The 144179-nt window shown below is 35.9% G+C and overlaps 3 protein-coding genes, 3 long non-coding RNA genes and 3 pseudogenes across 20 annotated transcripts; 3 read left to right on the top strand and 6 right to left on the bottom strand.

The window, feature by feature from the left end:
• Window positions 1–17332: 17332 nt before the first annotated feature.
• Window positions 17333–18496, bottom strand: LOC115983297 (disease resistance protein RPP13-like). Its single transcript, XM_031105946.1, has 2 exons — window positions 17954–18496; window positions 17333–17857 (listed from the first exon to the last, which is right to left on the bottom strand). Exons 1-2 carry the CDS (start codon window positions 18494–18496, stop codon window positions 17333–17335), a joined length of 1068 nt encoding a protein of 355 aa, XP_030961806.1.
• Window positions 18497–20258: 1762 nt separating this feature from the next.
• Window positions 20259–25011, top strand: LOC115983403 (annotated as a pseudogene).
• An 870-nt stretch (window positions 25012–25881) lies between these two features.
• On the bottom strand, window positions 25882–40756 carry LOC115983961 (putative disease resistance protein RGA4). 14 transcript variants are annotated; one of them, XM_031106830.1, is made up of 18 exons: window positions 37079–40754; window positions 36854–36962; window positions 36666–36728; window positions 36120–36203; window positions 35851–35983; window positions 35432–35519; window positions 35121–35265; window positions 34974–35011; window positions 34758–34861; window positions 34037–34170; window positions 30434–31208; window positions 29791–29888; window positions 29567–29707; window positions 28868–29046; window positions 28269–28454; window positions 27740–27833; window positions 27458–27535; window positions 25882–26348 (listed from the first exon to the last, which is right to left on the bottom strand). In XM_031106830.1, coding segments are annotated over exons 1-3 (3588 nt in total). In that variant the 5' UTR covers window positions 40557–40754; the 3' UTR covers window positions 25882–26348; window positions 27458–27535; window positions 27740–27833; window positions 28269–28454; window positions 28868–29046; window positions 29567–29707; window positions 29791–29888; window positions 30434–31208; window positions 34037–34170; window positions 34758–34861; window positions 34974–35011; window positions 35121–35265; window positions 35432–35519; window positions 35851–35983; window positions 36120–36203; window positions 36666–36727. The 14 variants fall into 14 exon arrangements, with proteins under 14 accessions (XP_030962690.1, XP_030962686.1, XP_030962688.1 ...); XM_031106826.1 differs by having other exon boundaries at window positions 25882–26142; window positions 26246–26348; window positions 28269–29046; XM_031106828.1 differs by adding an exon at window positions 30219–30259 and having other exon boundaries at window positions 28269–29046.
• A 9226-nt stretch (window positions 40757–49982) lies between these two features.
• LOC115983300 lies at window positions 49983–56632 on the bottom strand (annotated as a pseudogene).
• Window positions 56633–65003: 8371 nt separating this feature from the next.
• On the bottom strand, window positions 65004–74199 carry LOC115983969. The gene is made up of 5 exons (XR_004090322.1): window positions 74139–74199; window positions 72506–73359; window positions 71794–71848; window positions 69986–70164; window positions 65004–65188 (listed from the first exon to the last, which is right to left on the bottom strand). It is a non-coding gene; the product is annotated as an uncharacterized LOC115983969 (long non-coding RNA).
• A 10551-nt stretch (window positions 74200–84750) lies between these two features.
• On the top strand, window positions 84751–87823 carry LOC115983965 (annotated as a pseudogene).
• A 36719-nt stretch (window positions 87824–124542) lies between these two features.
• LOC115983967 lies at window positions 124543–127152 on the bottom strand. Of its 2 annotated transcripts, none has more exons than XR_004090320.1 (8): window positions 127042–127152; window positions 126854–126916; window positions 126537–126611; window positions 126268–126403; window positions 125539–125681; window positions 125403–125448; window positions 125199–125302; window positions 124543–124640 (listed from the first exon to the last, which is right to left on the bottom strand). It is a non-coding gene; the product is annotated as an uncharacterized LOC115983967 (long non-coding RNA). The 2 variants fall into 2 exon arrangements; XR_004090319.1 differs by having other exon boundaries at window positions 124543–124643.
• Window positions 127153–129047: 1895 nt separating this feature from the next.
• Window positions 129048–131156, bottom strand: LOC115983315 (putative disease resistance protein RGA3). The gene has a single exon (XM_031105963.1). It carries the CDS (start codon window positions 131058–131060, stop codon window positions 129048–129050), a length of 2013 nt encoding a protein of 670 aa, XP_030961823.1. The 5' UTR covers window positions 131061–131156.
• A 2795-nt stretch (window positions 131157–133951) lies between these two features.
• LOC115983968 lies at window positions 133952–137368 on the top strand. The gene is made up of 3 exons (XR_004090321.1): window positions 133952–134182; window positions 136626–136816; window positions 137285–137368. It is a non-coding gene; the product is annotated as an uncharacterized LOC115983968 (long non-coding RNA).
• The last annotated feature ends 6811 nt before the right edge of the window (window positions 137369–144179 follow it).

Consider the following 144179-nt stretch of genomic DNA (forward strand, 5'->3'; position numbering starts at 1 on the left):
AAAATAAAAAATAAAAAATAAAAAATAAAAAAATAAAAAAAAAAACCACGGCAAGGGATAAGAAGTCAGGATCCTCAGCAACCATCAAAAGGCGCGGATCCTTTCAGGCACAAAGACAAAAAGGAAGACTAGGATAGCTCGAAAGAAAAAGACAGAAGAAGAAAATAAGAAACAAAAGCAAAAGAACACAAGCGCCAGTAGAACCCAGCGACCTCTCTTGGCACAGACAAAAAAAAACCTCGGGGAACCAGAACAGGGAAGCACAAAAAAAAAGAATGATAACAAGCGGCTTTCAAGTTGGCAGAACAGGATTCCGCCTAGATGGGAAAGAAAAGGGAAAAGTGGAAACTACCAAAAAACGGTGATGCCGAGAAGGGCATACCTCAGCACATCCCAAAAAAGGTGGCCAACCAGGAACTTTCAAAAGAATCAGAGCTGAAAGAAGGAAAGAATGAGAAAAACGGGAAATGGGACTTACTGAGTGATAGGCACGGAACAGGCTCTGTTCGCAAGAAGGCAAAACAAGGGAACCAACGGTTCCCCGGGAAGACCAGAACTCCATTATAAAAGGAAGGGATGGGTTGCGAAGAAAAGGGCAGCGAAAAAGAGAGAAAAAAAAAAGAAGAGATTTTCTAGAGAAAAAACTATCAGTAAATCTGTGGTGAAGAGAAAGAAAACACTAAGGGAAAACGAATATTGCTTCTCGGTATCCTGTAAAAGCCACTATTGCACATACTCGGATTCAAAGATAATCAAACTTTGCAAGTTTTGAAGGCTGAAATAGCCACTCAAGACTGTAATTCTTGAGCTTGATTGAACCTTGTATCACGTCCTAGTGAGCTTTCTGTAACTTAACAGACAACGTATTAATGGAATATGCCTCATTAATCCCAGGATCCCCTTAGCATTAATTTTGTACCACTTTGCTAATCCTGCTTCTTTCCTTTTGAATTTACCTTGTTGTTTTTGGCATTCTTCAATACGAATATCCTTGCTTGTCATTTTTTTTTATTGTCAGGAGCATCCCTTGTATATCACTTGATTCATAAATAGCTTGTTAGCTACGGTGAGTCAAGGCCCGGTTCACCAAACCTTTTATTTAGGCCCGGGATCCTTGGGCCTGAGTATCACAGAAAAAGGCACTCTCACACATATAAAATAAATTAATAAAAAATGACTAAAGTTTAGGGAATAAAAAGATGAACATGAAGGAAAAAAAAAAAAAAAAACCTAAATATTTATGAGTTCTCTTCTTGAATTCAAAATGATAGTAGCTGTAAGTGTTGTAAAAAGTATAGATAAATTTGTTATTTATTTGACATTTATGACTCTATTTCGAAGAGAAGTTATAATTCGAGATGTTAACACTCCCAAAATTTGGGTTGATGCCTACCAACCCCGAAATTTGGGCTAATAGCAACCAAACTTTGGTGTGTTTACTGCATTTTACCATTTTTATAAAATCAAAATAGAACTACAAATCTACAACCACACTATAAAAAGGGCTAAAGTTTAGGGAATAAAAAGATGAACATGAAGGGAAAAAACGAAAACCTAAATTTTATGAGTTCTCTTCTTGAATTCAAAATGATAGTAGCTGTAAGTGTTCTAGAAAGTATAGATAAATTTGATATTTATTTGACATTTATGACCCTATTTTTAAGAGAAGTTATCCTTCGGGTCGTTGACACTTTCAAAAACCCTAAAATTTGGGCTAATATCAACCAAACTTTGTTGTGCTAACTGCATTTTGCCAATTTTATAAAAGAAAACTAGAACTACAAATCTACAGCCACACTATAAATAAATGACATATTAATAACTCTATTTTGCACCCACTAGTTATACATTTTTAGACAAACAAAATGAGTCCTTTGAATAAAAACATATCAACATTGTTGCTGCTTGCATTGTTTATAATTGTTACTACTTTCACTATGAATGTAGAAGTTGACGAAGTTGAAATCTATAATTACGCAACTAACACCACGACAATTAGAGCCTATTGTTCAAACTCAATTCGTAATTTTGCTCCCTATCCCAAAGAAATGGCCTATGCTGTAGACAAATTCCTTCTCACTCTTGATGATACTCTAACTGTCACATGCGTTTTCAAATGGGTAGGTGAACAGACATTCTTCACATTCGAGATCTACAACACTCAGAGGGACATATGCGTTACTTGTATTTGGTTTATTAGAGCTAATGGTCCATGTTTTCAAGACAAATTGTTAGGTGGTGAAAAGTGTTATACTTGGCCTTAAATGTATGCTTTTCCATGGTTTTTTGTAAAAAAGAAGATTCATCGGATGAAAAATAATAATAATATTTGGGATATTATGAATGTATGGTCTTTTCAAACAACAATTTCAAGAAGACCTTTATAAATATGTATGTTTGAGTTTGGATGAATGATATGAATAAGTATGAGGCCTTAAATAATCGGTTGGGATTATGCCTCGTGAAATAGTTGTCACTAATTTGAGTTTGAGATGACTAATGCATTTGCATCTAATTCTTGTTATTGCCATGCTACATTAGTGGTCTCAGATAATGCACCCTCTAGAGCAATTATTGTTGGGCTTACTGACCTTGTACAAGACTTGCATTGAAAAAACAAATGATGTTAGGACATAAGTGATTCACTTGTTAGGAATATATGTCACTATTTTATGTAATTGGTTTATCCTTTGACAAAATGCACTTTACTTATATTTGAGTAGATCTAGAATGTGTTTAATACTTCAAGAAACTGTATTTCAAGTTCAAATGTTGAAGATATGCAAGTTTGTCCAATATTCAAGCTGAAGAAGTGCTGTTCATTAAAACTTGACAACTAGCTCGACAGCTAGCTATCCATCGAGCTTAAGAAGCTGTTCCAGCCCCGAGGCTCGACAGTTGCTCGACAACACCTCGACAGACAGCTATCTATCGAGCTTTATGAAAAATAGAATTCCAGTTCTGTTTTGACTCTAATCCGTGATTATGTGTTTGGGCCTTCTTTTCTTCTAACCCTAGACATATAAAAGGATTATTTTAAGGGCCGTCAAAGTGTACACAAGTTGCACAAGTGTTGAGCAAAGTTTGTTCAAGCAATTTGTAACTGGAGACAAAGTTTTGCCCTAGTTCATCATTCTTGTGAAGAAGTTGCTGTGTATGTATACCGTAGGGTTTTGTGACCAAGCATCTTCTTGATCTTCATTGTTGGGGTGAACTGAAGAACTTTGCAGCCAACAACCTTCTTTAGTTGGTGATTGAAGTCGCGTACTGGGATCTGCGCATTGGTTAGTCACGTACTTGGGAGCTGTGCATCGAAAAGGGAAATTGTCACTACAAGTCCAATTGGGTATTAGGGTAGGTACTAGGATTCCTTTACTTGTAACCACTTGTTGTGATAATAGTGGAATTTTGGGAGTGGTGACCTGAAAATCACTCGGTGGGGTTTTTGTTGTTAGGTTTTCCCCATTCGTAAACAAATCACCGTGTCATTTATTTTCCGCTACATATTTAGTTATTTGGTGATTTGTTTGTGCTACCACACGTTTGCATGTTAATTAACTTAATTAATTCACTTGACTAAATTAATTGGTTAATTTATCACAAGGGGTCAATTCGTTTTTGGCCTATCAAGTGGTATCAGAGTAGGCAAACTCTGATTAGGGTTTAATCTTTGCTGTGTTGATCCATTGACCCCTGTTTGTCATGGATAGAGGACAGTCGTTAATCAGACCTCCTTTATTTGATGGCACTAACTATGCATACTGGAAAGTACGCATGAGAGCTTTCTTGCAGTCTTTAGATGAGAAAGTGTTTCAAACTGTTAAGATAGGCTGGACCAAGTTGAAGGAAGCCGGCCGACTGGGATGATGCCAAGATCAAGGCAGCAAACTTCAACAGCAGAGCGTTGAATGCCTTATTCAGTGTGGTCACTAATGAGGAGTTCAAGAAGATATCCTCCACTGAAACTGCTAAGGAAGCATGGATCATCCTCTAGACAACCTATGAGGGACAAAGGCTGTTAAGGATTTAAAGTTTCAGAGGCTCACTGCAAGCTTTGAAGAGATTAAGATGGAGGAGGATGATTTGTTCGATGAGTTCTATGCCAAGCTCAAGGACATAGTGAACTCAGCTTTCAATCTTGGGGAAACCATTCCTGAACCCAAGATTGTGAGAAAGGTGTTCAGATCTCTACCTAAGAGATTCCATGCCAAGATTACGGCAATTGAGGAATCAAAGGACATTGACAAGATTCCTTTGACAGAGTTGGTAGGAAATTTGCAAACCTACGAGCTAGGGTTAACTACGATTGGCAAGATGGGTAAAGGCAAGAGTATGGCACTGAAGGCCAAGAGCAGAGAGACAGATGAGTCTCTAGATGATGAAGATTCTAAGATGAAGTCCTACATCACCAGGAAATTCAAGAAGTTTATGAAGAATGCCAATGGAAAGGGCTTCGACAAGGACCATAGGCAATCCAGTTCTTTTCAGTTCAAGATTCAAGACAAAGGGAAGAAGGATGCAAGAGATGGCGGTTAGTACACTGTTCTCACAAGACCTAAGTGCTTTGGGTGTTAAGGTTTCAGTCACATGAAACAAGAGTGTCCTACATATCTCAAGAGCATTGAGAAGAGCAAAGCACTTGCTGCTACCTTGAGTGACACCGAGGCTGAGGATGATTCCAACAATGAGGATGATGGAATCTTGAATGCCTTCATTGCCACTGTTAGTCCTACTGATGGGATTGTTGAAAATGTGGTTGAAGAAGAGGAATTGGTGGAATCCAAGTTTGAGAAGATGGATGATCAAGATGATATCCATACAGCCTATGAGAAATTATACAAGCTTTCTAAGAAACATGAGAAACTTTACAGGCTGACCACCAACAAGCTCAGTGATGTGGAACTTGATCGTGAAGAGCTTTCGACAAAGTTTGATGAGGCTAATCAGACTATTGGAGCACTGAGGTACGAGAACAATTTCTTGGTTGAGAAGACCAAGAAGCTTGAAGCGGAGCTGTTTCAAGTCAGAGCTCAATTGTAGAGGACTTCAAGTGCAAAGCTTGATGAGATGCTCATTCTTCAAAAATCTGCTTCTGATTGAACAGGTTTAGGGTATGGTTTCTCTTCCTCTAATACTGCTTCTACTAGTAGTACTGTTTTTGTTCCTCCTAGCAATAATGTTGAAATTGAGAACAATAATATTAAACCTATTTTAGCTAGTGAGAACTTAGACAAGGGAAAATCTATCTTAGGAGCACCCCCTAATCAAGATAAGAACGAAACTAAGAATCCCGGGGCTAAGAAGGCTAACTCTCAAAAGCCTAAACAAAAGAAGTAGCATCTCTGTCATCATTGTGGAGTTGCTGGTCATACTCGACCAAATTGCTATAAGTGGCTTGCCACTCAACAGAGTAACGGCATGATAGCATCTGGAAGCCAGAATCAACTTCAATCCTCTCTTGCTCCCCTTGGAGATCTTCTCAAAGCCCTCATGTTCCTTTCGAACTTAAACGGTTTTAATTCTTCCCCCTCATCACCAATTCAAGGGTTTAATCAAAGGAAAGGTTCTTCCAAGGTGTGGAAGGAAAAGGGCTCCAAGTGATTCTATCACTTTTCTCTCTCTCTTTCTCTTCTTGTTTTTGTGTGTGCATTACTTGTGTGTTTTGCTTTCAAGTTTTGAGTCAGTCTAGTTTTTATATTTTGCATTGTTTAACTTGTTTTTGTTTGTTTTCAGTTTTGATTATTTTTTTTAATATAAAAATAAAAAAAATTGAAAAATCAGAAAAATACAAAAACAATGTGTGTTATGTGTACATTGGTACTTGTGTACCTTGGATGGCCATTGAAATAAAGTTTTCTAAACTTTGTATCTCTTGTAGCTTAGATGAGCATCTCTATGCACAACTAAACAAGTGAGCTTTGTGGCTCTTGTTTGTAATGAGTAAGATTAAATTATCTCTTGTACTTAACACTCGTATAACTCTTTTTGACAGGAAGAACTAGAAAATCCTAAAAGAAAGGGATAAATAACCATCTCACCACTGTTGCCTGCCAATTATAATATGACACCTGTATGCTTCAGCGTAGTAAAAGTGCAATGTCAATGACATTTGTGTGCTTCGACATAGCAAAATTGGAATGTCAAATGCTTACCATCATTGGGTATTTCTTTTTTCTCTCTTATATGCCCATGCATGATTTGCTTAAATAAAATATGCAAAGAAAATGAAAAGCAAAAATATCAAAATGTATTAAATATGATTGCAAGCGTGTATTCTAGGAGATGTGGGAGTTATATGATATACCTCGAAGGTGATAGTCCCCATCAAACAGTTATGATTGTGTGTGAGTTAGAGTGATTTTCTCATATCTCAAATTGTCATAACATGTATACACTTATGCAATCTTGTGATATTTTTCACACACAACACGCAACATTCTTTGCTACTTTTGATACATGTGCAGATATAATGTGATTTGGCCATTACAAGGTTTTACATGTGTTAATGTATGCTCATTAAATTGTCTTGACTTGTTTTTGAAATATAAGATTGGTTACACTTGTTTAGTGTGTGTTGTGTGTTTTTGGGATCATTGTGCTTAAAATTTTTGTTGAGAGATAATTTTGAGAGCTTAAAATGTTGATTGGATCTTTGGTTGAGTTGCATACTTGATTGCATTCATATCTGTGTTTTTCCCTTCTTGAAAAACAATTTTTAAGCAATCTCGACACCTGGCTATCTGTCGGGCTCTTAAGGTATTTTCTTATCGCAATCTCGACAAATCCTCGACAGCTGATGGATCGAACAAGAAAGTTACTGAATCCTTGTTAGCTTCTCAATAACTGGTGGATCGATCGAGCTTGTTTTCTTGCGTCTTTGCTTTGTTTCTCAACACCTTCTCGACACTTGTATCTGTCGACGTTGTTTTTCTCGACACCTACCTCGACAGATGGCTTGACACCTCTATCTGTTGAGAATTACTGAGGAGCTATATATTCTCTCTTCGCGATCCGGTTCTCACTTCTTCAATCTCTCTCAACCTGTCCGCACTTGTTCCTCTCCCAAACACCATCTCTCTCACTCCAAACCTCTTCCCAAGTGTTTTTTTTTAAAGATTTTTCAAGTTTTCCTTCACTTGGTAAGCTTCTAATCTCCTTCATTTACATGCATTCATGCTTTGAAACCTAGGTCTTGGGGTTTTTGAAAAAATTTGGGGTTTTTCAAAATTGATGAGTTATTATTGAAATTTTGGGATGGGTTTTTACTTAAATGAGTTTCAAATCTCATGCATTGCATCACACTAGCATAATAACAGTATTATCATGCATTTAGATGTGTGCAAATTAATTGTGTGCTAGTAAGATTGGATTGGGCTGAGCCCATGATGCAATTTCTCTCCCCCCTCCTTTTGTTTACGTTAGTCATGTCTATGGCACCTAAGCGTAAGTCAGCTCCGTCCCAAAACCTTTTGCATTCTAGGACATCGTCTTCTTCTGATCCTACTCCTTCTCATATTCGGTTCCGTGATGAGGATGCCCGAAAGGACTTCTTGGAGAACTTTTCTCGATGAGGTGTTCATTCGTAATGCCACGTCATTTTGGCGGACTTCGCCAACACTGACCTTCCCACTATCATTCATAGTCGGGGATGGGAGTCACTATGTGACATCCCAGTCACTTGTCCGACCGTGTTGATCTAGGAGTTTTACTCGAACATGCATGGTTTCAATTTTTCAATACCTTTCTTTTCTACTCGGGTTCGAGGTACGCGCATTGTAGTCACACCGCAATTTGTTGCGGATGTGCTTCATGTTCCGAGGGTAGAGCATCCTGACTACCTCAGTTGTGAGTGTCTGTGGACTGTGTCCAAAGACGAGATGATTTCCGCTTTCTGTGAGCGTCCTGTAGATTGGAGTGTGGTGTACTGTCGCAGGCAACCAAAAATAAAACCTATACTCCTAAAAATATATGTAGTAGTGCGAGTAAGGATTGTTCCCACGAAGAGTATCTAGCCTAGTTTTATGCTACGTGAACAAGGAGGGGGGGGGTTTGAGTATAATGAAAACAATTTTAAGAAAAACAATTAAGGAACAATTCAAATTAAAGTATCGAAATCAATCAAGAGAACAAACCTTGGTCCAAGTCAACATCCACCATCTGAATATTACAACTGATCATCGATGCCAGTATATATCAATTCACACTTTGAATATTCACTGTTGGAACTATTTTCCTATCTCTCCTTAGTCGTAGTTAATTATAAAATAAGCGATCTAATAAACCCTAACTACTAAACAACCCAAGACAAGTGCTAAAGGTTTAATCTAGTAGCAGCCTTAAGAACTAGAGAGATTGATGAAGCTAAACAATACAAACACAAGCAGTTGCATTTAATTTAGTCGAGCATTCTTCCTAAGATCTAATAATTTATGATGCAGCAAATCATTAAATCTTGGTTGCTTCACAAGTTAGAGAGATCAAACAATTACGGATTTGATATCTAACCTAGCAGTAGATTGCAAAGAATAATAAACTAGTAGACCACCTAGTAATTAAACGAGACAATCATGAAAATAAGCATAGAAGAACATCCGATATTCAAAGCATAAATCAAACAATAAAAACAAATTAGATCTCACAGTTTTATTGATTTCAAGGCTTCAGTTTCCTTCGACCAAGTATAAAAGTTAAGCCACGCAAGGCCATGATGAAAACTCAAAGGAAAAAAATCAGAGAGGAGAGGAGAGAGAGGGGTGTGTGTGTGTAATTCCCCCTTTCCCACATTAATTCCCCCTTTCCCAAGCCTACAAAATCTCCTAAAAATATTCTCAATAATAATATCCAAATCTAACTAATTAAGGAAAAATATTAAAAAGAAAACAAAGTCCTAATACAACTAGGAAAGTGGTGTTTTTCAGCTGGAAATTTCATGCACCAGATCTGGAGGCTTCCAAAAATAAACCACATCGCGTATTAGAATTTCAAGCAAAGGAACATTCCAGAACGTCAGTAGTGCAGGTGCAGCAACTTCAAGCCCGATTTCGACCTTATGCCCAGATTACGAAGCAATGTCAAAACTGTCTAGAATCACCCAATTAGCTACGTTTTGCACTTAATGCCTCCATTTGCATCCTAAATAAAAATATAATAATAATGAGTACATTTAGGCACCAAATAAATATAAAAGACTAAATATTAAGGGAGAAAAATATGACAATTTGCATTCTCATCAGGGTGATTGTCAGTTCACACCATGTCGGCCTTTTGCTAAAGGTCCTAGATTCATGAACATGGTGATGACTTTTGTTTTGCACCTACTCTCTCACCATAACTCTATCACAGAGCCTCGTGCTCGATTTTTGCTTTCTTTATTAGAGCACCTCACTATAGATTTTCCTTCACATTTCATTCTTTCTATCTTGGATGTGTATAGGGATACGACTACCCGTGATAAGCTCATTTTCCCTTCGGCTATCACGCGGATTCTATGCCATCTTATACATCAGATTCTATTACTTTACACTTGAAAGTTATTTTTTATTTCAGTCATTATAAATATATTACAGTTAGTGTTTATTTCTACAATAGTACTTTTTTATATACATCAAGTTCTACGATAGTGTCATATGTAGTGTTTATTATAGTAGTATTTACATTAGGTTCTATTGCTACAATAGTGTTTATTTCAGTCAAATTGTATCTCAAAAGGCAAGAAAAATATATTTCAAATGAAATATATTATAATATAAAAATATTAAATAAATATTTATTTAATTAATACATAAATATAAAAAAAATGCCCCATTTTAATTCTCGCCTAAGGCTCCGAAATGTCTAGGGCTGGCCCATAATGCACTACTACTATAGTTTTTAACTTCTACCTATCTTTTAAAACCTTTGACGACCAAAAATTATATACTATTTCTTCTCCTTTGATGCCTTCGGAAAAAGATTATTCCTATCTTCCAGATGTTCTAATATCTTTGTATCTCTAAAGGTAAGAAAAATATATTTTAAATGAAATATATTATAATATAAAAATATTAAATAAATATTAATTTAATTAATACATAAATATAAAAAAGACCCCATTTTAATTCTCTCCTAAGGCTCCAAAATGTCTAAGGTCAGCCCATGATGCACTACTACTGTAGTTTTTAACTTCTGCCTATATTTCAAAACCTTTGCTGACCAAAAATTATATACTATTTCTTCTCCTTTGATGTCTTCGGAAAAAGATTATTCCTATCTTCCAAATGGATGTTCTAATATCTTTGTCACAGGGATGGACGTAGGATTTTTAACTACCGGGGGGCAGAAAAAAAAAAAAAAAAAAAAAACTCCAAATAGACATCAATATAGTATTAAAAAAATTATAAATACATAAAATCATTATTTCTAAATACATTAAGATGCAATCATTTACCAACAAAGACAAAGACAAAAACAAAAACAAAATATTTTTTTTTAATACTAGGTTGGCTAGGATTTTTGTTGTTAAAGTTAGTGCATTTACAATGGTGGTGCTAAAATTTTTAGCTTTTAACACTTCAAAAAAACTACTTTATCTATTTTTACCATTTCACTTTACAATACACCCAATATCAGATGCTCTATTTTTTTTTTTTTTATCACTCTATTTAAAATAATATTAAAAAACTCATTAAAAATATAAAGGAAGAGAGAATTTGAGTTTTTTAATTGAAGGAACTGATATAATCTTAATAAAATATTGTATTTTACTTTTAACAATTTGCTACAGTCAATTGGTATTTATATCAATTTACTATAGTTGCAATAAATTTAGTTTTAATTTATCCAATAACACATGATTTTTTGGTTCTTTGGTGGTAAAATATTTTTTTTTTGCTAAAATACAATCACCATTTGGAATGTTTTTATTGTTTTTGTTAAATTTTTGGGTTGTATAGTTACTATTTGGATAAGGCTAGTTAGACTTATTGACGAGAAAAGGGGCCTAACAACAAAAATGAAATACACACACACACACACACACACATATATATATATATATAATAACTAAAAAAAAAATCGAACCCGGGGGGCTCGGGCCCCCACCTGGGTCCATTCCCTGCTTTGTCATTCATTTATCTACACTTCCTTTATTGGTTGTTTTTTTTTTTTAATTTTTTTTTGAAAAAAAAGATTATGTGCCTAGAAATAGAAAATAATAATTGTTCATATGGAATCTTCATTTCTCTCTTCTTCTTCTTCTTATTTTTTTTTTTAATTTATTAAAGTGATAGAGTGTGATTAGTGTAACACCACTTTTCACATATGATCATTATTGATATTTTATAGTATACATTAATTACAATTCATTGTCTACAGTTATTAAAAAAAAAAATTGTGAAATTGTTGTGTCATTAGACATATTGATTCTAAAATGGTTCTAAGATCTAGCAAATTGGATTGATTTACCAATTTGATGGATCTCCTTTTGTGTTATAAAGTTGAACAACAAAGCTTGCCATAAATTCAACCACTTAATGTCAAAAAATAACAGAGAAATCAAAATTGCATTCAAAAAGGCTAGTACCTATCTTTATTAGGATCAGCTTATTTTTCCGCTGAAAAAAAGAAATTTATAAGGAGAATGACCGATAGAGTATAGAGGTATCATCTCTTTCCAAAGGTTGATAAATTTGACATGATAAATAGACCTCTTTCATATAATACAATATTATTCAGAATTATAAAAATAGACTAAAATAAAAATAAAAATTTCTCTAATAATGAAATAATAGACTCAAATAAAAATGATATCCATTGATAAATTGAATGAATGCTAATCTTTGCGAGAACTGAGAACTAGAGATAGGATAAGAGTATGAATGCTAGAACAATCTGTGACAGTGGGATGGACTATGCTTTAATGGAATAAAAAGAAAAGAGCCAGCTTTTTGAGTGCTTCGATCGGTGATAGTAAAACACGTAGATGCGAATAAAATTAAAACAAAGCATAGTTCCCAAACTTTGCATCAAATGATTCAAAGCAAGGCAAAGTAATCAACGTACAATTTGGCCCTCAGCAGCACAGAAAGAAACCGTGTGGACCACAAAAAAAATAGATTCAGAAAGGGAAAAAAAGTTTCACATATAAATATGATAATATCCACTTTCTTCTTTGAGGAAAGAGTTTGCACCTGAGTTTTCCACACTTCAAGGCAGTTTCCACATTTTAAGACAGTTTTGCACATCATTTTTGTGCCCTAATAATACGTGAGTTTAGTAAATTAAATAAGATGAATATGTGCACTAAATTTGGCTTGCTTATTGAAAGCTCGAAAATGTGTCAAAAAAAAAAACACAAGAGCTGTTTAGACCCCCCAAATAAAAGTTACGGCTTGAAAGTTCAAAAACGTGTATAAACACCTTTGAACGTTTAGACCCCCAAATTACAACTTAACCAATTTAAGCAATATGTCAAACAACTAGTGTGCGGAAACTTAACATATGCTATAATATGAAATTGGTTAAAAACTATCTAAGCCAAAACAAAAACATAATCCACAGCAGATAATAAAAAGGCAAAGATAGAGAGGAAGGAAGATGCAAACACAAAGACAACACGCGATGTGTTATCGAAGAGGAAACCGAAGCCTTCGGCGTAAAACCTCTCCGCCACCCTCCAAGCGGTAAACAATCCACTAGAAAATACAGTTGGGATACATGGACAGCAATAGACCCTCCAAACCTAATCTACCTAATGCACCTAAGCCCTCCAAGCTTCTTGCTCCAACGAGGTTGCGCCGAACCTTTTTCTTTTCTAGCTTCCCAGATTCCGCTACTAGACCGTAGCATCAACCAATGAAGATTGATTCCTTCCTAACTGCTTCCCAGAAATCCAAACAGCTGTCTCATAGTGATGATGATGGTGAGAACCAGGTTTGGTATAATGCCTCTCAAGGATTTGACAATGGAAAGAAAGAGAGTTGAGGAATTTGAAGAGACTCTAAGGTATAGATTGTGGGTGAATCAATCTTGTTTTTCTTTAGGGTTTCTCTCTCAAAAATCTCTCTGGAAGCTCTCTTTCAATCGTGGGTAAAAGGGGTATTTATACTGGAGTGGGAGAGGAATGTGAAACGTCAGGTTTTACAAAACAGGGGTGGCTCGCGGCTTGACCTCGCGGCTTGACTAAGTCGTGAGATCCAGTCGCGAGATAACCGTATGACCAATTGTCCTATTTTGTCCTGTAGTGCTCCAGCTTGTATGACTGTTCATCTTCCAGCATGCTTGGTACGTGTGCTGCGTCTGGCGGCTTGCAGCTACGAGTCACCCGCGAGTCCCAGCCACAAGTCTCTGTTTTCTTGCACACTCTTGAGTAATCTTCACTCTATCTCACTCACTACCCTTATATCAAACCCACCTAAATACAGGGTTACTAAATGCTAAATTACAAGCAAATTTGGCACGGAATAAAGCCAATTAAATGGTTGAATAAATTCAACCTTACACGGCTCGATAGATTTTACATTAGCTTAATTCTAAGTGCGGAATAGTGTAAATGCGAGCGGAAAAACAAACAAGCTACTCTAACACATATTCATATAATCACAGAAGTAAAATGAAATGCAAAAGAGTAGGGAAGAAGAAAGCAAATACAGATAACATGCCGATGTGTTATCGAAGAGGAAACCGAAGAACTCGGCAAAAAACCTCTCCGCCGCCCTCCAAGCGGTAATCGATCTACTAGACAATCAGTTGGGATACATGGGTTAGCAAAAGACCCTTCAAGCCTAATCTACCCATTGTACCTAAGCCCTCCAAGTTCCTACTCCAACAAGGCTTCTCAGAACCGTGTCTTGTCTAGCTCTCCAGATCCGGCAACAAGCTCCATATTGCATCTGCCATCCTTGGCTTCTTCCAATACTTCCCAGCAGCACCAAAACCTCACTTGACACTCTGAAAGTGTGTGGTAAGTGTTTGAGCTATCAACCTCTCAATGGTATGGAAATGGAGAGGTAGGAGTTGAGGAAATCCACAAGCTTATGTGTAGAGATAGATGGGTATGATAATCTCTAACTCTCAAGGTGTTTGGCTAGGGTTTCTCTTAGAAGCACTCCTTAACATTTGTGGGTAATGTGGATATATATAGTGTGGGTACAGAAAGTGTGTATCAGACAGTACAGTCTGGCAGAACAGAATGTTTCGCGGGTCTCACCCTTTGGCTATTCCATGACAAAACCCTAAAACAAACTCTAGACTTAAATATGTGAGTTGGGAACAGTTGCCAAAACTCACTCACACCTAATTCTAGATATGTGAAGCTCTTGAACCATACGAACAAGTTTCCTGAAAACAATATCGCAAAATGCAATCATTAAGTTCATTGTAAGCGGAAATCTTAGAAAGCATGTGGAGCAAGCACAATACAATCAAGCAAGAATGAATATGATAATGAAGCATAACTTGACCATACAAGACTAATCACTATAAATAGTGACTACAATGTGTTTGTATTTGTGATAGAGAACTATTTGGGTTTATTTGGAATTTGAGTTTATGAGAGTGAATCTACGCCAATCCATATTATCCTAAATTTGATATAGCGAAATTCTTCGTCGTCGTTCATGGATGTAGGCTATTGCTGAACCACGTAATTCTTTTTGTTTTGTGTCTATTTTTTAAAAAAAAATTAATTTTCTTTGTTCTATTGTTTGTTTGGAGTTCTTTCTTAAGCCTAAAATATTTCACAATCAATCTTGATAATTTTAGCTTCCGCTATTTTACAACAAGTAGATTATTACTCGAAGCTAACTAGACAATAAAAGCATGCTTTGGGATGGACAAATTAAACCGGATCACTTTGCACCATTCCACTACCTGAGATTTGTCTCTAATCTCCTGAAAATTTTCCTAAAACCGAAGTTAACCATATGGCTTTGTGTTCATCTTTGAGCTCTTATAACCATAATTGACTCTGAATATTAAGAAGATCCTCTGACCTGAGCATAGAGTACTAGTTTGGCTTGAAAGTTGCTAGCTAGCTGCATCATAGATGATTTTATAGCCATGCTTTGGGAATACAGCTCCATCAGGATGCCAGTGATCATGCTAAAAAAACATTCTCTTCCCATCACCATGCCTCAAACCTAACAAGTCTTCTAGCTTCATTCCTCAGCTTTATTAAAGATCTCCATCCCATGAGCAATCCTGTGAAATGTATCTAGAAACTTCTCTCCTTTATGAGGATATCGACTCATTAATTCCATAGAGTTTTTCCTAGAACTCATATATGAAAATAGCGGGTGTTTGAATCAATTTTAACAAAAGGTGCTGCAAATGTGATTTTTCATTTTATTTTTTCATTCAACTATCTAATGTGTATATAAGTTATGAATAACATTAGTGATACAAAGAACTCTTTACAACTATTAACATAGTCTGCTGTGATTGAAATAATATTTTTTTGATACAAGATAGAAGTCTAATCTAGCCTAATCTAAGTGTATATGTGTGTGAAGCTCCCTCGTGGAGACTTGAACCCCGACCCTTGCCTCCTACACTCCACAAACACTTATACTTATGCATAACCATCACACCAAAAGTGTGCGATGATAATATTACTAATACAATGTTTATTATGCATCAATTACAATAAGTCATGCCAACAATTATAAAAACTAGGCGAAAATACCATTTTGATCCATATATTTTGCCGTCATTGTTAATTTGGTTCCTACATTTTAGTAGTAATCAATTTGACCCCTATTATTTTTAACTTGTAATCAATTTAGTTTTTACCGTAAACTTACTAACAAAAATTGACTGTAAATTAAAAACAACAATGACCAAATTAACTGCTATCAAAACGTAGGAACTAAATTAACAAGGGCTTCAAAATATACAAATCAAAATGATATTTTTGCCTTAAAAACTACTATGTTCCAACTCCTTTAATAGTTACAACAAAAAAATTTCTCTACCAAAGAAATAACAAAAATTTATAACAATTTCACAATATGACCAAATTTGCCTATTGTTTCACACGTGGGTCATTCAAAAAATTTTAAATTGTACTGATACAATGTAAAAGAAAATATATATATATATATATATATATATTGTTAAATTTTGTTGTGACCCAAATTAATTAATTACGGTAATTATAGATTTACATTGTACTAATCTAAAATATAAAATTTACATTGCTAGTACAATGTATGTTATTCATACCTTAACATAGAACACCCATCATGGAGAAGAAGAAGAAGATCACCGTGAACAGTGATACAAGGAACTATAAAAGAAAAATAATAATAAATAAAAAAGGAATTGCAAAATTTTGCAGCATGTTACTCTTTACAGTGCCGCACTTCGAGGACTGCATTTTGTCCTGGACGACTCCTCCTCCACGAGCACTAATCCTGCATTAAAATAAAAACGTTGATTTACGTATATGCGTCTTAGTACTACACGCAGTATATCTTTAAGACTTGATGGCAGAATCAAATTAAGGATAGAGGCAATACCATACTAGTCTTTTTTCTGAATAATTTTCAAGAAGAGGGATCAACTTACACTAGGAAGACAAGTAATCTTGAACCACTTCACAATTTCTCGTAGGATTCAGTACTTTTTTAGCAAACGAATTGCTGTTTCTAACTTTTTTACTCACTCAATTCATGCTTCTGATATATATATTTCGATAGATGAATCTATCTAATCTAATCTAATCACTTAATAATAGCACAATTTTTGAGGTATGATATATATCAAATTCGGCGTACTTGGTGTACGTTCATTGAGACTGATGGTCCTTCATAGGACTCAACACGAGGTATAAAGGTTGACCAAAAGGATCACTTGATCTCAACCTTAAGGTTAGAAGGCTGCCGAGTTGTGAGATGCATTTGGCTGTTTCCTCCGTTGATTCTGAATGGCACGTGAGTTCCAGTTTCCTAAGGCTAGTGAACTTTTCCAAGCCACAGTCCTTGGGATCATTGGAACCGATAAAAAGCCCCATTAAGGTCTGAAGTTGGTTTGTTGAAGACACTACTCTTGATGGTTTCTGAATGGACACCTCATTCATATAGTGATGTCGAAGCTTCTTTGCCTTCCAGATAGAACTCGGCAAAGTGGTTATATTAGTGTACTTCAAATCGATGGTCTCCAGGCATATGGTAGATCCCCAATTGAAGCAGGACAGGAGTCAAGACCTGTCCATCTCAAGCCTAAGTACTTTAGGTTCCTCAGCTCCCCAAGTTTCTAAGGTAGCTGAGGTTTGTAGACAACCTCGAGATCAAGCACCTTCAGCAGGACACGATCTCTTCCTTCGATAATTTTTTTAAGCAACGTACCAATTTCACTATTGGATGTACCTTGTTTTCCAGCTTTGAAAGAAATATACGCACAATAGGTATCCGATATGAGATTTTGAGACACCGAATTGATCTGTGAGCCTCTGAACCTTAAATATTTCTGAATCTGCAGATGTACATTCTGACCTGCAATGGTGGACGTGTAGAAATCCCTCCTCCTCAGCTTTTGGCAAGAAGAAGCCATATCTAGACACTAGTTCCTCCAAATATATCTTGGCCTTATCTTCAATGGGGACGCTAGCCTCATCAGATGACAATTGAACAAATCCCTCCGCAAGCCACAACTGCAACAGCCTTCGTTTGGGGATCTCATATGCCTTGGGAAAGAGAGCCAAATAAAGGAAACATGGCTTTATCACAGATGGAAGTTCATTATAGCTCATCAGAGCTACAATATTTAAGAGAGCTGATTTATCTTCACCAAATTGTGAACGATCAATTACTCTTGACCAGTCACTTAATTCTATGGTTGACAATAGTCCTCCCAGTAGGAGGATTGCCGGTGGCAAACCCTGACATATTCCCAAAATTCCTTCCCTGAAGTTGTTTAAGCCTGAACTATTTTCTGGTAATCTGCGACTGCCTACATTCTTCAAGATTAACTATACCCAACTCTCCTCTTCAGTTAACTGCCTCAGAGTCAATGAACTACTCCATGGGTCAGCTTCTGATGCTACATTAAAATGGCAAGTAGTAAGGATGACCCTGCTTCCATTTGTGGAGTCTGCAAAGGGACGTAAAAGGTTGAACCAGATATCCTTCGTGCACACGTCATCCAACACCATTAGATTCCTGAACTTCATTAAAGTCTGGAAAACCAATTGACGTAGCTCCTTCTGGCTCATAAGCTCTATGTCCTTCAATAAGCATTTCGGAATCTGTTTGAGTATGATGAGCAAGAGATCCTTATATGCAAACTCTTCGCGGACACAAACCCAGAGATGGCATTGGAAGTGCTGCCGAATCTCTAGTCTCTTATAAACATGCCTTGCCAGAGCTATCCTGCCAATTGCTTCTTCGCTCACCAGTGAAATTACACTGAGGTTTTCCTCAGTGCCGTCCAGAAGTCGAGATACTAGCTCCCTTTCGGCATCTTCACATCCAACAAGTGCTGAAACTTCACTGGTTGGATAAAGGGGGACGCCTTGCATCTCCGCAGATGCCCTGGGTACAGCACTAAAAGTATGTTTGAAAGAGAGAAGAAAGGGAAGGGCATAAAAAATAGAAGACTTCGTTTCCACTGTTTGGTTTATGTCCAGGAAGGTTTTATATAAAAGGATGCTCCTAGTCCTTTTATACAAGATGGACTCCAAGTCCTGCTTGGTGTTAATACCTATTTTTGCAAATTCGTACCCAAAAGTTCATGAAGAGAAAAGCCCAAGAAAACCTCAAGAGATGGGTTCAAGGCGTGAGCAAAGAAATAGAAATTGGGTCATATTCCAAAGGCCCGAAGAAAGAAAAAATTGAAAGGGTCAGTAGGTGCTTAACGCAACAAAATAGAGCCCACTCACAAAGCCCACAATGCCCTTGTTCCAGGGGATAAGGATAAACTCCAAATTCTACAAGGCTAACATGGTGAAAAAAATGCCAAGCCATAGTGGCAGAAATAAGACAAAGCCACAACAACAAGAAACGCACAAAGAAATAAGACAAAGCCACAGTGGTAGGAAACGCATGAAAAAATAAAACAAAATTATAGCGACAAGAAACGCGTAAAAAAAAAAAAAAAAAAAAAAGAGAGAGACAAACGTAGCAATGCTAGGAGCTCTGTCATCCTACAACCCAGCCAATGCCTGAGAGGCAAGGTCTATGACTAAAGAGAAATAGAGGGTGTGATTTGGTGGAGGGAGGAAACGACCTAGATTAATTGGATTTTAATTATTTTATTCCATAATTAAAATAATTGCACGAAATTGCAATCCCTTGATTGTCTCAAGGGTTTACTTTAGCTTTTTAAGAGCAGTTGTTTAATGCACTTTAGAGCATTTCACAATGCTTAAGTTCCAATGCCTTTGTAATATTTACCTTGTGTGCTTGTTTATTTATGATAATTTTTTTTTTTTTTTTTGGGTGGGGAAAATTTATCTATTTGAGATCAAGGATATTTTTACCTTTGGTGCTGTTGAAAGAAGCAATGAAGGCTTGACTAGTGCATGAAAGCTTGGGAGATGGGGATTATAGATGAAATTTTTGAGGGAGACTCTCAGGTCGTGGTAAACTCTCTCTACTAGACATGACCACTCCTCCACTAAGCATCTCTAATAGCATTACATTTACAGGGTCTTTACTACAACTCCAGCAGTTCGATGGGACTAACTCTCTTTCGATTCACGAGATGGAAATAAGGTTGTGCATGGACTAGCTCAATATGCTAGAGGTCTTTCAAACTTTAGTGCTTGGATAGATGAAACACTATTTATTATTGAGCATTTGGTCACTCAAGACGTACTGTTTTATCCTCATCTGAATAAAATAAAAAGTGAATAATAAAGTTAGGTAGGATAGGATATCACAAGCATGATAAAAATTATCTCCAGTGTATTGCTTTCGAATTTAAGTATATGTAGGCACTTGTCTAGCTTCCTTGCGTCTTTATAAAATTTTTTTTCGAAACATTCTCTTGCAATTAGTTTTTTTCTTTTAAGGATGTTTTGTATATCCAGGGACTATATTCTAACGAAAAGATCGAAGTATTCAACCAGGGTTAGAAATTGGTGGCAGCTAGTATGAATTTTCACAGCTAAAAACTGGTATATTAGATATACTCAAAAATACAAAGATGGAATTTATTAAACTGTATGAAATTAGATGAAAGAACATATTGAAAAGATATAAATTAAAGAATGAGAATATTATGAGCAGATAATATTCTCATAATATTTTGAGTTAAACAATTAAACAATTCTATTCCTCTTAGTGCTAATGTCAGTTATGGTTAGCTATGCAACGGCAGATGCAGCCAAAGACAGAATAGTGTGCAAAGCAACAGGTAGGGCTGGCTACATGTCTGCCTTGCGTTGGTGGTCAAGCAAAGGCACCAACACCCAGACTGGCACTAGTCTCAAACAAGTCTAAGGACAATAAGAAGTGCTTGTGCATCATCATCAGAGATCGTAATGATCCTGAATTAGGACTACAAATTAATATAACACTTACTTTCGGCCTGTCTTCCGTTTTCCATGCCCCTTCTAATCAAAGTGATAGCTAGTAGTCCTGCCCCTAGTCCTAGTGGTAATGTAAATACATGAGTCTTCTATTTCATTTCAATTTAATTACTATTCTTTTGATATTGTAGAAAACTATTTAAATTTGTGGTAATTTCTTTGGTTACAGGTGGAGGGAGTTCCATGAGTGCCAAAAGTGTGGGGACTAGTGATCAAGACTAGAGATGGTTTGTAATGGAAATTGCCATTGGCGGGGCTAACATGGTGTTTCTTCAGTTCGCACCTGTTCATATAGTCACTTGGATTGTCACTCGTCAGTAATTTTGGCCTTGATTGTTATTTCTGTTTTGTAACTGTTATACTCGTGTTATGTTTTTTTTTTTTTTTTTTTTCATTTATTAATACTCCTTGCCTCTATTTATCCCAAAAATAATAAATAAATAAATAACTTTCCAACTCTCCCTTTGTCTCAGCTTTTCCACAAGGGGTGTTATTAGAACTATGTTTTTCTTATAAATCATAGGGTTAGACATGTAAAATTAGTAATTTAAAAACTTCTAATTTTTAGCTAAATTAAAGAAAAAAATAATAATTTTTTTCTCCCACCTCCACATTTCTTTCTCACGTTTGTTGTCAAGTACTAAAACAACTTTTTCTTTTTGAAAAAATATAAAAAATAGAACTGTTTTTTTTCCCCCCACAAACGTAGCATTTTTTTTTTTTTACACTAAAGTATTCTTTTCCCACCTCCACATTTCTCTCTCACATGAAAACTTAAGTACAAATACAACTTTTTCTTAAAATAAAAAATAAAATAAATTTGCTATAAGTAAAATGTCTGAACCCAAAAAATAAAAAATAAAAAGCCTCATTGCACGTATGATGAGACTAATAATACTCTAATGCACGTGGTTGTGGAATACAAGAAAAAAAAAATTCACAGTTCCCCAACTTGGATCTATAATCAAAATTAGACAAAAAAAAAAACACCAAAAGAAAACCGTGTTGGTACTAGGTTGTTTGAAGTTGCAAGGCCCACTTGGGGTTGATTTAGGAAGGTCGCGCAAAAGCTTAGCCCAAAAATTCTCTTGATGGGCTTTAAATGTGGCCCATGAATTTTTTTAAGGGTTACTTAAGGCCCATGGTCAAATTGCTGATGGGATGATAATATTAGCCTTTTTCATAGAATATCAGCTTTCTTCTTTGGTGAAAGAGTTTACAACTGAGTTTTCCACACTTATTAGATATTTTTCATATGTGAACTTAAATGGCTGGCATTACCCTCATTTGTCTTTGAGGATAAAAATATAATTTTGAAAGAATAGCGATTCATATATCTATCATGTCTTTTTTGGCCTATTATGAATATGTACAATGCAATGTTGTACTTGTTTATTTAGTACATTCGATTGCTAAGCTCTTCAATTCTAGTCCATGGTTTCTTTTGGCTCTATGGTTTATCTGGGGGGAGCAATCAACCCTATCCACAGGAATCAAAGTTGGATTTATAGAATTCTTAGAATATCATGTGAGAATTCACCATTGGGATTTTTTGATGCATGACTACCTAGCATGCTAGCATTTATCATGGGAACAAACAATCACTAGTATAAAAGAGGTGCATTTTTCAAAGGTCTTCTATGCTTGAGTCTATCTCATCCATTTCTTAAGTATCATACCATTAGAATCTCTTTAATGGACTCATTTTTCAAGAAATACAAGATTTAATAGTAAAGAACCATTGGTTAATTTGGTTTTAAACCATAGGTTCTATCCTTTCTTTTTTCTTTTTTCTTTTTTTTTTAAGTGTTAAAGATGTCTAGTCTACCACTCTACTTTCAAAGAGATTAGTTCTTGAGTGGCTAGGGCTAAATGTTCTGGATTCATTCCTCTGTGACTGGCTTTTGTGGAAATAAATATTTTCATAAATTCTAGTTTGAAATTTTGAAAAATCAAAAAAAAAAAATTGAATAAGCTATTATAATTTCTTAATGAAAATTCCATAACCCGCTCTTCTTAATAATAATAAAAAATTCATAAAAATACTTTAAAAGTTTTTTAATGCACCAAACTTTCAATTTTTTTTTATTTATTTCATACTACAAGAATTATTTATTTGGATCTTGAAATTCTAGATATGATTTTTTGAGAAGAAAATTCTAGATTAGATGATGCTGCCATTTTGTTTAATAAGATATCAAAGTAGTAGATGATTGATTCATTCCATAATAAACATAATTGCACAAAATTGCAATCCTCCGATTGACTCGAGGGTTTACTTTGCCTTTTTAAGAGCAATTGTTCAATGCACTCAGAGCGTGTCACAATGCTTACGTTTCAATGCCTTTGTAATACTTACCTTGTTTGTTTTTTTGGGGAAAAATTATCTATTGGAGATCAAGGATATTTTTGAGCTATGGTGGTGTTGAAAGAAGCAATGAAAGTTTGTGGTGCATGATAAAATTTGGTAGGATTGGATGTCACAAGCAAGCTTCTCTAGTGCAGTCAAAACATTCAACAAAAGATTAGATATATTGGTGGTAGTTCCTTGAAGTGCATTATTCGTGTAAAACATATAACAAATTGGTTGGGGAAATCAATCTTCTTCTATTTTTTTTTTTAAATTACTACATGTAGGTAAAAAGTCATAGATTTTTAAGAAGAGAAGCTAAAAACTAGTGGCTCCTTGTACCTTCATATGTCATGATAAATTCAGGTGGATGGGCAGTAACTTGTCCATCAATCGTTCTAACTCTTGTTTTATGTTGGGTATATTTTTGTCAAATTGGAGAATGTTGTGGTCCAAAGTTTAAGTCGTTTCTAAAAGGAATTGAGGCCCAAACAAAATAGAGAGCATGCTGGCCCAAGAAGTGTAAAAGAAAAACAAAACTGAAGGGCAAGTAGGGGTTGTATTGTGATGTTGATGTCATTAAAAATGGTGCATAATACCATAATTTCAATCTGAATCTATATAATATGAATATCTAAAGGTGTAATATTTATTGTTGTTACGCTCATGTTGATCGGCCACATTTGTATAACATTTCGGTCCATTTTAGTTTCATTTGATACATTTTTGTTAACTTCTATTCATTTAGGTGTCCAGTTCGAAGAATAATAAATTTGAAATTTATAATTTTTAGTAGTACCAAAAGAAATTAGGAAAATAAAATTCATTATAAAAATATTTAAAAGAATATGAACCAGTTCAAAAAATAATAATATCAATGAAAAGCACCAAAAATAATAATTTTATATATTTGTAAAGATAGAAAGATAAAAATTACTTTTAGAAATTGTTTAATTTTTAAGGAAAACAAATTGTCTACAAGAAAATTTTGAGAATAAATTATACATTATACTATAATTTGGAAGTACATATAATAATTATGGAACTTGGCTCACCACATCATGTACTGACTTGTTGCGCTAGGTGGGGTAGGTGACTAGCAACTGTGACTAAAGAAAGAAAAGATGCTTGGTAGATTTCATCTTGTGCGTTTAGTAGAGGAATGGAATTTTAGTAACTTTTCTTGCAACCTTCCGCAATCATAGAATGCCACATCAAATTCGATAGCAATTGTTGAGGTATCCTTAAGAGTGTATATCATTCAATGTGGAACAAGTAGTGACTACTGAGGGCAAATGCAATGGTATTAAATGGCAATAGCCTTACACCCAAGCACTTTGATGGCCATATGTGCACAGCTAAAGACACAGAGGAATGTGCACAGCAACTAGTAGGACTGGCTACATGTCTGTCTTACGTTGGTGGTCAAGCAAAAGCACCTACACCAGATTGTTGCACTGGTCTTAAACAAGTCCTAAAGGACAACAAGAAGTGCTTGTGTGTTATCATCAGAGATCGTAATAATCCTGAATTAGGACTACAGATTAATGTAACACTTGCTTTCGGCCTGCCTTCAGTTTGTCATGCCCCTACTAAAGTCTCCTAGTGTCCCAGTATGCATTTAGCTGTAAGAGTTGTTTTGTTCTAGCTAATAGATTTTTATGAAATTCAATGTAAGAAATGAACAGTGAGTGCTAGAGTTTTTTTCGGTTTTACACTTCTTTATAAAAAAGGATAAATGTCACTAGAAGTGGCTAATATTTGACACACTAATTTGATTTGTTTGCTTGGTCATGGATGTAGCTCTTCTACACTTGGATCCTAATTCACCAGAAGCTCAAGTTTTCTACCAATTGGGAAGGAGTTCTAATGAAAGTGATGGTAGTCCTGCTCCTAGTCCTAGTGATAATGTAACCAACATACATAAGTCTTCTTTTTCATTTCAATTTCTTTTGATACTGTAGAAAACTTCTTAAATTTGTGGGTAATTTATCTGGCTATAGGTGTAGGGAGTTTCGCAAGAGCCAAAAGTGAGGGGACTGATCAAGACAAGAATGAAGGTTGTTATGGTCAAAAGAGATGGTTTGGAATGGAGATTGTTATTGGCGGGGCCTTAACATGGTGTTTCATCAGTTCACACTTGTTCATATAGGCACTTGTACTGTCACTCTTCAGTAACTTTGGCCTTGACTGCTGAATATTCGTTACACTCATGTTATGTTCTTTTCATTTATTAATACTCCCTACCTCTATTTATCCCAAAATAATAATATAACCCTTCCAACTCGCCCTTTGTCTCGGCCTTTCCACAAGGGGTGTCATTTGAACAATGTTTTTTTTTATAAATCTTCCCAATGAAAACCTATGAATCCAAGGATAAAGTATATCTATATGTATCTAGTATGAGAATAAAAGAGTTACAGATAAAATCGAACTCTATCACTATCCTTGAAGTGAAGCTCAAAGGATGTTGCAAAAAAAACAAAAAAAGTAACTTTCTCAATTGTCTACAAGAGAAATTTCTCCAATTTTTGTAGATTCCATATATCTCATCCTTGATAGATTGGGGAAAAAAGAACCTCTGTGAGAATTTTGCTAAATTTATGAAGATTCCATTTTTTTTTTTTCCCCTTGAGCTTTCAAGGTATTCATTTAGTTAGAATGATATCTAAATTGTTTTCGTTCTGCATCACTATCACATTGAAAGCCAACTTGTGCCCAAATAATTGTGTGTAATCTTATTAGTGTACATTTGGATACCGTTTATTTTACTGAAAATTGAAAATAATAAAAATCATTTTTCAGTTACTGTTTACTTTTAAAATTACTGTTCGCATGCCTATTTGCACTGTTCATGGCAATATGCGCTGGTTTTAAAAAAAAAAAAAAGCCTGAAACGCGGACGTCCAAAACAAAAAAAAAAAAAAAAAAAAAAAAAAAAAGCCTGAAACGCGGACGTCCAAAACAAAACAAAGAAAAAAAAAAAAAAAAAAAAGCCTTAAACACGGACGTCCAAAACGCGGACGTGCAAACCAAATAAACACTTAATAGAATGAAACTTCTGTACACATATACTCAATTCCAGGATTCACTACTTCAAGGATCCTACCTAAACATGACTAAAAAAAAAAAAATGAAAAACATACATATTCAAATATCCAATCTGTGCCAAGACCATATTTACAAATTTTTTTGGAACCTCAACTGTTGGAAATATGATTACCTGATATTTTACAGGTTTCCTATTTCGAAATGTCTAGAACTCCATGGTATGGTAAGCAACCTTGAGAAAAAAGTGCAAAGACTTCATGGTATGGTAAGCAACTTTGAGAAATTGGCGCAAAGATGAAATCAAAATGTCTTGTTTATGATTTTACAACACTCACCAAACAATCCTTTTGTTCATGGAACTCATCAAATCCAAGAATCACTTGAGAAAGCCACATATTGTCGTAGAAAGCTGGCTATACAAATGTACTTGATAAAAGCCTGAAACACCAGCATTAAAATGATGCATCAAGTTCTACTGTTACTATCAGTAGAAAACATAGCTCCAAAAAAAATAAGGATTTGTCTTGACTGCAATATTTAGTCTGTAATGACAATAACAATAATTAATAGGTGCTTGATCTCTATAAAGTATAGTTGGTGTTATAAACATGTCAGAGGTAGAATTTTTTTTTTAGCTCAAACCAACCAACAATATTAAATCAACAAAGTGAGAAAACTTAGTTTGTTGTTCTGGTAACATATAGTAATATTTTCCTTATAAATATTAAGCAACTTTTCACAGTAAAACCATGATGCTTGAAAATTATATATTTTATTATAAAGCATGATCCCATAGTGATTTAATTTTAGATAACAAATTGTGATACATGGTATCAAGGTAGTCAGAGGCGAAAGGCGACCTTAAGGCACCAAGGCCTTGTATCGCCCGAGGCGTGAGGCGACAAAAAGGCGCTAACCCGAGTAAAGCGAGGCGCCAAATCCTTAATATATTTATTATACATATAGAACTTAAATCATATGTACCTAGTGTATTATAATATTATAATTAAGTGTTTTTTAATGTGTAGCATGAAGAAGTTAGGTCTATCACTTATTTCAAAATAGGATTAACATGGTTTAGGCTCTATTAGTTAGTTCTAACAATACGTTTTACAATAAGCTTCTATATAACAATAAGTCTTACAAAACAAATTTGTAAATTAATTTAACTAACAATAGATTTTATAACAGGCCTTTTGAAATTAATAGTCTAAAAATAGGTTTTCCAACAAACTTCTATAAAAAAAATAAAATAAAATAAAAATAAAAAATTTAATTTTAAAAAAAAAAAAATTTGAGGCTCTTGCCTTAGCGCCTTTTTCATGGCTTAAGGCGGTCGCCTTGCTGGCCTAGGCTCTAAAGGCAAGCGCCTCACTAAAGGTGCCTCGCCTTTAGAGCCTTTGAGGCACCTTAATGGCACCTCGCCTCGCCCAGGCGCCTAGGCGAGCCGGGGCGCTCGCCTATGACTACACTGCATGGTATTATTAGTAGACATGACAGACAATTGTAAGCTTATATATAAAAAGGAATTGAAGCAAAGGGAATACCTGTACAGTGAGGTGATTCCTACAGCATGGTTACCGGATTCAATTCCCCAAGTAATATTACCTTGTGCCAATTTGACTCTATTTACACAACGGGAAAAAACGCACATCAAATACATCCCGATTGAAAATACAAATATGAAATTTATTCAGTGTAAGAAATTAAATAAAAGAAAATTTCACATTATTTTTTTTTTGCTTAACATGCAGAGATATAAGTCAAAGAATGAGAAGATTATGAGCAGATAAAAGGGGGAAAGGAAAAGAAAAGAAAGGTGATAGTACCAGTGAGTGAGTTATTGAGTTGTTGAACAATTGCAGCACCCAAAAGCTTTAATTAAGTCCCACTTCTTAAGAGTAGGTTTCTTTGGTTCTTCATCTGAAATGAAAAACATAAAGATTCAAATATCCAATCTGTGCCAAAACCATATTTACAAATTTATTTGGAACTCAAACAGTTGGAAATAATATTACCTAATATTTTACAAGTTTCCTATCTCAAAATGTGTCTACAACTTCATGGTATGGTAAGCAACATTGAGAAATTAGAGCTAAGATGAAAGCAAATGTCTTGTTTACGATTTGACAAAATTCACCAAACAATCCTTTTGCTCATGGAACTAATCAAGTTAAGAAGTCTATAAGTGCCAATAGTCTTCATTTATAAGAACCTATTAGATCAACGTTTAAGAAATAAATTTAGAGAATAAGTGAGAAAGTAACTAATTTTCTACCAATCCATGCTTATTGCCAAAAAAATGAAGAAGAGAAAGATAAATTAAAAAGAGAAGGAAGAAAGAAATAATTTTTCTACCATATTTGTGAGTGCCAGGAGGTGGGGCAGTCCAGCACAAAGCTTTGTTGGATTTCAGCCAAAATGCAGTTGATAAGGCACCTTTGTAGTCCTTGAAAGTTCTCCTAGCAGTTTCCCATATTTGGATGGGAAGTGATGAGGTTGTCTCATGTACCATCTGATTCTGGCTGTACCAAATAGGCCAGGCTGTGACAAAAAAAGTTTCCAAGTCTTGAGTGGTGCCATTGGTGATGAACTGAAATGCAAGATCAGTAAAATCCCCAGAATTTGTCTCCTAATCCACGGGAAAGTTTAGACAACTGCTCCACCCCTCTTTGGGAGTGTCACACTGTATGAGGGCATGCAGAGTACTTTCAGGGCACAAGTCACACACAGGGCAAATACCATATGTGCTTACTCCTCTGGTTCTTAGGCAATGCATAGTGGGAAGGCATTCATGCAGGCAAGTCAGGCGAAGATTCTGATCTTTGCCAGGATGTTGAGGTGCCACATCCTTTTCCAAAGAGGGGAGTGAGGATCATCGCTTGAGTTTTCACCCTCATTAGATGGATGAATGATTGGAAGTGCTACATAGTAAACGTTTTTGACAGAGAATTCACCTTTCTTGCTTCCAATTCATATGATTTGATCATCTGGGAGGGTGTAGCTGAGAGGGATGTTTAGGATGATGTATGCTTCAAAGGTAGGAAGGTTCTTCTAACAACACCAACCTTCCAACACCTTGTGTCTTCATCAATGAGCGCCGAGACCATGGGGGAAATATCTTCAAATAACAATTCTGATGCATGCATAATAATACTTAGAAACAGATACAAGCACGACAAGCAAAAATTTACAAACTTAATGTACTGGAATACAAAAACAACTGTTCAACCATTACTAATTCAGATACATTGACTAATTCTCACAGGAGTCATGAGTTTATTTACATACTTTGTCAAAGCAATTATCATGTATCTCAATGTAAGTATGGAATTAGAAAGCAGTACATCACCTTATACATGGGTTATCATTTACTCTACACCTCTCATCATATTAGCACGTGAAATGGAACAAATCAAGAATAGATATTAGTACATAAACTGACAACAAGAAGTCATATGGACTGACAAACAATCTACAAGTAAATCAGGTCTTAAAGAGGTGAAAGAAGAAACAAGGGGGAAATGACAAAAAGGACTCTAGAGAGATAAATTAGGATATTGCATGAGTTGCCATATTTCATGAAAAACAAAATTCAAAAATTGAAACCTAATCTATGAGGAAAGATTTAATTAGGTTAGGAAAGAGATAGTTACCATTCTTTTTCTTAGCATCTGCATAATTTTTGTACCAAGTAGATTTAGAAAAACATGCAGTACTAAACTCTTGTCTGCTGTATTATCAATTATTCTCAGGCTTTTGCACATAGAACCCAATAAATAATAAACTCCCCATACCTGAAACCAAAGGGAAAAGCTCAGGGAGAATTAATCTGGTACTTAATAAATTTGAAGGGAACTAAGAATGGAGATGTATGCACCTGTAGACACACAGGTTAAATGAGCTAATTCCAGCAGCATGGTTGCAAGATTTGATTCTCCCTGCAGTATTACCTTGATATCACCTTTAGCCAAATTCCTATTTAAACAATAGTTGAAGCACATCAAATACATCATCTCATCAAAGCAATTTGAGATACAAAGATAAAATTTATTAGAAAGAAGAAAATGATGCAGGAAAAGTCACGGTTTTTTTTTTTTTTTTTCCTTAATATGCAAAAGTTATAAATTAAAGATCTAAAATCCTAACAGCAGATAAAGGGTTAAAAAAAAATCAAAAGGAAATGAGATAATACAAGTGAGTTCAGTCTAATAAGCCTTGGTATCCATTCCAACATCCCATGACAACAAAGAGAGGAAGTTCGTGTTTAAAAGTATTGATCTTTCTCGTTTAGGTGAACAGTCTCACCTTCACTTAGAAAGACAACTTCTGCCCAGAAAAGAATTTACCTATATAACATAATTGGAAATGTTTTATAAAAAAATGAAGAAAAATGTCCAATTTGTGTAAAGACCTTATAATTTTACTTTGGAACTCAAAATTTTTGAAAATAATATTGCCAAAAAAATGAAGAAGAGAAAGATAAATTAAAAAGAGAAGGTAGAAAGTAATATTTTTTCTACCATATTTGTGAGTGCCAGGAGGGGGGCAGTCCAGCACAAAGCTGGGTTGGATTTCAGCTGAAATGCAGTTAATAAGGCGCCTTTGTAGTCCTTGACAGTTCTCCTAGCACTTTCCCATATTTGGATGGGAAGTGATGAGGTTGAGTCATGTACCATTTGATTCCGGTTGTACCAAATAGGCTAGGCTGTGACGAAAAAAAAGTTTCCAAGTCTTGAGTGGTGCCATTGGTGATGAACTGAAGTGCTAGATCAAAATAATCCCCAGAATTTGTCTCCTAATCCACTGGACAGTTTAGCCAATTGCTCCACACCTCTTTGGGAGTGTCACAGTGTATGAGGGCATGCAGAGTATTTTCAGGGCACTAGTCACACACAGCAAATACCATCTGTGCTTACTCCTCTGGTTCTTAGGAAATGAACAGTGGGGAGGGCATTCATGCAGGCACACTAGGCGAAGATTCTGATCTTTGCTGGGATGTTGAGGAGCCACATCCTTCTCCAAAGAGGGGAGCGAGGATCATCTCTTGAGCTTTCACCCTCATTAAATGGATGAATGATTGGAAGTGCTACATAGTAAGCGCTTTTGACAGAGAATTCACCTTTCTTGTTTCCAATCCAGATGATTTGATCATCTGGGAGGGTGTAGCTGAGAGGGATGTTTAGGATGATGTTTGCTTCAAAGGTAGGAAGGTTCTTCTAACAACATCAACCTTCCAATGCCTTATGTCTTCATCAATAAGCACTGAGACCATGGGGAAATATCTTCAAAACAATTCTGATGCATGCATAATAATACTTAGAAACAGATACAAGCATGACAAGCAAAAATTTACAAACTTAATATACTGGAATACAAACGCAACTGTTCAACCATTACTAATTCAGATACGCAGGCTCACATCTCACAGGACTCATGAGTTTATTTAAATACTTTGTCAAAGCAATTATCCATGTATCTCAATGTAAGTATGGAATTAGAAAGTACTACATCACCTTGTACATGGGGGAGTTCTGATGATGTTTTCAGATATCCGCTTGTTGCTTGGGATAAGGTTGTTAGGCCGGTGGAGATAGGGGGTTTGGGGATTCGGAAGATTGGGCTTTTTAATCAAGCTCTACTTGGGAAATGGCTTTGGCAATTTGGGAAGGAAGTTACTCATTTATGGCGTCAGGTAATACAAACGCAACTGTTCAACCATTACTAATTCAGATACGCAGGCTCACATCTCACAGGACTCATGAGTTTATTTACATACTTTGTCAAAGCAATTATCCATGTATCTCAATGTAAGTATGGAATTAGAAAGTGCTACATCACCTTGTACATGGGGGAGTTCTGATGATGTTTTCAGATATCCGCTTGTTGCTTGGGATAAGGTTGTTTGGCCGGTGGAGATAAGGGGGTTTGGGGATTCGGAAGATTGGGCTTTTTAATCAAGCTCTACTTGGGAAATGGCTTTGGTAATTTGGGAAGGAAGTTACTCATTTATGGCGTCAGGTAATAGCCACCAAATATGGAGAGGATAGTGGAGGTTGGTGCACTAGAGTTGTGAGAGGGACTAATGGTTGTGGGTTATGGAAGAATATCAGGAGAGGGCAATCGTATTCGGTTTTGGCACGACCCTTGGAGCGGCCCTACTCCTTTGAAGGAATTATACCCGGAATTGTTTGCATGTGCTATGGTTAAGGAAGCTCTAATTTCTGACATATTAATCTTTGCACCAGACAGGGGAGGTAGGAGTTGGAACTTCCGTTTCCGACGTAATTTTAATGAAGCGGAGTTGAGGAGGTTTTATTCTTTCTATGGGCATGTTTCTGCCAGGATTCCTAGTGGGGAGGGGGAGGACATCTTGATTTGGCAATTGAATCGTAATGGTGTCTTTGATGTGCGATCCTTTTATATTGCTTTATTGAAAGCCCCTTCTGTTTCTTTCCCTTGGCAGAGCATTTGGTGTGTAACAGTACCTAAAAGGGTCTCTTTCTTTTTATGGACTGCTGCTAGGGGTGGGATTCTCACAATTGATAACCTGGTTAAGAAGACCATGCCCCTTGTCAACTGGTGTTGTTTATGTAGGTGTGATGAGGAGACTGTGGATCATCTTTTGATCCATTGTAAGTTTGCATCTGCTTTGTGGAGTGAGGTCCTTAGTATGTTTGGGGTTCAGTGGGTGATGCCGGACACTATTGTTTCTCTTCTTTTTGCTTGGAGGAATTGGTTGGGAACTTACTCTTCAAAGGTTTGGAATTTGGTATCAGCTTTCCTTATGTGGTTAGTATGGAAGGAACGCAATGCCTGAACTTTTGAGGACGTTGAGAGTCCTATAGATAAGTTGAAGACCTTGCTTGCTAGGACTTTGTTTAAGTGGTCTCGTATTTGGGGGCTTACGCATTGTAGTTCCTTGTCTGATTTCCTTAACCCTATTAGTCTTTCCTTATGATTTGACTGTATCTGTTTCAAGGGTAGTGTGTTTACAATCGTAAAGACATTGTTCTTTTTCATCAATAAAACTCTTATTATCTATCCAAAAAAAATCATTTTCTCATCATATTAGCACGTGAAATGGAACAAATCAAGAATAGATATTAGTACATAAACTGACAACAAGAAGTCATATAGAATCTACAAGTAAATCAGGTCTTAAGGAGGTGAAAGAAGAAACAAGGGGGAAATGACTTAAAGGACTCTAGAGAGAGAAATTAGGATATTGTATGAGTTGCCTCCTTGGATAGTTCACTAAAGGAAGCTATGGATTGTTGTGAGAAACTGCCAACATGAATGTACGTGATAAAAGCTTGAAAGTGCACGCATTAAAGTGATGCATCAAGTCCTATTGCTAATATCCTTGAAGCATCAAGTTCTGTTGCTAATATCTCTATAGAAAGGATTGCTTCACAAAACAATAGTGCTAACTATATTATTTAGTCTGTCATAGCAACACCAATAATTAGAAGATTTTTGGATCTCTAGTTTTATAATATATGATAATTAGTGTTATGAAACATATGCTAGAGATTTTCTTTTTCTTTTTCTTTTCCAAGCAACCTATAATTCAAAAATTGATAGTGAGAAAAATATAGTAGTTTGCTGTTTCGATAACATATAGGAATATTTTCCATTTTATTTGATTTTATCAAATGATTTTAAAAAAATTGAGCTGTGTTTTCAAATAAGACCAAGCCACAAGAGAAAATTGCGAGTCATTATTATTATGATTGTGATTTGAAGATATAACAGCAAGTTAGGTGCTTACATATAAAAAGGATTTGAAATAGCAAAATTCCTATACAATGAGCTAATTCCAGCAGCATGGTTGCAAGAATTAATTCTCCCTTTATCAAAAATAAATAAATAAAATAATTCTCCCTGCAATATTACCTCTATATCACCTTGAGCCAAATATTACTCTGTTTAAACAGTATTTGAAGCACATCAAATACATCATGTCATCAACACAATTTGAGATGCAAAGATGCAATTTATTAGAATGAAGAAAATGTTGAAGGAAAAGTCACATGTTTTTTATTAAAATGCAAAAGCCATAAATTAAATATCGAAGATCCTAAGAGCGGATGAAGGGTAAAAAGAGGAAATGAGAAAAATACCAGTGAGTTCAGTCAAATAAGCCTTGGTATCCTTTCCAACATCCCGCGACCAAAAAGAGAGGAAGTTCATGTTTAAAAGAATTGATCTTACTCGTTTAGGTAAACAGTCTTGCCTTCACCTTGAAAACCAACTTCTGCCAGAAAAGAATTTACTTATATAACATAATTGGAAATTTTTATGAAAAATGAAGAAAAAGGGACCAATTTGTGTAAAGACCTTATAATTTTACTTTGGAACTCAAATCGCTGGAAATTAAATCATTTATTCTCTTTTGTCTGATAGCTATTGTTGTCTAGTATTCAATTTAAAAGCCATTAGAAAGGTTATGAACTCCTGTTCTCGAGAATAGAGGTGCTAGATTTTATTTTATTTTATTTTATTTTTGGAAAATCAGGCATAAATTTCATTGAAACCAAGCCAAAAACCAGCAACTCAAATGCAACAGCAAGTCTGAAGCAGCAGACAGAGCACTAAGACAATTAGAACTCAGGACAACAATACAATACAAATACACCAGCAAGCCTGAAACTATCTGACAGAGCACTAAACAAAAATTCCAACAAGGTGTTAGATTTATGTGATATTTCACAGGTGCCATATCTCTAATATAGCTCCATGGTATGCTAAGCAACCTTAAGAAATTAATCCAAAGATGAAAGAAATGCCTTCTTTATTAAATAACAGAACTCTCCAAGCAACCCTTGTTCAATGAAGTCTTACTGGTTGAGAAGTCCAAAAATCATTCACCATGAAATTATGCTATCCTTAAAAGCAGGTAATACTTTGAGTGGTAACACCAAGCTATAGCTTTCATCCATGGTAACCTATCAGACCAAAGTTTGAGAAATAAAAAGGTGAATAAGTGAGTGAATAAGTTTTCCACCATATTTCAAAATAGGAAAAAGTTTTGAGAGGAAATGAGGATCCATAGCTAACCTCAAAACTTGGGAATAACGCTTTGTTGATGATGTTGCCTATCATATTGCCAGAAAAATAAAATAAAAAAATAAAATAAAAATTTAAAAACTCAAAAATCAAAGCCTATGAGGAAAGATTTAATGTGGTAAGGAATGCAATAGTTACCATTATTTTCTTCTTGTTTCTGTGTAAACTTCGCATGGTCTAGTTTGGAAAAAAAAACATGCACTTTTAAAATCTTGCCTACTTTAGTATTCATTTCTCCTCAGGTTTTTGCATATAGAGCCCAATAAATGATAAACTCATCAACCTAAAACCAAAGGGTAAATTTAAGAGTGAACGAGATTAGTATCTGAGAAATATGGTTCTGTAGTATACTAACTGTATATTTGGACCTTGTCTTTTTGTTTGATAAAATACTTACTTATATACTGATAAAAAAAAGTACTTGAGAAATTTGGAGGGATATGAGAAACCTGTATACACACTGCAGCTAAATCCTTCCAAAATAAATTTCAATATCTGGGATGTGAGCAGCTTAATGCACTCATGACCTATTTCCTCCTGCATTTTTCAAATAAATTCATATTATTTTGGTTCACAGGAATTAAATTCCTCCTCTTCCTCTTCCTTTCCCATTCAATAGATAAAGATAAAATGTCTCAAAAAAAGAACTATGATGCAAACACATCTTGTTTTCTATACAAACTAGTGAAACAGCTCCCACATTACTAGGGAAAGTATCATTGGATATTTAGAGATGAAAGAAAAAGGACATACAAAAATTATACCTAGAAACAGAATTAGACAAGAGAAGTAAAAGTTGCAAATATAAAATACTAAAATATACAAAAGCAGTAGTTACACAATTGCAATTTTAGATAAGTAGGCTTACCTTTCACAGGAGTCTTGAGGCTATATGCAAACTGTATGAAAGCAATCATCTCTGTATCTCAATGCACTTTGAGATCAAAAGCACTACACTTACACATGGGGCCCTATATTTATTCTCTACTTCTTGTCTTGTGCTGATGCATGTGACATACAGTAAAACAAGAATTGATGTTAGTATCTGAAGATGCAAAGATGCGAAAGATGATGCGAAAGAAGAAACAAAAGAAGTAAGCACAAAGGACACTTGAGAGGGAGGTTAGGATATTGTACATGAGTTACTTCCATTGATGAATCACTTGAGAAAGCCACATATTGTTGTTGAAATCTGGCTATATAAATGTACATGATAAAAGCCTGCAGCACTCGCATTAAAATGATGCATCAGATTCTACTGTTACTATCAGTAGAAAAACTAGCTTAAAAAGAAAAGAAAAAAGGATTTGTCTCTATAAAGTATATTTGGTATTATAATTTATAAAACATGTTAGTGGTAGAATTCGTGTTTTTTTAGCTCAAACCAGCCAACAATATTAAAATCAACAAACTGAGAAAACTTAGATAGTTCGATGTTTCGGTAACATATAGTAACATTTTACTTCTATATATCAACTTATCAAGCTACATTTGAAAATAAAACCATGATGCTTGAAAATTATATTTTGCTACAAAGCATGATCCCATAGTGATTTAACTTAGATAACAAATCTACCTTCTTCAGTCAAAAAAAAAACTTAGATAACAAATTGTGAGAAATGGCATTATCTGTAGACATAACAGAAAATTGGAAGCTTATATATTTAAAATGGAATTGAATACCTGTACAATGAGCTGAATCCTATGGCACGGTTGCCCAGTTCAATTCTCCTAGTAATATTGACTCTGTCTACACAATGGGTAATGAAAGAAAGTTCACATTAATTTTATTCCAAAACATAATTTAAAAAATGAGAATATTATAAGCAGATAAAGGGGGAAAAGGCAAAAGAAAAGAAAGGAGATAGTACCAGTGAGTGAGTTGTTGTGTTGTTGAACAATTGCAGCACCCAAAAGCTTTAATTAAGTCCCAATTCTGACAAGCAGGTTTCTTTGCTTCTTCGTTTGGTTCTTCTTCATCTGAAATTTAATCACCAAGAAATACAGCCGTTGAGAGAGAACAATGGAGAAGAAGAATTGTGCATTTGGATTTTTTTTAATCGAAGGTTGGGAATAAAATGGTGACTTTTACATACCTGGCTCTTCTTCTTGCCGAGACAGATCTCCATACAAATTGGGAATGTGAGAAATTTTATGCCAATCTTCCCCGATTTGCTTCTTGCATCTTTTCAGTAAGATGGGACATCCTCCAATTTCTAGTGCTTGCAAAGAGGTAAGGGCACCGATTCCTTCTGGCAATGATTCCAATTTAGGGCAACGCCAAATGTCTAGTTTCTGCAAACAGGTAAGGGCACCGATTCCTTCTGGCAATGATTCCAAATTAGGGCATTTCCAAATTAGAAGAGATTGAAGAGATATAAGTTTGCAGATCCACTCCGGTATAGCTATCAAACTAGGACACTCCTCAATATGGAGATTTTGTAGAGAGCTGACATATTGAAGCCCCGTTGGGAGAGAGACCAACTTCGGAAGATCATAGAAATGCAAAGAGAGAAGGGTCGTAAGTCCTTGCCATTCCATCTCATCCCAATCATTGGATAAATCAACCACCTCAGACTTCCAAACATTCAGATCTTGAAGTGCCGTAAGATATCGAATGCCTTGAGGAAGAGGACATTTGACTAGATATAGAGTACGGAGAGAAATGAGATTTGGTAGGCACTCCTCTGGCAAAGCTTCTTCCGTGTTCTCTATTTCAATGTAACTTAATTTGGAGAGAGGGGCAACAATTGTAGAAGAAGAAGAAGAAGAAGAAGCAATTGATGGTAGATTCCCTGAAGAAGTCTTGTTGTTTATCATCATCCTCTCTAATGACTGCTTCAAGCTACAATTAATTAGCCACAAACTTTCGAGATATGGAAACAAAGGAAAGGAAGTCAGCTGAGGGCAATCCCTAATATCTAAATGAGAAAGACGAGGAAATGAAGGAAGAGAATCCCTCCTTCCCCGCCACCATCCCTTTAAATTAGGGCAATGCAAAATATCGAGTTTCTCCAAAGATGGGTAGAATAAAGAATCACTGTTATCTCTCTCTGAATCTGATATGTGTTCTAAACAATCCAATCGGTCCAAACGGATAATTTTGAGAGAAGGCAATTGGTCCAACGGTGGAAGATATTGGCATTTTTTACATGAATCTAATTCAAATTGGACAAGATTCGTGAGGGACAAAAACCAATGTGGAAATCTCACTCCCCCGTACTGCTTTAAACTCAATGCTTTGAGATTTTTATGTGGTTGCAAGTCTTCCAGTGACATGTCATTGTAACCAGCACCCGCCTCATCAATGTCTTCTTCTACCCAATTTAAGTTCAACCTATCAAGACGTTGTTTCTCTTTCAAATTTGCATCCTTATACTGTAATGCGGCATCTTTTCCGTGTTTGAGATTTTCAATTGACAGATTTCCTCTTAGCTCATTTAGCCTGTTAAGTTCCTTCAATTCACCATAACTCCTAGGCACTGAATCAATCCTACCCTTACTTATCACAAATCTTGACAATGTTTGAAGATTAGTCAACTGGCCCAATCCATTTGGCATATGAGTCAAACCCGAACACACGTCATCCCAAACAAACCTTAAACGTGAAAACTGGTCAATCTCAAGAAACCTGAGGTTGACTAATTTGTTAATATCTCTTGGCAATTCTTTAAGATTATCACACTGAGAGAGTTTAAGTGTTTGCAAATTGTACAACTTCACAATAGAATTAGGAAGCATCTCAATGGCTTTATTATGAGAAAGATCAAGATATCTTAAATGTTTCAACTTTTTAATAGAACTTGGAATTGTTTTAATCCCCATGTTATGCAAATCCAACAAGCGTATGAACTTAAAACTTGCAATAATTTCACTACAAGTTGAATGGTCCGTATTTATATTACCATACTTTGGTTGACATGGCAAAAGAAATGTTCTTATCCTTCTTGCTTTGGATAGTGAGATCGGAATTTCCGATGATGAGTATAATGTATCCCCAAATGACACATGATGAGTTTTATCATCAATGTCTATCTCTTTTGAATAAATGGTGGTGCTCTCTGATCCTGTTGCTTGTATTGCTACATCATGCATGAGATCATGAATTTTGAATTGTGATATATTGCCCAAGCCATCTTCTTTGACATCTTGAAAGAACGATCTCCAAAGCAAATCCATAAAATACTCATCACCAACATCTTCTGGACATTTCGTTTTGTCATACAACGTGATAAACCCTTGTGCCATCCACATATAAATCAAACTCGATTTTTCAATTTCATAATCCTTTGGAAATATACTACAAAAAGCAAAACATTGATTCAAATGTGATGGGAGATAATCATAACTCAACTTTAATGTTGGTAAAATACCATTGTTATTCTGTGATATTTTCGAAAATTCATTATCTTTAAATGATAACCACTCTTTTTTTGATTTTTTTAAAGACAACAGACCTCCTATTGTTCTTATAGCAAGCGGAACCCCTCCACACTTCTTCAAAATCTCCTTACCAATATTTTCAAAACTTGCACTCTTTGGCTCTTCACCCTCTACAAACGCCATCTTCTTAAATAGAGACCAAGACTGTTTTTCATCTAAACCCTTTAACAAGTGCGGTTGCATAGTTTGTGCAATCTCTGCCACCATTTTAATGCGTGTAGTCAATAATATTCCACTGCCTCTTGCGCCACCCATCAAAATATCTTTCAACCTAAGCCATTTTTCAAGATCCTCATTCCACACATCATCCAACACAAGCAAGTATCTTTTTCCATTAATTTCTTTTTGAAGATCATTGACTAATGTATTCATTTCAAGGGCTTTTGGTTTCTTATTTTTTACGCACTCCATGATTTTCTCGACAATTATTTTCACATCAAAATTGTCAGAGACACACACCCACAATTTTAGCTCAAAATAATTCTTGATTTCTTCATCATTGAAGACAAGTTGAGCAACTGCTGTCTTTCCTAGGCCTCCGATTCCAACTATCGGAAGGACCAAAACATTCTCTTTGGCATTGGCATTCAACAGAGATCGAATAATAGCCTTCTTATCATCCTCCCTCCCTATAACAGCTTCAGCATGTACATGAGAGTAAGACTCTCTTGCCTTATACCGAACTTGTCTCTCCTCGGGACATTCTTCTAAGCCAAACTTGTTCCTAACAGCTGCGATCGCATCAAACCTCTCCCTCATGGCCTTAACCTTATGACCCATTCTAAGACCGTATGCAAGCTGGTTAGATTTGGAAAAGAAGATGCGTACCTCTTTTGCCTTCTTGTCGCGGGTCATCACTTCCCGTCGCAAGGCCTCAGTGGAGATTTCATCCAGCAAGTCATCCGCATCACACATGGCATCCTTAAGGCTTTTCAGCCACAGTTTGATCACTTCACTTTTGTGTTGGTTCGCCTCTGCATCCAGAAGCACAGCTTTGATAATAGAAACTGTCTCCCCAAGTTTGGTAATCTCGTCGTTGAGACTCCAGATGAGCACAATCTCTTTGAGTGCTAGGTTGCCTGCTTTCCCGATAATTCCAGCAGCAACGTCATACAAAACTCCTTCCGCCATTTCTTAATTAGTGAGAATTGAATGAACGCTAGTTTTTGTGAGAACTGAGAACTGGAGGGTAAGAGTAAGACCAGAATGATCTGTGATCTGTGTGACTATGGATGGAGTAGCAGATTGACCAAAAGATAAGACCCTGCTTTTTGAATGCTTGGATGATAGTAAAACACGTAATTGTAGGGTACAAAAAATGCACAGTTCCCCAACTGGCATCAATAATCGAAAGCAGACAAAACACCTCCAATGACCCTTTGAACAGAAAGAAAACCGTGTGGACCACAACTACAAGTACCGTTCCCACCTTCGCCATTATTGAAGCAACCGACACAGTAGTAACTTGTAGTGTGTGTTTGGATAGAACTTATTTTACTGAAACTGAAAACTGAAAACTGAAAATACTGTAGTAAAATAATTTTTAAATGTGTAAATAATACCGTGGGACCCATTTTTAATGAAAAAGTTGATAAAAAGTGAAATTTGTGGGTCTGTGAACAGTGCACGAATGCACTGTTCACTTAAAATTGGTCAAATGTTGCGACTACTGTTTATGTACAGTACATGAACAGTAACCGCTTGTGAGAAAGAAAACGCGTGAACAGCAAAAAAAAAAAAAAAAAAAAAAAAAGAAAGAAAAAAAAAAAAAAGTAGAAAACGCAACGCAGCGCAGCAAACGCGAATACAAACAGACCCGTAGTAGTATCTTTAAAGCCTTTTTGGGTTAACGCAGTGGTTCCCAGTTGGGTTGATTCAGGAAGGACAAAAGCCTAGTCCAAAACATCTCTTAATGGGCTTGAGTGTTTTTGTTCAAAGACTTTGCAGCTGAGTTTTCCACACTTTAGTTTTGGTAGAACCAAGATAATCCACTCAGCCCTTATCAAAAAAAAATAAATAAATAAATAATAATAATAATAATCCACTCGGAAGTTTTCAGGGTTAGGATCCGGTAAAATATTAGTTATTGCACTGGTTCCATTCACCATTTTTGCTCACAAAATTTTTTAACTTTTCACTTTTTTTAACTTTCACTTTTTACATTTTTTAAATTTTTCTTAATTTTTTTGAATCAATAGTTGAGATTGAAAATTGTTTTTTGTAACTATCAATCTCAATTTTCACATGTTAACACAGTTTTGATATCAATTTGTGTACTAATAATACACGAGTTTAGCAAATTAAATCAGATGAATATGTGCACTAAATTTGGCTTGCTTATATATATCATTCTCCCTCTTTTGTCTTTCGGAACAAAAATATATAATTCTAAAAGAATAGTAATGGAAGAACAAAATCTTACAACAATTTATACAACTTTTTAATGGAAATTTCATAGATATTAAATCACAAATAAAATTAACAAATTAACTTGCCAATACGCTAATAACCCAACAACATTCCACCCTTGTGTTTTTTTTTGGTTGGGGAAGTGGGAATTTAAACTTTACATATTTTTGTTGATAATACCAATAAATATCTACCAATCGAACTATAAGACATTACACCCTTGTCGATAGCTATTGCTTAATTGCAAGTTTGATCTCGTTTGTATAAGAGTGCATGAGTTAATTTAAAATTAAAAAAAAAAAAATTATATATTGTTGTCTATGAAGTATATGGGAGTAGTTATTGTGCTGTGTGCTGAGTTTATTTTTCAATTTATTTACTTAATATCTTTATTTTTAAGAAAAATAAGTTAATCCAATGAAACTAAACTCATCAACAATCCTAGAAAGACAAAAGGTCCAACGTTGCTTTTGTTTACAACCACAACTTTGTTTTGGAATGGTACTGAAGGATCTAATCAACGAGTCAATTAAAAGTTGCTTACTTTAACTCAAATGTTGGTTTCAAGAATTATCGATTGTTGTGATCAAGTGCTTGTAATACCAATGGTTAAGACTAAACATTTAGGGCCCGTTTAGTAATGTTGTTTAAGTGTTATAGAAATATGTGTGAGTGAAAAAGTATTGTGAAAATACATGTTGTGTTGTTTAAACAACAAAAATTGCTGTTTAAACAACACAACCAAACATGCCATTATTTACTACATCAAAAATTATAATTGATGGTGAATGCTAGGGATGGCAAATATGACCTGACCCACGTGTACCTAACCCGACCCAACCTGACTCACTAAACAATAGGGTCGAGTTTGGGTTTTAAAAATCAAACCTGAAGCGGGTTCAGGTCAGGTCTGGGTTTTATGCATACCTGGTCTAAACCTGACCCGTATACATATATACTATTAAAAAAAATTAAAAAACCCTAGTATAAATACTCCTCTTTCATTTCAGATTTCATTTTTCTAAATCTCTCTCTCTCTCTCTCTCTATCATGCTATTACGTATGAGAAATTGAAAGAAAAATGAAATTGTTAAGTTGATTTTTTTTTCTTAAAAATTAGTAATTCAATTTTTTTTTCTTTTACATGGATTTTTATGCGATTGACATGGCATTTTTAAATATCAATTAAAATATTTTATCAGCCACGTAAACTTTAAAAATGTACAATCTATTAGCCATGTAAAGTGTGGGGACCGGCCCAAAATAATAGGCTGGTTGGGCCCTAGGCCCGTCCGAGGACGTAACCCGTCCGAGGAGACATCGTGGCCCAAACAATCCTTATTCAGGCCCACTAGGACAAAGAGAATATGTCCGAGGAGTAATTTCTCCTCGGATACTGCAAAATCCGGATCAAAAGTGCATCCAAACCACTATAGCCCATCTTCCAAATACGTAAAAAGGAAGGAAACCCGAAATATCTTAGCAAAGGCTGCCACCACCACATTAAATGCATTACAACTACTCTCCTGGCTGCATTAATGAAGAGAAGACCCCTGAACAATGTTACCTTGGCTATTGCAACTCACAAAGAATTAATAGGGATGTCTGATGGGACAGGTGCTCAAGTAGGGGTTTGGATGATCAACAAGTGTAAAGCCCAGATGATTGGAGAGTGCCTATATAATATGTAAAAGTCTCCCAAGAGAAAGGAGAGAAAAAAGAGAGGAGAAAATACTGTAGAGAAGTCTTACTGCATTGATCTGTGTCCATTAATCAAGTTTTTAACCTTATCATTTGTGAGGGACCTCTCTTCACGGTGGCATTTTCATTCTAATTGAAACCAAGTTCTTTAGCCCATATTCTACAATAAAATTCATTGTGTTGGACTTTTTGGGTCAAGACTTAACCGACAAGGATTGGGCCACTAAATTGTGCCCCTACAATTGGCACCATTTGTGGGAAGAACTTAAATGTCAGCAAGCATAACGGTTGAGCATGGCAGGACCAAGTCCACACCAGGAGAATCCCCACCAAACTAACCCTCAGTAGACAAAACCTATTGAATCTCAGCGGCAAAATAATCCTTCCAACCCAGGCAACAGAAGGGATCATAAGGGAAGCGTACATACTGCCCAGACGAGCCAAAGTCATACCCAAATAGGTAGTCACGTATCTCAAAGGTGAAACAACCATCAGGCCATGCAGCGAGAGATAGATGACCTGAAAAGAAAGTTACGACATGCACAGCGAAAGCACTCTCCCTCCAGCTCAGATGCATCCTCTAATGAGGAGGACGTGAGTTATCGACAGAGGTCGAGAACATCCCCGAGTGAGATCTTCTCTTACGAGAAGGAATCTCGCCCTGCACGAAGGTATGAGAGCCCATCTAGCAAGGGATTGGGTAATGACGCCATGAACAAGGCATTGGATCAGATCTCCAGATCACCCTTCGCGCACAGGATTGAAGGGGCTAAATTACCCCGACGCTTTAATCAACCGACGTTTGCCATCTACAATGGCCGAGCAGACCCGATAGAGCACGTGAGCTAGTTTAACCAAAGAATGGCCATCTACTCCCAAAATGAGGCTCTGATGTGCAAAGTTTTCCTGTCCAGCTTGGGCCAATGGCGATGAGATAGTTCAACGGCCCAAAGACAAATTCCATAGGCTCCTATAAGCAGCTCACTCAGACTTTTTGTTCTCGCTTTATTACAAATAGCAGAGTCCCACGACCTCTAAGTTCGTTATTATCCTTGTCCATGCACGAGGAAGAGACCCTAAAGGCATACTTGGATAGGTATTAGGAGATGTATAACTAGTTGGATGAGAACCACGATGATGTCGCTATCAGCACATTCAAAAGCGGTCTCTCCACCGAGCATGGCTTAAGGAAGTCTCTCACTGGTAAACCCATTGCCAACGTTCATCAGTTGATGGATAGGATTGACAAGTACAAAAGGGTGGAACAAGATCAGTTACAAGGAAAAGGAAAGGAGAAGACCATTCCTCCGAAAGGGAATGATTTCAGGTTGGAGTGATATAACCCTAACCAGCCGAGGAGAGATTTTTCGAGACAGGTTAGACAAAGCAACATGCAAACGGTTAATGTCGTGTTTAGAGAGTTAGTACAGTAAGTTCTGGAGAAAGTGAAGAACGAACCCTTCTTCTGGTGGCCAGGAAAAATGGCTGGAGACCCTTCGAAATGCAACCAAAACCTATATTGTCACTATCATCAAGACCATGTGCATACCACTGAGGATTGCAGGAATCTATGGAATCATTTAGATCAGCTGGTCCGAGAAGGAAAGTTACGTCACCTTTTACACCCCTCAAGTGGTCATGTGGGCCAGGTAATGCAAGAGCCTCGAAAAGATGTATCATTAAGACCTCCCACGGGGACGATACACGTCATCCTCGCCGCTCCAAGAAGAACCGGGTCATTTCCTTCCAGGGTGCTGTCTATGGCTTGGCTCTCCGCCGAAGACAAGGAAAGAGAATCTAAAAGGTCTAAAAAGGGAAGCTCTTTAATATTGGGATTCTCGGACGAGGATAAAAGGGGAACTATCCAACCTCACGACGATGCCTTAGTGGTTACGTTGAGAATCGGAGGTTTCGATGTGAGGAGGGTACTGGTAGACCCGGGCAGCGCAGTAGAGTTAATGTACCCTGATCTATACAAGGGGCTGAACTTAAGGTCGGAGGATTTGACGGCTTATGACTCTCCCCTTATCAGCTTCGAAGGGAAGACCGTTGTACCAAAAGGGTAGATCAGATTACCCATACAAACCGGGTCAGAGGTGATAGACGTAGACTTTATTGTGGTTGATGCTTACTCGCCCTACACAGTGATAATAGCCAGGCCATGGATCCATGCCCTGGAGGCCATATCTTCTCCACTTCATCAAAAGGTAAAATACCCATCCGAAGGCCGAGTGGAAGAGATTCGTGGAGATCAGGACATGGCTAGGCAATGAATGGTGGCTGCCATCTCACGCCAGTCCAATGCTGAGTCCTCGGTTTCTGAAAACTTATAGCAATCAACCACCTCGATAGGGCTAAACAGTGGTTTAGCCGAGGAAATAAGGTGTGAAAGTTTGGAAAAGTTTACCGTTGAAAATGATCCTGAGAGATTTTTCCAAGTCGGCTCAGAGTTACTTCCTCAAGAAAAAGAGGAACTTGTCGAATTTCTGAGGAAAAACGTCGACTTAGTGGTTACGTTGAGAATCGGAGGTTTCGATGTGAGGAGGGTACTGGTAGACCCGGGTAGCGCAGTAGAGTTAATGTACCCTGATCTATACAAGGGACTGAACTTAAGGTCGGAGGATTTGACGGCTTATGACTCTCCCCTTATCAGCTTCGAAGGGAAGACCGTTGTACCAAAAGGGTAGATCAGATTACCCATACAAACCGGGTCAGAGGTGATAGACGTAGACTTTATTGTAGTTGATGCTTACTCGCCCTACACAGTGATAATAGCCAGGCCATGGATCCATGCCCTGGAGGCCATATCTTCTCCACTTCATCAAAAGGTAAAATACCCATCCGGAGGCCGAGTGGAAGAGATTCGTGGAGATCAGGCCATGGCTAGGCAATGTATGGTGGCTGCCATCTCACGCCAGTCCAATGCTGAGTCCTCGGTTTCTGAAAACTTATAGCAATCAACCACCTCGATAGGGCTAAACAGTGGTTTAGCCGAGGAAATAAGGTGTGAAAGTTTGGAAAAGTTTACCGTTGAAAATGATCCTGAGAGATTTTTCCAAGTCGGCTCAGAGTTACTTCCTCAAGAAAAAGAGGAACTTGTCGAATTTCTGAGGAAAAACGTTGACATATTTGCATGGGACGCTTACGATGCCCTGAGGGTTGACCCTAGTCTCATTTGTCACTACTTGAATGTTAATCCATCTTCTATTCTAAAAAAACAGCCACCCCGACGCTTTTCAAAGGAACATGTCAGTGCCGTTAGAGACGAAGTGACGAAGCTGAAAAAGGCAAGAGCTATCAAAGAAGTTTTTTACCCTGAATGGCTGGCAAATACGGTGGTGGTAAGAAAGAATGTTCGAGACCCATTCCCCTTACCTCGAATTGATCGATTAGTGGATGCGATTGTAGGCCACCCTCGAATGAGCTTCCTGGACGCCTTCCAGGGCTATCATCAGATACCACTGGCACCAGAGGATCAGGAGAAAATGGCGTTCATGACACCCATCAAAAACTATCACTATAAGGTAATGCCTTTCGGACTGAAGAACGCAGGATCAACTTACCAAAGAATGATGACCAGAATGTTCGAACCACAACTAGGCAAAGTTATTGAAGTCTACATAGACGATATGGTTGTAAAAAGCAAAATGGTGTCCGAGAACGTGAAAGACCTGGAGATCATCTTTGGCATCTTAAGGGAGCACAAGTTGTGGCTCAATGCTTCCAAGTGTTCATTTGGGGTCAGATCTGGGAAATTTCTAGGTTATATGGTAACCCACAGAGGAATAGAGGCAAGCCTAGATCAAATCAAAGCGATTAATAGCCTACAGGCTACTCGGAATCCAAAAGAAGTGCAGAAGCTCACTGGCATGATCGCAGCCTTGAACTGGTTCATATCACGATCTGCAGACCGATGTCGACCTTTCTACCTCTTGATAAATAAGTGGAAAGGGTTTGAGTGACCGAAGGATTGTGTCCTGGCTTTCCAGTAACTCAAAGAATACTTGTCGCGACTGCCCATCATGTCTAGCCCTGAGGCGGACGAGGTACTATTCGCATATATAGCGGTAGCCCTTCATGCTGTAAGCCTAGTACTGATACAGGATGACAATGGAATACAGCAACCAGTGTACTACGTAAGTAAATCATTACATGAGGCTGAAGTGCGCTACTTACCATTGGAGAAAGCAATTCTGGGGGTGGTGCATGCCACGCGAAAACTCCCTCATTACTTTCAGGCACACACGGTCATTGTTCTAACCTAGCTTCCCTTTCGATCGGTGCTACGAAGCGCCGATTACACGGGAAGAATCGCCATGTGGAGCGCACTCTTGGGTGCTTTTGACATTAAATACATGCCTAGGTCCTCTGTAAAGGGTCAAGTCCTCGCGGATCTAGTCGCAAAATTCGCTGAGCCTTCTGTGGAAACAATAATACCAAAGGAAAACATGGATGGAAAATCGGTTGGTGCAATCTCGGCTCAAGAAACCTCGCGCTGGAAGGTCTATGTGGATGGCGCGGCTAACCAAAAAGGATCTAGGATCGGGCTAGTTTTGATATCGCCCGAAAATATTACCATTGAAAAATCGATAAGACTGGGGTTCTCGGCTACGAACAACGAAGCCGAGTATGAGGCCTTACTTCAAGGAATGATGATGGTTCAAAAATTGGGCAGAAAGGCAATAGAAGTGTTCTCGGACTCCAAATTAGTCGTTGGCCAAGTGATGGGTGAGTTAGAAGCTAGAGATGCTAGAATGCAAGAGTATCTCAGTCGAGTTAAACGCCTACAGTCAAACTTTGAATCCTTTAACCTGACGCATGTTTCTAGAAGTGGGAACACACATGCGGATTTGCTGGCCACTCTTGCCACGTCCTCTGCACATGATCTGTCACGAATGATTCTTGTTGAGGATTTATACCAGACAAGTTCAATCGGAAGAGACACAGCTCGGATCCATCAGATTAGAAAGAGTCCCAGCTGGATGGATCCTATAATGAGCTTCCTTAAAGACGATACGTTACCAGAAGGAAAACTGGAGGCCGAGAAGATACGGAGGAATGCTCCTCGGTTCTGGTTGTCAGAGGACCATAAGCTGTACCGGCGATCCTATTCTGGCCCATACCTATTATGTATACACCTAGAGGAATCTGAGTCCTTACTCGAAGAACTACATGAGGGGATTTGTGAATATGAAGTTTTTTTTTTTTTTTTCAATACCCTTTTTTGGCTTATAGGACATTATCACGTGTATAATCAAGATTTTATATTTATTAATGAACAGTCTATTCATTGAACTTATACATATATGAATGATACTCTCTCTCCTAAAGGAAAAAAATGCTTTGTTAGGTGTTGTTATCAAATAATGATACCTATTTTTTTTTGTTTGGAAATAATGATACCTATTGATAGTGAAGATTGACTGTGTTTATATAGATTGGTACTACCTTGGTATCAATAAAGCAAATGAGGTTCAAATTGATGGTGCTAACTCCCCTCCGCTGTAGCACATTGGCAATTCTTGATATGCCCCGAGTGAGCCAAGTGATGCCCATTGCTTGGTGAATGAAATGGTGAATAACATAATGTATTACCATTGATTATACTCTGATTCAATCTCCGTTATATACGGCGGAGGTGCTTGCTTATGCTAACTTTTGTGGCCTCATTTTATTTGATAAATTAGGTAAGATCACAGTTTCCTCACCTTCTGTTTGGGGATAGCCTAGATTATGTAGTTTATGCCGGAAAATAAACTGGGTCTTGTTATATCAATGGCAGTTTGAGGCAGCTCCAAGTAGAGGAGAATCAGATGTAATTTGCAGAATGCTTTGATTCACTTCTTATAACCCTGCTTAAGCTGCTGAGAATCCTGCAGCAGCTGGATGCTAGTTCAATGTGGTGGTTGAAGCTATTTTAGCTTATTTTAGGATTGTTTATACCAAACCCTATGCTCTGCGAGATTTGTAGGGAGGGCCCAAAAGAATGTGAAAAAGACAAGCCTTGCGTATCATTTGGTCTGTCCTCTAGATTTTTGGTTCTTTCTTCTTCTTTTGAACCACTTTTGTTTCATAGTGAGGTTATTTTTCTATTTCAAGTGAGCTGTTGAGTGTTAATATTTATCTCTTTGGATTAAAACTTCCCTAAACTTTTATTGTTGCCCTTACCACAGATTTCAAGGGAAAGAAGTTTAAAATATGGAGTTCCTCCTCCCACAAGTATTGATTATCCGAAAAATTCCTCAAGTGCATTAAGCAAATTATAACCAAAAGCATGCATGCATGAGCACTTTTAAATTCAGTTTGACATAGGGTTGAGCAATTAAAGTACAAAGCATTAGATTGAAGAAGAACTGAACGCAATTATTATAAGCTATGAAACAATTATTCTACTATGAACAATCAGATTCATCTCTCTTTCAAACGAAATTAAACTTAAAACATATATTACATTTTCTTGTTTTGGAACAACAGAGGGTAATGTTTTTTCATATCCTCCTCCCCTTCCCATGTGATCCTCCCTTTTGAATGGTTCCACATCTTCACTAATTTCACAACTTTATTAGACCGTAAAACTTTTTCCTTATTCCCTTCAAGCAATTGAGCTGACAGCTTCACATTAGATAAGACCTTGCCTCCATCTACAGCCATACTCACTATCGTCATATATGTAAACAAAAAAGGAAATATGTACGCAGTTAGCAATACGAAAGACACAAAAATGTTTCAACAAATACTGATTAGAATACACAATAAAATTTTATTATTTAAAAACAAAATATAATTATTTTATGCATCTGCTTATACATACATAACACATCTCTCTCAAAGTACGTGAGTCCTATATATCATAACATGTAAGTTTCGTTCAGTTGTATGATACATATATTATATGAGAGAAGTATTGGGTAATCAATACATTAGGCAAAAATTTTAACTCCAACTACTTGGACATCTAATACTAAATTTTAAAAAATAAAAAATAAAAAAAATAAAATATGAAATTACTAATTACCTTGGTCACTTTTATTATCTTCTTTTGCAACACGAGTCTCAGTATTGTTTCCACTCTACATCAAAACATATAATTCACAAAATTGATTCAAAATATATCAAATTAACAACAAAAAGAAAAAAAAAAATTGAATATATATATACACCTTGAGTTCCTCATGTTTCAAAGCCACATCCTCATCCATAGGAATTGCAGGCAAAACATCATAGGTTTCTTTGGGGCCAAGTAACTCACTGTTAGTACTAAAACTGTCACCAATCTATAAAGACAAAAAATCAGATAAATATTGGTTCAAACAATCAAAGTCCTTGAAAAAATTAAGCCAAAAAAAGATGACAATAACATAGCATAAATACCAAAAAGTATAGCTCAGAGGATGTGGTATTAGAAGCTACGTCCTCTTCGTCTTCTAGAGGTAATCCAATCATATCAAAAACCACATTCTCATAGCCAAGTAATTCATACTCATCAAAAACCATGTTCTCGTCCACAGGTAATTCATTCAAATCAAAGTTCAGAACCATGCTTGTTTTTCCAACGTAACAATCTAAACACACACCAAGTCAAAGTTATATTTTGTCATACATATTAAAAACACACTAAATCCTAAAAATCCAGAATAAAATAAACTAACTTGAATACTGAATAGGGTTCTTGAAAGAAAAAAAGAACATACCTTGAATAGGGTTTAATTTTGAGAGAAAATTGTGGGAATACGTAATAGAATATAAACCCGTAAACCCGAGTATCTCTGAATGAAAATATTGTGAAGTATTTAGCAATTGAAATATTAATTTATACTCTCTAACTCTCAAAGCCTTTTCTTCTAATAATATCTTTATTCAGACTCACTCAGGCACTGACACAATGTTTATATGTTGGAAAACTTACATAAAGTCGGCTTATGTAATGCCCCTTTTACGTGATACTTTTTTTCACATGTAGGATAAAAATTAGAGTTTGTCAAAATGTATTCAACGATGTTAATAAAAACTGATCTAGAGCGTAACACACACGTAGCCATAATGAGAAATCTCCTGGAATTCATTGTGATTTAACGATCGATGATATTTTTTTTTTTTGGTCCCATATGATACCGAATCAATCCGTAATTCCTATTTATATAGTTTCATTAAATTAAATATTATATGAGCCTATATTGTTGGGTGGACATTAGAATTGGCCCATCAAAGTACAAAACAGAAGCCCGTTAGACTTTGTATGTCTTATTTACAAGGACTTCTACATTCCAGTGGACAATTTTTTTTTTTTTTTTTAAATGGGAAAAGAATTTCATTATTTTTTTTTTGTTTTTTAATTTATATATATATATATATATATATTTTTATAACTTGATAAATCTATTTTATGCTTAAAAACTGAAGGGTGGCATTTAATGTTGGTATATGCCTGTTGAGCCACATCAACTGTTATATTATCCACCTATTTTCAACATTCTCTCTCTCATTTTTATTTATCTTTTTTCTTATTAATTTCCCAGTTTATTGTTATACTTTTAAAATTTCCATACTTTTTACCTTTTCATATCCCGACTACTATTTATCTTGATATCACTTTTTCCTTATCCCTTTATCTTCCTTTATTTTTTTTTGTTTTTCTTATTCCTCACCTCTTACTATAAATTTACAATTCTCTTTTCCATTCTATTCATAGATTTTTTCACACACAAATGTTATTTCTCTCTCTCTCTCTCTCTCTCTCTCTCTCTCTCTCTCTCATTTTCGGTGGAATTTTTTATATTTTTCTGGCATCTCTACTTTAGGTTGATGAATTTTTGTATTAATTGGAACTCTACTTTGGGTTGATGTGATTAAGTTTTGTGTTTTAAAGTTGTTATCTTTTTATTTTCTTTGATTTTCTTCTAAAATTTTTTTTTCTTTGATTTCATAGATGTTATCCTATTGTATTATAAAGATAGTATATAAGAATATAATGTTATTTTATTACATAACATGACTTGGACAATTTGGTGTTTATTACTATATTTTTTATTTTTACATTTTTTTCTTCTCGTATTATTTTCTATAAATTTCTTATTATTCTCTCTCACATTTTCTCTTGAAAAAGTGATTATTCTCTCTCTTGATTTTTTATTCTTTCTTGCAACCCTACTTTATATTGATAAATCGTTGTAATTTTTAAAACCCTATTTGGGGTTCTTACGTTTTAATGTTGTATTTTTTAATTAGTTCCTCATCTCAAACAGATTCTCTCTTTACAATAAAATTTAAAGTATAAATTATACATATTTTGTATAAGTTTGATATGAGTTTTGATTGTCATGACAATCTCTTTTAAGGTAAGGAATAATTCAAATAATTTATTTATATAAATATTACACACACACACACATTCCTTAAATGTATAACCAACCTCATGCAATTCATTTAAAAATAACGATGTTAAAACAAATGAATAATTGTCCTAAAGATTAAATTTGTATATTTAGAAAGACTTTCACCTAAATTTAACCATACTGAAGTGAACTAAAATGTTACATTAATGTGGCTTAACAAAAGCATAAAAATAATAGATGCTATGCTTAAAATTTAATTTAGATATTACAAGTTTGAGATATATATATATATATTTAATAAATTTGGATTTAGATTAGGTGTTTTCAACCCAAACATGTTTTTATCTATTATGTAAGTGCATCAAAATAGATCGAAGTGGACGAAAAGGAACAAGTGGACCAAATGGATTGAATAGGAATGACGTGGACCGAATAGGATTGAATGGACCGAATAACAACGAATGGACGAAATAGGACCGAAGTGGACAGACAAGACTGATATAGACTGAATAGGACCCATGTAGACTGAATAGGACTAAAGTGGATAGAATGGACCGAATACAACCAAAGCGGACAAAATGGACCGAATAGAACCAAAGTGGACTAAATGGCCCGACTAGGAGTGAAGTGGATCAAAGTGGGCCGAATAGGACCAAATATAACAAAAGTAGATAGAATGGACTGAATAAGGCCAAAGTGGACAAAACGGACGAAATAGGACCAAAGTGAATAGAATGGACTGAATAGGACCAAATAAAACCAAAGTAGACAGAATGGACTGAATAGGACCGACGTAGACTAAATAAGATGGAATGGACTGAATTTGACTAAATAGACCAAATAGGACCAAATAGGATCGAATATAATCAATGTGGACCGAATAAGACTTTTGAATATTTATCATTTTTAAGGCTCTATTGCTAATTTCTAATGTGTATATTAGTATTTTATTTGTATTTTTTAACTAAAACTAAAGAATATAGCCTAAATATAATAAAATTTCATACTTTTCAATCTAAAAATTAAGAAATAAAAATTCATTTTGGAGCTAAACTTGAAAAAAAAAAAAAAAAAAATCAATTTAAGGTCCAACTAAAATGGCCTGAAGGGGGACTAAAATTGATCGAATTGGACCAAGTGGAACAAATTGGACCAAAGTAGACCTAATTAGAAAAAAATGGGACCGAATGGACTGAAGTAGACCAAATTGGACCGAATAAAAATTAATTTTTAGGGAGAACAAATTGCTTTTGGGTCTACAAGAAATCCTGAGAGCTGGCCTTTACCATAGGATAAGATCAATGGATCCAGCATTCTATGTTGTTTATGTATAATTAAAAAAACATGAAATAAGAAATAGTTATCCTAAAAGTTTTAGCAAATAAGAAATAGTCTGAAATTTAACAAGTAACGAATTATTCTAGCTAGCTTCAAAGAGAATATATTACTGTGAATGTTAAAAAAAGTACATGTTTCCTTGTATCCATCCTGGGAAAGGCTCTTTGATAGAGCTCTCAATCACACTTGGGCGGATGATGACTACGGGAACATCTCCTCTCATGCTATTTATTAGCATCTCTCCCATGGCCTTGGTGAACACATAAGTCTTTTGCCATCCAAAGATTTTTGCTCTGTTATAGTTATGTTGATCAAGTGAGCATGAGCAATGAAAAACTTGCAATTAAGCTTAAAAGGATGTTAATTTTTACTCTTGTTTAAATAATTAATAGTGATGCGAATAGCACTGACTTTCCTTAAATAGAGAAATCTTCATAAATCAAACAGTAAGATTTAAAAAAAAAAAAAAAAAAAAAAAAAAAAAAAAAAACCCTAATAGAAATCTTTCGGGTCAGCAATATATGGAATCACATGACTTTTTGTGACGTGAAGGGAATTGTCATGACTCATGAGAATTGAAGCTCATTGCCTTTTGTCCTAACTTACGCCGCTTTTTGGGAAAATTTCATCCTTTAAACTTTTGATTAGTTAAATTTGTTATTTATGATAATTTTTCATTTTGTTATAATTTTCAATTTCTTTGTTTATGGTTTAGAGGTCATACCCCACTAGGCATTTAGAATTTTATTAAGATGTTCAAGTAGCCCCTTATTGATTTAAGGGTGATTCGTTGAAGTATACGTATCTTGCAACTTGAAACTTTTTGTCTTTATTAGATAGACAATATTTTTTCTTATATATAATTTGGTCCTCAAAAAAGTATATATGAAACTACAAAGGTTGACTTTCTTAGATCTTGGTTTCGTTTGATTAGTGTTTAATTTCTAATTGAACATTAAAGCACAGTTCGTTACATTTGCAGACCCAATTCTTTCATCTTTTAAGAAACTTCATTTTCATGCACAGATAACTTCAAATCTGAAGCCAACTCTATTTCAGCTATAATATCCAGCACTGGGATAGATATTGGTTAGGTTTCTGAGGTGACACTTTCCCCTACTATTGTCTGTCCCATATGGAAAGGTTTATCCATAATTAATCCTTGTCTCTCTCCCATTAAGCTTTATAACAACTTATTTGCATACCGGTTGGTACATGCAAGAAAAGGCCAAGTTTCTTGCACTTCTTTGCAAAACCTAAAAGCTGAGAAGGTCCTCTTGTGTTTGTGTTGAGAGCAACATCATACCTACACACACACACACACACACACACACACACACACACACACACACACACATATATATAATATTTAAGATTCATTTTCAGACCAAGAATACAAAAAAAAGGCTAAAACAACCTTGTTTTAAATAAAGACCTTTCATCAAAATTTGTATTGCTAGCTGAATATATGATCACATGAACTTCTTTTGCTATTTCATTAGCTGTATCAGGATCCATCCCCAGATTGGGTTCACAAACATCCCCAGGTACTGGGACCAGCTTCCTCATCATGAAAGCCTCAAAGGATTCCCCATGCATTTGTTCCAACCACTTGAAAAGTTCCGAGTCAAAAATCTAATCACAATAATAGAATCTCTGAGACTATGAACGTAAATTCAGAAGTTCTTTTTGCTTAAAATACAAAGAAACAAAAAAGTAACATGCATCTTTACATAGCATTATTATTCATTCTGTCGACTATGAACCCACACAACAAAAACAAAAGGAAAATCTTTATATTATAACGTACTTCAGTTTTCAGTCTGTGGATGGCAGCTTCTTTATCATTTGCCTTAATCAAGAGAAAGATTTTCCCCACATTTGGTATTGTACGTAACATCTTCTCAATAAAAGCTGCACCATTGAATATATATGCAGAAATTACTATGTTAGATAAACTAACAAGATCAATTGCTGTATCACATGAAATTCACTTATTCATAGTAATAAACATTCCAAAATAATATAAAGATTGTTGAACTCATAAATTGTGCCCACAGTCATTTTATTCTACTACTTATCTAGATTATTATGAATAAGTGAATTTCATGTGGTACAAGAATAGATCATGTTAGTTAATATTGAGAAGATGTTACGTATAATAACAGATGTCGGGAAAATCTCTCTTGATGTATAAAGATTTTCTTATACATGATCCACTCCATGTTTTCGCAACAAATGGCTATCTCTACTTGTTACAATAATTCTACTCCCAAGACCAAACCAATCACATTTCCCTGCTAGTGCTTCTAGTTGTTGTATTTCATCCACATTATCAAGAATAATAAGAACCTTTTTATTGCATAGTCTACTCTCTATAACACTGATTCCCACACTAACATTCCATATATTTATTGTACTGTCCATGAGAATCATAGAAAGAAGTTGTTTTTGCAAAGAAATTAGACTTTGATTTTTAGTTTCTTCTCTGACATTAGCAATGAAGCTGGTGGCTTCAAAATTACCAGAAATTCTTTTAGAAATTACTTGTTCAAGAGTTGTTTTACCCATTTCATGAATCCCTACAAAGCGAACACCACCCGATGCTTCATCTACATATAAATCCGACAATTCCTTCACACGGGATTCTATTCCAACAAAGTTGTTGGAAATAGTACTTTGGACTATAAGATCCAATTCGCTTGATATCCTTCTGAGGATTTCTTGGATAGCTATTGATTCATGCCTACAAAGAAGAAGATAAAGATAGCAAAATATTAATTTTGATGACTGTATATTCATATCATATATAATATATTAAGGTGTTCCCAAAGTTTTCCTTCTGGCAATATATAGCTTTGTTAACACCTAATTGTTGTTAATAGGGTCGATAAAAAAAAAAAAAAAATGAGTTTTGAGAGAAATCTACTACGAAAAGAAGTATACATGAGTTATTCAGTAATAGACTACCATGCCTCAAACTAAGTAAAAATTATTCAATCAAACCAAAGTCTAATTTAAGCTTATATATAATTACTCTGCAAAAGATAAATGTTACCTATCATTTAAATGCCATCCGGAGATATTGCCCACTTCTTTCAAGGCAGCATTCCATGCTTGCACATCCTCTTTGTTAACCTTGGGATCTTTTTCGTGCTTCTCAAAGGCTTCAGCAAGTGTGCCTATCTGGTTCCATACATGAGAGGGATCAACATGGTAGAAGATAGGCAAAACTGTCAACATGGTTTCTTCTATACACTCAACAATCTTTGCTAATTCAATCAAGTACCACCTTGAAAAAGCGTAATTTCTCAAGAGAACAATGATTGCATATTTGGTGCAACATACCAAGAATAGTCAATTAGAACATGTGGGGGTAAAAAATCCACGTCAGTATCTAACTATATAACAGAATAGAAATAAGGAAGAAACAAATGTGTAAAACACACAGGAAGAACAGAGAGAGAAATTGAGAGAAAAGATTAGAAACTTTCTCTGAAATCTTGTATATAATGAATCTGTACATACATCAAGCTTATATACATCTCTAAGATCAAATACCCAAAACAGAGAGCAACGAAAATAACTGAAAGAATAACAGAAAAGTGAGAAGAAGCTGATGGAGTTAGTTACAACACGTGCGAGAGTTAGTTACAGTACGTGTGACATAATCTGAGATAAATATCAACCAAGACTACATGCCGTTTAGCTGCACTTCTAAGTAGACTTGTAGCTTAGCTTATTTATAGTGTCGTAGTACTCCTCTTCTCATTCTTCTTATTCTCTGCTCCTTTCTTCTTTGTTGTCTGATACTCCCCCTCAAGATGAAACTCAGAATTATGTATGTTTAATACATTCATCTTGGAAATTAAGAACTTCAGCTGCTGACTGCATAATGCCTTGGTAAATAGATCTGCTAGCTGTGTATGTGTGGGAGTGAAGAATAAACGAATCACCTTTTCTTGTACCTTGTCTCTAACCAAGTGGCAGTCTACCTCTATGTGTTTTGTACGTTCATGGAAGATAGGGTTCTCACCAATATAGATAGCTGCCTGGTTATCACAGAAAAGCATGCCCGGTTGTGGATGATCAACTTCAAAATCCTTTAACAAAGCCAACAGCCAAGTCATTTCACAAACACTCAAGGCCATTGCCCTATATTCAGCTTCAGCTGAGGATCTAGAAACAATGGATTGTTTCTTAGACTTCCATGAGATCAATGAGTCTCCTAAAAACACACAGAACCCAGTAGTAGACCTTTTGGTATCTACACAAGAGGCCCAATCTGCATCCGTGTAAGCCTTCAAATGCAAATCTGATTTTGATGATAGTAGAATGCCTTGGCCAGGGCATCCTTTAATGTATTGCAACACCTTGTAGGCTGCATCAAGATGTGGCTTTCTAGGCTTAGCCATGAATTGGCTTAGTTTATGAACTGAATAGGTAATATCTGGTCTTGTTATGGTTAGATAAAGCAGTCTTCCAACTAATCTCCTATAAACACCCGGATCAGTCAACAATTCTCCTTGAAATTTGCTTAGCTTTAAGTTTTGTTCCATTGGTACTTTGCTGGGTTTGCAACCTGTCATTCCAGCATCTTTGAGAACACCTAATGCATACTTCCTTTGACATAATGAAATTCCTTTCTCTGATCTAGCAACCTCAAGACCAAGAAAGTATTTCAAATTACCAAGGTCTTTCAACTTGAATTCCTGATTCAAAGAAGTTTTAAGATCTTCAACTGCTTGGACATCATTACTTGCAATTAGAATGTCATCAACATAAACAAGTAATGCTATGAAAGTCTGATTGCACTTCTTAGTAAACAAGGAGTAATCTGATTTGGATTGCTTGAAACCATATTTTAAAATGATTGAAGAGAACTTGGAGTACCACTGCCTTGATGCTTGCTTGAGACCATACAAAGACTTGTTAAGCTTGCAAACTAGGTTCTCCCCCTTGCTGTGAAATCCTTGAGGTAACTGCATATAGACTTCTTCATGGAGATCACCATTAAGAAAAGCATTGTTCACATCAAGTTGAACCAAATGCCAACCTCTCACAGCAGAAATGGCAAGAAGAGTTTTGACAGTAGTGAGCTTAGCAACAGGTGAGAAAGTATCAGTGAAGTCTAAGCCAGCTTGTTGAGTGAAACCTTTGGCAACAAGCCTGGCTTTGTATCTGTCCAAGGAGCCATCAGCATTGTATTTTACTCTATAGACCCATTTGCATCCAATGGCCTTTTTATGAGGAGGTAAAGGTGTAATGGACCAGGTTTGATTAGCCTCCAAAGCAGCAATTTCAGATGCCATAGCATCCTGCCAATTAGAATCTTTGATTGCCTCATGGTAAGATGTAGGTTCAGGTATGGCAGAGATGAGGGAGCAGAAATGTGCATAATTGGAGGATAATTTTGAAGAATTAAGATAATGAGACAAGAGAAAGAGGATACCTGACTTGTTGGCAGAAAGGGAAGGTGGATTATCAGTAACAACTGTGCTGCATTTAAAATCTGTTAAGTATGCAGGAGGTTTGGAGAGTCTGGATGACTTTCGTAAGGGAATAGAGGATGGAAGAGTGGAAGGAATGATAGGTTGGATAGAATGAGAAGGTGAAGGATCTGCAGAACTTGTAACATGTAATTCTGCAGAATCTTCAACAGGTAAGGTTGCAGTATTGGGAACAAGGGAATCTGCAGGAGCTGAAATTGAGATATCAGTAGGTAAAGGAGCTAGAGGAACATCAAGACTGGGAATAGCATCAGTGAGAGGAACCTGTGGGACATAAGAAGAAGTGCCAGAGGTTTCACAATCAAAGAAAGAGGTAGGTGGTTCAGCCACTGAAGGAAAAAGGTGAGATAAAGGGATATTAGTGTTTGGAGAATAAGAATGTGGCTGTGAAATGAAAGGAAAAACAGTCTCAAAGAAATGAACATCTCTAGATATGAAAATCCTCTTGGCAGTCAAATCAAGCAATTTGTAACCCTTAACTCCAAACGGGTAACCAAGGAAGACACGAGGGGATGATCTAGGATCAAATTTGGATCTATTGTGGGATAAGGTAGAGGCAAAACAAAGACAGCCAAATACCTTTAAATGAAGAAAGGAAGGAGGCTTTCCATAGAGTTTTTCGAATGGAGTTTTCTGGTTTAGAAGTTTGGAGGGTAACCTATTGATTATATAAGCAGCAGTCAATACACAGTCACCCCAATAGCAAATAGGAACATTAGATTGAAATTTTAATGCCCTTGCAATGCTTAAAATGTGCTGGTGTTTCCTCTCCACAACTGAATTTTGTTGTGGAGTGGCAACACATGAATGTTGGTGAATGATACCTTTGCTTGCATAAAAGTCTTTTAAGAAAAATTCAGGGGCATTATCAGTTCTAATGGTCTTGATATTTGCATGAAATTGAGTATTGATCATGTTATAGAAAGAAATCAGCAAAGGTCTAGTCTCAGCCTTTGATTTCATAAGATAAATCCAAGTGGATCTTGTGGCATCATCCACAATGGTAAGAAAGAATTTGAATCCATCATGAGTGAGCTTGGCAAAAGGTCCCCAAACATCACAATGGATCAAATCAAAAGCAGCATTTGAAATATGATTAAGAAAGGGAAATGGAAGCCTCTTCTGTTTTGCAATTGGACAAAGAACACAATTTTTATTACTATGAAAACTTTGTACATCAGGTATATGACTGTGTAAGGCCTGAAACTTATTATCAGAGGCATGTCCTAACCTCATGTGCCAAAGATAAGACTTGCTAACTCTAGGAATGGATATTGAACCAGATACAGAATTGACAAAAGATTGCAAAACAGACTCAAGAGTTGAAGAATCTTCTGAAACAGACTTGGAAGAAGATGCAGTGTGCAGCAGATACAGATTGTCATGTAATTCACCCATTCCAATCGTTTTCCAACAAGTAAGGTCCTGTATAAAGCAAAAATTTGACAGAAAAATGAAACAACATGAAAGTGTTTTGGTTAATTGGCTAACAGAAATCAGGTTGAAGGTGAAAGAGGGAACACACAACACATTTTCAAGTTTTAAAGTTGAAGTAACCTGAATTGTACCTACATGTGTAACTGTGACCCTTTCACCATTAGGTAATTGAACAAATGTGGAAATGGAGCTAGTGATGTGTGTAAACAAAGACAAGGAATGCACTATGTGATCTGTGGCTCCGGTATCAAGGATCCAAACATCAGTACCATAGGCATTCTTATTGACAGGATTAACAGCAAAAACTGAATGTTGCAAGTCTAAGGAAACACAATCTGACCAAGTATTACACGAATTACCTGAAAGAGCAGAATTAGCTGAGTGCAATGCATCATTGGCAGCACCAGATGTGGATGCATGATGAGAGCTGAGCATTGAAATTAACTGCTGATATTGCTCTGAGGTAAAAGGGAATGAATTGACCTGTTGATTGCCAGAATTGTTGGAAATTCCTTGATCATCTTCAGTCAAGACCTGATTAGCCATGGCCACTCTGCCCTTCTGCTTGTAACTGATTAGCCATGGCCACTCTGCCCTTCTGCTTGTAACCTGGAGGATATCCTACCAATTTGTAGCATTTTTCTACAACATGTCCAAGCTTGCCACAGTGACTACACACAGGCCTCCCTTTGGCATTAATTCCTTTAGTACTCTTGTTGTATCCTGGATATGGAATCCCTTGATTGAATCCTTGATTCTTGACTGCAAGAGCAGTTGATTCAACAGAAGGACCAGCAGAAAATCCTGAATACCTTTGCCTTTCCTCTTGAATCACCAGAGAAAATGCCTTATCAATGGAAGGACTAGGCTCCATCATGAGTATTTGTGTTTTCACTTGAGAATAGGAATCATTCAACCCGTTCAAGAATTGCATGAGAGAATCTTGATGCTGAAAGGTTGTGATCCTATCATTCACACCACAGGTGCACTTTCCACATGAACAACAAGGTGAAGGCCTGAAATTCAATAATTGATCCCAGGCAGCTTGAAGATCAGTGAAGAAACCAGTGACAGTAGCAGCACCTTGCATCATAGTGGAGATTTGTTTCTGAAGTTGAGAGATCCTAGGTCCATTTGCTTGAGAAAATCGTTTCTTGAGAGTATTCCACACTTCGAATGCAGTGTCTCTGTAAATTACACTGGCAGTGAGGTTGGGAGAAACGGAATTCAAGATCCAAGAGGAGATCATTGAATTGCATTTAGACCAGGCTTGCTTCTCTAACGGTGTGATCGCCATTGATGCATTAACAGTACCATCAATGAATCCAAGCTTACTCTTGGCATCCAAAGCCATTCTCATTGCTCTGGACCACATAGGATAATTATCCTCTGTTAGTGGTTGAGTAACCAGAATCGCACCTGGTGTTTCACCATGATGCAAGAAAAATGGACTTCGTGGATCCTCCATCGGAGTCAGTTCTCGTTGAGATGAGAAAATCTGAGTAGCCTGAGTAGCTTGAGTATTCGACGCCATTGAAGAAGGCTCTCGCTCTGATACCATATAACAGAATAGAAATAAGGAAGAAACAAATGTGTAAAACACACAGGAAGAACAGAGAGAGAAATTGAGAGAAAAGATTAGAAACTTTCTCTGAAATCTTGTATATAATGAATCTGTACATACATCAAGCTTATATACATCTCTAAGATCAAATACCCAAAACAGAGAGCAACGAAAATAACTGAAAGAATAACAGAAAAGTGAGAAGAAGCTGATGGAGTTAGTTACAACACGTGCGAGAGTTAGTTACAGTACGTGTGACATAATCTGAGATAAATATCAACCAAGACTACATGCCGTTTAGCTGCACTTCTAAGTAGACTTGTAGCTTAGCTTATTTATAGTGTCGTAGTACTCCTCTTCTCATTCTTCTTATTCTCTGCTCCTTTCTTCTTTGTTGTCTGATAAACTATTTATTTCTTATACTGTAATTTTTTTTCTCTTGTATCCCCTCTTCTCTCTCTTCATTGCCAAATTGTTTTTCTCTTACTTTTTTCATGGTATGGAAAAATGCTTCAGTCGAGGTAGGGGTAGCTTCCAGGTAAACAAATTTGAGTAACGCTATAACCACAAATTATTTTACAATATTTTTTTAAATTATTGTGAAAAATTCTTACTGGTCTTTAGCTGAATTCATTGCTAATATCAATTTTATTGTTTTAGACTTTTAGCATCTTCCAACAAATTTAGATGCAATGTGCATACGTGCTAAAGTGGAAGCCGATAAAAATGCACACATCAAAGTTTGATCAAACATATCAAGGAATGTGAAACGTGGGAATGCTTGAGTTGAGAATGTAAATGAAATTTGTTCAACGGATGAAAAAATGAATTTCCAAGGTAACTAGAAAACCTTATTTATCTTTCTATATTCATAGTGGGACACAAGCAGAGAGCGAGGAATTTGCCTGGGGGATGTGAAAAAGAAAATGATCATCCAAGAATATAAAATATTAAAATTCAAAACTGAATTAATACATTAAAAAAAAAAATACAAAAATAACTATTTCTTAATACATTTTAATTCAATCATTTAGGATATATCAAAATGGAATTCGACGTTCTTTTAAATTCTGAAAATCATCTATGTTTAAATTTGTACTAAATTTTGCAACAATTTTGCTCTAATGGACAAAATCAAAAAGTACCTTGGAACATTTATTTTTAATTGTGAAATCTAGTTTGGATTATATCCATGATTGAAAATGCCCATTTCTTAGTTGAAACAGTAATTGGAATTCTATATACAAATTGGTATGCTATTGATTTTCTAGTCCTTACGAGCCATTGTCACAAATTTTAATTATATGATTTATCCATTTGTTGTTCGTTAGCAATACAAGATTTAATTACATTTCATGATAACATCTACTGACACACAATTTGTATCCTATGTATTTTCAAAGAGGAGTATTTGGCTAAAATTTCACCGGCAAATGTTGTCACAACCCAAATTTAATTTGACCATGAATTTAGAATCGGACTGACATGCTAATACGAAGCTTACGCTTCTTCTTTTTTTGACTGAAAGAGGTAGAGCTTATGCTTGATATTAACACAAACCACCTAACCTATTCAAAAAATTTTCTTTTTAAACCTTACAACTGTTCTATCCAATATCATGGAAGAATCTCATAGATCCACAATAGAGCATCTAAAACCATCCTACATAAATATACACCACAAATGTATTCATCCGAAGTTATAAAACCTAAAAGCCATGTACAACGGAAGACTTTGCATAGGAAATGATATACACAAGATCACTGGATCTGAACTAAATATCATCTCTATATATAGAGGTACTTCAACTGTTTCATTGCTAAACCTAGTCTAACATCTATGAGTACAACAATATCACATAGGCTTCTCTATAGCTCTGGAGACTCTTGCCATCACCAATTAATTCCATGAAAAGGTTGGTACTGTCAACTCTAACAAACAAGCTCAGAACATATATTATGCAAAACTAAAACATGTTCCTTAAGAATACATTATGCTTCCCTAGACAGTTTCATAAATATCCTTGCATATTCATAGTGATTCAAAACGTAAGGAAGGCATTTGATAAAACTTGTACAATCTCATTTGTTTTCAAGCTGATGCAAGGGCAATTCTTTAAAAACCCAAAACATGAATATCATTGCATATCCACAAGCTTATTCATAACATACGACAAAGTATTTAATAAACTTAGCATAACTTCATTCATTTTCATAAGAAATGTAAAGGATTTTATTTATATCCACAGTTTACTCATAAGGAAAGCGACAACGTTTGAATAGCTTTGTACAATAACATTCGTATAAGGAATTATCATAATTAAAGGGTCTTAACAAAACATTTGATGCGAGATTAAACTTTAAAACTAAAAACATGAACTACTAAAGGCTCAAATCACCATCCATTACCTGAAGTTAGCAGAGCCAAGAGTCTCAGAGCTGGAAAGGAATCACCGACCACCAAGAACGTCACCTAAACCACAATTACGACGTGTCACTCATATGCTCCATTCTAACTCATTAAATCAGAAACCCTGACTCACTCAAACCTTACTGAACCCTAGGACTCCCTAGAACCCTATCCCATGCATATGAGAATCCCAAAACATAAAGATGCCACAACACGCATTCATAGGGTAACCCACAATACAGTGAAACAAATATTAACAACATATTTAACTATTACACTAACTCTTGAATTAAAGTTATCATGTGCTTGTAGCCAACATTTAGAAGTCATTAACGCACATGACCACATCAGCTAAGTTGTCAATGCATCACTCAAATAACAATGAGCTTGGGAATATATCCTTTATCAAGTCTTATACAGGTGCAAGTTACTGAGTGCCATTTACAAATACTTAGGTATAGCGAGCCAGAACTTAATCCTACAACAATAATTTAAAGACATAAAGACGTGCAACATAGTATTGACACTAGAAAGGTTAACTTTAGCTAGCAGCTAAGATGCACGGTACAGATACAGGTATGGATATGATATGGGTAAGAGTACGATGATACCACATTTCTTGAAAAACATAGGATACAATATGTCGGGCATACATGTATTAATTACTTATTAAATATATTTTATTTATATATTGTTAAGCACATATCAATTTAAGAGCAATAATGAATAATAAAATGAATCTATGTCCTTTAAATGATGTTTAGAATACAAATCAAGATGCAAAAGACAAAATAAAAGATAACTAGATAAGCATAAGTGTTTAACATTGAAACCAATATATAAAAAATATAAATAAAAATTATTACAAGTATAGGCTATCTCTCACTATTGGGGGTTGGGTTACAACAATATCCAAACCATATTACAAGCATATATTGGAAATTTTGGCTTCTTCTTCTTATTTTAAGAAAAAAAAAATTACTAGGTACGTATATTAGAGTTATATATCCAGAATGATACTAATAAAAGACATATTGGGCACGGTTACATGAGAAAAATGGAATATCCATGCATCCTAGGCTAGCAACCATTACATCAATATGTAGGACTAAATCATCAAACTGTAGTACTCAAGTCAAAATGTAGTTGTATTCGTGTATCTGTGCATATTGGTACGAGACGTATTGGATATGGGTACGTGAGAAAAAACCAAAAAAAAAAAAAAAAAGACAGTGAAAGAGAGACTAAAATCATCAAAAAAAAAGTAGTACTCAGGTCATTATATCAAGGAATATAAATTGGTATGTGGCTGGTTAAAGCTCACCAACAACACTTATAAAATTAAAAACAACAAAACTCCTTTAGCTATTTATATATATATATATATATATATATGTATATATCTGTAACTTATACCACCAACAACTATAAATTAACAAAAGTAAGCATATAAATCTTTCATGAATAACTACCCACACATAGACATAAAAGTATACCCATTTCTTTTAGGGGTTATTACACTTTACCATTCTAAACTATACTTCAAATTACACTTTGCACTTAAAACTTTTAGAATGCACAATTAGCACCTTAAACTATAACCCATGATAGACTATATACCACGCAGTCAATTCTGCATTTATCTTAGACAAAAGACGGAAAACCAATGTTTAAGGTGCAAAGTGTAACTAGAAGTATAGTTTAGAGTGATAAAGGGAAATTTCTCATTTATTTTTAGGGGATTGAAAAGAGGGCAAATGAGTCTTTTCACATGGTGTCATATTTTTCCTTCTAAGTTAACAACTCCATTGACGAAGGGGTAAAAGTAAACACATGTTATAGTTTAGAGTGGTAACCGTGTATTCTAAAAGTTTAGGGTGCAAAGTATAATAAAAAATATAGTTTAAGGTGGTAAAATGCAATTTCCCCTATCTTTTAAATACCAATATCACTTATTATGAATGCTTAAAAAAATAAAATCCCCATTTTACCATATCAATAATTCTTCAACTAATTCCAAGCAATTATCCACAACCAAATTTCAAAGGCTAAGGTAAAACAAGCACGAGGAAATCAATAATTTTTCAGCTGTCGTGTACCTTTGGAGGCCGGTTCATATACAGCCACAATTAAACAATTTTCTATTTTTGATAAGTCACAATTAAACAATTTCTAGCTCTTTATACTTGAACTTAGATCTTAAGTCTTAACTAACATTATCTCGCATCATTGTTTAAGCCTCCATAGAGATGGAAGGGAATTCACCTCAAATAAAGGTTGTCCCGGAGAGAGATTTTCCTTTCAAAATTTTGATGTTCATTGGAAATGGTTGCTTCAAAGACTAAAACCATGAGTCAGGTGGTAAGTATTTTGGGCTGTGGTTTGTTCAGTATAACTACCAGTTAACCCCTACAACTTCTCTCAATTTATTCTTAACCCAAGCACTCATAAAATTGCACACACAACCTTATGCATTTAACATATTCCAAAAGGCCATAATTTATCCATTTAGACATTAATTATATTACTATATCTAGGTTAAAGCATGGTAATTAGTTATATACTCTCTCTCTCTCTCTCTCTATTATATATATATATATATATATATATCATACAATCATTCATTAATAATATAATTAGGGTTAGTGGATAACATGTGTCACCTCTTGGTGGTGTGTTAGCACTTAGCAGTGGTGTTCCACATGTCCCACGTGCATGAGAGCTTGTAAAGTGGATTCTAAGTGTGCTCACTTAATTGGCCCCAATGGAGGTGAATGTGACATTACTAGTTTACCCTCCCACTTATACATATACAGCACTTTAATATCTATATATATATATATATTGATGAACTAATATCTATATATTAAATGTATTGTTCATAGTAAATTTATATAAAACATAGTTACCCATTGCTTAGAGCATCCACAGCAGACGTTGTAAAAAAAATGCCATTTTACAACATCAAACACCTACTTTATTATTTTACCACATCATTTTATAACATCTCATTTATCAGATGTTTTATACTTCAATTTTATACATTAAAATAATATTTATACCACATTAAAATAATATATTAAATTCCTCCCCTTATCCTCATCATTATCATCAACAACCACCAGAAAAATGGTTGCCGCCACAATCACCAGGAAAAAAAAAAACACATCCACCAAAATCAACCCACAACCGCCGCCAAATCCACCACCAAAACAAAAAAACAAAGACAAAAACAGATCAGAAATCATCATCATCATCAACCACCACTGTAACAACAACCACAACAACAACCAGAAAAATTGTTGCGGCCACAATCACCAGGAAAAAAAAAAAAAAACACAACCACCAAAATCAACCGCCGCCGAATCCACCACCAAAGCAGAAAAACAAAGACAAAAACAATCAGAACAGAGATCGGCACCACCACCGATTCGCCCACCAGTCGACCCACCCACTACCACCGATTCGCCCACCGCCATAACCCACAACCCACCCATCTGCCCATCTCAACCCACCCACCGCCATAACCCACAACCCGAGTGAACCCACCCATCAAACCACAGCCAAAAAAAGAAAAAAAAGAAAAATGGAAAAAAAAAAAAACAACCCGAAGCGGAATAGAGTAGATAGATGAACGGCGGTGTCGAGTGTTGGTCTTTGCCGAACCACCATCACCCAAACCCACGAAATCAACCCAGACTCACACTTGTCGAAGAACTGAACCATGAATCAACCTAGACCCATGAAATCACGAACAAAGACGATCCACCACTACCCACGAAATCAACTCCGCCCACAAAGAAAGATCAACAATCAAAGAAAGAGAGGGAGAGTCAGAAAGAAAGAGAAAGAGGAGACACAGACAGAGATGGAGAGGCGGAGAGAACGAGAAAGAGAGAAGAGAAAAAAATGGAGAGGCGGAGAGAACGAGAAAGAGAGAACAGAAAAAGAGAGAACAGAAAAAAATGGAGAGGCGGAGAGAACGAGAAAGAGAGAACAGAAAAAAATAAAGTGAAGAGAGAGGAGAGAGAAAAGAGAATAAAAAACTAATAAAACTTATACCATTTTGTCCGTACCGTTGCAAATTTGCAACGGTACTGTTCATATGTGGTATAATTTTTACCATTTGGAACATCTGATAAAGCTCCGTTTTTGTGTTTGGTGTACTAAATGTGCCAAAAATTTGGCATTTGGCACATTTAGCACATATGCTGCAGGTGCTCTTATATACCATATGGAACTCAACTAAGTATGTTGCTGAAGGAATTGACATTTAAATTAACTCCATCTTACATTAACTAGTTATTAAAGGGGTTTTAAATGGTGGAGGGCACCACAAATGTCTCAAAATCGAACCCTCTAAGGCACGATTTTCTTTCATCCTGAGGGAATATGCATCATGAGAGCAACCCCATCAGCTCATGCAAAATCTTGCAAAATACAAAAAGTAGTCCATTTTACACATTTTGAGCAAAAAAACACCCAAATCAGTGGATGTAAAATTGTGCATAAATGCACAAGTGTTACAGTAACCTATAAAAGAAAGAATTCATAGTATAATCATGATTCTATTTATTAAATGCCAAACTCCATTCCAAGGTGAACTTGAAGCATGTATAATCAGAAAGCCCTGTCTTAAAATCTAGTATAACGATGAGAAATTGCATACATAAGCACTGAAAACCTATAGCCTAACCCCCTTATCAAGGCCTGCACACCTACCACTTCAGCCAAGCCAAGGAGAACACCACTCCATTATTGTGCAATGAACCAGCAATATAAACTACAAAAATTGTCTCCAACTTAAATACAACTTTAAACTAAACATCAAATTACAAAATCAAACAAGATAAATAGTACCTTCCCTGCTCAACCAGAGCCACTGTATGGGCGACAAAGATACATATATTCTTCTGGGGATTCCTTATTAAGGGACTCAGCTCATGCATAAGCAGTACAGAAATGTGGGTCTTCCCACAACCTGCCCCAAATAAAAAATTATATCCTCCAAAGTTTTTTGGCATAGCTCCAACTGGTACCTTTAGAAAACAAATAAACAAAAAGACATAAGCCACAATAAGCTTCTCCTATCCTCTTGGGAAAAAAATGCATTTTATGTAAAGGAAAGAAATTTCCAGCAAAGCCAAACATAACTGACTTGCTTGAGCCATGGTTATGTGTTCTGAAAACAAAACCATAAGAAAGCATAAACCCAACATTTTGTCACTCATCCAGTTTCTATGAAAATTATAGGATAAGAAAACAAAATTTATATGTTTCAAAGGGAACCCACAAAGTTGAGAAGTCAACAACTAATTTTCAGCCCATATTAGTCAAGCATTACAATTCCCAAATCTAAAACATCAAAACAAGATAGAATTCAAAGGCTTTGTACCATTTCTACATTAATTTTCCCCAACTTTCCTAGCTGCCAAAGATAGAAATAGTCACATAAACAAAAACAAATGTTAAACAACAAAAAAACCGTGTCTTATATTGGTTTCTGAATGAAAAATAAGATAATGAGAAGTTTCTAATTCCAAATGGTCAAGAATTGTGTCTGAATGCTCATGGACTGAAAAAGAAGTGCATAGATAACAAGTAAAACTAAATAAATAAAATAAGAGTTTGTGTTGAGTACAAAAATAAAGATGATTCTAATCAGCAATAACACAATTAAAGATATTAAATTCTTAGAAGATAATCCATCTACTACAAATGTTTTAAGAAAATAAATCAATAATACTAAACGAGAGCTTACTTGCCCTCTACACACTATCATCAGATATTCTAGGCAAAATTTCATTTCTAAGATCAAATTGTTTAAATGAAAACAAAAAATAATAAACTTTAAGTTTCTTATATTGGGATTCAGAAAAATAAAAAGCCCTCCACTTCCAGGGCAAACTCAGCACAAAATCAAAATAAATAAATAAAAAAAGAGGCAAATTTCCACCTTTCCAATCACCAAACGGAACAAAATCAACAAAATTCATCATAACCTCAGAGAAAATCAACAAAACAACAGATAAAATCTCAATTTTTAGTTTTCTAAAGGGAAGATGTAGTGAAGGAAAAAGAAAAAAAACAGATCACATGCCGTTTTTTTAATAGGCCCTAAGAGAACTGACTTAAGATATCTTCACAATTCTGCCATCACAACTAGAAAATATAATAAAATCCTCCAAAGAATGACAATCATTTTAAATGGTAACTGTAACCTACATAACTAGTTCCAATACTCAGGGTCTTCACATAAGGTTGTACCAGTAAGATCACTAAAAGACCTGGCAGCTTTGTTTATATAATTCCTGGTATGCAACAGCCATTATCCTATGTCAACAAAAGAAGCCCCAAATTTGGAATGAGCCCTTATGACGTTGTCAGTGACACAATCAGGAATTAGTAAAATTCTCTTTGTATCATTTTGACTATAGAGTGACTAACTCAGAATTCCACCCGAAAGTATCTTTGACTAGCACATCTACCGAAACTTTCAGAGAATCTACCATATGTATATACTTGGATGTTTATAAAGGGGTATTATCAATTCACAATGAAATGTAATATATCAGGCTAAAATGACAAAATAACAAGGAAAATGTGACAAAACATAAAATTAAAGACAGAATGCATTAAAACAACATAACAAGTAGAGCAAGGCTTACAAATCTAAGCAGACCACCCTCTCCATTTTTCAACCTTTTCTACATGGTTGTTTGCCTGCACAAGACCAATTACTGTAAAGGTGAACATGTGAGATGGGTCTGGGAAATTTCAAGACATCAAGAGCCCAAAGCACAAAAGTCATATGGTAAGAACTTACATTATAAAGAGGAATGGTATGTATGAAATGAGTTTTAGACTATTAATATTACATATCAATGAGGCAATGCATGTGATAGGCTGTAGCACCCTTTCCATTCAAATTTGACATTACATACATTCTAACTAACAAATTGCAGAGGAAAAAGATGTGTCACTTTTAAATGAGATTCAAATATTATTAAGGTCTCAGTCTCACCCATGCCTCAACACATGCATCACATGGGATGATGAGGTGTAAGATGTTAACCTAACATTGCAAAATAATTACAACACATGGCTAAGGCCATTTAGTAATTGACTCAATAATATCTATTATTCAAAGTATTTGTTGATTTTTATTAGTAATGATAAACTTTACGAATTTTGTGGTCAATCACAATAAAAAAGCTTTTCCTCTTCATTCTTTGTTCTTTCAAGTTAACTTGCAAGGAGTCTCATTGACAGCTCTAATCAAACATATGGTGGGCAATCCATTCATAAACGTACACTTAAGAGAAAAAGATAGTGCAACAATCAATAGAACTTGAATTAAGAAGAAAGACAGTGACTTACAGGTAATGTAGAGAAAAAAGTTGATTAACCTTCCCGGTCACCTTCACTAGATTCCATCCAATCACTTAACTCCTCACCACATTCTCTATACTCAATTGACTCCTCACAATCCATTTTGGGTGTGGTACATCGTTAGAGCTCCCTTCTCCATTAGGTCCAGCCCCATCATAGTCATCACGGTTCACTTGGCATTTCCGAATTTATGATGGAGAACATCCAAACCCTTATAAGGAATGGTGCTATTGTTGCTACACTGAGCCATACTTCGGTTGACATCTTCAATGTCTTTCTTATATACCATACGGAACCTGCATCTCTTCACCTCAAAGACTGAACAATGAGTCATAATTCTAATTCCAACCCGAATGAATCCATTTGCATCACATTCCCACAATAATTTTATTTGTTTCTCTTGTTAGTATTGAGGAAGCAAATAAAGTAGCCAGATATGATCCGATAAAACAACAATATGGCCAGTGTTTTGTGCAGAAAACATTTTTTTTCCATTGGCTACCAGCCAACAGGAAAGTGAATCACCGTTGGGGATTTGGTGATGTGGATGAGGACAAAATACAACACAGACAATCACAAATCTTGATTCTTCTATTGCTTTCAAGAAATCTGGTGAAATAGATTTTCCTCTCTTAATTTTTTCCTCATCTCTAAAGATGGCTATGCCCTTTTGTTTCAAAGCAACGTAGAGATGGTCCGTAAAACTATTGCAAGTGTCCTCACCTCTAAAACTAAGAAAGCCATCATATTTCCATTGTGGCGTTGAAGATGAAAATCACAACAAAGAGGAGGCATTTTGAGTGCTAATGGAAGACATTTGAACTATGCCGGCAAATCTTGAACTACAAAAAAGATAATAATAAAAAAAAAGTACATTAAATTAAAATTGAAAGAAAAATTACAAGGAAAAAAAAAAAAAGTAGAGCAGAAGAGCACAATTTGCTGTCGATTTTTTCATTTCTTTGAGTGAAAGCATTGAATAAAAGAGATGGACATGTGTGAAAATTGAAAACTTACAAATATGATAAATGAATTTGCAGCAGTGACATTAAAGCTCACTATTCTAAGAGATAGAGGGCCTATCAGTATCGCTATCTCTTAGAAAGTAGAAACAACACATAATTCAATTCCTATTATATAATTTTATATAATAATAATTTCTTGTTTAATAAAGGAATGATCACCATTCTTTCTTTTGTTTGTAAGGTTGTGAGAGAGAGAGAGAGAGAGGAGGGAGGCATTACTAAAACTAAGGTCACCACAAAATTCACAACAATCTTACAACCACATTCAATTTGCCCACTGCCTCACATATGGTCCATTAAAAACAAAAGCATCCTCTGTGTTTTTAATGAATTCTTTATAAGAATCAATCCTATATACAGCTAGCTTTTCACATAATAGTATTAAGAGAAAAACATTTGCAATTTAACAATCACAGTTGGTATAAGAGGAGAATTTCAGATACTGATACTATAAAACAAAAGTGAAACACAAAACCCAGGATAAAAATCTTTGTCATCATCCAAATATAAATTGAATCGCCAAACTAAATATCAATTAAAAAATAAATCAAATCAAAGAATTCACACAAAGCATTAAATTAGAGAAAAGAGAGGACCTTGAGTGTGGGGATCACGTTGTGAAGATCGAGGAGACGAATAAGTTTGAGAAGAGCAAAAACAGAGAGACAATAATTGAAGAGGAAAACTATTAGTATTAAATACTTTCCTGATTGCAATTGGCTTTACTGATTACTCAAGTGACGTCGTGACAATGATTAAATAAAAAAAAATAAACAAAAAGTGACGTGTCGTGATAGTGGTAAATTCCATAATTAATTTAGACGGACCCGAATTCCCTTAAAAAAAGAAAAATGAAAAAAGGAGGGTACTCACGGACCCAAGAAAAGTTATGTTGATTTGTTTAAGAACATATTTAGGGGGTGCCATAGGGTAATGATTAAAAAAAATACATTTTAAAAAAAATTTGACACTATTTTTATAAAAAATGAAAAAAAAATCAAAATATTACTTTTTTTTTTTTTAGTTTCCTTTAAATAGGTTGTTAACTATTGTCTTAAGGGTAATTATTATTCTTTGCTGACTTTTTATTCTTTTCATGATTTTCATAACGTGAAATCTCTAACACCCCTTTGAGAGAGGCTTGAGATTGAGCTTTGAATAGCTCCGCTAGAATGTTTCCAAATAAACAAGCATGATTTCTGTTTGGTGATGCAAAAGTTGGTGCTTCAACATAATTAACTATAGCTTTCTTATGAAGTAAAATTTCAATCTCTAATTATAAAATCTTTTACAATGTAATTTATTAGGTTGATACTAAGATCTAGCATATACGTTGGTAAATTAGTGGTAATTGGGGTCTAAACTCATGTTTTTTCTTTAATTATAAATTTTCACTATGCCTTATGAAACTATAACTTATAAGCGCATACTAGAATCATGTAAAGTATGCTTTAATTTTTGAATTAATTCTATGTTCTTAAACCTTCTCAAAAAAAAAAAAAAATTATGTTCTTAAACTGTTGATAACAATCATTTTAAAATATTAATAGGATAATAATTAATATTTATTATTAAAAATTAGTCAAATAATCATGGCTTTTGAATATTCGTGAATAAGTTAATCCCTTTTCATGCACTTTCTTAAAAAGCCCTTAGATATTTTCTCCTGAAAAACTCAATACCTTTTAACGATAATTCAAAGTTGTAGTCAAGCCTAGCCCATTTTCCACGCACGAAGTAATAGGTTGATAGAAGTGTGGAATGTACGAGTACGGCCACTAATACATGCAGTAACTTTCAATGAAAGTCCTATCCACTTTATGCGTTCTTCTTAATAATATTTGTGTGTTTAATCATGGTTCACTTTCTGCATTGTTTTAACTTCTTGGTTTTAGTGTTTAACCGTAGCCCATTTTCCACTCTTTTTAACAAAGGAAAATAGGATACAGACGGTGACTAGCTAAAGCGTAAAGTTCAATTCTAAATATGTATGGAAATGGAAGGGGCTGCACACTCAAATTCACATTCAATTTCAATTGAATTTTAATGCATACACATGGACCACAACTGTTACTTGCTAGGAAAAAAAAATTTAGGTGCACCAATGACACTTAATCACAAGAGAAACATGCAAAAGTGATGATGTTTTAATCACGGCTTAGCACATCAACATTTGTGAGAAAAAAAAAAAAAAAACTTTGTGTCCTCAACATTAGTCTTCAGATTAAATTCATTTTTTTTTTCTATGCATGCCATTTTAGTGCTGATTGCATAAATGCTTTTGTAAAAACTTGACACATTCGGATAAAAGTAGATTTTTTTATTTTTTATTTATTTTATAGATAGGATAAAATTTTAACCAATGAGATTTGTTCCATAATAATTAGTCTTTGTTATCAGACTAAGATATCAATTGATTTTTGGTATAGACGAGGTTCAAACCCTTATTCTTTATCAGTTGAGTTAATTGTAACTTACGCATAAAGGTAGATCTTGTAGGGCAGATTTCTTGTTTTCTTCACCACCCAATTTAGGCACCAACTATTTTTTGGGTCAAAATTAATTAGATTGAAAAAGGAGAAGAAGATATCTAGTGCAATGGTTGCATTCAATCAATTTCTCAGAACACATGGGTCTATAGTTGTGTTATTTAATTTGTATCTTTTACATTCAATTTTTTAGAATACCAAACTTTTTTAGTGTAACAAACTAAAATGATTTCTGTTTAGTGATGCAAAAATTGGAGCTTCAATATGCATGAGAGATTCAGTTGAACTATATGATTGATAAACACCATTAACTATTATAATGGGTAAATGAAATGATAATTCCCCATGTCACAAACACTAAAAATGAAACACGTGCAAGATTCTTAATTTTTCCCTCCTTATCTTCCATCTGCTCCGTACCAAACTGGCCACAAAAGCTTCAAACTCAAATTTGTATATCAACACAACTTTTGATTATAGATGTGAAAGGGAGTGGTGTGGGGGGGGGGGGGGGGGTGAATAGAAGAATATAAACAAAATCTATATTCAATAGATTTGATAAACAAGTGAATCTTTTAAGGGCCCGAATCATTAAAGACCCAGACAAGCATATAATATAATCAACAAAATGCTAATGCGGCAATAACCATTTTGATCCCTGTTGGCTTATTAATATAGTAATAATTAGAAGAATATTTAATATCAAATTAATACATAATCGCTTACCAATAAAATGGAAAACTACACAACTCAACCCACAACAGATGGCATTAAGTTTTTCAGTAGAAAATATCTAAGGGTTTTTATTGAAAACTTGTACACTTGGGCCATAAATGAGCTGATGAAACTTGATCATTATGCATAATCTAAAAGCATGATAAGAAGAAGAATAATGCAAAGGACACTACAAATTTATTTTGGTGGGAGGTACTGAACCAAATTTTATAGATTTTATTAGGGTTGACAGGTTTGATTCAGTTGTCGATTCTATTTGGTAAACCTTGTTAATGGTATGAAGTCCATCTAACATGAAATTCAAATTGCTCAATTGATGACTTTTGAGTTTGGCACATAATTAGTGTGCTGTGTTGGACATAATTAATGTGCAATTTTAATTTATAGTTTTATTTTTCCAATTTGCTTAAATATATATATATATTTTTTTCAATAATGGGTGAGGGAAAGTTACTGGTAGGATTCAAACTAAACACCACAAAATATACCATGTATATAAATATTGTCTAGCTAATGGTGTCATGCATATAAATGCATATTTGAGTAGAGTAGGGTACAGGTGTTAAAACAGTGTTTAATGTAAGTGCAAAAGGAAATTATGAACTTAATTTATGTGAGTTTTTCAAATGGGAAATTCTTCATCCCTCAAGATTTGAAGTTTTTTTTCTATTATATTTTTTACTATTTTTAATTCAATTTCTTAGAAGTATGCCGATTTGTATCTCCCCAAATTAAAAAGACATTATGGATTCAAAACCTAGGGGCGTAACGTAATCCCCTTAATAAAACATAAAAGGCTTCCCAATTCCTACCTCTGTTTTCTTTTACAGACTTTATTTCAATGCCTTTACAATCTTTAACGCTATATGCAAGGCCATGGGTCCACACTCATCTAAACTTCTCAACTGTGAAACCACCGGATGAAAGCCAACTTGTGAACCAATTGAATGATTTTCTCAAGGCCATGGGTCCACACTCATCTAAAATTCTCAACTGTGAAACCACCGAATGAAAGCCAACTTGTGAAGCATTTGAAAGGATTCTAGCTTAATTTATTTTTTTTGAGCTTGACTCAAGAAGAGGTACGCCTACCTACCAATGTATATTAGGAGTAGGACAATCACCACCCAATTCACAATTTTCTTTCCTATTTACATCTTTTCATTGTGTTTGTTCTCCAAATGTCAAGGCCATCTCTTTCACCAGTACCGGTACCAGTATAGTTGTATATCTATTCTTGACTCTTTTAGAACTTTATAAATAGAAAGTTTATTCTAAAATACAGTTGGTTGTGGTAAATAATAAATAGAATAGAACATATATATGCTCATTGAGTGCAACTCACTTTTGGGCTTGTGGGTATTAGGTAGAAGACAGAGATGTAAGTGTCATTGTTTGGCACGGATACACATTCATTTAAATGGATTTTTGTACTAACCTTGATGGAATATAGCAACTTTATATTTTGTAATTGAAACTGCATACGCCTTTTCCTATATGTTTCCTAGATCGACATGTCTCTTTCGCTTGAGTTGAAATAGTGAAGATTAACAGATAACAGTAACTACATGTAACTTTTAACTTGTATCATATATATGAAAATTACATTTGAAGGTGATGTCTTCAAAACATGAGCTAGGGACTATTTCGGTCACTGTCACAACTAACTATAATGGATTTTAAGAGTTTTGGGATCAAAAACCGCTTGATATTAAGCATTCGCATTGTTAGAGATATATATTAGACATATTAGCCCAATGTAATAGGCCCAAGCCCATTCCTGCTTGTACTAGTAGTCTAGGGTTTAGTCGCCTATATATACTTAACACAGGTTATTGTACTACACTCTCAGATAATAAAGATGTAGCCCTTAAGGGATTCCTCCATGGATGTAGGCCGTCAAGGCTGAACCACGTAACCCTCGTGTTCTTGATATTCTTATTCTATGCTTCATCTTCCGCATTTACTCTAACATACACAACATGGTATAACACATCGCGTTGCTAATATATTTAACACGCATAAACTTTCCTCCACTGTATGTGTTGACATTTGTCTATGTTGTGTATTTTATAAGCAAATTCTTTTAATCACTAATATTAGTCAGATACATCTTAATGACTTAAATAAATCTAATAAATTATAAGTTTAATGCTTGTGTGGGGTTAATTTTCTTTATGTTAAGTACGTTGCGAGTTTGTTATTTATGTAAAACTATAATGAACTAGCTCTGATGTTGTTTTGATGGCTACTATCACATATCAAATCCTCTGGAAGTTTTGTTGGAACTGAGCCATCCAATTCCTAAATGGTATTTCCTCCAAGCGTCTTAGAGTTTATAGTTTTATTTTTAGTCTTGGCTGATTAGGTGTTTTATTTTATTTTGCGTAGATAAGCAATTTTTGGCCTCAAGGGGAGGTGAGGGGAGATTCAAACTAGAAAGTAGTGACTTTTGTTTCATGAGGCGTGGTCCCCGGTTTTGGCTGATTAGTTTTTTCAGTTCACGCATGGGTTTTTTTGTTTAAAAAAATATATATATAAAAAAGGAAAAACATTTCTTAAGAAAAGCCCAGCCTCTAGACAGTAAAATCTATAGGTAAATGGCCCCATTCGCTAGAACCAGTCCCAGGTAATTACCTCTGAGGGGTTAAGCTGTTTATGCACATACCCAGGAGCAAGAACTCCCTATACTTTGTTTTTTGTTCTTGGAAATTATTTTCTTGTTTGGTGTTTAGAGAGATTTCCATGCTAAGCTTAGTTCCACATGTCCAGGCTACAGCCTGGACCAATTTGTTTGGGGTTCAGAGAAATTTAAATTTAATAATTTAAATTTGATTTTAGAATCTGGGTTTTATAAATTTGGGAAATATTCTGTGGCGGCTAATTATAAATTTGGGAAACATTCCAAGCTTCCTTTGCAAATGGTTAAATTTTAAGTTTCACTTTTTTGGTTGTTGAGCATTCTTTGAGAGTAAATAGATTGATATTAGGGATTAGTCTTGTAGAATATGAGAAACTCAAATTGAGTGTTTATGTTATAATTAACTGGGACTTCCTATTTTCAGAGAGTTGAATACAACTAAAAGCTGCAGGTTTAAAACTTGTTGTCAACAACGTGTTTTCTGGGCAGTTATTTTCTGTTTAAATTGATGGTTTCCTTGCTTAATAGGTTTTTTTGGGGTTTCAGGGCTAATGACTGATGAGTTGAGGAGCTTTTTGGAGCTTAATCTCCCGAAAGTCAAGGGAGACAAGAAGTCAAAATTCAAATTAGGATTAGTTGATACTAAGATTGGGTCACATATCCATGAAGTGACTAAAATTCCTTGTGAAAGTGGTGATTTTGTTCATGAGCTGCTTCGTGGTGTGCGACTACATTTCAGTAAGTTCTTAAAGGACCTAGAGGTTAGCATTCTTTCTTTGAATGTGGAAATCGAATATTTTAGATAATTCATCTAACTATCATCTGGTTTATCACTGCTATGCAGAGAATGGTACTCATGGCATTTTCCTGAGTTGGTGAAGATTGTCAATGACAACTATCTTTATGCGAAAGCTGCAAAATATTGATGTGATGAAAGCTGCAATTGAAAGTAATCAAAACAAAGGTGTGCATGGAAGAGAAGATAATATTAGTTATTTTCTTTTAACATTATTTTATATATATGAACACCTGGTCTTTGGTTGTATGAGATACTTAGATTCCATTTGGATATGTGGCACGATGCTTTCACTTGCATTGTGCTCATTGGACGTGGACCAGGACTTTTGGTTCCAAATTTGATTATGTTGCATAAGAAATTTGTATTGTTTGGGAATAGGAATGATTCTTTGACTTGCATTGTGATAGACAGGCATTCTTTGACTTTCATTTGGACTCATCATTTTTGTAGAATGGCATTTGCCATCTGGCCAAGAGAGAGAGAGAGAAAAAAAAGGGCTATAGCCGCGTTTGAAAAATGCAGCTATAGTATGTCCTATAACCGCGTTTCTAAAAACGCGGCCATCAGTCTTGGCCTATAGTTGCATTTGTGAAAACACGGCTATAGACCCCTCAAGCCTATAGTTATGGGTTTTAGGCCAGAGCTGAAAACGCGACTATAGGACGTTTTTTTTTTTTTTTTGTAGTGAATCATGACTTTTGGATTCCACCATGAGGTGTGGTTTTGCGGTAGAAGTTGGCATGAGTTGAGTGGTTCAAGAAGCTAGTAGTATTTCAACAAATGTATTGTTCCCATAACAATAGTTCCACCAAGACCCCGGTGATATATGTGGTACTACGTACCCTTAGGTCACGTGATGTCATGTGAGATAGATGTATCCATAATGGAGATCCTTTATTTCATTTTAAAAAAAATATACTCATGACTTTTGGATTGTGAATATTTATGTTAATCCCTTATCATATGTCAATGGTTGCATGTTGGACAATTTAAAGACAGAACGGTTCCTGCATAAGTTAATATGATTTTTATAAGCAATAGAATTGAACGCACAAATAAATAGTTATTTAAATTGACATGCGATGAGTTAAAAAAGAAAAAGAGTGATATATATTATATTTTTGCTCGACACGTTTAAGGCTTTAACGAAGAATTAATTTAGTACTCTTCAAGCCTAGCCACTTTCCACTTTCCACTTTCCACGTTCTTGGAAAGAGTACAGTAGGACATAACTCCTGCGTTAATAAAGTTCTGCTAATTTTGCTTTCATCAATTTAGACATAAATTTATATAGTGTGGACTGTGGGCTGCATGATTGTTTTTAGAGAAAATGGATGACCAATAATGCATAATGCATGCAGTGACTTTCACTGAAAATTTTATTTGATTTTTACGTTTATTCTTGACCTTAGCATTTTTCAATAGTGCTTAACCATGGTTTACTTTCTGAGTTGTTTTTTACATTAGTGTTTAACTTTAACCATGTCTCGTGTCTCACTTTTCACGCTCCTCTCTTTTCTTTTTTGTTATTTTCTATTTTTTTATTTTTATATTGAAAATACTAGAAACTTCAATAAATACTGGAAAAAGAAGTATGGCACACCTTAGTCACTGACACAAATTAAGCTAATGGTGGTAACCAGTTATATAGTATAGTTTCAATTTTTTTATGGAAAGGGAATGGACATAGTAGGTATGGGCTTGAGCCTATTACATTGAGCTAATCTGTTTAATATATCTCTAACATGCACAAATTGCTTGAAACTATATCTTTATTATTATTATTATTATTATTATTATTATTATTATTATGAGAGGATATGAGAGAAAATGCACGTTGAAGAAGTTAAGGGAAAATTGTGTAATTTATCATTTTATTTGTCAAAATTAACTTAGCTGTTTCTCCAAAAAAAAAAAAAAAAAAAAAAAAAAACTTAACTCAGTTTTTAAGGAAGGCTTAGGAGTAGGCTACGTGACCCCACTTTCCGAAAATAAAACAATAGGATCGATGTTGTGTCCCATACTCATGTCAAAACACAATGCTTCTATGTCCATAGGATAGAAGTCACTTAACTACTAAATAATTTAAAGTTAAACTCGTAACACTTTTGAAAGGTAAGCAATATATTTTGTATCTTTTTTCTCTTGAATTATTATTTTTTTCTTCTATATTATATTTATTTATTTACTCTTTTTTAAAAGAACTTTTGAACCTCCAAGAAAGAGCACAGCTATCGCAGATTTTATTTTATTTTAGTTTTTATAAAAAATTTCTTTTTAGTCACTCAATTACTTTTTTGTCTCCTTTTTTTTCTCAGTAGTTTTGAGGCAAGTCACCCAACAGATTAAAAATTAATGTTTGCTATTCTTCCACAACCATAAAATTGGAAATGATTCTGAAGAAAATAATGTAAATTTCCCTCTATTAAAACCTGAAATCTAACGTAACAAAAATAAAGAAAACAGGAAAAACATATTAAAGCCTACCCCACTTTCCATGTTCTTGGAAAGAGTACAGTAGGACATTAAGTCCTGCCTTCAAGTTTTGTTTTACATTGCTTTCTTCAAATTATAGAGTGGGCTACTTGATTGTTTTTAGAGGAAAAATATATATGTCCAATAATGCATGCAGTAACTTTCGCTGAAAATTCTATCTGCTTTTTATGTTTATTCTTGACCTTATCGTGTTTAGTCATGATCCACTTTCTACATTGTTTTTGACTTTAGTGTTTAATCATACCTTAGTTTCCACACTTTTGGAAAGAGGAAAATAGAACACACCGACACAAATTAACCTAATGATGACTAATATTCATCAACTTGTTAAAACAACATTACTTTAAGACATGACTATGACCTGGTGAGGAAAATTGTCTTACAACTTAGTTTCTTTAGAGTTAAAATTTTCATGTTATATGTATAAAGATCTTTTAAATTTATAATAGAAGACAGATAGCATCTCAAAGTTACATTGTTGCAACTTAAACTTTTGCATTTCAATAAGATTATAACTTGAAATTGTTATCCCATTGAGGTTTCATAATTACAAAGAATAAATACACATATACAACTACTATCTTAGTTAAATTTTTCGGTTGTATATTTGATACAGATATATAATTTTATGATATTTAAATTATCTTATTGTGCCCCACAAATTCCTAAACATTTTTACTTATGTATCGCTTGCATGGAATATAAATGGGGTGTCTTCAATAATGTGTCTCATAGGCTCACCTATAGTAGTAAAAGTTTCAGGAGAGTTAATATTATAACTTAATAGTAAACTACACCGCCCTACAATATGAGGAGCTATTTTGGATGTACTAATATTTGTCCATTTGGGACAACAATTATTTAATTGAGGGTAGGGGACATGCATATATTTATGTATATAAAATTTCACTCCCAACTCAAATATTTGGCTCTGCCACTGATTGTATGAAAAAGAATCTTGGGTGAGTTTAGATTTTGAATTTCTTAAGAAAATACTTCTGTTATTATTGTTAGCTCATTAATTTTGCAGTGAATTTTTCTTTTCATTTCCATCTGAATGTATCTTGTCAAATCCATGTAAATTGTTGTGATTATTTATTGCATATATGGTGGTTGTTTAGTTTATTGTTGTGATAAATATTGGTCTAATTTAATGATCGATACCTATCAACCATAAACATAAAGAAGGCAATTATTAATTAACCGTCCCAACTTCTAACAACACCTGTACGGAAGATGTTACATGTAGGTACTATATGCCGTAATTATATGTAAGCTTCAGATGGATAATGACATTGCTCCAGGGCCATGAGGTTTCGAAAAAGGCTTTCAGTTTTGTCTTCAACCAAAAACTGAGGAACATACAGGAAAGTTTGAGTTCCTTCCAAGCAAGGAAAGCACTTCAAGCATGGTAAGCAATTTAAGAGCCATTAGCAATTGAAGCATGGACATCTTTTCAAGGGCATGTTTGGGAATTGAATGTCAAGTAACATTCTTCCCTTTTCACTTGTTCTGAATATCACTCCTGCCTCGTACAAGTCTGTTGCACTATGTAGATCAGAAATGATGCCATTTCCGCTTTTGAGGGTAGATGGATAGTAGAAATATCTGTTCAAATCTGTGAAATGTTTTATTTCCTTCTCGAGCAATTTCTTGCCAGTGAGATGAAAAAACTTACATGCAAGCCTACGAAAGGAAATATTATTGTTTTCTTCAGACCTGGAAAATTGATTGTGTAACTCCTTTAGGATAAAAAATGGAAACTGATTCTCAAGTAATATCAAGTCATGACTTATGCCTAGCTTTTACCATGGTTTACTTAATATATAATCATTTTCATATTCTTCCTCCATGTAACTCCTCGAGAAGAGCTCAATGATAAATGTTGAATCCAATAGAACCATTTTCACGAAATCTCATGGCAAATATCAAAGCTTTCTGAGTAACAACGGCGAATCTTATCTTCGTTTTCTTCAATGATCCTTGCTATTTCCTTTTGGGATTTCCTAGTTCAATTACAAAATTTCTTTAAGTAACCCACTTTCAGCTTTTCCATTTCCCTTTGTTCTCTTTCACCATCCTTGTCTCTTGGTTCTTTTCCACCATAGTGAAAAGGGCCTATTGATATTAGCTTTGGAGTGTAGGCCTCTTTATTTACCTCGCGAAGTTTCTAGGGGGCCCTGTAGATGCAACACTCGGAAGATAATTCATTTTATAGGGATGCTGCTATGGTTATGCTTTCAGGTCAAGTAGCTGATGGATTTACAACCATATTGGCTGGTGAACTGGTACATATTTATATTTTTTTTCTGTTTTTTTTTTTTACTCACGAATTGATATGCTAAACATACATATCTAGATACTGTAAAATTAAAACAGTAGAATATTATATCTATCTGGTCCATTTTTTGTTTTGTTTTAATTTGAATGCTTTTTAATATCCATCATTGTTTTTTCCTTTCTTCGATTTTTCTTTTTTGTTATTTAATTCATTGGAGCCTTCACAATGGTGCTCAAGTTTGAGTCTAGTGACAAGTTAACATGTGTTTCTTATACTTCTAACATGTGGTGTTTGATTCATTTTGCATTGCTTGCTTCTAGTACAAGAATAAAGTGAAGAAAAGAAAAAAGGAAATAGCAAGCACTTTCTCTAATTTGTGATTGGGTTTACAAGAGGGTTTTACACATGTGAAACCTTTTAAAAAAAATGTCTAATATACACTAACAATATTGAACAAAAGGAATTAAATTATATATGTTCTTCAAATCAGTTTTTTTAAACCTCATTTACTAGCTCTATATAGGCAAATGGTTTCAGAAGAAAGTACAAATGCAGATTTCATGTCTGATTGATATGTTTTCATGTCCTACACAAGATTGTATGCACATATTATGATTGCCTAGGGCTAGGTTTTAATATCCAGTTATTCTATCTCATAAATGATTGAAATTCATTTACAAAATTTTTGTTAAATACATAAGCTCCTATTTTTGGTTGTTTGGGTGATTTTGAAGGGGGGGGGGGGTGGGAGTTGTGACCTTAGCTTGCTGGAAATAATTCCGCTTCCTAATGTTTCCATGATAGATTGACAGGTTTGGACATTTCAAAATATGGCATGCTGCAGGCTCTGTTCTGGTTGCCGTTTCATTTTCTTCTGTTTTTGGTGGTTGCGTACCTTGTAAGATCTTTGGTACTTCTTCATCAACATTGGAAACTGTTGGCTACAGCTTGTTTGCGGCAATCTTCAATGTTGGTTGGGCTGCTACTCAGGTTTCACACATGTAATAACCTTCTCAATCTACAATTTCCAGTTGAAATGTGCAAATCATCATTTCTATTTTTTATCCTATATAAGAACAAGGAAAAAGCACTGCTGCCACTCCTTTAAGTGGTTATTATTCTGTGAACACTCATAGTTTTTTGGGCATTTAATTGAAGCATTAAAAACTGATTGGTAAAAAATGGCTATTTTGTTTTATTTCCGAATTTTTTCTATGCGGAGGGACTAGCCTGAAAGTTTGTTAATTTAACAAAAGGATGATCACATAAAACAAGGGGTCCTTATGGAAATTCCTTAAAGCATGGGGCACCAGTGAACCCCTTCAGCTGGCCCCTCCACATTGATGGAAAAGATAAAAGGAAGAAACACGTCATTGGCTTTGGAAGTATTTTTCACTTATGCTATGAACCTTAACTGTTCTGTTGAAGGTCTATGGGGAATTGCATCACACTGAATTCAACGAGTAGAGTAGTGCTGACTAGCTATCGAAATGCATTTACAATGGTCAGCTTTGAACTGAATTCTATTTGGTTGTACTTGTCTGTACGTTGTAACATGGTACCAATGAAGGTTTTTTTTTTGGTAACTTTGTTTTATAGATTGCCAACCTCAGCCTATATGCAGTTGCTCTAATAGTCTTTGCCGTCACCAAAGCAAACACATATGCTGATGTTGAAAATCAGTTATGTCCAAAGAATTTTTGATCTATTATTAAGAGTTTTCCTTCTGGATTTTAATCACTGTATTCTACCGAGCAGTATCGATGGATTGCATATTCATCAATTTTTGTTGGATGCTGATTCGTGGGCATATTCCTTTTTGGAACCAAAGAGCCAAGGTGACATAAATAGTCTTAATCTTTGAAGTTTCTAGGAAATGTCTTTATAATGCTTTCTTGATGTGTTGCGACTTGCGAGATAAAAAATTAATCTTATAGTACCATGACCTGTAATAGTGTCATCATTCTTAATTTTGTTTGGTTTAAGATAAAAAAAAATGACTATGGGCGTTTAATTTCAAGTTTTGTTGTTTCGCCTTTGGTATTAGATGGATAAAGACCTCATTTTTTCACATTGTTTAATCGATCCATTTGGTTAGAAACTAGATGTGAGAAATTCCAACACCATCAATATAAGGGAAATATTTGAAATTTTAGAAAGTTTGGGGCTACCTTGGCATAGTTAATTACAATAATTATTTACTTCTCTTATGTAGATCCAGGGTAGGAGCACAAGGAAATTTTCATGTTAGGATCGCATGGGCTTACTGGTTCAAGCGAGTTCTATATTATGAAGTTGCTATCGTTTATGTGCTCACCAGATTAATTGTCAATGTGTCACAGGTCAGTGCATTTTCCTGTTTAGTGGTGTTCATTTTAACAAACAGAAAAGAAAGAAGAAACTTAACTTTATATATTATAACATCGTATGAGGAGCTGATATTTTTAAGAATATCTTAAGCCTCCAAGAAAAAATGTCCTATGACAAATGGGCTTCCCTACTGGAAAAATCAGTCCACTAATATTACAAATTATAAAAGAAGCGATTTCCCTAAAATTGGTAAGCTATCTTTGTAGTTCTGATATCAAGATGGCTTCCTTTGTCAGGCGTATCTTGCATTCTATGTTATTAATGATCTACGAATGGGCCAATCAGCTAAAGCTCTGGTACATGCACAAACCTTTCCAAATCATATTTCTTTTAATCTTAAAAACATTTTATTTGGAAAAATGATGCATGGCTAATTCTTTCACTTTGTGTGCAATATTTTAATCTTAAATTTAATCGTACCGAAGTGAACTGAAATGCTATATTAACGTGGCTTAACTAAAACATAACAACAATAAATGCTATGCTTAAGATTTTAGATATAATGAGTTTGAGATTTATAAATATTTTAATAAACTCAGATTTAGATTTGGTGTTTTCAACCCAAATATGTCTTTTCCCATTATGTAAGTATACAAAAATAAATCGAAATGGACCAAAATGAACCGTAAAGATCCGAATGGACCAAATGGAGCAAAGTAGACCAAATGAACGGAAGAAGAACAAGGTGGACCGAATATGACTGAAGTGGATAGAATGGATTGAACAGGACAAAATTGGATCGAATAGGACTGAAGTGGACATATTAGACCGAATAGGACCAATGTGGATTGTACAGGACCGAAGTTAACAGAATGGATCAAATAAGAGTGGATCAAAGTGGATTGAGTGGACGGAATAGGACTGAAGTGGTCAAAATAGGACCAATGTGGACCAAACAGGGCAAATATGGACTGAATAAGATGGAATGGACCGAATTGGACCAAATAGAATTACATTTGTATATTTATAGCCTTTATGTTTAGAAATAATTTCTCTTAAATTTAGTCGTACTGAAGTGAATTAAAATGCTACATTAATGTGGCTTAACTAAAGCATTATTGTCCTCTCTTGAGATTCATTAGTCTCAAATGATATCGAAAATATTTCTTGTAGTTGGTAACAGAGCATCATTGTTATTATGTTCAATTGGCAAGAGTGTCCTGAAAGATATAAAGGCTTGAACATGAGCCATGAAGGGGACGACTTGTTGGCATTCACATGTAAGTGTTAAGTTTGAGAGATTGATATAATAGTTAATCCCCAAACAAAATGGCCTAAGATTTTGAATTGAAGTTGTATCCAATTTGTATATCAAGGCGTCATTGAAAGCTATCCAAAGTGTCAGTCTTCCCATATCTCCAGCAATGCTAGTACTTAATGCAAGACTATGTGGCATTCACATACTTGAATGGTCTAGATTCATGCTGTTTCTGCATCATGCTTAGCATCTTGTATGTTAGGAAGACCATTCCCCAAAAGAAATGCCAAAATGTTAATTCCCAACCCCTCCCCCAAAAAAAAGAAAAAGAAAAAGTTAAACTGCAACGATATGAAGGGCGCTTCACCAATTCCAATGTAGCCCTCACTCCAGCACTGCTATCCTTAAAGGGCAGGGGTGGTTAGTGACTCCTTGGGTCTGCAAGCATGTATACTTTCATTACCCCTTGAGTCTGCTATCCTTGTATGTTGGCATGTTTTTTGATTCTGGTAACCCATGTTACCTTCAACTTGGCTTTGCAACAACTTTGTTTGGAAATATTTAGGGCATTTAAGAATTTTGGATGATCGTAACAAAAAGCAAACAATTTATATCAAGCACACACTAACAACACTACCAAGAACTTTGTTTTCAGGGTAACCCATGTTTTTTGTTTGATTTTGAATTTTTGTTGGCATGATGTGATTTAAGTCTTGGTATATGGCGAAGTCAGCAAAAAATTTATATCAAGCACACACTAACAACACTACGAAGAACTTTGATTTCCTTACGCTTTCATTAAAATTGTTCTTGAACAAAGGTTTTTTTTGTGTTGCTGCATTGAGTTCTGTTTAACTAGTATAAATGAATCATTTAGCTCCTATAATTTTCTTTTTTTGGACATTGTTGTATCATTTCATAGTGATGCTGCTACAATTATGCTTTCAGGTCAAATAGCCGATGGATTTACAACCATATTTGCTGGTGAACTGGTATTTCCTTTTTCTTTTTGATATGCTAAAACATACATAACTAGTTACTGTACAATTAAACAACAGTTCAATATTATATGTCTATCTGGTCCATTTTTATTTTCTTTTGTTTTGAATGCTTTTTAAGATCCATCATTGTTTTTTCCGTTCATTGATTTTCCTCTTTTTTATTTAATTCAATGGAACTTTCAAAATAGTGCTCAAGTTTGAGTCTAGTGACAAGTTAAGATCTGTTTCTTATACTTCTTACATGTGTTTGTTTGATTCATTTTGCATTGCTTGCTTCTGGTACAAGACTAAAATGTAGAAAAATGAGAGGGGGAAATAGCAAGCACTTTCTTCAATTGGTGATTGGGTTTGAAGTGGTTCTAAGAATGTGAAACATTTAAAAAATAAAAATAAATCTAATATACACTGCCAATATTGAATAAAAGGAATTAAATTCTATATGTTCTTCAAATCAGTTCTTTCAAACCTCATTTACTAGCTCTATATAGGCAAATGGTTTCAGAAGAAAGTACAGATGCAGATGTCATGTCTCATTGTTATGTTTTCATGTCCTGCACAAGATCGTATGCACATATTATGATTGCCTAGGGCTAGGTTTTAATGTCCAGTTATTCTGTGTTGGTGCAAACACAATGATAATGGAGATAACACAAAAAGAAACTGAATTATTAACTTGAAGATAAGAACACAACACTATTTGGACTGAGACGCAGCACTCGCTCTCTTTAAGGATATTCAAGCCCTTAGTTGGCTAATCTTTGTAACCGGTGCAGACCTTCTCTGACTTGTCTCCCCCAGGATACAACAGCCCAATAAATGTTGTATGGCTAGAACAGCTTCTACACAAAGTGTTCAAGCCCAAAGCTCCACCAGAAGAACACATTTCTTTGGCCCGAAATCTCTCAAGTATTTAGGAATATTATTGAATTCACTCTCTCACACAATACACTTTACTTTTAACTATATTATTCATTCACTCTTGATATATAATTAGTCCATAGCATAGCCGTATATATAGTCTTCCAACCCTTCACATAACCTACATGTTATTTATTAATTTAGAAAACTTCTCTTAATTTATTTAATCTAACTTACATACAAGTAACTCTTTCTTTAACAAATTATAACTCATCTCTTTATTCAACTTTAGTTATTTTGAGTTTCAACATATTTAATTTAAAATGTACTAACATTCTGTCTACTAAATGATTGAAATTCATATACCTTTTACAATTTTTTGGATATATACTAATATAATTGTGACCTTAGCTTGCTGGAATTAATTTTGTTTCCTATTGTTTCCATGATAGATTGACATGTTTGGACATTTCAAAATATGACATTTCAAAACCCATCCATGCCCTGCCCCGTGGTGCGGGTTTAAAATTTTGCCCCATCCTTGCCCCGCTTAACCCGTATGGGGCAAAGCGGGGAGGGGCAGGTTAAGCAGGATGGAGAAAAATTGCCATTCCCACCTGCAAGTCTCACTTTCAAATGCATTATTCATTAGTAAACCTTTTTGGAAATTTGTTAAAGTATTACAAAAAACGAAGATTAAAGACAAAGATGTAAACCAAACAGCATGTTGTTTGCCTGTATTGCCATTATTTTTGCTTGGATCTTTATCTTTATTCTTGGAGATGGACTGGGCCAACTTAGATGTTTTCCTTCTCATCAATATAGATGCTTATCTAGCAAAAACTGACATGGATCTCACCCATCATTTTTTAAGGATGAGCTTAATTTTGTGTACGGTTAATACAGGATTTATTATATTGAAAGAAAGTGTAGGATTTATTCTGTTTAATATAGAAACAGTATAAAAATACAATAAATTTTTAAAGAATTGTACAAAACCAAATGAACAAAAAAAAGTTGGGCAATAAGTAAAACAAAATGTGGTCCCAAATAAATAGATTGCTTGGAGCAACTGTGTCATACACAAGGATGTAGGATTTCCTTGCCAAAAATATAAGTGTTCTGCGTATTATCATCACAATGTATATTTTTCATAGTTTTTAGTGCAAATATAAAAATTTCATTAAACTTCGTTATGTTAATATCAATTGTTACTTTGATGTGTTTTCAACTGAAACATCTAAAATTCAAATCCTCCATTGCTTGTTGTAAATTATTGAGTTTATCAAAAAATAAATAAATAAATAAATGCATCAACTTTAAATTGAGATGAATGAAAGTAATTGACAAAAAAGAAGACCCTATAAACACATGCCTAACTCGTCAAAAATATTAAAATATATATATATATATATATATTTTTTTTTTTTGAGAAGAAATATATATATATATATATATATATATATAAATATATATAAAATTGAGTTCAAGCTATATCATATGCAAATTATTATGATCCAAATTTTAACAACTTATGATTACAATCTATAAATTAAAGAAGCTAGTTCAATTCTTCTAAAAAAAAAAGAAGTTGAATTTATTTTTATTAATTGCATGAAAAATGTTACTATGATTTAAAATATATGATATATATATATATATATATATATAAGATAAAAATTCTATTATATCCTAATCTAAGTGTATATATGTGTGAAACTCCCTCTTGAAAAATTAAATCTTAGCCCTTGTCCTTTATACCCCATAAGCACTTATACTTATGGAGTAATCATGGTGCCAAGGATGCACAGTAGTAAAATATGTGATATTCTAAAATACTGTAAATATGACCTAATAAAGTGAAACAAATAGGTTCTTAGAATAAAATAGAAAGTATTAAAATAACATGAAATAATAAAATAAAATAAAATTCGCACCAACAAGGCAACAAACCCTACCCCGGATTAAAGTTAAATCTTAAATGTTGTCTCTCTCACATAGTCACACACTCAGAAGACTCAAAAGACTTTTCGTTCCATCGTGAAGAGAATATGCAGAAGATATTGCAAATGTACATTGTTGAACTCTTCCTTTGTTTTAAATCAAGACATGAAATTAAAGCGGTCGTATATATATGATTATTATTTTTGATGCAGTAGTAATGGGAGTGAAGAGACCACCAACAGAAACTTAATTGTATGTTTATATCCTGAAATGGTATTCACGATTCTGATGTCAATATGATATTTTTTTTCATTATATATTATTATTGAATACTTTTTCTTTTTATGCTCGTACACCTTTATCTCTTATGTAAGTAATGTAATTTTTCTATACTTTAAAAAAAAAATTTAACTTAATAAATATGTCATCTATATATAATTTTTCTGTACAAATCTCACCATTCTTTTCTAGTAGACATCTTCCAATTTGCTAATTAGTATATCGAAATGCTTATTATTAAGTTACATTGAAGGAAAATAAATATTATATAAAAACCAGAAAAATTCATACTCTTATTATGAAAAAATTATTATATAACTTTCACTTTGTTTTCTCTCATGTGATAGGTTTTTAAATCCATAGAATATTTATATTATAATGACCTATTATTGTGTGAAAAAATTGAATATCGGCCTATGAATCTTAATAGCTCAGACTCCAGATAGATGATCCTCACATTATCGTTTTTTTGACAATTAATACATAAGGGTACTCTACCAAGCAGGCCATATATATCCTGGATTTTATCATACTATTTGTCTAACTATATTTCCTATGTATACATTTCTATGTGTATATTATAATATATATAGTTTAATAATAATGGTCCAAATTCCTTTTGAAATAGATAACCTTGATGAATAAATAATGTGTACTTGCTTTTGATATAGTACTATTGATATCATGATAATGTGGGGGTGACAATTCTTATATCTTCTTGGTAAAATTAAAAAAAAATTTAAAAAAAAAAAAAAAAGCCATTGCTGCTTTAAGTTTGAACATCAATAAAATGTTCACTAAACCTATTCTTTCTTCTTACTTTTTTTTCCCCCACTTCCAAGCATTCGAATTCTTCTCAAATTTTTCTAAAAGAAAAAAAAAAAAAAAAATCTTCTAAAAAAAAAAAATCTGAAATCAAATATTAAGGATGGAGAGTTTGGTGAACGGTGAAACATTTTTCCCTCTTAACAAGATAAAAAATACAAATAATAAATAAATAAATAAACTTGGGGATTTTTCCAACGGCGTATAAATAAATAGAATATATCTTTAATTTGACTCCACATTATTATACTCATTGGCAGAGGGGGTCCCTCTTATATTTTCAATAGAAAAAAAAAAAAAAAATATATATATATATATATATATATATATATATATATATATATATATATATAGTTAAGCTAATTATGGCCCCTAGATATAAAAAAAAATTATTTAAAAAATTTATTTATGTAAATGAGTTTTTTTTCTTCATTCTTATTCTAATAGAGATTAAATTCTATAAGGATGTAGTGTAAAACCCATATTTTACCCCTTCAATCCTAACATGCCATATCATCTTATCACATATTTAAAAATAAACACAATCACACTCAATCAATTCTGATACCCATATATAAATCCAAACAAATTGAGAATTTATTGAGATGTTATTAGGTGTGGTAAGATATATTGAATTTTAAGTAAAATGCTAACGTGTCAATCACATATTAGATGGTGTAAAACATGGATTTTACACCCCATCCTTATAGAATTTAATCTCATTCTAATATCATACATAGCTCAAAGTGTATCTAATGTATATGTTCATAGAATTTTTTAAAAGTATTTAACAACACCCCCCCCCCCCAACTCTACTTTATTTTATTTTATTTTTCATTCGGAGATAGGGTTATTGTTTTTTTTTTTTTTAGTATAAGGTGTTCCTTCCTCTTTTCAAGGATGGGTACTTTTTAAAAAACTATATGTAAAGAAATGGTCTAATTATTACTGTTGTGACTCTTGATAGAATAAGATATTGAATTAATATGCAATTTCCCAATGTTCAATTTTAGATATTATGCAAAAGGAAATTTTATTTGTTATGTTATTGTTGATGGCTTTCACCTCACAATATTGCTATCCATTTTCAAGTTAAATTTTATGCTCGAAATTGCTACATATTAATGAATTAAAAAAAAAATCCTCATATGATTTTATATTAAAAAAAAAACTATTGGTTTTTATATTTTTCATCATTAGAAATCATTTTGATTCTTTTTACTGTTTATTTTCATGTTTTGCATGTGATTATAAATTGCAATTAAGTAATCCTCATTTGTTTGATTACACCATATATTTTTCTAAATATTGGTATACTTTCTTAGTTTAGAAACAAAAATATTGAAAATGGTGCTAAGCAATGTAATATAATGATTTTTTTTTTTTTTTTTTTTTTGATATAGACATATAACAAATGGTTTTTAATGTATAACATAGAATTTTTTTAGAAAATGATTAAAAATATATATTTGTTTAGGTTGTGATGAATATGACCCAAAATCTCCTAATGATAATTGTTGGGACTAGGGCCCAAAATAGTGTATTAGGCCTTAGGTCTTGTCCGAGGACATTGACCAGTCCGAGGGGGAGCAAATAGTTATTAAAGGATTCCCAGTAAAAGTCTCATAAGCGAGAGATGAAGGGAAGGTAATCCGAGGAGGAATCCTTTATCGGATATGACGAATGTAGTCCAAGTGTGTACTCTAACAATAGAAATGTGCCCCATGAACATGTGAGAGGGAAGGAAACTCAAAATATTTAAGAAAAAGCTGCTACCACCGCATTAAATACATTGCAGCTACTTTTCTGACCGCATTTATGTGGAGAGAACCTCTGAACAGTGCTGCCTTGGCTACCACAACTCACAGAAGGCTGAAAGGGGTGTTTGATGGGACGGGCACTCAGGTAGGGACTCAGATGATCAACAAGTGTAAGATCAAGATGATCAGAAGGGAGCTATATAATGTGGGAGACCCCCCATGAGAAGGGGATCAGAAAAGAGAGAGAAAAGAAATAGTATAGCAATCTAAAATCATTCTGATATCCAGGGGTGAATCATTGTAGGTAGGTTTAGCCTCCTCGGACTGAAAGTTTATTGGTATCAGCATCCTTTATTTATGTTTGATCTTCATGCAATTCAGTACTAGCCGTTGTCCAGCTCATTAGGACCTAGTTCTTTGATCCATTCTCTACAAATTCATTGTATTGGGTTCATTGGACCAAGACTCCATACATTTTGGGCTTGGGCCTCAAACCGTGACCCTACAGTACTTCTTTATGATTTATTGGTGAATATTTCCAATAAAATTTATTAAAGTTGTTATTGGTTGATGCAATTATTGATTATTACTAGCTTTTTTTTTTCTCTCTCTCTAATTTCTAAGGGCATCTTTGCATATTCAAGTATTTCAAAAGTGTGTTGACAAAATATTTCGTCAAATGAAAGTTATGAAATTCACAAAATTATGTTTATAGAAATCTTTTTTTTTTACCTAACAAATAATTTTACATAGATTGTGTTTGAATACCGTTTATTTGCTGAAAACTGAAAACTTATTTTTGAAAACACTATAGCAAAATATTTTTAGATATGTAAATAGTGCTGTGGGACCTAAATTTACGTAGAAACTTGTGTTTTGCTGAGTTTGGTGGTGCATGAACAATACCCATAAAACCCACTTAAAAAACGCAAGATGTGCGGATTGAGCAAAACGCCCAATCCAAACGAACGCATAGAAGACTATTGACAAAGTTAAATCGTTCTTTTTTTCAAACGTTTAGTTTCAAAATATTAAATAAGTAAGATATAGATTAACTTTTTACATTTTATTATATTGCACTGGAGACACACACACATATAAAAGGAGTAGCATAGGTATAAAAAAAAATGCAATAAAATTCAAACCCTTTGATAATAATTTTTAAATTTCTTAGGAAATACTTGCAAAAAGTAATTTAGGTGTCTAAAAGATTAATAATTATAAACTTAAAAATAAAAAAAAAATTGGGTCCTATTCGGCCCTATTCGGTTCACCTTGGTCCATCAGCCCACTTTGGTCATATTCGGTCATATCGGTCCGCTTTGGTAATATTCGGTCTACATCAGTTCTATTCGGTCATATTCAGTCCGTTTTGTCCACCTTGGTCTTATTTGGTCCATTTCGGTCTATTCTATCCATTTCTGCTCTATTCGGTGCATTCTGTTCACTTTGGTCTTACTCGGTCCATTTTCTTCCTAATTGGTCCTATTCAGTCCATTCTGTCCACTTTGGTCTTATTCGGTCCTATTCAATACAATTTTGTTCTCTTGAGTCCACTTTGCTCCAATTTGGTCCATTTCGGTCTTATTTGGTCCATTATGTCTACTTTGGTCTTATTCAGTCCTATTCAATCCACTTCGGTCCATTTTAGTCCTATACGGTCCATTCGGTTCTATTCTGTCCTATTTGGTCCTATTCATTCCGTTCGGTCAAATTCAGTCCATTCGGTCCTATTCAGTCTATTTGGTCTATTTAGTCCATTCGGTCCACCTCAGTCTTTTTCGGTCCATTCAGTCTATTTGGTTATCCTCGGTCCATTTTGATCCTATATAGTCCATTTGGTCATACTCTGTCCATTCGGTCCATTTTGATCCTATACAGTCCACTTTGGTCCTAATCTATCCATTTTGGTCGTACTTGGTCCATTCCATCCTACTCAGTCCACTCGGTCTTATTCGGTCTATTTTGCTCCTATTCCGTGCTATTCTGTCCATTTTGGTCATATTTGGTCCACTTTAGTCCTAATTGGTCCATTCTGTTTTATTCGGTCTTATACGGTCCATTTTGGTTGTACTCGGTCCATTTTGGTTGTAATCGGTACATTCGGTCCATTTTGGTCGTATTATCATCACAATGTGTATTTTTCGTTGTTTTTAGTCCAAAACTGCAAATATCAAATTTTCATTAAATTTCGTTATGTTAATAGCAATTGTTACTAAAGAAAAAAAAAAAAAATTGACAAAAAAATTTTTAAACTATTATTGTTACTAAATTTCACCCTTACTTGTTATAAACTATTGAATTTATCCAAAAAAAAAAAACACTCATTAAATAAATGTATCAACCTTAAATTGCGATGAATGAAAATAATTGACAAAAGAGAGGACCCTATAAACACATGCCTAAATTGTTAAAAAATATATATATATATATATATATATATATATATATATATATATAGAATTGAGTTCAAACTATATCATATGCAAATTATTATGATCCAAATTTTAACAACTTATGGTTACAATCTATAAATTAAAGAAGCTAGTTCAATTCTTTAAAAAAAAAAAAAAGTAAATTGAATTTATTTTATTAATTTCGTGGATAAATATGTCATCTATATATAATTTTTCTGTACAAATCTCACCTCTCTTTTCTAGTAGATATCTTCTCATTTGCTAATTAGTACATCAAAATGCTTAGGATACGTTTGGTACATTGAATGAAGATTATATTAGGAATAGTAATCTTTATTAATGGGAGTAGAAAATAATGTAATAGAATAACTATTACTATCCACTAGTTTGGTTGTTACATATGGAAAATTTGTAAAAAATGAGGTACAAGGAAAATTTACATTTTTGGAAATATATTAATTTTAAAACATATTACATATATTAAGGAATAACTATTACATCCATCGTAAAGAGAAATAGCTATTCTTCAATTTAAAGAATAGTTATTCTTATGTAATAACTAATCCATGTAATAAAGATATAACTAAATGACTGAATTGCTATTACACATGAATAACTATTCCATTACAGGAGCTATTACACTATAACGAACGTACCCTTACATGTGCTCTAGTAGCACCCCTTCCCTTACCCCTCCTCTAGAGCTAGTCTCTCCATTTTCATAACCTTTCTCCCTGCTCCTCTAGCTTACACACCACCCCAAATATGCCTGTCTGATCTCCAATCTTTCTGTTCTTCAAGTAGACCAACCCAGCTGTGTGAAAGACCATCATGGAAGAGTCAGAGTTCCTTACCAACGCTGATAAGCTATCCAACCTTGACTTAAGGCTAGAGTTCCCTCCAAACCAAGAAAACGCAACACATCTAAACCATAATCTCATAGGAAAACTCATCTTCACCAGATCCACTGGAACAAGCATTGTGAAAGACGTACTCTACAGAGCTTGGAAGCCTACTCTGGGCTTAGAAGTGAAACGGCTCAACAAAGACACTTTCCTGTTTAGCTTCCAACATGAGGCTGACCTCCAAAAGGCATTCCAACGCCGACCTTGGTCCATCAGAGGCGGACACCTCATCTTGAAAAAGTGGAGGCCTGAACTCTCTTGGCACGAAGTTTCATTCGCCAACTCAACTTTCTGGGTTCAAGTCCATGGGCTTCTAGAGCTATGGCAATCCTCTGACAACCTGAGGAAGATAGGGTCAAAAGTGGGCTCAGTTTTGGACATTGAGTTCGCAGGAAGTGGTGGCGAAGTCTGGAGAAGATTCTCAAGAATCCAAGTGGAAGTCACTATAGCCAAGCCCCTTCTACCAGGTTTTTTTTGCCAAGAGCCGACCTACCTGACCTATGGATTAGTCTAAAGTATGAAAAATTAGCCGATGTGTGTTACAACTGTGGAACCATTGGGCATGAGGACAGATATTGCAACGCAAGCTGTTTTAGGCTGCAAAATCCACAAGGAAATAGCTTCAAGGCCACTGGGCAATGGCTGAGGGCCGATAACGACGAGGTACCTCATGGTATATACGATGAGCCTTAGATCAACACCATCACCGAGAACCTCCCAGTCTCGCCGAAGAGCACAGACTCCATAAAAGCTGCTATGTCATCCAATTGCAAAAGGACAAGCCCAGCCAAAACCACCAACGCTCCTCCAATGATGGTACAGTCTGCAGAGGCGCAAAGCGCACTACCACTAAAAGACAATATTCTGATACAATCATAGAATGTGAATGTTGTGCCACCGGAAGAAGGGACCACAGGACATGTGGTTACAAACTTATGTGGGGAGACAAAGCATACTACGAACAAGGAGCAAAGCCAGATAAGTACCCACTCTTCAAGCCCAAACTTTTAGTCTATTTCACCCCAAACCCACCATAAACTCATATCCAAGCCCAAAACCACCAACCAAATCACCAATCCCACCCCAGAGCTAAAGTCTAAACCCTGTATTATGCCCACCAAACAGAGCCCACTCTGCGAACCCAATCCGATAGACCAATACACCCATCCCCACTTATACCAGAACATTCCCAACTCCTCCCAGACAATCCCAAACACAAAGCCAACCTTCCCAATCCCTAAGTCAAACTTAGAAGCCGACCATCCTCTTAAAAGGAAGATCTCAAATGAGGAATACACTGCCTATGCTAAAAGATTGAAGAAAACCAATGAAGCTCATGAACCAGTGTACTTTGACCCAGAAACTGCGACCCTTATCCACCACTCCCGTCTTGAATTCTTCATCCTATCTGAAAGAAAAAAGAAAGAACCAAGGCCACCGACTGTCCATGGTGAACCTCTCAAACCCAGAGCAAGAAGCTCATCTCAGAGTCCAAGCACCACCGTGGAATCCCCCTCATCTAATCACACCTCATCATCTTCACAAATGGCCGAGAAGGTAGGCCTTATCATGCCCCCAATAGATCCATGAAAACATTTGGTTGGAACTGTCGGGGCATTTGCAACGCCTCGACAGTTCGAGCCTTGAAGACTCAAATAAAGGGTTCAAAACCCGACATCCTGTTCTATGCGAGACTAAGGCTTCTAAGGACCGTATGGAACAGGTAATGCACTATCTTAGCTTTTCTAATTTAGTTGTAGTTGATGCCAAAGGAATAGCCAGAGGCCTTTGTCTTATGTGGAATTCTAGTAGTCATGTTGAGCTAGTTGACTTCAATAAAAATACAATTGCTGTTAAAATTTGTGATACTGTTTGTGACTGGCATTTAGTGGGTTTTTATGGCCCACCATATGTTAGAAAGAAAAGGAAAGCATGGGAGAATTTAGGCGCTCTGATTGAATCCATTCAAACTCCGTGGGTTTGCTTGGGTGATTTCAACTTCACCCTTAATGAGGAGGAAAGATTAGGAGGCAAATTCAAAGGGTCATCATCCAATAATTATCTTCAAGATCTTATGTTCACTTATGGAGTAGTGGACCTTGGCTTTTCAGGTAATCAATTCACATGGGCCAAAGGCAATTGGGGTAAAGCAGCAATCAAAAGAAGACTGTATAGAGCTATTTCTAGCATCTCATGGTGACTTACCTTCCCAAAAGCTACTGTGCATCATCTTGGAGCTGTTAATTCTAACCACACCCCAATTATGCTAGACACAAATCTGCAAGATACATTTGCGCACAGACCCTTTCGTTTCGAGGCTGCCTGGATCAGAGACCCAAATTGCTTTCCAGTTATAGAGGATGTGTGGAATGAAGACAATTCAGGATCTGAATTCACTGTATGTGCAAAAAACAAGAAAATACCAGGAAAGCTCTTCGTAAGTGGAACAAAGAAGTATTTGGGAGATGTCAGGACAGGATTAACAAGCTTTTAGCGAAAATCACAGAAGTTTAGAGGAACGACACTTGCAGCTCAGATAACACAACTGAAACAAACCTCCAAATTGAGCTAGCTGAATGGTTAACTAGAAGCGAAATTTTATAGAGGCAAAAGTCCAGGGAATTGTGGCTACTATATGGAGACAAAAATTCCAAGTTCTTCCATCTCTCAACCATTGTACAGAGACGGAGAATCAACATTGATGCCATAAGAAACATAGAAGGTGAGTGGATTTCTGACTCCGGACTAATCAGGCAACTCTTTCAAAGAGGTTTTAAGGAACTTTTTACCGAGGAAGAAGTCTCTTACCCAGACAACTTGGAAAACTTGATATCACCCACCATTACTGATGCTGACAACACTCTGCTTTCACTCATCCCAACTCCTGACCAAATAAAGCGCACATTGTTCAGCATGGAAGGCCAAAAGGCTCCTGGTCCTAACAGATTTCCTGCAATTTTTTACAAACAGTATTGGCCGATCGTTGGGGACGTACTCACTAGAGTAGTAACATCTTTCTTCGAAGTAGGTTCAATGCCTAAGGAGATCAATAGCTCCCTGATAGTGTTAATTCCTAAAACCAAGAGCCCATCCACCTTTGATAACTTTTGACCCATCAGCCTTTGTAATGTAGTCTACAAAACCATCTCCAAGCTTCTGGTGTCGAGGTTAAGACCTTTACTACACAAACTGATTTCCCCAAACCAATTGGCGTTCATCCCTAGCAGATGGATAGCAGAGAACCAAGTTGTAGTGCAAGAAATGATCCATAGCTTTAAAAAAAGAAAGGTAAAGTCCGGACTTATGGCAATTAAACTTGATCTCCAAAAGGCGTATGACAGAATGAATTGGAAATTCTTCAAGGAAGTCCTACTCAAGCATGGGTTTCAAGAAAAGTTTGTAGGTTGGGTGATGGCTTGTGTAACCTCAGTATCTTTTGAAGTGCTTGTCAATGGAGGAAAATCTGCGCAATTCAGGCCTAGCAGAGGTCTAAGGCAGGGCGACCCCCTATCTCTATACTTATTTATTTTGGGGCAAGAGGTACTGTCTAGAATGATTGAACAGGAGTTTCATCGCAGAAATATTAATGGAGTCAAGGCAAGCATCAATGGTCCAGCCATAACACATGTGATGTATGCCGACGACATAGTTCTTTTCTCTAAAGCAACAAGGAGGGATGCCACAGCCATTAATGAGTGCATTATCAAATACTGCAAATGGTCAAGTCAAAAATTGAATAGAAGCAAATTAGGTATTTTCTTCTCCAAGCAAACCCAACATCAGTCAGCAAAAGCCATCAAGCAAATTTTGCAAATGAAGAAGCTAAAGAGCAATGCCATTTATCTGGGAGTCCCTCTGTTTCTTACTCGATCCCCGAGAAAGGACTTCAACTATCTCCTCAAAAAGCTCAAAGGAAGACTAGCAGGATGGAGAAGTAAAACCCTCTTATGGGCTGGAAGGTGTACCCTCATCAACTCAGTTACTCAAACCACCCCCATCTACACCATGTCTTCTTTTAAAGTTCTAAACAGCATTTGCAACAATTTGGATGTGTTATCCAGAAAATTCTGGTGGAAACCAAAAGAGCCGAAGGGTAAGTATCTAGCTCTGAAATCTTGGGATAAGTTGTGCACTCCGAAAGATAAAGGAGGGCTTGGTTTTAAAAAGGCCAAGGACATTAATAGTGCATTGCTAGCTAAATTAGCATGGATGATCGCCTCAAAGCGGGATAGTCTATGCATGTCAATTCTAAGAGCCAAATATAAAGTCAAGGAGGGATGGCTGCATGAAAACAATTCGAAACACAGCTCACCAATATGGAGAGCTATTGAAGAAGTCAAGTTGATAATTGTAAAGGGTGCGTGCTACCTAATAGGCGACGGAGCATCCATTAATGTGTGGCAAGATCCTTGGGTGCCTTGGATTGATGGGTTCCATCCCAAACCCAAAACCCAGGATGACCCAAGAAACCCTTTAATGGTATCTCATCTCACGGATCAGGAGACTCGAACATGGAAAGCTAATCCCATTCAGAATATCTTTGATGTAGAGTCCTCAGAAGCCATCCTCTCTATCCCTATCTCTTTGAGGCCGAAACTAGATAAGCTCATCTGGGTCCATAATCCAAAAGGAAATTTCACAGTTAAGTCAGCTTTTTGTACTGTTACAGAACAACACCTCCTTGCCATAAACTCCAATGTTGACTGGAAAAAGATATGGAGGATCAAGGCCCCTGAAAGAGTCAAGATGCTAGTTTGGAGAATCGGCGCAAACATACTCCCAACCAATGAGAATCTTCAACGAAGAATAGCCAATCTGGATGATTTGTGTCCACTGTGCCACCAAGAAATTGAATCCACTGTCCACCTTTTCCTCTAATGCTCAATAGCTAGAGCGTTGTGGTTTTCTTGTTGTTGGGGTTTAAAACCTGAAGACCACTCATGCTCTACTAGTGGAGATATCATGTAACTACTCACTGATCCACCACAAGCCCCATGCCCCTCGATAAGAGTTGGATCATCACTCTAAACATGGCCTTTGTTCTTGACGAAATTTGGTGGGTAAGGAATCAAGTAGTACACCACAGCGGAGTCATAGATATTCATGCATCCATCAAGCTAATCCATCATAAGCTGGCAGAATACTCCTTGGTAAGGTCTTCTAGTGTCCCTTCCCCCTCTAGCACTGTGGCCTCCCTTCTCAAATGGAATCCACCCCCCCTCGGTTGGATTAAACTCAACACTAATGCAGCCATAGGTAAACATAGCAATGCAATTGCCGTTGTAGCAAGAGACCACAAAGGTGAAGTATTGAAGGTGTGGGCAAGATCTACTCCTACATGCCCCCCTCTTAGAGCTGAAGCATCTGCCATTCTCTGGGCTATCCAGCTTGCTAAAGTTGAAAAATGGCCACACATAGTCATTGAGGGAGACGCCAAAAATTGCTTTGATAATTATCCTCCTCGCCAATCGCTCCAGATTGGACTATTAGTAATACTGTCAGTAGCATCCTTAGTCTTAGAGAGTTTTTTCTTAATTGTATTTTCAATTAGGTCAAGAGAGAGTGTAATTCAGCTGCTCACGCTACTGCTAAGCTCTCCCTTTCATCTTCTAGGTCCTTTTGTTTCAATAAACTCAGTCTTCCAGATGTCTTAAGGACAATTTGTGAGGTTGACTGTAGTGCCCCCACTTCTTTTTGATTTATATATATATTGAAGTTTATCAAAAAAAAAAAGTACCCTTATTATTAAGTTACATTGACGGAAAATAAATATCATATAAAAACCAAAAAAAGTCATACTTTTCCTATAAAATACTAATTTTGATATAACTTTCACTTTGTTTTCTCTCATATGATAGGTTTTTAAATCCATTGAATATTTATATTATGAGGATCTATTATATTGTGTGCAAAATTGAATATCGGCCTATGAATCTTAATAGTCCAAACTCAGATAGATGATCCTCATATTATAATTTTTTTGACAATTAATGCATAAGGGTACTATACCAAGAGGGCCATATATATCCTAGATTTTATCATACTATTTGTCTAATTATATTTCCTATATATACTGTAAGGACCAGATTTGGGTCTCTAGCCCAAAAAATGGATGAACTTAGGCCCAAAACAATGAATTTGTAGAGAATGGGCTAGAAGACTAGGTTAAAATGAGTTGGACAACAAATAAAGTGGGCTCCAATGACAAGAACAAGAAGATAGATTGATTTAATCTAAGGAAAATCCTCCTCGGCTTAGTTCGAGGAGATCAGTTCTTATATATTTCTTACAAGTTTGATTACAAATTTGGTTCCTGATTGCTACAATGTTTCTTTCTTGATTTCCCCCTCTCCTACTCTCATTGCCTTCTTATTATTTTATATTATCTTCCCCTTTCATCTCTACCTTCCACGTGCAGGCCAGATGGTTGGTGTTGATACTTGTCCCATCAACCCCTTCCTAATGTCTTTGGGGGTAGCTCTAAGGCTGAAAAACATTGTTCAAAGAGCACTTCCTCATTAATATGGCCAGAGAGTTAGCTACAAAGCAATTAATGCATTGATAGCAGTTTTCTCTCAGATATTTTTGAGCTTCCATCCCTCCTGTAAGTTCATAATTCACGTCCGTATCAGTGGAATTTCCTGGAAGGTCACTTTGAGCAATAGGATATACCTCTGGTCTGCACTTCGTTTATCTGAGGAGATACTACTCCTCGAACCACCTCCCCCAACCTTTCCATTTGCAACATACTCATGGGACTCTAAGTTTAACACCCTCATTATTGTTTATTATTTCTCGGACCAACCAACGTCATCGGCCAAGGCCCAAAGGCCCAATATATAGTTTTGGGCCCTTATCCATACATATACATTTCTATGTGTATATTATAATATATATAGCTTAATAATAAAGATATATAATGTCCAGGTTTTATGCCATATATGTATGTGCCAAAGCCAAACTTCGTTAATTCTCCTTTTTAAAAAAAAAAAAAAAAATGTATTTAAACATTCTAAATTACAAACAAATAAAATTATACATTTTTGCTATGGCACGTGATATACCAATACAAGTCTTGACAGCAGAGTTTAGTGACCGGATTAGATAAGAAAGGTTTCACATCTCAAATCATAGGTTTTCAAATTGAATTTGTTAGAAAGTCTAAGCAGTCGATGTGACATAAATAAATTCAAAGAGAAAAAATTTCGTTCACAGTATTGTAGGAGTTCACATTGTTCATGAGTAGTAGTAATTTAGAAGTATTGCTTGTGTAAGTATAGTTAGGGATTTTTAGGCTGTTTTGGTCTCTTCATCTTTTTGTTTTTGAAAGTTGATATGTGTGATTATGATTATATTTAATTAAGGACATCTATGGTTTAATATTATTAGGAGTTAGGATTCAACACTTTTTGAATAGGATGTTTCCTATTTATAAATGATTTCCTCAATTTGTAATTTAATTGCAATAGAGTCCATGGTACCCCTAATATCATTTTTTCGGATTTCCTTTATGATGATCAAATATCATAGTATGCATAAGATATATGTCGAATTAGATTTACAAATCTAATCATACACATTATGAGGAGGCTGATCAAATATCATTGAACGATGCTTGGAAGATATAGTGCTGGTGCATATCATAAATTGGAAGTACTATAAATCTTCTGGTTGTTTGAAGCCACAATTTAGTGGTACCTGCCTTTATGTTCTCTTAATCAAATAAATCATTCCTTTTGTTATAATAAAGGGTAAAGTGTGAAATGAATTATTTATATAAGCTGTGGGATTCTGTGTTATGTGTTAAGTCCATGATTATTGATAATTTATGACAACTTCTCTGCTAATTTACCTTCAACCAGTACAAAAGGTACCGATTTGTGATCTTTGTTATGGTTTTCATTAAATTTGCACTGAATTTCTAACCCAAAAGCTTTAATTTTGTGAGTGTCTTTGTGACTAGTTTGCCATCTCATGACTCACGAGTTTTGTTTTTTGTTTTTTTTTTTAAATAGGCTGCTTTACCATAAATTTGTACTATTTATGATTTTCATTATTATTACTAGCCACGAACCCGCGCATTGCACGTGATAATTATTTTTATGGTGGTTTTATTAATTTTTTTTTAACAATTTAAACTAATTTAATAATGAATAATGTATTTCGTAATTATATTTTTATTTATTATAGGAACAATCATAAATGTAATATGGGAACAATCCAAAACACCAAAAAAACGTAAACAAAAAAAATTAATAAAACTTAAAAATGATTAATTGAAACAATATTAGGATAAAAATTTTGTTTTGATAATCTATTAAGGTTATTTTCTTTGTAGAAATTATAATTTCGGCCACCCAAAACATATTGTCAAATAAACAATTATTGGCAAAATCTAAGAATTAAATTTCTATGCATGCATTGTTATAAAATAATAATAATTAAAATAAAATTACAAAAATTCAAATTTGTCACCTATCCGACTATTTTCGTTTGGCTAACCTTTACTTTTCTTTAAATGAATGGTATTATAGAGTACTTCTAATACAACTATTAAGAGTACTTTGTCCACCACAAAGGATTAGAAAATAAACAAAAATTAGTAAAGTCTCATAGGTTAACATCTAAATTGAGCACTATAAAAAATCATGATATGTAACAAAATAAATACCAAATCATCCAAATCATGCTATGTAATAGAATAATATTATATTTTTATATGCTATATTTAATTCTTTAGAATGCAATAGGATAACATTAATAAAAAAAGACAAAAAATAAAGGAAGATGAAGGGAAAGAGGAAAAATGATATTAATGTAGAGGGTAGTGGGGAGATGAAAAGGTAAGGGAGGGAGAAAGATTGAAGAAGTAGCGAGGAGATGAAATGGTAAGGAATAGAGAAAGGTTGGATAAGTGTAAATATTAAAAAAATAAATGTTAAAAACAATTATAGGAAAATTGGAAAGAAAAAAGGAAAAAAAAAAAAAAAAACCCAAAGCTTGAAAGGATTCAACTCCTTTTTTTTTTTTTCCTACCTTTAAGCTGAAAATGCTCACACAAAACCCTAAAACTAAACTAGAAAGGCTTTGGGTTGGGCTTGATAGTGGAACTAAATAAATAAGAGGTGGATTAGATAATTATACAGATTTATTATATAGTGATAGTGGAAGTAAATAAATAAGTAGTGAGCTGCATTTATAGGGAAAAATTGTAAAAACCATTTCAGTAATAAACGCTACACTGTTATTTTTTTTGGTTCCTCTCTAAAAATTTAAAAATATATTAATTGATAAATTAGTAACATGAAAACAATAAAATACCAAATATATCAACTAATAGATGATCTACAGTAAAATTAATATAATTTAGGTCTTAATACATATCCACTTCGCTCAAGCTCTACTAATCAAAACTATGACTACAATGACTCAATTACAACACAGTTATACTCAAGTAACTACATCAGCAACAACTCCACTAGTCTAAAGTAGCAATAACAGCTCCACACAGCAGCTGTAACACTTCATAATCCACACAACAGCAATAGTCTCCACAATAGGTAACTCTTTATGATGATCTTAACATTTACACAATGTTTTATGACTTTCTTAACTTGTTACACTTTTTTGCTGCGTGTCTTTATTTACACAATGTTAGTTGTAAATGAATGTGCATAACTGAAAAAACATTGCATCTTTGGGTTTCTAATTAGAAAGGTGTTATAGTCCATAGCCGGGAAGGTGTGTGTTTTATATTTGTAATTTTTTAAGCATCAATCTGGGAAAGGATACTTCCGAGTATAGAATTTATTTGACAAATTTACTTGTAGCCAAAATGGTTGAAATGAAAGAGGGTCATGCAGATTGGAAAGATCCAATAGAGACGCAAGTCTTTTGTGAGCTGTGTGCTACTTTAGTCCTACATGGCAATAGGAAGGGATTGTATTTGAGAGCGGAAGGGTGTAAAGAATTTCGAAAGGGGTTGATGCCTTTTAAAGGGGTGATAACTAATTTACAACTTAACAACAAATGAGATCATTTGAGAAATATATGAAAGCAGCTTCTTGAGTGTGAGACTGGGCATTTGCTACAAATTGTACATTTTTTCCTTGAGCTTTCAAAGTATGTCCAACTCTACATACACACAAAATGGTGATGACTTATTTGATAACCAAACTAGCCGTTCATAAGCTAATGTGCTATTTTAAAAAAAAAAATTGATATCATTTTCATGGGAAATATAAAAAGTTGTCAAAAAAAAAAATAATTATCTTGTTCTTTTCCCATAAAAAGTTTCTAAAAATATTTCCTAAACCAATCCCTTGGACATTTGTTACCTTTTCCCAACTTAAAAAGATAAGTTAAACAAAAAAAGAAAAAGGATTTATGTTTCTATTGGTAGAGTATTACACCAACTGTATGGTAAACTACAATGTCATACATTTATAAAATGAGAAGCTAAGGCCTAGCCCCGGCCTTGTACCTTCAAACTATGATAAATTCAGTTGAAGGAAGTCCGATGATGATATTGATTATAGACAAGTTATGGATCATTATTTGGGTTTGGGCTAAGGCTAACAACAGATTTATGTTGTAGCTCAAATCTCAAAGCCTCAAACCTCGTCCTTGACTGTCCTTCCTCTTGTTTTCTCTTGGGTACATGTTAGTCCAACTAGAGAATGCTGTGGCCCAAATATGAACTCAAGCCTAAAGGGATTGTGGCCCAAATAGAAGATAGGCATTACTGGCCCAAGATGTGCAAGAGAAAATAAAAATGAAGTGCACGGGTTTATGATTTTGGTGTCATTAAGAACGGTGAATGATATCATGATTTCAAAGCCTAGGGCATCATCATTGTCACTGACTTGTTGCCTTTGGTTGGGTTGGCTGAAGTGACCCACTATACGTTAGCTATTCAATGGCAGATGAGTGTGCATAGCAACTAGTAGGACTGGCTACATGTCTTGTTTTTCATTTCTATTTAATTACTGTTATTTTGATATTGTAGATAACTATCTAAATTTGGGGACAATTTCTCCGACTTCAGGTGGAGGGAGTTCCACGAATGCCAAAAATGAGGGGACTAGTGGTCTGGACAAGAATGAAGATTGTTATGGTCCAAAGAGATGGTTTGAAATGGAGTTTGTGATAAGAACGTCCTTAAAATGGTGTTTCATTAGTTCACACTTGTTCATATAAGCACTTGGACTCTCACTTTTTAGTAACTTAAGCCTTGACTGCCGTTTTGTAATTGTTATACTCATGTTACGCACTTTTCATTTATTAAACATTTCAACTCTCCCTTTGTCTCAACTTTTCCACAAAGGGTGTCACTTGAACTATGTTTTTCTTATAAATCTTTCCAAGGAAAAACTGCCGATTCAGTATACATATCTAGTATGAGAATAAAAAAAGTAACAGTTAAAAATTGAACTCTAATCACAATCCTTGAAGTGAAGCTCTGAGAATGTTGCAAAAACAAAAAGTAACTTTCTCAATTGTCTACAAGAGAAAGTTCTCAAAGTTTGGAAGATACCATTATCTTATCCTTGATTAGATTGGGGGGGAAAAAACTTCTATGAGAATTTCTCAAATTTCTGTAGATTACATTTTTTTTCCTTGAGCTATCAAGGTATTCATTGAGTTAGAATGATATTTAACGTTCTGCATCACACCTGAAACTAATGGTGAGTGCAATAGACCTGTTTTGGTTTTATACTTCTTTGAAAAGAAGAATGGATGTTACTAGAAGTGGCTAATATTTTACACATTTGAGTTGATTTGTTTGCATGGTAATGGATGCAACTCTTCTACACTTGGACCCTAATTCACCAGAAGCTCAAGTTTTCTACCAATTGGGAAGGAGTTCTAATCAAAGTGATGGTAGTCCTGCTCCTAGTCCCAGTGGTAATGTAATTAACATACATGACTCTACTTTTTCATTTCAAATTCTTTTGATATTGTAGAAAGCAAATTAGATCTGGGTAATTTCTCTGGCTACAGGTATAAGGAGTTCCACGAGTGCCAAAAGTGAGGGGACAAGTGGTCAAGACAAGAATGAAGGTTGTTATGGTCCAAAGAGATGGTTTGGAATGGAGATTGTTATTGGCAGGGCCTTCACATGGTGTTTCATCAATTCACACTTGTTCATATGGGCACTTGGACTATCACTCTTCACTAACTTTGGCATTGACTGCTGTTTTGTAATTGTTATCCTCATGTTATGTTCGTTTCATTTATTAATACTCCCTGTCTCTATTTATCCCAAATAAAAAGTAAAAAACCTTCCAACTCTCCCTTTGTCTTAGCTTTTCTGCTTTTTCACAAGGGGTGTCATTTGAAACATGTTCTCTTATAAATCTTCTCAAAGAAGACCCATGAGTCCAAGGATAAAGTATATGTATCAAGTATGAGAATTAAAAAGGAATAGATAAAATTGAAATCTAATCACTATCCCTTAAGTGAAGCTCTAAGGATGTTGCAAAAACAAAAAGTATTTTTTTCAATTGTCTACAAGAAAAATTTCTCAAATTTTTGTAGATACCATAGATCTTATCCTTTGATGAAACTTGTGCATCACATGATCACATTGAAAGCCAACTTGTGCCCAAATAATCATTTATGTATATGTTCTTATCAATAGAATGAAACTTCTGTACACATATACTCAATTCCAAGATTCACTAATTCAAGGATCCTACCTAAGAACAAAACATAACCCAAACTGATGGAAATAAAATTACCTGATATTTTACAAGTTTCCTATCTCAAAATGTCTATAACTTCATGGTATGGTAAGCAGCCTTGAGAAATTAGTGCAAAGACGAAATCAAATGTCCTATTTATGATTTTACAACATTCGCCAAACAATCCTTCTGTTCATGGAACTCATCAAGTAGAGTCCTAGAATCATCTACCCTGATTTCAGGGAATTCTCTAAGTACCACCAGTCTGCATTTATGAGAATCTATTAGATCAACGTTTAAGAAATAAATTTAGAGAATAAGTGAGAAAGTAACAAATTTTTTTACCAATCCTTGCATATTGCAAAGACAAAATGAAGAGAAGGATAAATTAAAAAGAGGAGGTAGAAAGTAATACTTTTTCTACCATTTTTCAAGAAAAGAAAAAGAAGATTTCAAAAATTGAAACCTTATCTATGAGGAAAGATTTAATTAGGTAAGGAAAGAGATAATTACCATTCTTTTTCTTAGTTTCTGCATAGTTTTTGTACCAAGCAAGTTTAGAAAAACATGCACTATTAAACTCTTGTCTGCTGTATTATCAATTATCCTCAAGCTTTTGGATATAGAACCCAATAACTAATAAACTCCCCACACCTGAAACCAAAGGGAAAAGCTAAGAGAGAACTAATCTGGTATTTGATAAATTTGAAAGGAACTGAGAATGGAGATGTATGCACCTGTAGATGCACGGGTTAAATACTTCTGATATAAATTTCGAATCGTGGGACATGAAAAGCTTAGTCCACTCTTGACATATATACACCTGGATTTTTTCTAAATAAGTGAGAAAAGATGTACCAAAAGAAATCCAAACAAATGCTCCACATTATTTTGGTTCTTGAAAATCAAATTCCTCCTTTCAAATGAGAATTCATTAAAAATATTTATTCTCTTCCAAAAATAGATTTTTCTTCCACAACCCTTTCCAATTTAATATATAAAGTAAAACTATCTTCAAAGTTCAAACAACAATTCTGATGCATGCATAATAATACTTAGAAACAGATACAGGCATGACAAGTAAAAATTGCAGACTTAAGGTACTGGAATATAAAAGCAACTGTTAAACCATTACTAATTCAGATACATAAGCTCACCTCTCACAAGAGTCATGAGTTTATTAACATACTTTGTCAAAGCAATTATCCATGTATCTCAATGTCAAGTATGGAATTAGAAAGCACTACATCACCTTATACATGGGTTATCATTTACTCTACAATTATCTAGATACACTTCACATGATATATATTTGATATGTAAATCAAGAATAGATATTACTACCTAAACTGACAACAAGAAGTCATATGGAATAACAAACAATCTACAAGTAAATCAGGTCTTAAAGAGGTGAAAGAAGAAACAAGGGGGAAATGACAAAAAAGACTCTAGCGATATAAATTAGGATATTGTATGAGTTGCCTCCTTGGATGGTTCACTAAAGGAAGCTATGGATTGTTGTGAAAAACTGCCAATATAAATGTATATGATCAAAGCTTCAAGCACAAACATTAAAACGATGCATCAAGTCTTGTTGCTAATATCTTTGTAGAGAGAATTGCTTCACAAAAAAAATAGTGCTAACTATATTATTTAGCCTTTCATAGCAACAACAATAATTAAAAGATTTTTGGACCTCTAGGTTTATAATATATGGTAATTAGTGTTATAAAACATATGCCAGGGATTTTTTTTTTTTTTTCCTGTTCTTTTTCTCTCCCAAGCAACCTATAATATAAAAATTGATTGTGAGAAAAATATGGTAGTTTTATGTTATGATAACATATAGGAACATTTCCCATTTTATTGGAATTTATCAAATGATTTAAAAAATCAACCTTTTTTTTCAAATAAGACCAAGCTACTGGACAAAATTGTGAGTCATTTACTAATGTGTGCCCTAAGGGCACACGTTAGTAAAACCCTTATTATTATGATTGTGATTTGAAGATATAACAGCAAGTTAGGTGCTTACATATAAAAAGGATTTAGGGCACACATTAGTAAAACCCTTATTATTATGATTGTGATTTGAAGATATAACAGCAAGTTAGGTGCTTACATATAAAAAGGATTTGAAACAGAAAAATTCCTATACAATGAGCTAATTCCAGTAGCATGGTTGCAAGATTTAATTCTCCTTGCGATATTACCTTGATATCACCTTGAGCCAAATTTTACTCTGTTTAAACAATAGTTGAAGCACATCAAATACATCATTTCATCAACTGAATTTGAGATACAATGCTGCAATTTATTAGAAAGAAGAAAATGATGAAAGAAAAGTCACAGTTTTTTTTAATTAATATGCAGAAGTTATAAATTAAAAATTGAAAGTCCTAAGATCAAGTAAACTATAAAAAACAGAAATGCGAAAAATACTAGTGAGTTCAGTCAAATCAACCTTGGTATCTGTAGTTGCACGATTTTCCTGGCCCAAGTTCTATTGATCAGTCCTTGGCCCAAGGCGCAACCCACAATAGATATTTGTAGAGGATGGGTCAAAGAACTTTGCCTCAGTGAGTCTATTCGGTCTGATACATGGACAATATTGTTGCAAAAAAATAAAAACACAAGAGTGGATCTCTAACGTATGATTCTATTTCTTTAATTCTGAATACCATTTTTCGTCCCCCTTCTTTGAGGGACTCCACTACATTATATAGTTCTCCTCCTCTCATCTCGACCTTACACTTGTTGATCATCTAAGCATCTACTTGAGCACCTGTCCCATCAGACGCCCTTGTCACTCCCTTTGTGAGTTGCAGAGGCCAAGGTGGTACTGTTCAGGGGTCTTTTCCTCATTAATGCGGCCAAGAGGGTGGTTGGGGCGTAATTAATGTGGTGGTGGCAGCTTTCCATGAGATATTTTGGATTTTATTCATTTTATATGTTGGGAGGATGAACTGAAATGGTTGGGGAGAGTTCCTCGTCTGGGCTTCGTAATGTCCGAGGAGGAGTTACTCCTCGGACAGGTTTCCTTAGCGATATTGGGACTGAGTAATGCTTTATCTGTGGTTTCTCTTCGGACAGGACGCTCCTCGGATGGGCCTGAATTTAGACTAGCCCATTATTTTTGGGCCGGGCCCCACAATAGCCCCTCAAAACTCCGGTTTTTATCTCCTTCCGAGGAGAAAAGCGGGGTTTTGATGTTTGTGAGAGGATGGAAATAAGGAGAGTGTGGGGCACGCGTGCGGACAGTTACTTTTGACGCGCTACAATTTACGAGGCGCGGCCATTAACTTCTGGAGGCGTTATGTTCCCCTCATCCAACAGTGTCGCGTGGATTGAACGGCCATCGTTTTTTCTCGTATTTTTAGGCAGGAGTGATCTTTTCTCTCTCCTCCCGGCTATATAAGACGTCAGAGGGGTTCAGTTTCTTTTTTTTATCTGCATTTCATAAACCTCAGAGGCTTCTAGAGAACTCCATCGAATCCCAGAGATATACGAATACTTGCGTCCGTTACGCCACCATAGCCGTTTTTCGTGAAGCGTTTCCTCCAGGAGAGATTTCCAGGCGTCCCATTGAGCGTTTTGTGAAGGTACCAGTAAATTTCGTTCATCTTGCCATTTCAATTCCCTCCTCGGACTCTACCTTTCTCCTCGGTCTTTACTTTCATTCCCCCAATTCAGCTCAGATGGGTAGATTCGAAAAATTAGTAAAAACTCCAGCCGCTATGGAGGCCTTTAGGGCAAAATACCACATTCCCCCGGGGGTGGGGCTGCAGTACTGTCCTCTTGAAGGAGTATTGACAGAGAGAGGTGAGGGGGAAGTTGTTATCCCCATGATTGCTTTCATAGAGGGGGGGATGACACTTCCCATGCGTAGGATTACAAGGGAATACCTGTCCAACCATAGGTTGACGCCGTATCAGTGTGCCCCGAACATGTTCAAGATACTAGGCTGTGTAGATGTCTTAGACGAGCGGATGAATCTAGGCCTTACTTGGCACGATGTGGCTTATCTGTACGAGTGTCACCGCCTCGGGGATGATGGGTATTATCTTAAATCCCGGAACGAGGACGTTAGGTTGATCTCTTGTCTCCCAATATCCAATAAGACCGTGAAGAATGACTTCCTTATTGCTTCTGAGGAGTGGTTCGACGGTATTCATTGTCCAACTCGGGCAGGAACCCCAGGTGCGGCGTCTTTAGGGCCAATCCTTTTTGGGAAAGGATTTAGTATTGAGGGTTTATTTTTCTCGCTTTCTTTGTAATTGTAAAATTTCATGAACTAACTCCACCTTTCTTGGTTGTTTGCAGATAAAGTTCACGTCGCTCCCCGACTAAACTTTGTGAACGTGCCAGCGTTGAACTACCTTCTTAGGTCGGAGATTTACGTTTCCGAGGACGGACAGTTGCGTGCGGCCCATCTGGTTCTGGGCTATCAACCTCTGAGAAGCTCTTTCCAGGCTATCGGTCACGCTATAAGGGCTGGCAGTCCGAGGCTGGCTAGGATTGACGTGTCCAAGGACGGGTTCCTAGCTCAACACGATCTGCCACCAGTTGTATTGCCCGGTGTTAGAAATCCCTACTTAGCAGAGCAGCTACCTCCGCCAAACGAGCCTGGTGTTGCCGTTCAGGTTGAAGAGGAAGCTGAATCATCTCGTCTTTCCCTTGAGGAAGAGATAGACGAGTTTTATTTTAAGGAGGAAGTTCAGCAAACCCCCTTGGTGGAACTTTCCGATCCTGAAGGAGAGCGGGACCGACATTCTGCAGTTGGCGTTCCTTCAATCGTCATCTGCTCGGACGATACTTCGGACGAAGAAACAGAACCCATGGCAGGAAAGGGAAAAACTCTAAAGGAGTTGATGGCCTCCCGAGGGAAAGGTCAGTCATCGAAAGGACAGTCATTGAAAGGACAGTCATCAAAGGGACCAACTCCACCACAGGTCAAGACCCTCCCTCCTGTAGCCCCTCCGGACACCTCGGACCTTGGCCTTAAGGTTAATCCGGACTTAAAGAAGAAAAGGCCGGTTGACACCCCTGAGGAGGGTGAGGTGATTGCCCAGCCGACCAAGCAGCAAAAAACCACTCGCGTGCCAAGGAGCAGAAGGGGCAACTCCTCGGAGAGTCGGGACGAGGAGAATCTTGCGGAGGTACGCGCTACCCCGCGTGTATGGAGCCCCAAGTTGGAGCTGGATGGGGTTGCCATCCCCTTCAATGCTTCGGTCCGAGAGTATAACCGAGGCCGGGCAGGGTACGTGGTGGATGCCTTAGAGCAACCCCTACTCCTTCCTCGGGACATGGAGGCCTATAGGCGGTTCTCTCAGCCCGAGATCTTCCTATCCCTTAAAAGGGATCTCGCGATGGTAAGTAATCCTTTTACTATTTTATTAATTTACTTAACCTTGTTAGATTTTTAAAACAATCTTGTTTCGTTCGTAGATTACTCAGCAGGTGTTTGTGGCTAAGGAGTTTTGCCGTGATAACCGCAGTCGGGCTGAGGCTGAGACCCAGACTCGATCGGAGATGGAGAAAACCTTGGGGTCCCTTAAGCACGATCACTTTGAACTCATGGAGAAGTTCAAGGATTCGGAGCAACGGCGCAAAAGTGCAGAGGCTGGTTTGAAAAGTGCTGAGACCCAGGCGGAGGACCAGCGCAAAGAGTTGTACTCAACCCAGATCAACCTCGCTACCGAGAAGCAGGCAGTGCTGGATCTCAAGACTACTCTGCAAAAAGTCGAGGATGAGCTGAGGCGGGTCAAAGAGGAGGCCCAGCTGATCCGAGAGGCCTCAGAGGCTAAAAAGAATGCTGCTCGCCTACTCGGGACCCAAGAAACGGAGGCCAGGTTATCCGAGGAGATTCCCGAGGTGTGCAGGGACTACTGCAGTATCTCATGGGCTCATGCCCTTGATGCTGTAGGAGTTCCTGCCGATTCGGTGCTAAGACTGCCCGAGAACATTTTTTATCCTGCGGAGATCCGAGAGAATCCTGATGACGTCCAAGTGGCTTCAGAGCAGGATCTGGCGGTGCCTGATGCCGTCCCTGTGTCTGTTATGGCGAACGATCCCGCCACGGACTCTACCATCGAGGTTCCTCCCCCTCAGCCCGAGCAAAAAGAAGATCCTCCTGCTAAGGCTTAGCTTTTTAGGCTTTTAATTTTTGTATTCCCTTCTTCTTTTTCTTCTTTCTTTTTTTTTTTAAATGAGAATTGTCCTATTTTTGCGCTCTTTTGTAAGGACCTCTCTTTGTATTGCCCTCGGAATATCAATATAGAATGTTTACTTTGCTTTCTGTGGATGCATGCCAGTATCGCTTGCTTTTTTTTTTGTGAACATTTACAGCGACATAGATAAATGTAAACGGTCAAGGTAAAAAGGATTGTTGGGCAGCGCATTTGAATGAGGGTTGCAATGGTGCCAGACTACGCGCACGCCTTAAAATGATTTCTTTTAAGTAATAATCTCCCAATCTATCATAAGTAATAATTTCCCCTAAGTCTGTGTTCCGAGGAGCCATGTAGGACTTAGGTTCTGTTTAAAACTATGAATAGTTGCCTTAAGTAATAATTTCCCCTAAGTCTGTGGTCCGAGGAGCCATGCAGGACTTAGGTTCTGTTTAAAACTATGAATAGTTGCCTTAAGTAATAATTTCCCCTAAGTCTGTGGTCCGAGGAGCCATGCAGGACTTAGGTTCTGTTTAAAACTTATAAAAATTGTCATGAGTATTAATTTCCCCTAAGTCTGTGGTCCGAGGAGCCATGCAGGACTTAGGTTCTGTTTAAAACTATGAATAGTTGCCTTAAGTAATAATTTCCCCTAAGTCTGTGGTCCGAGGAGCCATGCAGGACTTAGGTTCTGTTTAAAACTATGAATAGTTGCCTTAAGTAATAATTTCCCCTAAGTCTGTGGTCCGAGGAGCCATGCAGGACTTAGGTTCTGTTTAAAACTATGAATAGTCGTAAATAGACCAGTAGGCACAAGATAATTACGAAACAAAACGTGGGCTAAGCCATTTTCATTAATAATAATATCTTCTGAGGTTATTTACATTCCATGGTCGAGGTATAGTTTTTTCATCCAAATCTTCTAGATAGTAGGCGTCTATCCCGACTACGGACGTTATACGGTACGGTCCTTCCCAATTGGGCCCCAACTTGCCCCAAGAGGGGTTCTTTGCGCTGCCAAGAACCTTCCTCATCACGAGATCACCTGGACCCAGGGGTCGCAGTTTAACATTGGCATCATATCCTTGCCTCAGCTTCTGGTGATAATAGGCCATATGAATCGTTGCTTTTTCCCTTCTTTCCTCGGCTAAGTCTAGATTTCTTCCCAACAATTCATCGTTACCGTTTGGTGTAAACGAGATAGATCTTAGCGTGGGAAAGTTGTTCTCGATTGGGAGCACGGCCTCTGCCCCATAAGTCAATGAAAAGGGGGTCTCACCGGTTGACCGCCGTGGCGTTGTCCGATAGGTCCATAGGACGTGCGAGAGCTCTTCTACCCATCTCCCCTTTGCCTCATCCAGCCTTTTCTTCAGTCCGTTCACTATGACCTTGTTCACGGCCTCAACCTGCCCATTTCCTTGGGGATAGGCAGGGGTGGAATATCGGTTAATGATCCCAAGCTCGCGACAATACTCCCTAAAGCCCTTACTGTCGAATTGAAGACCATTGTCGAAAATGAGTGTACGTGGAGTTCCGAAGCGGGTGATAATGTTCTTCCAGATGAATTTCTGGGCATCCACGTCCCTAATGTTGGCCAAAGGTTTAGCCTCCACCCATTTAGTGAAGTAATCGGTTCCGACTATTATGTATCGTTTGTTCCCCGCAGCAATACTCCCTAAAGTCCTTACTGTCGAATTGAAGACCATTGTCGGAAATGAGTGTACGTGGAGTTCCGAAGCGGGTGATAATGTTCTTCCAGATGAATTTCTGGGCATTCACGTCCCTAATGTTGGCCAAAGGTTCAGCCTCCACCCATTTAGTGAAGTAATCGGTTCCGACTATTATGTATCGCTTGTTCCCCGCGGCTTTGGGAAAAGGTCCGACAATATCAAGACCCCACTGTGCGAACGGCCACGGGCTAGAGAGGGGGTTGAGAACCCCTCCGGGTTGGTGGATATTTGGGGTAAATCTTTGGCACTGATCTCACTTCTTGGCGTACTTTTGGGCCTCTCTTTGCATGTTCGGCCACCAGTATCCTTGGGTGAGTGCCCTATGCGCCAGCGACCTTCCTCCGATGTGACTTCCACAAATTCCCTCATGTAACTCCTCAAGTAGAGACTCGGACTCTTCTGGATATACGCAGAGTAGGTACGGTCCAGAATAGAAGCGCCGATATAGTTTGTGATCCTCTGATAGCCAGAACCGAGGAGCGTTCCTACGTATCTTCTCGGCCTCTAGTTTTTCCTCTAGTAAGATGTCGCTTTGGAGGAAGTTCCTTATGGGGTCCATCCAGCTGGGACTCTTCCTGATCTGATGGACTTGGCTGGGTTTTTGCTGATGGGACCTGCCTGGGCTAGATTTTCAACAAGGATCAATCGCGGCAGATTATGCGCCGAGGACGTGGCTAGAGTGGCCAGCGAGTCTGCATGGGTGTTTACACTCCTGGAAATGTGCGTCAGATTGAAGGACTCGAAACCCGTCTGTAGGCGTCTGACCTGTCCTAGATACTCCTGCATTCTAGCATCTCTGGCTTCCAGCTCACCCATCACTTGTCCAACGACCAACCTGGAGTCCGAGAATATCTCTATCATTCTTCCGCCCAATCTTTGAACCATCGTCATTCCTTGAAGTAGGGCTTCGTATTCGGCTTCATTGTTCGTAGCCGAGAATCCAAGTCTCAATGATTTTTCAATGGCAACACCGTCCGGCGATATTAAAACTATTCCGACTCCAGATCCTCTTTGGTTGGCCGCGCCATCCACGTAGACCTTCCAACGCAAGGTTCCCCCTGCTGAAATTGCGCCGACCGTTTTTCCATCCATGTCTTTCTTTTCGGTTACTGTTTCTATAGAGGGTTCGGCGAACTCCGCTACCAAGTCTGCAAGGACCTGACCTTTGATGGAGGATCTAGGCATATATTTGATATTAAAGGCCCCCAAAAGTGCACTCCACATGGCGATCCTTCCTGTGTAGTCAGCGCTTCGAAGCACTGCTCGAAGGGGAAGCTGAGTTAAGACGATGACCGTATGCGCTTGAAAGTAATGAGGGAGTTTCCGTGTGGCATGTACTATCGCCAGGATTGCCTTTTCTAGAGGTAGGTATCTCACCTCGGCCTCATGTAAGGATTTGCTCACATAGTAAACCGGTCGCTACACCCCATTATCATCCCGTACCAGTACCAGGCTTACAGCATGGGGAGCTACAGCGATGTATGCAAACAGCACCTCGTCTGCCTCAGGGCTGGACATGATGGGTGGTCGTGACAAGTATTCCTTAAGCTGCTGGAAAGCCCGAACACAATCCTTCGACCATTCAAACCCTTTCCACTTGTTTATCAGGAGGTAAAAAGGTCGACATCGGTCCGCTAATCGCGATATGAACCGGTTTAACGCTGCAATCATACCGGTGAGCTTCTGCACTTCCTTCGGGTTCCGAGGAGCCTGTAGATTGTTAATTGCCTTGATTTGGTCGGGGCTTACTTCTATTCCCCTGTGGGTTACCATGTACCCCAAAAATTTCCCCGACCCGACCCCGAATGAACATTTGGAAGCATTCAGCCGCAACCGATGTTCCCTTAAGATAGCGAAGATTCTTTCAAGGCCTTTCACGTGCTCGGACACCCTTTTACTCTTCACAACCATATCGTCTATGTAAACCTCAATGATCTTGCCCAGCTGTGGCTCGAACATCCGGGTCATCATCCTTTGGTAGGTTGAGCCAGCGTTCTTCAGCCCAAAGGGCATTACCTTATAGTGATAATTTCCAATGGGTGTCATGAAAGCTGTCTTCTCCTGGTCTTCTAGCGCGAGGGGTATCTGATGATAGCCCTGGAAGGTGTCCAGGAAACTCATTCGAGGGTGGCCCACGGTTGCATCCACCAATCTGTCGATTCGGGGCAGGGGGAATGGGTCTTTTGGGCACGCCTTGTTCAGGTCCATGAAGTCCACGCAGACCCTCCACTTCCCTGTCTTCTTCTTTACCACCACAGTGTTTGCCAACCATTCAGGGTAAAAGACCTCTTTAATAGCCCCCGTTCTTTTCAGTTTTGCCACTTCGTCTTTTACGGCACTAGCATGTTCCTTTAAAGGGCGTCGGGGTGGCTGCTTCTTCGGAGTGGAAGAGGGGTTGACGTTCAGGTGGTGACAAATAAGGCTAGGATCAACTCCTGGGGCGTCGTAGGCGTCCCATGCAAACACATCGACATTCCCTCTGAGAAATCTGACCAGTTCCTCTTTTTCTTGAGAAGGCAACTCAGAGCCGATCTGGAAAAACTTCTCCGGGTCATTGTTGACAGCAATCTTATCTAAACTTTCACACCTTATCTCCTCGGCTAGTCCATCGTCTTGCTCTGCCGAGGCGGCTGATTGCTATAAACTTCCAGGGGCCGAGGACTCGGCATGGGGCCGATGTAAGACGGCAGCCACCATACACTGCCTGGCTACGGTCTGATCTCCTCGGATCTCTTCTACTTGTCCTCTAGATGGGTATTTTACTTTTTGGTGAAGTGTGGAGGACACGGCTTCTAGGGCGTGGATCCATGGCCTTGCAACTATTGCGGTGTAGGGTGAATAAGCGTCGACCACGATAAAATTTACCTCCACCACCTCCGCCCCAGTCTGTACGGGTAGTCGGATTTGCCCCTTTGGCGTAACAATCCTTCCCTCGAAGCTGAGAAGGGGAGAGTCATAAGCTGTCAAATCTTCCGGCTTCAGGTTCAGCCCCTTGTATAGGTCAGGGTACATCATCTCCATCGCACTTCCCGAGTCTACTAGCACCCTTTTCACATCGAAGCCCCCAATTCTCAACGTAACCACCAAGGCATCATCGTGGGGTTGAATAGTCCCTCTCTTATCCTCGTTCGAGAATCCCAGCATCAGAGAGCTTCCCTTTTTTGACCTCTTGAGTTCCCTCTGCCTGCCCTTGAAGGGGAGCCGATCAACAGCTAGCACCCTAGGAAGGGGTGGCCCAGTTCTTCCTGGTGCAGCGAGGATGACATGTATCGTTCCGGTGGGGGGTCTTAGGAACACATCCTTTCAAGACTCTTGTACTACCTGTCCGGGGTGGCCGCTCGAGGGGTGCAGAAGGTGATGTAGCTTCCCTTCTCGGACCAACTGGTCAAGGTGATTCCATAGATTCCTGCAATCCTCAGTGGTATGCCCATGGTCCTGATGATAGTGGCAGTACAGGTTCTGGTTACGTTTGGAAGGGTCTCCAGCCATCTTTCCCGGCCATCTGAAATAGGGCTTGTTCCTTACTTTTTCCAGTACCTGCTGTACTGGCTCCTTGAAGACGGCATTTACTATCTGCAGGTTGCTTTGCCCAGCCTGTCGCGAAAAATCTCTCCTCGGCTGACTAGGGTTATATCGTTCAGATCTAAAATCATTTGCTTTGGGGGGGATGACCTTCTCCTTTCCCCTTCCTTGCAGCTGATCTTCCTCCACCCTTTTGTATTTGTCGATCCTATCCCTCAACTGATCAACGTTGGCAACCGGTTTACCAGTGAGGGATTTCCTTAAGCCATGCTCGGTGGGGAGCCCGCTTTTGAACGTGCTGATAGCGACATCATCATGGTTGTCATCCAGGTCGTTATACACTTCCCAGTATCTATCCGAGTATGCTTTCAGAGTCTCTCCCTCGTGCATGGATAAGGACAATAGCGAACCGAGGGGCCTGGGGACTCTGGTGTTGGTGATAAAGCGGGAGCAGAAATCCCAAGTGAGCTGCTTGTACGAGCTTATGGAATTTGTCTTCAGGCCGTTGAACCACCTCCTCGCCATTGATCCCAAGTTGGACGGGAAGATTTTGCACATAAGGGCTTCATTTTGCGAGTAGATTGCCATCTTTTGGTTAAATTGACTCACATGCTCTACCGAGTTTGCTCGGCCGTTATAGATGGCAAATGCCGGTTGGTTGAAGCGTCGAGGCAGCTTAGCCCCTTCAATTCTATACGTGAAGGGGGACCTTGAAACCTGGTCCAGCGCCTTCTTCATGGCATCGTTTCCCGAACCCTTGCTGGATGTGCTCTCATACTTCCGCACAGGGCGTGGTTCCTTTGCGTAGGAAAAGGTTTCACTTGGGGGGGTCCTTGACCTCCGTCGGTAACTCGCATCCTCCGCATTAGAGGACTCGTCTGAGTCTGAAGGAGACCGTTTTCGCTGCGCCCGTCGCAGCTTCCTTTTCAGATCATCTATCTCTCGCTGCATGGCCTGGTGACTATTTCGCCTCTGGGACACATGATTACCTATCTGAGTGTGACTCTGGCTTGTCTGGATAGTATGCACACTTCCCTCACGATTTCCCCTGCCGCCTGGGTTGACGGGGTTATTTTGCCTCTTGGACTCGGCGGGTTGTGTTTGTTGGGAGTTAGCCTGGTGAGGATTCTCCTGGTGCGGACCTAGTTCTGCCATGCTCGACCGTTGTGCTAGCTGATGCCCTAGTTCTCCCCACAGACGGCGCCAATTGTAGTTGCACGATTTTCCTGGCCCAAGTTCTATTGATCAGGCCTTGGCCCAAGGCGCAACCCACAATAGATATTTGTAGAGGATGGGTCAAAGAACTTTGCCTCAGTGAGCCTATTCGGTCTGATACATGGACAATATTGTTGTAGAAAAATAAAAACACAAGAGTGGATCTCTAACGTATGATTCTATTTCTTTAATTCCGAATACCATTTTTTGTCCCCCTTCTTTGAGGGACTCCACTACATTATATAGTTCTCCTCCTCTCATCTCGACCTTACACTTGTTGATCATCTAAGCATCTACTTGAGCACCTGTCCCATCAGACGCCCTTGTCACTCCCTTTGTGAGTTGCAGAGGCCAAGGTGGTACTGTTCAGGGGTCTTTTCCTCATTAATGCGGCCAAGAGGGTGGTTGGGGCGTAATTAATGTGGTGGTGGCAGCTTTCCATGAGATATTTTGGATTTTATTCATTTTATATGTTGGGAGGATGAACTGAAATGGTTGGGGAGAGTTCCTCGTCTGGGCTTCGTAATGTCCGAGGAGGAGTTACTCCTCGGACAGGTTTCCTTGGCGATATTGGGACTGAGTAATGCTTTATCTGTGGTTCTCTTCAGACAGGACGCTCCTCGGACGGGCCTGAATTTAGACTAGCCCATTATTTTTGGGCCGGGCCCCACAATATCCATTCCAACATCCCATGACCACAAAGAGAGGAAGTTCATGTTTAAAAGCATCGATCTTTCTCATTTAGGTGAACAGTCTTGCCTTCACCTGGAAAGCCAACTTCTGCCCAGAAAAGAATTTACTTATATAACATAATTGGAATTTTTTGATAAGTAAACATAATTGGAAATTATTTATAAAAAATGAAGAAAAAGGGTCCTATTTGTCCCAGATTCAATTTAAAAGCCATTAGAAAAGTCAGGAACTCCTGTTCTTGAGAATAAAAGGTGCTAGATTTTATTTTATTTTATTATTGGATAATCAGGCAGAAAATTCATTCAAACCAAGTCGAAAACCAGCAACTCAAATACAATAGCAAGTCTGAAGCAGCAAACAGAGCACTATGACAATTACAAATTACAACTCAGGACAACAAAAGAATGACACTTTACAACAGCAATACAAATAAACCAGCAAGCCTGAACCTATCAGACAGAGCACTTAACAAAAAATTTCAACAAGTTGTTAGATTCATGTGATATTTCACAGGTGCCATATCTCTAATATAACTCCATGATATGCTAAGTAACCTTAAGAAATTAATCCAAAGATGAAAGAAATGCCTTCTTTATAATGTAACGGAACTCACCAAGCAACCCTTGTTCAACGAAGTCTTACTGGTTGGGAAGTCCAAAAATCATTCACCATGAAATTAAGCTATCCTTAAAAGTAGGTAATACTTTGAGTGGTAACACCGAGCTATAGCTTTCATGCATGGTAACCTATCAGACCAAATTTTGAGAAATAAAAAGGTGAATAAGTTTTCCACCATATTTCAAAAAAGGAAAAAGTTTTGAGAGGAAATGAGGATCCATAGGTAACCTCAAAACTTGGGAATAACACTTTGCTGTTGATGTTGCCTATCATACTGCCAGAAGAAAAAAAAAATTAAAAACCTCAAAAATTGAAGCCAAACCTATGAGGAAAGATTTAATGTGGTAAGGAATGAGATAGTTACCATTATTTTCTCCTTGTTTCTGTGTAAAGTTCGCATAGTCGAGTTTGGAAAAAAACATGCACTTTTAAATTCTTGCCTGCTTTAGTATTCATTTGTCCTCAGGTTTTTGCATATAGAGCCCAATAAATGATAAAGTCATCAACCTGAAACCAAAGGGTAAGTTTAAGAGTGAACGTGATTAGTATCTGAGAAATTTGGTTCTGTAGTATACTAACTGTATATTTGGACCTTGTCTTTTTGTTTGATAAAATACTTACTTATATACTGATAAAAAAAAAGTACTTGTGAAATTTGGAGGGATATGAGAAACCTGTATAGACACTGGAGCTAAATCCTTCCAAAATAAATTTCAATCTCTGGGATGTGAGCAGATTAATGCACTCATGACCTATTTCCTCCTGCATTTTTCAAATAAATTCGTATTATTTTGGTTCATAGGAATTAAATTCCTCCTCTTCCCCTTCCTTTCCCATTCAATAGATAAAGCTAAAATGTCTCAAAAAAAGCACTATGATGCAAACACATCTTGTTTGCTAAACAAACCGGTGAAACAGCTCCCATATAACTAGGGGAAGTATCATTGGATATTTAGAGGGGGAAAAAAAAGGACATACAAAAATTATACCTAGAAACAGAATTACACAGTAGAAGTAAAAGTTGGAAGTATAAAATACTAAAATATACAAAAGCAGTACTTAAACCATTACGATTTTAGATAAGTAGGCTTACCTTTCATAGGAGTCTTGAGGCTATATGCAAACTGTATGAAAGCAATCATCTCTGTATCTCAATGTACTTTGAGATCAAAAGCACTACATCAGTTACACATGGGGCCCTATATTTATTCTCTACTTCTTGTCTTGTGCTGATGCATGTGAAATACAGTAAAACAAGAATTGATGTTAGTATCTAAAGATGCAAAGATGTGAAAGAAGATGCAAAAGAAATAAGGACAAAGAACACTTGAAAGGGAGGTTAGGATATTGTATATGAGTTACCTCCATTGACGAATCACTTAAGAAAGCCACATATTTTTGTCGAAAGCTGGCTGTATAAATGTACATGATAAAAGCCTGCAGCACTCACATTAAAATGATGCATCAAGTTCTACAGTTACTATCAGTAGAAAAACTAGCTACATATCAACTTATCAAGCTACATTTCGAAATAAAACCATGATGCTTGAAAATTATATTTTGCTACAAAACATGATCCCATAGTGATTTAACTTAAGATAACAAGTTGTGATAAATGGCATTATCTGTAGACTTAACAGAAAATTGGAAGCTTATATATTTAAAAAGGAATTGAATACCTGTACAATGAGCTGAATCCTATGGCACGGTTGCCCAGTTCAATTCTCCTAGTAATATTGACTCTGTTTACAAAATGGGTAATGAAAGAAAGTTCACATTAATTTTTTTCCAAAACATAATTTAAAAAATGAGGATATTATAAGCAGATAAAGGGGGAAAAGGCAAAAGAAAAGAAAGGAGATAGTACCAGTGAGTGAGTTGTTGTGTTGTTGAACAATTGCAGCACCCAAAAGCTTTAATTAAGTCCCAATTCTGATAAGCAGGTTTCTTTGCTTCTTCGTTTGATTCTTCTTCATCTCAAATTTAATCACCAAGAAATACAGCCGTTGAGAGAGAACAATGGAGAAGAAGAATTGTGCATTTGGATTTTTTTTAATCGAAGGTTGGGAATAAAATGGTGACTTTTACATACCTGGCGCTTCTTCTTGCCGAGACAGAGCTCCTTTCAAATTGGGAATGTGAGAAATTTTATGCCAATCTTCCCCGATTTGCTTCTTGCATCTTTTCAGTCTAGAAATGTGAGAAATTGGGAATGTGAGAAATTGGGATGGGACATCCTCTAATGTCTAGTGTTTGCAAAGAGGTAAGGGCACCGATTCCTTCTGGCAATGATTCCAAATTAGGGCATTCCCAAATTAGAAGAGATTGAAGAGATATAAGTTTGCAGATCCACTTCGGTATAGCTATCAAACTAGGACACTGCGAAATCCTGAGTATTTGTAGAGCGCTGACATATTGAAGCCCCGTTGGGAGAGAGACCAACTTCAGAAGTTTATAGAATTGCAAAGAGAGAAGGGTCCTAAGTCCTTGCCATTCCATCTCATCCCAATCATTGGATAAATCAACCACCTCAGAGTTCCAAACATACAGATTTTGAAGTGCCGTAAGATATCGAATGCCTTGAGGAAGTGGACATTTGACTAGATATAGAGTACGGAGAGAAATGAGATTTGGTAGGCACTCCTCTGGCAAAGCTTCTTCTATATACATGTCACTTAATTTGGAGAGAGGGGCAACAATTGTAGAAGAAGAAGAAGAAACAATTGATGGTAGATTCCCTGAAGAAGTCTTGTTGTTTATCATCATCCTCTTTAATGACTGCTTCAAGTTCAAGCTACAATTAATTAGGCTCAAACTTTCGAGATATGGAAACAAAGGAAAGCAAGTCAGCTGATTAGGGCAATCCCAAATTTCTAAATTAGAAAGATGAGGAAATGAGGAAAAAATTGCCAAACAGACTATTTTTGGAAAAAAATTAGGCGCGTGGCACGTGTTTAAAGTTATTTAGTAAGTTAAACTGTTTTTGAAAGTCAAGTTTGGCAAAATCAACTTTGAGCTGAAAAACGAACATATAGTGGCGTTTTTTTTTTTTAGTGGCTATAGCAGCGTTTATAGAAAACGCCACTATAGAGAACCTATAGTGGCGTTTTTGACAAACGCCACTAAAAAAAAAAACGCCATTATTGTGTCTATATTCCAGCCCAAAGTCGAGTTTGCCAAACTCGACTTTCAAAAATAGTCTAACTAACTAAATAAGTTTGAACGCGTGCTGTCCGGCTAAAATTTTTCAGAATTTTCACTGTTTGGTAAATTTTGCCAGGAAATGAAGGAAGAGAATCCCTCCTTCCCCGCCACCATCCCTTTAAATTAGGGCAACCCTGAATATGGAGTGTCTCCAAAGATGGGTAAAATAAAGAATCACTGTTATCTCTCTCTGAATCTGATATGTGCTCTAAACAATCCAATCCGTACAAATAAATAATTTTGAGAGAACGCAATTGGTCCAACGGTGGAAGATATTGGCATTTTTTACATGAATCTAATTTAAATTGGACAATATTTGTGAGAGACAGAAACCAATGTGGAAATCTCACTCCCCCGTACCGCTCTAAACTCAATGATTTGAGATTTATATGTGGTTGTAAGGCTTCCAGTGACATGTCATCGTAACCAGCACCCACCTCATCAATGTCTTCTTCTACCCAATTTAAGTACAACCTATCATGACGTTGTTTCTCTTTCAAATTTGCATCCTTATACTCTAATGCGGCATCTTTTTCGTATTTGAGATTTTCAATTGACAGATTTCCTCTTAGCTTATTTAGCCTGTTAAGTTCCTTCAATTCACCGTAACTCCTAGGCACTGAATCAATCCTACCCTTACTCATCACAAATCTTGACAATGTTTGTAGATTAGTCAATTAGCCCAGTCCATTTGGCATGAGTCAAAGCCCAACACTCATCAATCTCAAGAAACCTGAGGTTGACTAATTTGTTAATATCTCTTGGCAATTCTTTAAGTTTATCACACTTAGAGAGTATAAGTGTTTGCAAATTGTACAACTTGACAATAGAATTAGGAAGCATCTCAATGTCGTCATTCTCAGAAAGGTCAAGATATCTTAGATGTTTCAAATTTTTTATAGAACTTGGAATTGTGTTAATCCTCATTTTATGCAAATCCAGCAAGTGTATGAACTTAAAACTAGCCACAATTGCACTATAAGTTGAACTACCCAAATTTGAAGTAACATACCCTCCTCGTTGACCTGGCAAAAGAAATGTCTTTATCCTTCTTGCTCTATATAACGAGATCGGAATCTCCGATGATGAGAACAACATATCCCCAAATGACACATGACGAGTTTTATCGTCAATGACATTATCTTTTGAATAAATGGTGGTGCTCTCTGTTCCCATTACTTGTATTGCTATATCATGCATGAGATCATGTATTTTGAATTTTGAAATATTGCTAAGTTCATCTTCTTCAACTTCTTGAAAGAACGATCTCCAAAGCAAATTCATAAAATACTCATCACCAACATCTTCTGGACATTTCTTTTCATTATACAATTTGATGAATCCTTGTGCCATCCACATATAAATCAAACTCGACTTTTCAATCTTATAATCTTTTGGAAATATACTACAAAAAGCAAAGCGTTGCTTCAAATGTGATGGGAGATGATCATAACTCAACTTTAATGTTGGTAAAATACCATTGTCATTCTGTGATATAGTCAAAAGTTCATTGTCTTTGAATGATTGCCACTCTTCTACAGATTTTTTTAAATACAACAGACCTCCTATTGCTCTTATAGCAAGCGGAATCCCTCCACACTTCATTAGAATCTCATTCCCAATTTTTTCAAAACTTGCATTCTTCAATTCTTCCCCCTCTTTAAACGCCATCTTCTTAAGTAAAGACCAAGACTGTTGATCATCTAAACCCCTTAACAAGTGCGATTGCATAGATTTTGTAATCTCTGCCACTTTTTCACTACGTGTAGTCACTAAGATTCTACTGCCACTTTTGCCACCCTCCAAAATATTTTTCAAGCTAAGCCATTCTTCACGATCCCCATTCCACACATCATCCAACACAAGCAAGTATCTTTTTCCATTAATTTCTTTTTGAAGATCATTGACTAATGTGTTCATTTCAAGGTCTTTTGGTTTCTTATTTTTTACGCACTCCATGATTTTCTCGACAATTATTTTCACATTAAAATTTTCAGACACACACACCCACAATTTTAGCTCAAAATAATTCTTGATTTCTTCATCATTGAAGACAAGTTGAGCAACTGCCGTCTTCCCTAGGCCTCCGATTCCAACTATCGGAAGGACCAAAACATTCTCTTTGGCATTGGCATTCAACAGAGATCGAATAATAGCCTTCTTATCACCCTCCCTCCCTATAACAGCTTCAGCATGTACATGAGAGTAAGTCTGCTCTCTTGCCTTATACCGAACTTGTCTCTCCTCGGGACATTCTTCTAAGCCAAACTTATTCCTAACAGCTGCGATCGCATCAAACCTCTCCCTCATGGCCTTAACCTTATGACCCATTCTAAGACCGTATGCAAGCTGGTTAGATTTGGAAAAGAAGATGCGTACCTCTTTTGCCTTCTTGTCGCGGGTCATCACTTCCCGTTGCAAGGCCTCAGTGGAGATTTCATCCAGCAAGTCATGCGCATCACACATGGCATCCTTAAGGCTTTTCAGCCACAGTTTGATCACTTCACTGTTGTGCTGCTTCGTCTCTGCATCCAGAAGCACAGCTTTGATGATAGAAACTGTCTCCCCAAGTTTGGTAATCTCGTCGTTGACACTCCAGATGAGCACGATCTCTTTGAGTGCTAGGTTGCCTGCTTTCCCGATAATTCCAGCAGCAACGTCATACAGAACTCCTTCCGCCATTTCGTATTTAGTGAGAATTGAATGATCGCTAATCTTTGTGAGAACTGAGAACTGGAGGGTAAGAGTAAGACCAGAATGATCTGTGATCTGTGTTTAGGGATGGAGTAGCATTGACCAAAAGATAAGACCCTGCTTTTTGAATGCTTGGATGATAGTAAAACACGCCCTTTGAATAGAAAGAAAACCGTGTGGACCACAACTACAAGTACCGTTCCCACCTTCGCCATTATTGAAGCAACCGACACAGTAGTAACTTGTAGTATCTTTTAAACCTTTTTGGGTTAACGCGGTGGGTTGATTCAGGAAGGACAAAAGCCTAGTCCAAAACATCTCTTAATGGGCTTTGAGGCGTTTTTGTTGAAAGACTTTGCACCTGAGTTTTCCACACTTTTGGTAGAACCAAGATAATCCACTCGGCTCTTCTCAAAAATAAATAAATAATAATAATAATAATAATTCACTCGGCAGCTTTCAGGATTAGGATCCGGTAAAATATTAGGATATTGCACTGGGTGTAATTCACCATTTTTGCACACAAATTTTTTTCACTTTTTATTTCTTTGAAATTTTTCTTAATTTTTTTGAATCAATAGTTGAGATTAAAAATTGTTTTTTGCAACTATCAATCTCAATTTTCACATTTAAACACAGTTTTGATTATCAATTTGTGTACTAATAATACATGAGTTTAGCAAATTAGATCAGATGAATATGTGCACTAAATTTGGCTTGCTTTTATATATATATATATATATATATATATATATCATTCTCCCACTTTTGCCTTTCGGAACAAAAAATATAATTCCAAAAAAATAGTAATGGAAGACAAAAATCTTACAACAATTTATACAACTTTTTAATGGAAATTTCGTAGATATTAAATCACAAATAAAATTAACAAATTGACTTGCCAATACGCTAATAACCCAACAACATTCCACCCTTGTGTTTTTTTTTTTTTCTTTTCTTTTCTTTTCTTTTTTGGTTGGGGAAGTGGGAATTTAAACTTTACATATTTTTGTTGAGAATACCAATAAATACCTACTAGCCAAACTATAAGACATTAGACCCTTGCCGATAGCTATTGCTCAATTGCAGGTTTGACCTCGTTTGTATAAGAGTGCATGATTTAATTAAATTTTTTTTTTTAAAAAAATTGCTATATTGTTGTCTATGAAGTATGAACAATGGGAGTAGTTATTGTGTTGTGTGCTGAGTTTATTTTTCTATTTATTTACTTAATATCTTTATTTTTAAGAAAAATAGGTTAATCCAATGAAACTAAACTCATCAACAATCCTAAAAAGACAAAAGGTATAACGTTGCTTTTGTTTACAACCACGACTTTGTTTGAAGGATCTAATCAACGAGTCAATTAAAAGTTGCTTACTTTAACTCAAATGTTGGTTTCAAGAATTATCGATTGTTATGATCAAGCGCTTGTAATACCAATGGTTAAGACTAAACATTTAGGGCCCGTATAGTAATGTTATTTTAGTAATGTTGTTTAAGTGTTATAGAAATATATGTAAGTGAAAATACATGTTGTGTTGTTTAACCAACAAAAATTGTTGTTTAAACAACACAACCAAACAAGCTATTATTTACTACATCAAAAATTATAATTGATGATGGATGCTAGACTTGACCCACATGTACCTGACCTGCTAAACAATAGGGTTGAGTTTGGGTTTTAAAAATCAAGCCTGAAGCGGGTTCGGGTTGGGTCTGGGTTTTATGCATACTTGGTCTGAACCCGACCTGTATACATATATATTATTAAAAAATTAAAATTAAAAACCCTAGTATAAATACTCCTCTTTCATTTCAGATTTCATTTTTCTAAATCTCTCTCTCTCAAGCTATTATGTATGAGAAATTGAAAGAAAAATGAAATTGCTAAGTTGATTTTTTTTTTTCTTAAAAATTAGTAATTCAAATTTTTTTCTTTTACATGGATTTTTATGCGATTGTCGTGGCATTTTTAAATATCAATTAAATTATTTTATCAGCCACGTATACTTTAAAAATGTGCAAATTGTGCAATCTATTAGCCATGTAAAGATTTTTTTTTTTTGCTAGTGAAATAATGATAGAAATTAAATCGAGTACAAATTGAAATTGACTGTTACTAAAATGTAAGTATCAAATTAATTGTGTCCCCAAAATATAGAGATAAAAATAGTATTTTTACAAAAATCTTTTCATATTCATCAATTATCATGGTCCACAAAATGTACCAGTCCACACTTTTGGTATGTTGAAACATGGGAGCAAGGAATGGTAGTTTTTTTAAGGATCTTGGGTGGAATTAGAGGTAGTGGGACCAGATAAGGAGAGAGATGGGCTCAATTTGAAGCCTTCAAAAAGCGCCACATCTTCTTGATTCCAACAATATTGGTTTGGATTGAGCTTATTGTTGCTGAAACTGAAAACTGAAAACTGAAAGTACTGTAGCAAAATAATTTTTAAATGTGTGAATAGTATCGTGGGACCCATTTTTAATATTTTTTAATGTGTGAACAGTGTATGAACAGTACGTAAACAGTGAACCCATGTGAGGTTACTGTTCACGTGCAAAAAAAAAAAAAAGAAAAAAAAAAAAGAAGGCAAAACGTGGAACTGAAAACGCAAGAATAAGCACAATCCAAACCCTCACATATATGTCTCTCTCTCTCTCTATGACTATATCGGACAAACAAGGCACACCCAAATGCACCTCCCACTCCCATTCCTTAGTCAATCATCCACTACTAAAAGACAAAAAATCCTCGATATTTTCATCAAAAAAATGTTCAAACATGGACAACACTATCTTTTGGTCTTATTCTGAGATATAACTCACAGACCCTCACAGTCAGTGACATTGATGATGCACATTCCCCAAATAAAGGAAAAAAGAAACTGAAAATAGAAAGGGAACTTATGAAGAAGAGAACAGACAAACAACATTGCTTAGATGATAGAAAAGGAATATAGTTGTATCATATTTATTGATCTACTTAGATTCAATTATATAAGTTGTATCATTCATATATTCACGTAGTTGACAAACAATATCGGTTTCTCTTTTGAGGGGCTCTCGTTGATGGGTTCTGCTTAGCTTATCTCCTGTGTCTGTATGTTCCTTCTGACCCTTTTTCGTTTCTTTCCAGTTATGTAGAATTCGAATTGTATGTTTTATAGTTTTTCTGTTATTATATATAAATTGTATGTTTTTTTTTTTTTTTTTGGTGCTATGGATGAACGGCATGTTTAGTTGATGATTATTATTGGTTTTTAAGCTATTGAAGTTGTAAATTTAATTGCTTTCCACTTTGGGCGTTATAAGGTACAGTCAGTTTTCCTTTTGCTTATTAGACTGTTTTTGAATTTTACATGAGGATAGTTAGGTGGGTAATGCTTCTTTTCCTGAATTGGGGTTGGATGAGGCTCAGAGGGTTGCATAGTTAGGATTTAAACAACACTATACTTTGAAAGTTTTTGTCTTCACTGGATATGATTAAGCTATTAGCGTATATGAGAAACATTATATGAATATAACAAGTAAAAGCTTTCTTAAATTTGAGAACCCTCTGTTCACCAAATTCAATAGAAATGGTTCCTTCATTGTTTTCAATTTTTCTAAATTTGATATTTCAGATTTTGTTGAGTTAATTGGAGTTCATATGATCTGTATCTGTATCTGTTTCAACGCTGTGTGGAGCTTAAAATGGTCAAATCCATTTCTTACATTATTCATGTGTTGTGAAAAATTATGCATTTGAGTATTTGAGCTTCGTGTCCTATATGTAAATCATGCAAAAAGAAAGTAAAATTATTCATCTGTTAGCTAGGCTGGACAACAGGGGAATTTCTTTGATGAAGGGCAGGTTGTTAGCTAATTTGAGTTGTTAGCTAATTCATCTGTTAGCTTTCTGCCCAACATTACATCAATGTATCAAATTTACTACTTTTAAGTTATTAGCAAAATGAAGGGCAGGTTGTTAGCAAATTGAAGACCAAGTGAAAGACTTTTATTTTGGGCGTAGATTAGGAACAAGATGATGTGTCTTGTTTTTTTAAACATATGAGATGGGATGTGGCTGAATTTGAGGAGAGGAATGCTAAAAAAGAGAGGAACAGGATTCGGTCCCTCTGTAAAGATTATTTTAATTTTGTCCTTTCTTGCGATTCATTAGTCTCAAATGATATCAAAAATATTTCTTATAGTTGGTAACAAAGCATCATTGTTAGTATGTTGAATTGGCAAGAGTGTCCTTAAAGATATAGAGGCTTGAACACAAGCCATGAAGGGGACGACTTGTTGGCGTTTACATGTAAGTGTTGAGTTTGAGAGATTGATATAATAGTTAATCCCCAAACAAAATGGCCTAAGATTTTGAATTGAAGTTGCATCCAATGTGCATATCAAGGTGTCATTGAAAGGCTATCCAAAGTGTCAATATTCCCATATCTCCTACAATGCAAGTACTTAATGCAGGACTATGTGGCATTCACATACTCGAATGATCTAGATTTATGCTATTTTTGCATCATGCTTAGTATCTTGTATGTTAGGAAGACCATTCCCCAAAAGAAAGACCAAAACGTTTATTCCCACCCCCTCCCCCAAAAAAAGAAAAAGAAAAAGTTAAATTGCAATGATATGAAGGGCACTTCACCAATTCCAATGTAGCCCTCACTCCAGCACTGCTACCCTTAAAGGGTAGGGGTGGTTAGTGACTCCTTGGGTTTGCAAGCATGTACACTTTCATTTGCCCTTGAGTCTGCTATCCTTGTATGTTGGCATGTTTTTTGATTATGGTAAGCTGTGTTACCTTCAACTTGGCTTAGCAACAACTATGTTTGGAAATATTTAGTGCATTTAAGAATTTTGCTGGGTGTGGTAAAATTCTCATAAACTCATTGCATGGATGAAAAGGTATAATCATCAGTAAACCTAGTTCTGATTTGTTGGAAATAAAGGAGAGATATTACTTGAGTTTTCTTGAAATTCACACAAAATGAAATTACCAATAAACCATTATTAATGAAATAAAATTTAGAGATAAATTATCTTTTTATTGCTTATACTAGTGAGATCTCTAATAAGAAAGAAGTCTAACAAATAGCAACATTATTTGCTTGCTTAAAAGAGTACCTTTTTTATTTTTAAATTTCCTTTAGGCAGCTGGACATATAAATGTTATAGACATATTATGGATCCGGTAAAACATTGAATTATATAAACGGAAATATCATAGTTTGTTTAATTGTTAAATTTTTTTAAAGACATTAACTTCAGCCAATTAAGGTAATGGTTAAAGCCATGAATTTAAGATTGAACAATAGGAATGCATCACTAAAACTCAGTAAGTAGCTAAGCCTGTCAACTTATATGAGAAATTCAAACGACAATTAATTTATGAATATATTATTTCTATAGTTGATGTGAATGATCATTTATTTTAAATTAGAATAAAATTAATAAATTTTTTATAAAAAAATACTCCCAACATGATTACTCTGCTAAATTGCTATTTATGCTTGTTCTCTCAAGCTTCAATTCATATTTTGCAGGTTCCCATTTGTTAAAAAAGTATCATGATGGGAAATAGTATTAAAGATGATGATGATGATTCGTTCACTCAGCCCCTTGGAAGACGGTCTGTCATTTATTATGGCATGGGTCACATGCTCAATGATATCACTGCTGCCTGTTGGTTCACTTACCTCTTATTGTTCTTGACAGATATTGGACTTTCTCCAAGGTATATATCTTATTACCTGGCCAGCAGTTTATAAAATCACATTACAGTTGTTAAAGATGTTTTCTGTTGAAATTTTGTTCACATCATGTTGAAAAAGAACGATACATGGAAGGAAAGTGGTGTTTATCCTGGGTAATGTTGAATTTGGTAATAAGAGATTTATCAGGTACAATTTTTATATGTTATTTGGGAAAAGTAAATCTGGTGATATTCTGCCAGACTCAAACTCTTATTCTTTGCAGCATGATGAGATTTTAGTTTTGAGATATAGTGAAGTCAGCAAACAATTTATATCAAGCACACTAAGGACACTACCTAGAACTTCTTGATTTCCTTATGTTTTCATCAAATTGTTCTTGAATAAAGTTTTTTGTCTGTTGCTGCATTGAGTTCTGTTTACCTCATGGTATAAATGAATTGTTAAGCTCCTATAATTTCTTTTTTTGACATTGCTGTTTCATTTTATAGGGATGCTGCTATGGTTATGCTTTCAGGTCAAGTAACTGATGGATTTACAACCATATTGGCTGGTGAACTGGTACATATTTATATTTTTTTTGGTTTTTTTTTTTTTTACTCACAAATTGATATGCTAGACATACATATCTAGATACTGTAAAATTAAAACAATGGAATATTATATCTATCTAGTCCATTTTTTGTTTTGTTTTGTTTTGAATGCTTTTTAATATCCATCATTGTTTTTTCCTTTCTTCGATTTTTCTTTTTTGTTATTTAATTCATTGGAGCCTTCACAATGGTGCTTAAGCCTACTGGAAACATCATATGAGGAGCTGATATTTTTAAGAATATTTTAAGCCTCCAAGAAAAAATGTCATATGACAAATGGGCTTCCCTACTGGAAAAATCAGTCCACTAATATTACAAATTATAAAAGAAGCGATTTCCCTAAAATTGGTAAGCTATCTTTGTAGTTCTGATATCAAGATGGCTTCTTTTGTCAGGCGTATCTTGCATTCTATGTTATTAATGATCTACGAATGGCCCAATCAGCTAAAGCTCTGGTACATGCACAAACCTTTCCAAATCATATTTTCTTTAAGGATAAGCTACATATTTGGTCCCTAACCTTTATAGTTAATTTCAATTTGATCCTTAACCTTTTGGAGTTGTGTCAAAATGGTCTTTGATGTCAAGTGATGGAGGAAAAATGCTGACATAACTAACAGACCTAAATAAATATTATTTTTTTGCCACATGGACTGACACATGTACTGCCACATCAGATTACATTTAAAAAAAAAAAATTAGACTCAAATGTACGCGAGGGGCTATTTGGGATCAAAATTCCGAATAGAAATGGATCTTTGTTACAACCCAGTGTACCCGCACCACAGGGTTCATTGGAGTTTGGAACACAACCCACCTTCACGTTTTGCTCTCTCTCTCTCTCTCTCTCTGCTTCAAAGGTAAGGCACTACTATTTTTATATTCTTGTTTTTATACAAACAAACTCGTCATAAATAAATTTCAAGGACAGCATATTGCTGGGGATGTGGCCACACTTTACATTTTGGATCCATATATTAAATTAGAAACAATAAAACTGCCGGTGATCTTTTCAATTGCTCTGAAACTTTTGCTTTTAAAATTTTTTGTACAAAATTAGCTATCTTCCAAAAAATCGTCATCTTTTGACACCATTAAATGATTAGGAAGACGAAGGTTTTGTGAAGGGAAAAGGGTTGCTTGGTGAATGGGGGAAATGAGGCCATTTGTAATGCCGGTGAGATCTGAAGGAAAAGATTACTCATTTTGAGTTTTGGTACAAATGGGTCAGTGAGAATTTGATGTGGGAGAGTGGTTCTTGGTGAAAGGAAGTGAAACCAAAACACAAGGGTTGATGGATATAAGTTATAACCGATTTGTGAAGTTTAAGACGGGTGTCCGTTAGGGCTGTCCACACCCACCCGTGACCCGCAAAACCCGTCCGACCCAGAGCTACCCGAACCGAAACCGTCCGACCCGAGGAGAGAGGTGGTCGGCGGCGGGTCTCAGAGGTTCAAAACCGATGCCGACGGGTCGGATGGTGGATCTCCTTCTCCAAAAACCGAGCCACCCGATCCGACCGGCTAAAGGCCAAATCTACCTCCAATCCGGCGAAAACGTACTGATTTTCGCTCAGATCTCCTCATTTTCGCTCATATCTAGCTACGGTTTACTGGGTTTCGCTCAAATACAGCACAAATCTGGTGCGTTTTTCTCAAATCCAACAAAAATCTGGTAATTTTTTGCTAAGATCCGGTGGGTTTTCCTTAAATCCGGCGAAGATAAGGTGTTATTTTGCTCAGATCGAGTGGTTTTGCTCAAATCCGGTGAAGATCCGGCTAAAAAACACGTAGTTGCCGCCGATTTGAACATCTGGCAACGTATTTTCAACTTCGACCGACCCGACCGCCGACCAACCGGGTCCGATCCGACTTGACCCGTGGGTTTTCGCGGTCGGCGGCGGGTCTTCTTGTCGGAAACCCGATGTCATCGGGTCGGTCGCGGATTGGGCATAAACCCGACCCGGACCGACCCGTGGACACCCCTAGTGTCCATAATTCTTAGTAGTGCCATAGCTTTTCATATCAATAAAAAATACAAAATGAAGAAGACAATGAAACGGAGTTTTAAAAAGTGAACAAACCCAATGACCTATTAATTGATGTGGCAATTTTTTTTTTATTTAGACCATTTGACACATCAGACTTTTTTATCCAAGAGATAATGGTAGGTACTAAATTAACACGATACTGAAAGGTTAAGGACCAAATTGACACAATTGAAAGATTAGGGACTAAATTGAAATATAGTGTAAAGAATAGGGACCAAATATATAATTTACCCTTCTTTTAATTTAAAAATATTTATTTGGAAAATGATGCATGGCTAATTCTTTCACTTTGTCTGCAATATTTTAATATTAAATTTAATCGTACTGAAGTGAACTAAAATGCTACATTAACGTGGCTTAACTAAAACATAACAACAATAAATGCTATGCTTAAGATTTTAGATATTATGAGTTTGAGATTTATAAATATTTTAATAAATTTGGATTTAGATTTGGTGTTTTCAACCTAAATATGTCTTTTCCCATTATTTAAGTATACAAAAATAGATCGAAACGGACCAAAATGAACCGTAAAGATCCGAATGGACCAAATGGAACAAAGTAGACCAATGGATAGAATAAGAACAAGGTGGACCGAATATGACCGAAGTGGATAGAATGGATTGAACGGGACAAATTGGATTGAATAGGACTGAAGTGGACATATTAGACCGAATAGGACCAATGTGGATTGTATAGGACCGAAGTTAACAGAATGGATCAAATAGGAGTGGATCAAAGTGGATAGAGTGGACCAAATAGGATTGAAGTGGTCAAAATAGGACCAATGTGGACCAAATAGGGCAAATATGGACTGAATAAGATGGAATGGACCGAATTGGACCAAATAGAATTACATTTGTATATTTATAGCCTTTATGTTTAGAAAGAATTTCTCTTAAATTTAGTCATACTAAAGTGAATTAAAATGCTACATTAATGTGGCTTAACTAAAGCATAACAGTAATAAATGTTGTGCTTAAAATTTTAGATATTATGAGTTTGAGATTTATAAATATTTTAATAAATTAAGATTTAGATTTGGTGTTTTCAACCCAAACATGTCTTTTTCCATTGTGTAAGTATAACACAAAAATATATCGAAGTGGACCAAAATGAACCGAAAAGATCCGAATGGACCAAATGGAACAAAGTAGACCTAATGGACAAAATAGGATCGAATAAGAACAAGGTGGACCAAAAATGACCGAAGTGGATAGAATAGATTGAAAGGGATGAAATTGGACCAAATACGACCGAAATGGACAGATTGGACTGAATAGGACCAATGTAGACCAAATATGGCAAATGTGGACTGAATAAGATGGAATGGACTGAATTGAACCAAATAGAATTACATTTGTATATTTATAGCCTTTATGTTTAGAAAGAATTTCACTTAAATTTAATCGTACCGAAGTGAATTGAAATGCTATATTAATGTGGCTTAACTAAAGCATAACAACAATAAATGTTATGCTTAAGATTTTAGATATTATGAGTTTGAGATTTATAAATATTTTAATAAATTAGGATTTAGATTTGGTGTTTTCAACCTAATCATGTCTTTTCCCATTATGTAAGTACACAAAAATAGATCGAAGTGGTCCAAAATGAACCGAAAAGATCCAAATGGACCAAATGGAACAAAGTAGACTAAATGGACAAAATATGACCGAATAAGAACAAGGTGGACTGAATACGACCGAAGTGGATAGAATAGATTGAACGGGACGAAATTGAATCGAATAGGATCGAAGTGGACAGATTGGACCGCATAGGATTGAAGAGGATCAAAGTCGACAAAGTGGACTGAATAGGATCGAAGTGGTCAGAATAGGACCAATGTGGACCGAATAAGATTGAATGGACTGAATTGGACCAAATAGAACTTTAGCGGATCAAATGAACTAAATGGGATTTAATGGACTGAATAGGATCAAATTGGACCAAATAGAAGCAATGCGGACCAAATAAGACTTTTGAGTATTTATCATTTTTATTGCATTTTTAGGGCCCATATTTCGAATTTCTAATTCTAATGTCTATTTTTGTATTTTATTTGTATTTTTGACTCAAAACTAAAGAGTATAGCCCAAATATAATAAAATTTCATACTTTTCAACCCAAAAATTAAGAAGAAAAAATTAATTTTTGAGCTAAACTTGAAAAAAAATACAAAATGAAACAATTTAAGGCCCAATTAATATAAAATGGACTGAAGGGGGACCGAAATTGACCAAGTTGACCAAATTGTACCAAGTGAAACAAATTGGACCAAAGTAGACCTAATTGGACGGAATTGGACCGAAGTAGACCTAATTGGACCAAATAGAAATTGTTTAATTTTTAGGAAGAACAAATTATCATCAAAAAATTTCAGAGAAAAAATTATATATTATATTACAGTATAAAATAATTATTTATTCCCATACATCGCAGGGATCTGTGACTAATTACAATAATAGTGGAAGGAGAATTTGAACATTGCTTCTCCTCATAAATAAAAGTAGGCAATGCAATACAAGATGTGTCAGATACTCAGATGTTTAATACAATATGTAGATTAATTAGCGGTTAGTTGGGTAGTACCTGTTGCTCCCTATCACCAAAGGCTAACGTGATATAGCCAAATTTGGTGTAGAAAAAATGATCAAGAATGAAATCGTATGCCAAGGTCAAGGGTTCAAAGGAAGGGAGTGTCTTGTTAGCTCCGAGTACTCTCAACAATTTAATGAGCAAAATTAACAAATGAATGTTATTTCACTATACCTCTATTTAGGAACTGTCCATCAATAAAAGTTATGAAATATTTTTTTACTCTCTCTCTCTCTCTCTCTTTCTCTCTCCACAAACCATTTTTACCTCCACACAGAAACAGAGCCGATTGTGTGCCAGTGACCTCAATTGACTCTGTTCAAAATGTTCTAACTATATCATAACTTTTTTTTCTTTTTTTTTTTATATATTAAAATTCAACGTCTCCAACATGCAATATCTTGGGGTTTGTAACATCCTTTGAAAGTCTCTCTATCATGTGCATATACTTAATAGGATGTTGTAGAATTTTTGGTATTTTGGCTGCTTCTAATTCAGTTGAATCCCATGAGGTGAATTTCATGTAAAATGTAGTTGAGATTTTTAATAGAAATTGGATGTGTGGTTGACCTCAAGTATTTTGCATGCCTTTAAATCAAATCCACTATTTGGTATGATTGTGCGTATTCTACTTCCAATTCTTAGCTTACAGTTAATGCCCTCTTTGGTCCTATCAATCCTTGAATCCTATTTGGTTACGTGATAAATTATTTCAACTGATCTTTCACATCTTAATTTCCCAAAACCATTATTGTCCATAAATTCAACCATTAGTGCAAATTTTTTTATATTGATGAGCTTCTGAAAGGTTGCTGGCTTTTGTAAGTTGGGTGACTTGGGTCCATCAAACAAATCTGATTATTATTATTTTTTTTTCCATTAATCCTTCTTTTGCTGCTTAATATAACATTGCAAGTGAGATTTTAGATGGTGTTTGCTCTAAAACTCATGGATGCTATCTCAATGTAAATGCCTAGATAATTTTCGGAACACATTAGCCAAGTAAATCATAAGTTAGAGTTTCTCAATTGCAGTTAATCATATGCCCTTTTTTTTCCCTCAATTGTCAAACATTAGGAATATTGTAAGGTTGAATTTATTCAACCATCTAATTGGCTTTATTCCGTGCCAAATTTGCTTGTAATTCAGCATTTAGTAACCCTGTATTTAGGTGGGTTTGATGTAAGGGTAGTGAGTGAGATAGAGTGAAGTTTGCTTAAGAGTGTGCAAGAAAACAGAGACTCGCGGCTGGGACTCGCGGGTGACTCGCGGCTGCAAGCCGTCAGAAGCAGCACACGTGCCAAGCATGCTGGAAGATGAACAGTCATGCTAGCTGGAGCACTATAGGACAAAACAAGACAACTGGCCATACGGTTATCTCGCGACTGGATCTCGAGACTTAGTCAAGCCGCGAGGTCAAGCCGCGAGCTACCCCTGTTTTGTAAAACCTGACGTTTCACATTCCTCTCCCACTCCAGTATAAATACCTCTATTACCCACGATTGAAAGAGAGCTTCCAGAGAGAATTTTGAGAGAGAAACCCTAAAGAAAAACCAGATTTTTTTACCCACAATCTCTACCTTAGAATCTCCTCAAATTCCTCAACTCTCTTCCTCTCCATTGTCAAATCCTTGAGAGGCACTATACCAAACCAGGTTCTCACCATCATCATCATTGTGAGACTGCTGTTTGGATTTCTGGGAAGCAGTTAGGAAGGAACCAATCTTCATTGGTTGATGCTACGGTCTAGTAGCGGAATCCGGGAAGCTAGAAAAGAAAAAGGTTCGGCGCAACCTCGTTGGAGCAAGAAGCTTGGAGGGCTTAGGTGCACTGGGTAGATTAGGCTTGGAGGGTCTATTGCTGTCCTTGTATCCCAACTGTATTTTCTAGTGGATTGATTACCGCTTGGAGGGCGGCGGAGAGTTTTTACGCCGAGGGCTTCGGTTTCCTCTTCGATAACACATCGCATGTTGTCTTTGTGTTTGCATCTTCCTTCCTCTTTATCTTTGCCTTTTATTTATCTGCTGTGGATTTTAATCTGTTATGGCTTAGATAGTATTTAATCAATTTCGTGTGATAGCATATGTTAAGTTTCTGCACACTAGCTGTTTAACGTATTGCTTGAATTGATTAAGTTGTATTTTG

Source organism: Quercus lobata, chromosome 4 (assembly GCF_001633185.2).
Source record: "Quercus lobata isolate SW786 chromosome 4, ValleyOak3.0 Primary Assembly, whole genome shotgun sequence".
In the NCBI taxonomy this organism is placed as follows: domain Eukaryota; kingdom Viridiplantae; phylum Streptophyta; class Magnoliopsida; order Fagales; family Fagaceae; genus Quercus; species Quercus lobata.

Excerpts from the sequence above, each read along its gene's own strand:
- LOC115983961 (XM_031106832.1), bottom strand. The coding sequence starts at position 40,556 with ATGGCGGAAGGAGTTTTGTATGACGTTGCTGCTGGAATTATCGGGAAA. Across the intron at positions 36,963-37,078 it reads TCGGCAAGAAGAAGAGCCAG|ATGAAGAAGAACCAAACGAA; the intron begins GTATGTAAAAGT and ends ATTAAATTTCAG.
- LOC115983297 (XM_031105946.1), bottom strand. The coding sequence starts at position 18,496 with ATGCAAGGCGTCCCCCTTTATCCAACCAGTGAAGTTTCAGCACTTGTT. Across the intron at positions 17,858-17,953 it reads TAACTGAAGAGGAGAGTTGG|GGTTTGCCACCGGCAATCCT; the intron begins GTATAGTTAATC and ends GGAATATGTCAG.
- LOC115983315 (XM_031105963.1), bottom strand. The coding sequence starts at position 131,060 with ATGGCGGAAGGAGTTCTGTATGACGTTGCTGCTGGAATTATCGGGAAA.